At 45.2% G+C, this 140,560-nt stretch overlaps 1 protein-coding gene and 1 long non-coding RNA gene across 3 annotated transcripts; one reads left to right on the top strand and one right to left on the bottom strand.

The window, feature by feature from the left end:
• Positions 1–27,418: 27,418 nt before the first annotated feature.
• IGSF11 (immunoglobulin superfamily member 11) lies at positions 27,419–133,162 on the top strand. Of its 2 annotated transcripts, none has more exons than XM_053935967.1 (7): positions 27,419–27,526; positions 125,719–125,882; positions 127,046–127,253; positions 128,047–128,202; positions 129,206–129,328; positions 129,560–129,710; positions 130,339–133,162. In XM_053935967.1, the coding sequence occupies exons 1-7, from the start codon at positions 27,454–27,456 to the stop codon at positions 130,787–130,789; spliced, it is 1,326 nt and encodes a 441-aa protein (XP_053791942.1). In that variant the 5' UTR covers positions 27,419–27,453; the 3' UTR covers positions 130,790–133,162. The 2 variants fall into 2 exon arrangements, with proteins under 2 accessions (XP_053791942.1, XP_053791943.1); XM_053935968.1 differs by lacking the exon at positions 27,419–27,526 and adding an exon at positions 115,626–115,681.
• On the bottom strand, positions 108,570–114,252 carry LOC128784396 (uncharacterized). The gene is made up of 3 exons (XR_008429470.1): positions 113,996–114,252; positions 110,396–110,497; positions 108,570–108,878 (listed from the first exon to the last, which is right to left on the bottom strand). It is a non-coding gene; the product is annotated as an uncharacterized LOC128784396 (long non-coding RNA).
• Positions 133,163–140,560: the final 7,398 nt, after the last annotated feature.

Here is a 140,560-nt window from a genome sequence, read left to right as displayed (position 1 = left end):
CTGGCTGCCTTCAGCTCACAGGAAGGTTGAGTGACTGGAGAACTGGCATGTAGACTTTATTTGAGGTTTATGTTAACCTTCCCACTGGTGGGAGGTTACAGGGTCTACGGAGTATTCCTAATGGTCTGGAAAGAATCAAATTTGACCATCTCTGCACGGATTTGATCTTACAATATGTTCTCAGAAATGTCTTCATTGTGTCCAGTCTTTCCTGTTTTAATGAACTTCAGAGCTTTGATTTATCCTCTGATAAGATCCCATGCAAACCCTCAATCTGTCTGGTATAGGTGAGAAACATAACAGAGCCAGCTAATGGTGGTGCAGATGGAAGAACAAGGCCACTTTCTTTGAGGACCTGCCTTCCTGACAGGGTTAACAAGGCCTGTGTTAGCACTGTGGGGTCACTGGCCCACTCATGGCTGTTCCAGGCTCAGCTGTTTGCCCATGAGCCAGAAGAGTGACAGTTCCACAGGTGGCATCTCCCACCACCGGTTCCTGGACTTGGCTGCTGTGAGCTGCAGGCTGCACATACTCCTTCATGCAGGTAACATGACAAGCAACAGGTACTGCAGGATACTGCTGCAGCTTCCTGGTCCTAGTACTACTCTTGCAGATACCAAGTGGTATCCATCAGGACCTGAATGTTCCTGTGCTGGGCAGCTGAGAAGGGATGGCAGCGTAAACCACAGAGGTAAATAACAGACTCTGAGTTTCATTATAGATCTTCATGCTAAAAGTGAGCCATGGTAAGAGTCAATGGGTGTACCCTTCCTACTCAAAATTGACTAAGCAAGAAGTTTGGGGATGCAAGGGAAAATTTTTTTGGCTCAAATTTTGTGACACACATGAAGACTAGAACTGTGGAAATGACATTTGTCTTTGCTCACTCTAGCTCTGGCTAAGATCTCTGTGGTCATAGAATGACTAGAGTGAGTAGCTCCCTTATCCCAAAGCTTTGCCCTGTTAGTGAGACTGCTGCTTCCCCTGCTTGCTTGGCAGGTTGCCTGGGTTAGGATTGCAGAAGTTCCTGAATAGGGAAAGAAGCACAAGAGAAACTTTATTCTGGAGACTCTCCTGCAGCACCTCTGCAGAGGGGCACAAATGCCAGTCCTCTACCTCACTTTTTTTTGTCCCTGTCCCCAGTGAGTGTTGCCGCAGCTGACGTGCCATCTGTACAGAGCAGACTGATGGCCCTTTCCCTTGCCCTCTGCCCTCTGCAGAGGCAAGGGGCTGGCAACTGGCTGCGACAGACGGGCAGAAGGACAAGGTGAACGTCACAGGCAGCACCAAGAAAATCCATCTGAAACCTTGCTCCATATGGGGAAGTACAGTTCCAGCTGTTCAGCCTACGGAGTAAGCTGGCTCTGAAGCTGCTGCTACCCTGCATGTAATGCTAGGCAAGCACAGCCCCATCAGAGCTGGTGAATAGGGGGAAAGCAGCAGGGGTAGCAGCATCACGCTGGTACAAGGAATCTCGTGATGCTATTGCTCCCCATGATTATGCTGTTAACAGCCAAGCAGGGTGGAGTTTAATGAGCAAAGGTAGATGAGAAAAGGAAAACAACTGAGACAAATGATGTTTAAATGTGATGGCTCATTAAACAAAAGCTCTCTCTATGTTTCTTTCCTTGGTAGCAACAAAAGGGACAATGGCCATAAGTAAAAGGCAACCCACTGACAACAGGAAGGATTTATAGAAAGCAACACACTTAATTTAGCTGCTCCAGCACGAATGAGGAGAGATATTTTGCATCAAGTAATTCAAGTGAAGGATTTTGCAATGTCTTTGTATGAGACAGAGTGCTCTTTTCTGCCCAAACCCTAAGAGCTTCTTGCTATTTGAATATCAAGGACAAGTCCTGCTTTTCTTCATATCTGAATTCTTTTTGTCTTCAGCAGATGTTTTGCAGTGCAGAAGTCAGTGCAGTGTGAGCTGGGGCCTCATATTTATGTGTCAACTATCTTGTCTGGCCTGGCTTAACAATGCCTGCCTGTGGGGCCTTGATCCTGACCTGATACTGTAGCTTTTACTGAACTGTAGGCCTTCACAGATTTTGGGAAGTTAGGCTAATCAGTTCTGCTTCAAAATATAGCAACAGCTTCACTAGTGTCCTTCCTGACAGATGTAAAACCACTTCCCAAAGCATCTGTGCGGTAGAGGCTCCACACTCCCCCAACAGAGCAACTATTCCACTGTTTCAATGCCATTATCCACCTTGTCAGTATATTGCCCTCTCCAGTCAGGATATGGAGGACAGACTATTTCCTCCTTCTTTGGCAAAGCCTTACTGTCGATTGTGTAATAGATTACCTTTCAGCTTTCCAACAACATGTGAGAAAAGATCTCCATAATGTTCATCTGTCTTACAAGGCAAATGGCTGCTCTGCATTTGTATAAATCTTGGAACTGTGTGTGATTTTTCTGCCTGAAGAAAAAGATACAGTCTATCTTACTGAAGTTCCTATTGTGTTATTTATGAGACTGGCGAAGGCAATAGTCTTCAGGCATGAAATACCTGATCCCCCAGGAGCTCCCACCATTAAGCTCTTGACCTGAGAAGTTGGCCCTGCAATCCATCCAACAAGAGGGGTGATGAGCCCCTGGACTTCTGTGCTAGTTCAAAATGTGTCAGGAATGAGAAGGACTGAGTACATGATTCCTTCAGATGTTTGGCTATCTTGGATAGCAAGAGAATGATATCTTTACTGTTCTTTACTTGTTTTCTGCATGGGCAACTCAGCCTTATCAGAGATTACATTGCCCATTACTGGAAAATTTAGTCATTTGGATGCTGTAGAAAGTGTGCTGCTAGGTCTCTCCATAACAAAAAACAACAACTTCAGAGCAGATGCAGAGATGAGATTTAAACCCCCTATTCACTGGCCTTTTTGAAGGTCATGTGCCAGGGAACTAACACAGATTCTAGTATTCCTGGTGAAATGGTGGTGTACAACAGCAGTGATTTTGTTGGTTGTGTTCTGCACATGGCTGTGCTGACATCGTAAACCACAGTTAAACAGGTAACTTTGTTCTGTCTGATGTAACAGAGGGTCTTCTATGTCCAAATGTCATTTGATCCCAGAGGGATTGAACTGATTTGAAAGCAGCTTTCATCAACACCCTCTCTGTTCCAAGTGAGGAGCTTGCACCATTGGAACTATCTATTCACAAATCTCGTGGGAAGGCAGCCAGCAAAATGCAGTGTCCGTACAGAAAGTGCTTATTGGTTAAGAGATGGCAAGTCTATGGACAGGAGAAATGCTGCTGAGACAATTTATCTACAGTGAGGAGTTTAAACACTCAGTTCTCACTTCCGTACCACTGCATCTCCTACTTAGTGGAAGTCAAAATGTTGCAGTTGAGCAACATCTCATTTTGTGCATAGAAATCAGTGATCTGATTGATTGCCCTCAGACTGGTTTTTGTTCAAAATTGCTGAAGCCCCATTACCTGGATGATATGAGTCAGAGAAATTAAAGTCTCACTGATTATGATGTTATAAGGCAATCTGAGTCTGCAAAAGAATAACCTACATATTTGATATCAGGGCATGTTGTGTTTGCAATTGACACTTTGAAGGCAGATACCTAAGGCTAGAGCAAGCTACAAGAAAAGTAGACCACAACAATAAGGCAACTGAATATGCAGTGACTGAAGCATGTTTCACCTTAGAATCTGGCAGTGAGTGAATTTCCAAAACTTCTTACTGACAGCAAGATTTACCTCCAACTGCATTGCTAAAGTGTGGGTATGTGGAAAGCTCTGACACTGCAGAGATCAGCAGAGATCCAGTCAATGCAGGTGGTGCATTGGAGAGTTGTGCTGCTCTTGTTAGACACAGTAGACACAGCTGATGGGTTGAATGGCTCTCCAGAGTTTGCAGCCTGCATTGACTCCTCTTCTGTTGACTGAAAGCAGACATTTGGCCTAAGGTCACATGCAGGTACCCACAGTCCAGACAGTCACATCTCACACTGTCTGTGAGTGCACACAGTTCTTCTCACTCCTGAGCTGCAAACCTCACCTTGGTGTGCACCATGTCAGTTAATAACAAAAGGAAGCAGCTGGAAAAGATGGTTGCTAAAGAATAATCTCCAGTTCCCTGGGAATAATATCAGTTTAGTGTTTAAGACCAGTCCTTCCACCTTATTTCACACAGTAAGGATGTAGAAAGTATTTGGAAACTGAGTCTTGAGTTTGAATGTCTTCTGAAGGGTATTTTCACAAAACATTCAATCCCAGAAGTCAAGAATGTATAAATGTATATATAAATGTCTTCCCCCTTGCAAAAGGGAACCCTTTTGCCCACCCTGTCTATCTTTTAAATGACTTCTTCTCCTGACTTTGCTCTGATGGATTTCCCTAGAGTTTTCTTATTTCTTTCCAGGTGGCCTCTCTCCTGTTCCACATTTACTGATGACCACATTTTCTTCCCATGTCTGTTGAAGGCAATGACCACTATATCTGCTCCAAAACAGCTCCCCATGGACAGATCCAGGGAACTTCTCATGACAAAGAGCAATTTGATGTTCATACACAATTTGCTGGCATGTAAACCCACCAAGGATGACCAGAAGAAATGGTACCTGACTGTCTTCATAAATTTCCTCAAGTACCTGGTGGGTAGCAGAACATGCTCTTGCCAATGACCTTTGAGACTGCAGTACAAAATTAACCTAAAGCAGCTAAAAAGCAACTGGAAGGGAAGGATGTATTTTATGTCAATTCAGTCAAAAAGTCCTCAGAATTAGTTGCCTCAAGTGTTTGAGAAAGCTGACAAAGTATGATAGCACAGAGACTATTTTCTTGCTTCTTAGCAAAGACAGCATTAATCGTCTGGGCTTAATATAGCCTTCCACATGCCAACTGGGTGCAAAATTATGGCTGGTATTAGAAAACCACTTACCATGTGGACAGGCTTAAAGCGCAATAAGCTGTGGGGTGTGGATGCAGATGGAGTATGCCTAAGGACAAACAGTGACCTTGAGAATTGTATGCCATGTCTCTGGAGATATAGTGCCTCTTCTTTATGAACCCTGACAGACATGGAGCTCTTCATCAGTGGTGGGGCAAGGAAGGACTTAGATTTGGAGCCAGGCTTGAATTTTGCAGTCCAGGTATATCTAGAGATGTCTGAGCATGAGAGATTTACTGGAATGGGTTGTATACACCGTTATAATATCTGTATTCATAATGTATAGGCCAATATACATCAAGAGTGTTTCAGGGAGAGAATCCACTGCTTTAGATGTTTGCAAGAAGAGCATGTTTAGAAAACACCCATCCTTTTCTGTACCCAGCCTGGCTTGATTGGTGTATCTTCTACTAAATAGTTATCCTTATTTTGGTAGAAAAGGAGCAGAAGTATGGCTGAATATCTCATCTGAGACTTTGTCTTAGCACTTGAAGAATGCAGAGTATATCAAATAAGGTCAAACCCTTTAACACCCTGCATTGTAACATCTGTACAACACAGCTTAGAGATTGTTGTTCTGGTATTGCTACCTAGTAAAGTGGGCTCAGTGGTGTAGTGCTTATATAACAGCCTTTTTTTCTGTGCATGAATTGTCTCAATCCTGTTTTTCTCCCAGAAGATTTTCTTGAAATCTATTAATAAATAATTTTAACTAATAAGTTTCAGGTCTTGCAATGCATTCTTCATTGTTTTATCTGTAGTTGGCCTCCTTCGTTATGCAGCAATCTCTCTTGGTGGTCTCTGATGAGGAGATCAATTTTAAGAGCATGATAATAAATATACTGTCGTTAAAGTCTTTTGGACGAATGTAAATCTTTGCTAAAATTAGAAGACATTCAGTGCAGTATTTCCGCAGTTATCCAGACACTGCCATACAACATCATCACACAGACTGAGTCGAGCGGAAGGCTGATTCATGGATCAGGATTTCTGATAATCAACCAACGCTAGTATTTAGTTAATTATGTCTTTAAAGGATGTTATGACATCTCTATCTTACGTGTAGTGCCAGTTACCAAGACAGCTTCTTTTTATAACTAAAATATACCTTTCCTGCCTGAAAACATTATGATAATTGTGGGAATGTCTCTTATTACTGAACCACCTACCACTTGATGAAAATGACAGAGCTCAGCTTGATGAATTAATGCTGAAAGCACAGAGGAGAGTAGCTATGGCTCCTCATTTGACTACTGGAAGCATGAAAGGTGGGCTGGAACTGAAAGAAGCAATTAAAAAGAAGGGGAAGTGAGAACATCCCAGCATTTCCAAGTGTCGTCTTCTCTTGTTAGTAGGCAAGATGACTGCCACTGAGACCCACTAAGCTGAGGGGCTGATCCATGTCTCGGCTTCCAGCTGGAAAAGGGCCCCCAGGAAATGGCTGCATATTGGGCCACTGCTTTGCTATTGCACCTATCCAGAGGTAGGAGCATACTTTACTTCTGCACATGCTCTGGTGCAAACCCCTCTCCTGGCCACAGCCAGGAAGGGAGAGTTGACTTCACGAAAAGCAGCTGTTGTGCACTTAATGTCTTGTGTTGTTGTTACCAGATGTGTTGGTTTTTAGTTATACTGTGGATCCATTTTCCTTCCCAGTCTGAAGCTGGGAAGCATTGCTGTGCTCCTTACTACTAGGCCACCATTTGGGCTGTGAATGGAAGGTCAGCCCTGTCTCCAGACCACAGACACACACTGCTCTGTGACCCTCTCACTGGCAATCTTTCAACAAACTCTGCCCCATGTTCAGATATAGGGAGAAGTAGCCTTAATTATGTGCCAGACCTCTGATGTACACCTTGCAAAATCTTCTGGGGTCTATCTGAATGACTAAATAACCAGGCCCAAGGTGCTTGCTCTGAGCTGGAGTGCTGTAGCTGTGCTGGTGTTCATCTGAGCCCTGGCAGTTCAAGCTGCTCACTGTGCTTCTTCCACTGGATGATACCTCACCATTCCTTCTTCCTTCTTCCTTTTTCCTTCCATCCCCATGGCAAGAAAGACTCCTTGGCTTTTAGGTGGGGGTAGGTCACGGCAGATGTGTGCTCTCCTTTGAGACTTGCCCACTGCTTGGCTTAATTAATCCTGACACGTTGCAGTTGCTGTTATGGAAGAAACGTCAAGAGAAATTAGACCAGCTGGTAGCATGAAAACTGGGGAAGCGTGGTACCTCACTTTCCTGGATAAATCTGATCTGCTTTCCTGGCAGGGGCTGTGGGGGACTGCATGGCAGAAGAGTCTGACCTGTGTCACCTGCTTGTGCCACAGTCACCTTGCACCAGGATCCAGAAAAAGGACATCAAGGACCTGTTCCCCAAACAAGCCAAGCAGGGGATCTAACCAGCAGCAAATGGCATGGCTGGGCTTTCATGAGAACTAGGACAGTACTGGGATCTGGCTTGGCTTAGGGTCCTGATTACCTGAAGCATAAGGCTGTGAGGAGCTCTGGGGCTTTGTTGAGCTCCTCAGGGAGGAGATAAGCATTACTAAGTTGCTTCTTTATCTTCTTTTAGTCTATCCATGAGCACCTTTAGCAGCTGTTTCTCACCATTTCCTTCACCTTTATATCTATTTATTTGAATGTTTTCATATACCAATCAAATTTGTGGGATTTATCAGCAGCTTTCATGCTTTTTTTTCCTTAAAGCAAGAAACCTCCATATTTTGATGTTTCATTAGACCATCACATCTGAGCTCTTTCCTTTCTGCAGTGATCTAATAAAATGAGAAGCCAGTCTAATAATACACAGTGCAGCTGCACAATGTGGATGCATCGTGAGTGTCTATTTCCCCCATATGAACATCTTCTCCTCTGTGCTCTCCTGTGGCACATCAGTTTGTAAGTGTGCAGATGCCACGAACCTGGAATAGAATTGCACTTGAAGAGAGCTGGCTTTAACACTTAAATATGGCCCAAAGTTCAGGAGTATTTTTTGTGCTGTCGTGGGGATGCATGCAGGTAGAATTTCACCTTTGCTTGATGATTGGCAAAAAAAAAAATCTCTTTGTTCTACCAGACAGGCACTTACTTGCCAAGGGCATGTTATTCATATTTAAATATTAAGAACAAGACCTTGCCATGGCATGGTATCTCTAGCTTGAGAAGCTCAGAAGTAAGTTTGGCTTCTGGTAGGATAAAAGGGATATTTTTCTCCTGTTTTGGACACATAGATTGCACATCCTGTTGTGATGTTGAAGATTTCACTCCTGATTTCTGTGCTGGGCTCAGTGCAGGAGTGCTCCTCTGGGAGTCCTCTGGAGAGTGAATCATGAGCTGTGCTGCACCAAGAAGCAGAGAAGAAACCAGGGACTCAGAGAGAAGAGCAGAGAGGAGGATAAAGAAGGATGGTTTTGTGAGGGCCATGCCATTCCTTAAGGGACAAAGGCCTGCCTGCAGCAGATGTTTTGGTAGCTGTGATGGCACTGTCAGGTTCTTTGCACTGCCCCAGCAAGTTCCAAGCTCAGGGGTTGGTCTAGGCACAGGGTTACCCAGACCAGGAGGTTATAGGAGGCAGCAAGACAGTCACAGTCTCTTGCCCACTATACCTATTTGTGCAAAAGAAAGCTGAGCTATTGTTGGCCAGTGACATCCCGTCTGATCTGCAGCAATCAGATCGGTGCATCGTGTTGCTGTGTGTCCACCAAAGCTCAGCTGGCCCCTGAGAGAACAGTACCATGGTCTTGTGCATTGTGTCCCTCATCTCCATCCTACCCATACTCCTCAAAAGGTCACAGCATTTCTTATTCTCTCTCTCTTGTGGTCAGGAAAAAGAGGGATGTTGTACTGTGCTGTGGAAGACTTGGTTTTTGGAAAAAAGCCCTTCTCTCTTACTTTGGGTTTGATCTGACGCTTACTGCACATATCCAATGTGTAAGAGGGCAAAGGGAATGGGATTTGGGGGCTATGAGAAGCATGGCTCAGATATCAATCCCTGTCTTCATGTCTATTCATTTTTCCTTTGCTATACCACCTTCAAGAGGTCCTAGTCAAGAGTCCTAGAGATTGCTGGACTGAGTGTAACCAGGCTGCACAAAATGCTTGCTATCTGTGATAACAGCAGGTCTGCCTGCCCTCTGGGTGGTGAGTTTCCAGTGAATTTGTAGGAGGCCAGAACCCAGTAGGCATCACTGCTCCATGGGTCCTAGCATCCATTTCCTTTTTGGAAGAGCTTAAGGAGCTGTGAGCATGGGAAGCAGCCTCACAGCCCTGTGTGGAGAGGGGTGTGTGTTTGCATGGTACTGATCATGCTGCATGAGGTGGGAATGCACTTCAGCAATGTATCAGGCCACTGCCTGAGCTGAGGCTGTCTCATGCTGAGAGAGGTGCACATGTGAGGGCTGCTCTGGTATTTTTTTCCACAAATCACATGTATTTCATTGACCAAAACTGCCCACAACTTAGAAAGGGACGGCCAGTTTAAGTAATTTTAACACAAGCACACAAGGGCCCCATGGTGCTGAAAGGGAGGCTGTCCCAAGTCATGGGCACTGCTGCCCTGATGGAAGTTGCCTGTAAGATGCCAGCCCTGCACAATCTGCTGGGGAAGATGTTCAAGTTACCCTCCCTCATCCCAGTTGTGCACAAACCTCAAGCTTAGCTCACATCAGCCATTCTGATAGCTTCAAGTAATGTTTTGAATCCGCAGCTTGGGTTTGGGAGGTTACTGTGGACTCGTCTCCCAGCAGTGCTGTGCAAGCACCATCCCTACAGAGGCAAGGAGAGGACACTGAGGTACATCTGCTCTTCCACTGGCAAGGCTGAACCTGAGGGAAGGCACCTCTTCATTGCCTGAGGCCTTTCTCACTCACAGCCTTACCCTGGTTTACTTAAAGCATCACAATCATCTCCCTGAGCTCTCTCATGTTAGTCTAAAAGTGTTTTACATGTGCTTTTTAATTCATAATTTTCTTACCGACTTAACTTGGATCATCATAAGCTTTTCTCAATCCTGTAGAGTACAAGTGGGAGGGGCTTCAACTAAATGCATATTACACGAGCATAATTTTATGGGTAGGCAAGCTCTGATCAACATGACTGAGGACATATGAATATTCACAGCCATTAAAGTCAAAATAAATACAGTGTGGGTGACCTAATAGATTCAGTCAGTTCAGTAGCAGGAACTGCTGCCAGTGTCCATGAACAAAGAAGGACAAAGTTCCATCAAAGAAATAAAAAAAATATATTCACTCTGCATTATTCACCCAACCACAGCTCCTCAGGGAAACCAAGCTATTAATGTCTGGAATGGGAGAAAACAAAGTAAAAAGTAGAAGAGAAATGGAAACAAAGTATTTTTTCATGTTTTAGCTACTGGGACTGAACTATTAAACACGTTTGCTCAGGATAGAAGAATGTGAGATATGAAACCCTCAGGCAGGAACAATGGTACACAAAGATACCTCTGGGGCTTTTCACTTTGGCTCTGAAAGGTGCTCCAAAGATGGTTTTCACTGGACCCACACGAAGGAAGGAGAGATTCCTCCCAAACCCTTTCCTGTAGGACTGCAGGTAGTAGGAATGGAAGGATTGGCACCTGGCTGTGTCGGGAGGGAAGACTTACTGATGGTTCTGTTGTCCTCATACTCATGCTCTTGAATAAACCACTAGAAGTTAACTATCATTAGTGTCTCAACAAATTACAAAAAGGTTTGGGGACCTGCTCCTTTGAGCACTTTAGTAAACCTGGACCTTATTAGACATCTTTTAGAAAGTCAGTAAAGTCTTTGCACATTTACTTCAATGTTATTAATTTACAAGGGCTACTCAATTAAGAGAGTCCACTAACTTGTAAAACTTTACTTATTTACACTGCTTCTTGGCGAAGGATTTTCTCAGAGCGTGATGATGATAAGCTTAGGCATTACAAATCCTCTTGCTGCTTTTGTCAACAGGCAGCCTGAGAGCATTAATCAGAGAGATGCACACTTCCCGGCAGTGGCTTCACTCCAGCTCCCTGCTGCTTCCCTGCTACAGGGTATGGCCCTGCGGGGCACCAGCTTCCCTCCGAGTCTGGAGGAGCTCTGCACACCGGCATTAGCTTTTACCAAGGCTGGGGACCCCACTTGAAAGGCAGCAGGAAATTGGTTGGGATGCTTATCATGACCAATTTTTAGGCAGCAGGCAAGAATGAGGCTGTGTTTGCCTCAAAAGCAAAGCACTCTCCCCAAAGTGTGCATTTTGGCTCAAGACAATTTTCTCGCACCATGCGTGTCTCCAGTGCATGAAGCTTCATTAGGGCAAGATGTGGGGTACACTTGGGCTTCCAGGCATGCTCCAAATCACTTTTCAGACAAGTGAAAAATTGCAGTTGAACTTACTGCTGCAGAGAAGGGAAATGGGAGTGCAGGGTGAGAAGGACTGGGAGTATTGTGACCTCCAAGCCCTCCAGATCACCTTTAGGGATGTCCCAAATGCTCCTTGTTTGTCTAGGAGACTCCAAGTCATTTCAGGCTAAATCAGTCATGCAGCTCTGTGGTGCTCACACAGCAAATGTGGTAGGTAAATGCTGCTGCTACTCCTGGGAGGTGCTTGTATACATTAATGGTATGAGGAACTTGGCACGATTTCTGCCCTGCTCCAGCCCAGGGTGTTATTTTTCCCTCTGTCACTGCTGCAAATGAGATTTAACAAGGATTTTCTCATTCCCGATAGTTACTGAGATTTTGCTCTGGGCACTTAGTGAATCCCCATCTCCCTGATGTACAGACACTGTGGGTGCACAAAGTGTGAAGTTTGAACGTACCTGGCAGACTGGGACAAGTCATTCCTCCATTATGGACTCATTGAGATGGTGCTGGGGAGGATGAATCAGTCGACTGGCTGCTATGGGCAAGAAAGCCACTGTCACAGGCAGTGAGAAAAAAGGGTAGCATCCATCTACCAGGTTGTGTATCAGTGAATTATTGTACATTTTTCCCCTTTGTCCAGTGTCTGCCTCTCTGGCTACTTGGACTTCTTTCTGTGTTATTCAGAGCATTATGCTGTGTATTGACATTTGCCTTCTTTGAAAGCTGCAGGGAGAGGATTACCCACTGCTTTCCTACATGTCAAATGCCAATAATGACATTGAATGCAGTGGATTCTTCCTTCACTAGGAGCTGCAAGGCTTCACAAGCATGTCATAAGCGTGGTGGTAGCCTTTGCTGCCCTGAAAGGGTTCACTTGAAGCAAATTGATTTCCCCTCTGAGTCAGCATGAAAGCAATGTTTTCAGCTCTGACTATTCTACAGGTGCTTGTGCAAAATCTAATGAATCTGTTAATGTGCAATGCAAGGATGTTGCTAGGAAACTTGTGAGAGCTAAATGAGGAAATGCTGTTAATAGAGGCAAGTGGCAGGGCCTCAAAGTTTTCCTTTGCAGTCCTGCTGATGGTTATTATTATATAAACAGGGCCAATTGTGGCACTGTGTTGGGTCATCCTCTGGTGACGGCAGGTCTGTTTAAAAAGCAGTAAAATCAATTTTAAAAAGGCTTGACTCTTCTGGGTTTTGATGTTCTTCCATCCCAGATAAGCTTTACTACACTATCTGCTTCTGTAAAGAGTGGGTAAATGCCTTCTCTCATGATGTACTGATGAGGACTTTGCATTGCCTTGTTTCACTGTACCTATTTGATGCTCACTGGTGACCAATCTGAACCAGCCAGTGCAGACCTGTCTAAGCCCCAAAATGGGGCAGTGCTTTCCCAGTCAGCCTGAAAAGTTTTGTGAGCTCTAGAGCACTGAGGGAAGTGATTTTTGTTTCTACATTTGTCTGTCTCCAGTGGGCCTCTTGGACTCTTAATTCAGCTTAAAGATGATATTGAATGAGAGATTTTCTTCCCCTGTTTGTGGTGTTAAAATGTCTATAGAGCGAAATGGAGGCAAAGTTAGCAGTGACTGCTAATATCTTATGTTTGGAAGAGACCAAGAAACTTTTGGTTCAGGGAGCCTGTGGGCACACTTAAATGATCTTCCCAAGTTAACCCCTCTTGCCTTTCCCTCCTAATGGCATATTGTTTCTATAACAAGTGTTGCTCTTTGTGCCATTACTAACCCTAGAGAAGTATCCCATTTTGCTTCTTCTGAGGGTTAGGGAGTGCTGAGCTTGTTCTCTTTTGGAGAAACATTAAACTGTGTATGTTACATATTTTCCAACTGCTGAGAAAGTTTGGGCTGGCAATGCTGGCTTCGTCCCAGCTGAAGGTGTGACATTCTGCTGCTTTAGCTTTTCTTCCAGCCTCTTCAGTTCATAATACTTCTATTCATGTCATTACTTGTTGCATTAATTTTTATCTTTATCTTTTTTTTTTTTTTTTTTTTTTTTAGAAACAGCTAGGGGAAAAAACAAACCAACTAAAGAAAGTTACAAAACTCCAGCAGCAAAGGTTTTCTTTGGATGTAGCTACTTGTTCTCTCATCTAAGAGTGAACTGCAGGTGCCAGCTGCCAGCTGGAAAGTCTTTCCTGTGGTGTGATGTGTGGATGGGAGCAAGTTGCATGCCAGGTAAGCTTTGTTTTGGAATGAGTTGACAAGGGACTTGTTCCTAATGTGTCCTGAAATACAAGTTGTTTATGTGGCTCATCTTGAAGAAGCCCTGATAACCTTTTAGCCCACTGCATGCCAACTGCTGGGAAAAAAAAAAACAACCCTGGAATAATGGAGTGAATTTAAAATGTTGTTTGGAAGAATTCTTTCTCCTTGGGTCCCTAGTGTTGAGATCCAAAGAGTCTTCTTTTTTTTTTTTTTTTTTTTTTTTTTTTTTTAAATCTTTGCAAAAGATATCTGATATATTTTTTTCATCTCTTAGCTGGTCTAATAAAAATTAATTCCTTTCCCTAGGAACATTGTCTCAGCTACAGCCTAAAGAATTCACAACTACAACAATACTACTACTGTGAACAAAGTTGCCTCCATTTCAATGAATCCAACTGTGTAGAATTCAAAGGGAATTATCTGTGCAACCATTTAAAAATTACTCAAATGCATTTCTATGCAGAGAAGTCACAGCATTAAAATCTCATGTCTTTCCAGGACATGTGTCCCTTTGTGCAGTTGGGAACTGCCCTTCCCTAATAGCATGAGGCTCCTATTTCTATCCCTTCACAACCACCAGGCATTAAAGATGAGAGGGTTTTTGTTGTACAGGGTTTTTATGCCTAGAAAAGCATCACTTGCCCAAGGCTAAATTTGAATCTTGTCTGTCCTGAGTGGGGATAGTTTGGGGAGAAATGCCTTTGAAACTGATGAGTTATTTGTAACACTAGAATACATTTGGTGAAGAGGAATTAATGGGTAGAGTACAGCTGAGTTGGTGAAAGGTACATGATTAATTCAGTTTTGACAAGACTGTATAATTTATAGCCTGGATCACACCTTCAGTTAGGCATATCACATTCTTTATTTCTACAACTGTAGAGCCTAGGAATACCAGACCGGAATGTCAGCCATAGTGTGCTTGGTTCTGCACACAAACAGAAGTACAGAAATAAAGGTACAATGTGAAAGAGAAAGAGTACACCTGAATAATGTTGAGACTATTTTGGGAGGCAATCCTGCTCAGCAGTGAAATATTGAACTATTGAAGCTTCCATGCTTAAAGACTACCTGACTATTTCCATAAATGTCCCAGTTTCTGTCTTTGCAGCCATTCCTTTATGGAGGAGTGTTTGATTCCTAGGAGAAATAAGCTGAGAGGGCAGGACAAGCATTGCAAAGGCCAGTGTCTAGTGATGCTGTAGATGATGTGGGGTTTGGATGCCAGGGTCACCAGTGTTTTGCTCATGAGGGATGTGTGGGTTCCTGCCTTCTGGTGAGCAGAAACTGTAGGACAGAACGATAGAAGAGAAAGGGAATTTGCCTGTAAAGGAAGGGGTCTATCCCAGGCTAGAACAGGTTAATGTGCCTCGTTGTAGACATGACCCAAGTGATGAGGAAAGCTAGGTAGGCTGGAGCTTCTGGTTCCTGTAGGGACAGTAGCTGCCCTTGCTGTGGGCCCATGTCTCAACATCAAATAGCCTAGGGAAAGCAGGCTCAAAATGGACTCCAGCCCCTTTACACTGTGGGGGAGGACCCCCTGCCAATGACTGTGAAGTGGATGTCAGTCAAAACCCCATGTTGCAATTGTGGCACTGACGATTTTGCTATCCTACCTGTAGGGCTTGCAAGGCTATTGTAGCAGCTCTGCTGTGCACCTCTGTCACACCTTGGGGCTGCTGCTCACTGCAGAGATTGTGCTCCCCTTGTTAGTGATTTCAGAAGTATCGCTGCATAAATCAATATGCAGGAAACTAACTTAGCATCTCTGCCAGGTGTCTGTTTTCCTGTAGCCTTCCCCAGTATTTCAGACTGGATTGGTAATGAGCAGAGAGCTATATTTGTGTGGAAGTGAGATGCCAGCTCCTTAAGGATTCATTTATTGGGCTGCAGGCCAAGGAATATTTTGGCCCTTGATTGCACGTTACTTGCTGCATTTACTTAATCAAACAGGGAAGGTTTTAAACTTTCAATCCAACAACATGAATACATTATTGTACAGTCCTCTGATTTCCTTACTAGCAACATGTCAGTAATGAAAATGGGGCTAAGGAGGAAAGAATCAACAGTGCAATTTGTCTGAGTCACTCTGGGATCCAGGTATGGATAAGGACTGTGCTCTTGTCTCTTTCATAACATTAAGATCCATTTTATGAGATGCCTTAGAAAAATCTGGTTTGTAGCTGTTTGATTTCCTAGAGAAATCTAGCTGCTTTTTTTCTTCTTTTGGGAGAGGGATTCATTCTTGGAGATTACACCTCCTGGAAATCATTATAGAAAATAGTATCCGTGGTAACTGGAGCTGATATTTCTATACTCAGAAGAAATCTGTGCCATCTTAAACTGGGAGTTGATTGGATAGGGGAGGATAACTTCAGAAAAAAAGCTGCTTTGAAGCACTAGAGAGAGGATCAGGAGGCCATGTGAGGTGCTCAAATGTAACTTTACACACCAGTAAATACAAGCTTACACACAAGTGTAAGCCCAGCCCAAATTCAGTAGTACCTGCATCATCTTTCAAATGCTGGTATGTCCAGAGAAGTCTTTTGGACTTTTCCTGTCCTACAGGCACTCTAAGTGTTAAACTATGTTTAAACTGCAGATACTACTGTGAGAACACTTGTTTTGGTTAGCATGCCCTGTTAGCAGAATGAGCTTGCTGTCATCCTTTGCTGATTAAATCGGATTGAGCTGAAGTACTGGTGCAGGGATGTAGAAGCTTTGATCCATTACCACAAGAAAACAAGGGGAAACTCAGGAAGCTGGGCTTCTTCAGCCTGGAGGAGAGAGGGGATAGGGGAACAGACACCTGTCTTCCAATATATATGTTAAAGTCATAAAGAATATAGAGGTAGACCCTTTTTACTGAGGATAATTAGTGGAGAAGCACAGAGAGGTTTTGGAGTTTGTGTCCATATAGATTTTGAAGAATTGACTGGTCAGAGCTCCAAGCAACCTAGTCTGAATTAAATTTTGACCCTACTGAAATTGTTAATTTGCTAATTATTTTTTTGAAATGAGGGGTATTTGTTTTGGTGTTTTTGTTTTTGTTTTTGGTTTTTTTTGTTTGTTTTTTTTTTGTGGTTTTTTTTATGACTTTTGCTAAGCTTAGTTGACTCATAGACAACACTATTCCTTCAAAACTTTGAGGAAAAAAAACCTCTCAAACTTTTTCTATATTTGAGAAGCTCAAATATAGAAGCAGAACTGGAATCTCTTGACAAAAAGATGCAACGTGGGGAGAAAACAGTTTTGGTAGAATTTTGGTTTAAAAACTTGGTTCAGGTCTATGCTTACTTTCAGATGTGTCTAGGCAAAGTGAACAACACCAGGGACAGTAACTAGGACTCCTCAGAATTATTTAATATTCATATTGAGTTGCACCCAAGGGCCCACTGGTAATGGAGCCCCCCATAGGTTGGTCCACATGCCTTTGAAGAATGGGCAGATAAAGAAAAATGTGAATTTTCTATTAAGTGCTTAATTTAGCTAAATACAGTTGAATCTGTGCTACCACACTGAAAACTCCAATTGGTTTCCTAAAAGCCTGATCCTCTATAGCCCTCTAGCTGCATTGGAAGTGCTGTGTGTTTTCCCCAGCAGAACAGGCTCTCTCTGACTGACCAACCCGCAGCTGCTACTACTTTGTATCTTTTTGGGAGCCCCTGTTTTCAAAAAGACAAACTCAGATGAGGTAATGTGCTCCCTGCTCCTCATATTGATACAGCAGGGGGAAATGCAGGCATGGTGTGGTAACAGAGACCTTGAAAGAAGGGACAGAGGATGCAGCGCAGAGGAGAGGCATTGGGGTGATGACAAAAGAGATGCAGGATACCAATGTGCACATCAGCTCTACAAGCAGCTCACTAGAGATCAGATAAAGAAATGGGGACATGAGAGCTGGACAAAACAAATATTAAAGAAGAAAAAAAAATTCAATGTATGTGAACATTCTCCATGCATAGTAAATCTGGATGCACTGTAGACTTGCAGGCCAAAGAAAGAGGAGTGAAATGTAAAATGTTGCTAAAAAATGTATAAACACGACTCCATACTAATCTTAGATGGAGGAGGAAGAATATATCACCATTATGTTCTTCCCTGCAAAGAGAAAAATGGGATGTTTGCCAGGAAGCGTGGAAACTGATTTCAACTGTATTATTACTCAGATTTTTTCCAGATAATAGTTTTTATTTTTTTGCATCTAATAATTAGGTTTAGGTAAATAATATTTCTTAATTAGACTGTTATGATTTCAATTGCACTAACAGTAAATTCCTAGGTTTGCATGTAATACTTGTTTCTTTAGTGTCTGTAAGAAAGGATGTGAGTGTAACTGTGACACTCAGCAGAATCACAGAATCATTTAGGTTGGACCTCCAAGATCATTGAGTCCAACCTTTGACTGAACAACCTTGTCAACTAAATCATGGTGCAAAGTGGCACATCCAGTTATTTCTAAAACACCTCTGGAGTGGTGAGTCCACCACTTCTCTGGGCAGCCCATTCTGATGCTTGACAATCCTTTCTCCGTTGCTTTTCCCCGTGAAAGGGACATCCTCCAGATATCCAACCTGAACCTTCTCTAGCATGGCTTAAGGCTGTGTCCTCTCCTGTCACTGGTTGCCTAAGAGAAGAGGCTAACCCCTAGCTGGCTGCAGCCTCCTTTCAGGGAGTTTTAGAGAGTGATCAGGGCTCCCCTGAGCCTCCTTTTCTCCAGGCTAAACACCTGCTGCACCCTCAGCCACTCCTCATAGCATTCACTTTCTGGACCGTTTCCCAGCTCTGTTGCCCTTCTCTGGGCACTCTCCAGCACCTCAATGTCCTTCTTGCAGTCAGGGGCCCAGAACTGGGCACAGCACTCACAGAGCAGCATCACCAGTGCTGAGTACAGGGGGACAATCACTGCCATGGTCCTGCTGGCCACACTATTGCTGACACAGGCCAGGATGCCATTGGCCTTCTTGATCACTTGGGCACATGCTGGCTTGTGTGCAGCAACTGTTGACCAGCACCCCCAAGTCCTTTTCCTCTGGGCACCTTTCCAGTTACTCTTCCCCATGCCTGTAGTGCGGCCTGGGGTTGCTGTGACCAATGTGCAGGACTTGGCACTGGGCCTTGTGAGCAGGTGAGTGATAGCCATGAAAAAATAAAAAAATAAGCAATGAATGAAAGAAGGAGTAACTTCCTTAGGCCTCCGGCATGAGACATTCTCCTGCTCTTCCTACTTGCGGTATTCCGTAAGACCAAGCTCCTTTTGTGATGTTTTCTGGAGAAGCCAGCAAGTGAGAGATACTGCTGTCAACCAAAAGTCAATTGGCACTAGGGGAAATTTTCCTCTAAAGCAGGCATTAAGCAGACTTTTAAGTTACTGCCTCTTCTAGTCCAGTCCTGAACTCAGTGATGCATCTTTATTTCCTTTCTCTTAATGTGAGAGGGATGCTGTTATGATTCCTGGAGACTGCATTTCTGCAGGCAGCCGCTATGCTCAGTCTTGGCTGTACTGCAGCAACAGCTACTAAACCCAGAAATAGTTTTGTTGGTGTGACCTCTTCTGTCCCAGACCATTTTGCTAAATTAAGCAAAAAGAAAGGCAACTGGTGTAGTGTGTTTTGTACTGCTGAGCGAGGCACCTTGCTGAGACCGCTGCTCTCATTTCTCATACTGTAACCATCTACGTTGAAAGCATTCATTGCCATTCACCTTTAGGAGTTTAATTTGCAAAATCATTTTTTTTCTTACAGGGCTTCAGAATTGGCTGATCTGGACTCTCCACTTCAAAATATCTTAACTGTGCTTTTCAATATGCACACAATGCTGAGAGCTAGAACAAAACGATCTTGTTGTGTTACCATAGAGACACCCAGGGTCTAGGAAGGGTTCCTGCTTGAAATCGTACTGTTAAAGGGACAAGGGCTGTTAAAATTTGATGAAGGGCTTAATCCTTGACCAGGCACTGGTATAAATCAGTGCCACCAGGGTGAAATGAACTGGCAGTCCCAATGCAGTGCTTTACAGACAACACCCTCCAGTCCAACTGGCCCAGAAGGGGCTGTTGTCTTGGTAGACTCAGAGAAAAAAATAAAAATAAAAGAGGTGGAGGGAGCAGGGGAAATGTCCATGAAATTAACTTGGAAATGTTGAATCACTTTATGCTTTTCCTTCTTCCCCCCCCCCTCCTGTTTTGATTTGAGTTCTAATTAAAAGACTTTCCTTTGCACTTAGACAACTCAACTTTGCTTTTTAAGCATACATTTTTTAAGCACTACTAAATGAAGGCAGGCATGAGGGAAGGTGCAGGGCTGACAACTCTGCTCTGGAGACTGAAGTCCTGCATTCACAATTAAAGGCAAGTGTTTGGACTATATAACACATTCCTGTGTTATTGTGGAGGAAACAGGATGTGGACTGAGAGGACACTACCTTCTATGACCCTGTAGAGTTTTTAGTGTTGGTGCTGTAGTTGCCAGTCATAATGACCATTTTGTGCAGTGTAGGGAGGAGAAATGCCTTGCTATGTACATAAAGGGAAGCAGAAGTTGGTCGTGAGTAGACTCAGCAAAAAACCTTCTGGTATTTGTGTTTACTTGGGACCACAGTGTCTGGGCTGCTTATGTGAGCATCAAAAAGGTGCTTAAGAGTCCTACTTGCCAACTTATTAAAAAAACTCTAGTGCAAAATGGAGAGAGACTCTTTTTTTCTGACCCATGTTAATTAATTGGTGTTGACCCTGGATTTAAAATCCCTAAATGAGCATTAGAAAGAGCACTGGTAAACATGTCTTGAAAATTCCACTTTTGTCATTGTCTGACAGTGGTGGGAGGTGCAGATCTGCCTTATGTTATACATGGAGTTATTTTCTAACTCTCCAACAGTGGCTGTTGATTCAGTTCCATAAGACATCCTGGCTCTCAAGTCTGGTGAGGGCAGAGTTTAATCCTTCCTGCTGTCCTTAAGTCTGCTCTGATGACTTCTTCCTCTGACTTAAATTCTGGCCCTGATGGACTCACCTGATGACTGTTTCATTATGTAGAGAATGGTAGGGTCTCCAGGAGAAGTTCTGCTCTCTGTCTTTTTGCTGTGAAACAAATCCTTTCTGGCCCAGGCAGACGTAAATTATGTACATCCTGCCTTGCACAGGCATCCATGTCATATTGTGCCAGTGCAGGATGTTCACCAGAGCTAAATTTGTGCACATCCAGGACACTATTAACTCTTCATGTGCTCTATACTCTCATAAATACTGTGTGGCCCATGGCTAGAACTAGGCAATAGCAAGAAATGCTGTCAATAATAGCTTGGGAACTTGCATTCCTGCCAGCAGTGATTTAGAGAATGGTTTAGACTTCTTGCAGGACAGATGAAAGGAAGATCAGCTGGCATGGGCTCTGAGCAGCTTCCCAGCAGCCTAGCAAGTGCTGCAACAAGGATAGGCTTGAGTCTGAAGTGGAGCATGGGAAATTAGAAATGCTAGCCAGCAGGTCATGTCAAAGTGCAAGCTTAGTTTTGTTCTGATATTACTTCATTCTTACGTTGCTTCTAAACAGAAGACTACATTTGCTGCCACATGGCTGCCAAGATTTTGTGGGAGTCACCCTTGGGATGCCGTTGGCTCCCTTTGTTGAAGGATTAAGTCAGACTCAGAAGATGCTCAACATTTTGTCCCATGAAAATACTGAGGAAGGGGTTGAGGTGTATTTAGCAGCTACTTCAGTGCAGTGGTAATAAGTACCAGCATGCTTTATAGGGGAGAAACCTTGTCCAAACTGACCTTTAGGCCAGTAACATGTACCCCCCTCATCATTGCATAGGTCACCTGTCTCATCCATGGGTACATTGCACTGTGGATGCCAAAGATCTGAGCTCTCTCTTCCATCAGTACAACAGAGGTGCTTTGCTCAGCTGCAGAGTAACATAGACACTGCTGTGGTCCCTGAGCCAAGCAGCCATCTGGAACTGGAAACGGCCCTGAAGGTGTTAGAGAGATACCTACACTGCTCTCTGAGCTTGGAAAGCTGGTGTTTGCTGCATGTGGATCTTCCTGTCCTCTCCAGACTGTCCTGTAGATCCCCAGGGTTTTCACCACTATGTGAGATATCTCTGGCCTTTGTGGATAACTTTGTGGATTAGAAGTTATTTTTGCAAGTTATTGATACAGGCACCATTAGTGATATCAAAATTAAAAGAAGTGACTATACGTCCACTGGCACAAGGATTTGAGCCTCTTGTTTTCCTGGATTCCTTATCCATTTTCAGTCCTCATTGGAAAAGCAAGTAAGTGGCTGAAAAATAATTATGTGTGGTTACTAGTTGCTAATGAACATCAGAGAGTTAAGAAATGCAGAAAACTGCAATATCTTTTATTAGACCAGCAGATGTAATAAGGAAAAAAACAGATTAGTTTTCAAGCATGGAAGCTCTTCTTCAGGTCAATGTGCCCAAAAGCATGTTGGTATTTTCAGCTACATCAGCTGGTCTAGTAAAAGTTATTGCTTCTCCATAGAAGTTATTGCACCTCACATATCTTTAGACCATCACAGCCACAGCAACACTGCTACTAAACAAGATTCTCAAATACCCATTTTGTATTGCAACTGCAGGAATACATCCGCATGAGTCCTAACTTCATGAGTCCTAATTTTGTCATTTATTTATTTTCTGTCACATCTGTGTGTAATAAATTTCAGCAGTTCTGGGGAAAAAAAAAGGAAGAGTGATTGATTTCCATTTTCTGGGCTTTATAGGGTGTGCTACCTAGAAGAGTTGTCATTACCACCATTTGCTGGTGTTTAGTGGAAGACTTAATTCACCTACTGTAATGATTTGGGGAAATCTGTCAATGTACAATTTAGAAAGTAGTTATGTAAATGGCAGCATTATGAAATGCTTTTATGTGGAATGCAGCATCCCCTGTTTCCTAAGAGGGGTGGCAGTGTGTGTCTGATAGGGTACAATGGACAGTTGTTAACCACAGCAAGAACAGCGTGTCCAAAGAAAGATTTAGTCAGAGCCTTGGGGACCAATTTGTTTCAAACATGTCTGCATGGGCAGGATTTGGGGGAGTGAGTGAGAGATGAAGGATTTCAAAATGTTAAATTAAAAGCTTTGGTTTTGTAGACACCAGAACACTGGGTGACTTTGGGTAGGAGAAGAGGGGAAGAAGAGGATTTTGTAGCTGAGGAGGTTTGCTTTTACTGTGGGAACAGCCAAGGAAAACTCAGGAGATGTAAAAATATGCAGAGAGTTGGTTAGATTGTTGATTATCTCAAAGTGCATTGGGATACTCCAGAATAGTCAGAAATCGTGTGAACGGGGTGCATAGAAATTTATTTATTCCTCACACTACTGTGGAAGGGCGCACCTTGCAGTGCAGTAAGCAAAATCAGCATGTCACACATACTACAGGCCCAGGATGAAGAAACCAACCAGACCAGTATGGCCATGAGGGTAGAAAGGTCATGGGGAAGCAGTGTCTCAGCCCAGCTCCTGGAGTTTGGCTGTGTGGCTCCTTGCCCATGAAGTGGGGACAGCAGAGAGAGATGGCTCTTGATGTGTGGGTCAAAGTGGCCTTGGAGAAAGAAACAATGCAATGGCCTACTTCAGTGCTGAGAAGTTTGAAAGTACGCCTAATCCACCCGGGTTTCCATGGACACATCCGCTCCTGCCATCTGGCATTGAAGGAGTGTGGAAATTTGCTTGTTGTTTCAGGGCTGGTTTCCCTCAGATATTTCTCAGATCTCACTACGTGGCTGACATACAAGCATAGGCCATTGCTGTGCCAGGGATCCTGGCCAACACATGGACAGGGCTCACCCAAAAGCCTATGCTGGCCGTGCTTTGGATTCACAGCACCTGCACTGGACTGCACCCGGTGCTGGACAGTGAGGGCACTGTGCTGATGCTCCTGCTTGTTCCACTATACAGGCTTTCAAAAGTACAAACTTTTACTTGGGACAGTATTCCCACATAACCAGTCCTGTGGCCAGTAGAAAAAAAAAATCTGTGATAGATGGGTTGACAGGGTTATCATTGTTTTTTCTTCTATTTAGTGACCTCTGTTTTGTATGCACAGGTGTTCAGCAAAATAAATCCAGGGTTTTGTTTGAGTTAGTTTTATTGAAAAGGTACAGACATAGTTAATTTGGTATATATTTGAAGGGCTGTCATATTTCTTCTCAGATAGGATTAAAACAGTTCAATCTGCAAACTCTATTTCGTCTGTCAAAGGGAGATAACCAATTCCACAGACTGAAGTTATTAATGATCAACTGAGTGAATTTTATCCATCTTTTTATATCTTGGAAGGACACCTCACTGAAGCTGATTTTGATCAATTTGTAAGCAATGTCACCTTCAATAAATTCCCATCTGACAATAGATAACCCAGTAACAAGCTGGGAGACAGCAATGGTGATGTAAGACCTGGCATCTATTGCAGCCCTTGAACCCAACTGCATCCCCACTGGATTTTTAGAGCTATGTTAAGGCAAAAGGGGAAAAAAAAAGTAGGATCATCCTGGAAGAAAAGCTTTCTTTTCAAATTTGACTCACAAAGATGTTTTTCATTGAGACATGAGAATTGCATTACTTATCATAATTCTTTCAAAAGAAAAAGGTGGGAGTGGTTTCTTTCTTTCTCTCTTTTTCTTTTTCTTTTTCTTTTTTTTTTTTTTTTCCCATCCTTGCCCAGCCTAGCATGTACAATCTTGGAAGTATCTTGGCTATTCAGTTTAAGGATCCTATGCATGTTCTTCTGAGTAATGTACTACAACTGAGTCCTGCAGTGGTTATCTGCTAGCATCTGATGCCTGGGATACGGCAAAGCACATTTCCTCTATCCATGATGTACTATTTCCATCGATGCCAAGGAAGAGGTACAGACACTCACTGGTGGGAAAATAGGCTGCTAGAGCAGCAAATATCCATGCTCTTAGCTCTAGTATCCAACCAGCTGGAGTGTGCTGCACTCACTGGATAAATGGTTGGCATAAGCCTAATATTTTGAGGAAGGCTCAAGGACAGCTAAAGTGGAAATTCAGAATTCTAGGAACAGTATCTCCTCGTCCACATCCTTTCTGTACAATCTGCAAGCTATTTTTGGAAGTGGCGATAAGGTGAAGAGGGAGCCAGAGTGAGAGGATTGACTGGTACATCTGAAGATTATTATTCCCTGTGACTGCTCCATCCTTCTGGAGTGTGGCCACAGATTGTTCTTGCAGTTGCTGCAAGAAGCAGCTGAAGTCACTTGCTGTGTCACTGTGGTTTGTAGTTATGGTACAGTATCTGCTGTGGTGACCAGATCTGAAAGCTGATTAAAATGCTCCCTGATCCCAGCAGCTTGCATCAGGAGGGAGTCATGTGGGTCCATTTTGGGTAGAAATACTTTCTCTGACCACCAGGCTCTCGATTCACATTATGCTCACTGCACTTTTTAGGAAGCAGATTAATTAATTTACTGTACAGGGTGAACTGATCTTTGCTGTTTACCTGCCAGCTAATGCACAGCAGGATGCAAGGAACAGTCCAAAGTGAGCTGGGATGGCATTTGCTAAATGCAGTGTGTCCTTATACTAAAAAACACACTTATTTCCATTAGGTCAAGACAGCTTCCAAGTCTTGGCAGACCAGGAAGGCGGTGCGGCAGTCCTAGGGAGAATATGCAATTTTTCTTGTTTTCACTTGATTTGTCTTTGCATCTTTTCATTCTTGGAAGTGATCTGCAGGAGTAAGGGCAGTGTCAGGCCAGTGTGCCAAACATGCTCTGTGCTCTCTGTCCTTGACTTTGCTGAAGGAGGTTATGTTTAGCAAGAAACATTCATGGGCCTTCATTGTAAGTGAATGTGTGGACATACTCATTGTGTTCCTCAAGGTAGTCACTGAGTGTATGCACAAGGATAGAGGTTTCCTGGAACTGCTTCTGATCATAAAATGATCATTTCCCTTTGTCCTTTTGCTTGATGAAAAATGCAGCAAGTCAGCTGGAGGAAAGAGAAGCAGTCTGAGAAAGTCTGAGGAAACTTCAATTCCCATATTGCCACAGAATGAGGGGAACAGCTGGGCTATGACTCTCCCTTCGATGCTTTTCTGAAGTGTTATGGTTCAGCGGCTTGAGTCTTTGCCAAGAGCTGGCTCCCTAATGGAGCAAAACCCTCTTTTAGTCTGCTTGCCCATGGCAAGGCTGGAGTGGAGGGTGCTTTGCAAGAGTGCTAAAACTGTCAGAACACCTGTATCGTCAGGTTTCATGTTGGAGAACGTGTCAGGCACCAGACCAACCTGAAAAGAGACTGGAGTGTACATCCCCTGAGTCACCATGTGTTGCCTTCTCGCCTCTCTGAGCCACCACTTGCTGAATGAAATCCCAGCCCATGTGGCAGTGAGCAATTTTGCTGCCTGATAAGGTTAGGTCAACCTTTGCTCCTTGTAAACAGAGTTAGTAGTTTTATTTCAGAACTAAGATAACTGGTAAACCTGGACTGCTGCAGTGACATTCCTCTGATAGAAGTTTGCCAAAACTTGATGCTGGGCAAGGCAGAGCTTAACCTAGGCTAACCAAGAGTGGTGAGATGGTAGTTAGCTTTCCACATACTGTTATTATGGGCACCAGCTTGCTTTTTTCCATGATTCTTAAAATAATTTCTGCTTTTCTACCCCTGAGACTTTTCCTTGATATCTTCACTCCTGGGTGCAGCTCTCCCCCACCCCTCTTCACAGGGGTAGTGCAGCCATGTAAAGGGTCAGAGCACCTTTTGAGGCAACTGAGGAGGCAGAAACCTGAACAGTGCCTAGCAATAGGGTAGTCTGGGCAGGGGGATGCTCCCAGGGCCGGCGAATGGGAAGGAGGTAGGGAGAAGCATGACAAGATGGATTCACTGCCTGCAGGATGCAAAGGCTGCATAGCTGTGCTTTGGTGGGGAGGAAATGAAAGTTGAGTGGGGGAATGAAGCAACTGGACATTTGACAGAATTGTTAGAGAGTTTTCCTTGTCAAACTGCTTATTTTCACAAAGCAAAACTACTGTGATCAGACTTGGACAGTGAGCTGGCTGTGCGTGAGGAGTCATTCTGTGCAAGCTTTCTGTTTGATTCTTTCCCCAGAAGATCACCCTGAATTCAGAAAGGGCTCCTTTCCTCCTTTCCTCCTTTTCTACCTCTACATACACACTTGATGTGTGCTGATTTTCAACCGATTAATTTTTCTGCACAGCCTTAAGAACTGCACTGACTTAAGCTTGTGACACAACTTGTTGGCGATTCCTGCGTTACACTGTATTGCAGTTCCCCAACTCCAAGAACTGCCTCACACCCTTTAGAGGTACCTTGGTCGGTTTTATAGGAGTGCGGAATGCTCGTGTTTCCCAGGCTCCTGAATGGCGGAGTTAGGGTGGTTCATACCTTTGCAGTGTTTATACTGTGCGCTGCAGCGGTGACCAGTCCCATGCAGACCATCCCAAATATTTTGCTGCGTGCTGCCGCTGTCATCTTCAATGCAGCTGTAGGCAGGCTCCGGAAAGAAGAAGCCCCCACGCTGCCGCGATGATCCGAAGGAGCGGTGGGGGTGCAGTCTCCAGCCCTGCGCTGGACCGCACCTCTTCACCCTGGCCCGTGTAGCATCCCTACGGATGCAGCGGCGCCGGGTTGGCGGGGAAGGGGAGGAGGGGGGAACCCCCAATTTTTGCGGAGAGAGGAGGAGGGTGGTGGGACGTGCCGCTGCGCGCCGGGACGGTGCCGCGCGGGGGGTGACAGCCGCAGCCCGGCGGGTTGCGGGGGCGGCTCGGGGCCGCCAGGCTGCGCTCTCGGTCCGGCCGCCGCGCCTGCCGCCCTCCCCGGGCGACCGGGGCTTGGGGCACGGCGGAGCCTCGCCGCGAGCGGGCGGTCCCGGGACGGCGGCGGCACCAGCGGCGGCGGCACCTGCGGCGGCGGGGAAAGGCAGGCTCGGCGGCCCGCTCCGCGCCCCTCGCCCGGCCCGGCATGACGCGGCGGCGCCCCGGCGGCGGCGGGAGGTGGGTGCCGGCAGCCTTGGCCGCGCTCCTGGCCCTGAGAGGTGAGTGCTGCACGGGCGGAGCGGGGCGCGGCACCCGCGCACGGGGCATCGCCCTGGAGCCGCGGGGTCGCCGCCGCCGGTGCCACGGTGGTGCCCCGTGCCTGGGGAAGTTTTGATTGCGGTCCCGCCGGTGATGCTCGGGAATGCGGCGGCGGGCGAGTGCTTTTGCGGGCAGGCGTGGAGAAGGAGCGCTGCTCTGCTCGGCTCCTTCTGCTGCCTCCGCTGCAGCATCCTCCCTACTATTCTTATATATACATATTTTATTTAATTTTTTTTTTTTACGGTGCCGTAAAACTTGCTTGAAACTGGGCTTCACGTTAGGCTCAGTTGTCTGGGCCTAGCCCCTTGGTAAGCTCACCTGTGTGGAAAACTCTGGTCTATCCCTCAGGCCCTGAGGCAGCAGGGAACTTTCCGCAGAGATGGTGACAGACTCCTCGGAGACCCCTGTGTCCCCCCCATTCTCTCCTCTGCCTCCTTCTTCCAGGCGCACGGCGCACCGCTTCAGCTCTAAGATACGTGCCTGCCCCCGGGGACATGGAGTCTCCAGCGCCTCCCGCCCCCTATAGCCCTTCTGAAATAAGGTGTGTTCCCTGGTCTTTGTGCGGAGAGGAAACAAATTGCGTATGACAGATGCTACTCACATCACTTAGTGCATTGCCGGGGAGCACCAGGAGGTGCTGCATTAAGGGCAGCAGAAGAAACTACCAAGTGCAAGATGTTCAGACTCATAGACTCATCTGTTGATCAGGTGGCAATGCCTCCTTTCAAGTAATGCTAAGCTTTAGAGCAGCCTGCTCAGTTATGGTTTACAGAGGTCCACATGGCAATTTTCTTAATGTCTGCCCTTTAATGCAGACACTCGCTAAGCAGTTTTGCAGAGGTCAGCTCAGCAGTGAGCAGCCCACAGCTTTGAGACAGCTGGGCCACCTTTGCTGCTGGGAAACTGGGAGACTTGCTGCTAGAGGTCCCTGAGACAGTGAGAGGTCAGTAAGAAACGATGGGGTCTCCCATGAGAAGACCAGAGATGTCTCAGGAAGGTCTAGATGAAACCTCCTCACAGTCGAGATCTGGATGGAGTCTACTGCTTGGGTGGCTGTGCCTTGCTGTCAATGCCCTGTGAGGCACAGCAGGCTTTCCCCTCTACCCAGGACTTGGTTAGAAACAAGTCTTGTGATGGATAAATGAACTTTTCACAAATGTCTCAGCCTCAAATGCACCCTGCATTCCTGTCCTCAGAAAATGTTTGGAAGTCTGAGTCTCATGCATTAACTGGAAATTGCACCTGCTGACTTCAAAGAGATGAATTATGGAAAAAAAAATAATGTTTACTAGCATTAAGTTGAAAGATATAATCACAGCTTTACACTATTGATTTGCTTTTTGTTCTTTTCCTAATTTGGAAAGCAAGTTCAATTATTTCCAGGTTCTCAATGCTACAGGTTTCTTTGCCTGCAGATATTGCAAAGGTGTAAATGTCTATGGAGTTACTGGACTTACTCCAGTTAGAGGCATATAAGTGGTGAAGTCCTTCTGTTGATGTGATATCACTGCAAAAACACAACAATAAACAGATATAAGGTTAAAATCGAAGGGGTATTTAATTATCCTTTTAAGCAGAAAGATTGACTCAACATTTACTTTTCTTTTTTTTTTTTTTTTTGGTTGAGGGCATACAGGGACAGTGACATTGGAGAGAACTAGGTGTGAAAACACACTTTCCCATGAAATATTTATCTGCAATAGTGTAATGGTTTTTCTTGCAATTTCCTTTAAGATGTCATGATTACCTGAATGAAACACTTATTTCTCAAGCTTGGCTTTTTTTAATTTTGTCTTAGGAAAAGTCTTTAGAAGATGGTGGTAGATGAAAATAGCTGTGGTTATTTCTATGGTACACAGCGTGGCCATATTTTCAGCGGTTCTTGAGTTTGAAAAGAAAACACTCTAAGGGATAAGGAACAGACATATACCCAGGAAAGCTGAAATTAAATTGGGAGAATTTTTTCTAAACAACATTTGCAGAAGATTAGTAAGTGTGTTTCTGCTCTGGGCTGCCAAGTATGGTTAGGAAGAGTGATTTTTAAATTTTTTTTCTCTTTTTGAGATTTCAGACTGGTTTAGAAGGTAGAAGAAAAATGAGGGGTCATATGCAAAGTGATTCCTGAATTAAAAATAAGATTTAAAAGTAGGAGGATCTGAAAGAGTGTATAATCAGGCAAAATACTTAATGCCAAGAAAATGAAACTTGTTGGGGGGGGGGGCGGGGGAAAGACCTTGGAGGTCATTCCATCGTTCTCACATTTTATACCTACAATAAAATAAAATTAGACTTCATAGTGATATTTAAGTCAATTATTATAGTACCATTTTCTTATGTTGTTTTGCAATTTGTAGAATAACAATTATTCTTTGTAACTGGTGCTAGTTGCCCATTTTCTGGGCCTATTATATCCATGTTTAATGGTCTTGGGCCAAGGGCAGCATCTATGTTTTCCCTCTAAAACATTATAAGCATAGTAATTTTTTGTGGAAATAATATTTTCCCAGGAGAAATTTAGGGAAAGATAGGAGGGAATTCTCTTCAGAGCTTTGAAACCAAACCTGGGATTGCTAATCAATCCTCCTATGTCTCCAGAAATAGCATCCTGCAGATTGTCAAATGTGGTAGAAATCACACATCGGGTACAGTCAGAGTGCAGAACTGACGTGTTTTTTAACTGCATGGTGTTTGGATTCTGTGACACAGAATTGCAACAGGTGAGATTTCAGTGTGTTACAGTCCACTGCAGATGGATCTTGCAAGACCAGGGTGTGAGGGTGCCTGGCTGTAGTGGATTAATGCAACAGCAGGTCTATAGCGCCTCACGTGACTTTTTGGAGTTGCCCTCTTGTCGGTCTGAGGTTCTCACAGCTGGAACTCTTTTGGCCTTGCAGCACCCTTGTCCTACCCACCCGTGCTTCCCAGCTCTGCACCAGGTCCTCAGCCCTAGAAAGGGAGTACTCTGTCAGTCCCTTGCCCTTCCATGCTTTTGCAGTTTTTTTTTTTTTTTTTTTTTTTGGAACAGATTGCCATTTGTGTCAAGCTGTGTGGTTTTGTGACATGTAGATAAATCATTTTGCTCGTGACCTGACCTTGGTCCCCAGCGGTAGGCACAGATGCATTAACTACTTCTTTCTGAAGTGGGTATCATTCCCTTATTTTGGAAATGATTCTATATCTCTGTTTCTTCAGTATTGCCTAAACTGCAATTTTCTTTTTATAAGGTTCTGTTCTCAAGGGATCTCAGAGTGCCTCAGGAGCAGCTATATTTAGTTGCTTAGTAGTAATATGGATATACAAAGTATGGATAAACAACTCTTTAACTTAGGAAACTTAGGAATTATTTTTCCTGCCTTCTTGGGGGAGTAGTGTTTTTATTCTTGTACCAATAGTACAGATGGAGAAAGCAAGACTCAGCAAGACCTCATGACCCACTGAAGGTCAGTGGATGTTGGTAGTAATCTTGAGTGTCTTGGAACAAACTGTAACCACAGGAGGATGCTTAAATTTATGCAGCGGGTTAAGCAATAATGTAATGGTCCTCTTTAGGGATGTTCACTACTAAATTGTGGTGAGTCATCTATATTTAGCAGGATGCTACTATCATCGTGCTTTTTAAGTAAAGTGCTTTTAACACAGTTTATTTCAAGGAGAAGTGCATGCACTGAAAATCTGTTCTTTGTAGTTTCCTCCTTGTGAAGCATTAATGGTGCCTTCCCTTTTGTAAGTGTTCAGAGAAAAATTTAGCTCCTGGTTGTTTAACAGACAGCAATGTAACAAAGACAGTTCTCTGGTTTTTACTACTTTGTGTTTGCACAGTTATTTATGAACATTACCTAATTGAGAGTCTCCAAACTTACTTTGTGAGGGCAGTCAGTTTGATTTACAGCATGGAAAACTGATGTGTGCAGAGATGAAATTATTTTCTTGCTGTCAGGTAGGACATTTGTCCAGCCTCTCCTTTAGAGAAGTCCCAATTACAGGGCTTCTGGTCATATGCCTCCCTACTTTATTCTCGCAACTGTTTCATGTCTTGTGCATCAGGGAGAAAGCACAAAATTTTTAACTGTGCAGAGTGAACTTTTAAGGTTTTTTTGGGTTTTTTTTCTTACAAGTTTTTATCTCTTTGGTTTTGGAGGTCACTTGTGTCCTGGCTTCTGCCCTTTTTTTTTCCCACTGCTTGAGCTGGGCTGCTCTATTTCATCCATATTGAGAAATTTGGCTTCATTCTAAACAGAAGTAGAAGTCAAATGCTTTGATGGTTTTGAAAGGAAATTTTTGAGAGAAATTCCATCTTAGAACACTGATATTTTGTCTCTTTGTGGAGTTGTATTGTTATAATACAAGGAGGTACCCTAAGCAAAAAGATATTTTGATGTGAAAAGTCAAAATTTTTCATCCCAAAGATGCTTAAATTGGATGTTTCTGTATTTTTTTTCCTCCCCGTTTTTCTTTTGAAACACAGTTATGATTTTACAAAACATCCCATGTTTGATAAGTTTTGGTTTAGTGGAAGTAACTTCAGTGAAGCTTTAGTGGTTGCTGCTTTTTATTTCTACGGGGCATTTAAAAAGAACTGTGATAAAAACCAACTTGCAGCAATTGGTGGTACCTGTGCACAGTGTCTGCCCATTATTTTGGCCATCTTGACACATGTATGCAAACACCATGTACACACATATGTGGCACTGCTCTTGTCCTTTCTGTATTCATTGTGCTGTAGAGCATTGTACTGAAAAAGTCAAGTTTCTATTTAAGAAGTAGAGCAGATATTTGTTAATATTTGGTTCCCCCTCTGGAACAGTCACTGGAGAAATCAGAACAGGACTAGCAGGTTGAGCTCAGTCCCTTATTATTTGTGCATGTGCAGAGCCACAGCTCTCCTCCTGGCAGCATAGCAGTACTTGTACATTTGCATCTCTGCATGAAGCTAATTTCAAGTGCAATTTTGGTATTAGGCTGATCAGATCGTTTATTTAGGGACAAAAACTTGTGCTGTTATTTTCTCATAGTCTCATGAGCCAACCTAGCTATGAGAACATGAGCTTATGCTTCACAAGCATCAGCAGGAGAAAGCCAGTGTCTGAATTCCACTTAGTTACCTCTGGGCTTTGATTTTACCAGGAATACTGAAGCCAGGAGTGTTGTTTGTGGGGAGGCAATGACAGATACCCTGTTTACAATCTCTGGTGCATTTCTGCAGCAGCCTGTCTAAGCAGTCCTGGGCCAGGTCAGCCTGCTGGTCTCTGCTGCCATGGCCAAATTTGGATGCTCCCATGGGAGGTGTCAAAACCTCCTCAGTGAGAAATTGGTGCCAAACATTTATCAAAGAGGAGTCTGGTGTCATGTCTGTGCTACAGGTTGCCCTAGGAGTAGGCTGGTGTATGCATTGCTCTGGACTTCAATGCCTACAAAACCCAATTTTATTTTAATTTTAGGGTATGAGCACACTCCACTTCCTTGCCATAAAATGAATTAAGTCATATGTATTCCTTCTACCAATGCAGAGCAAATAAAGCATCCATCTCCTCCCTTCCTCAGGCAAGCCCCTCCACTTCCAAAGCAGCAGATGTAAAACTTCCCCCTTGCCAGGGGCCAGGTTGAGCTGGGCTAACCGAGCCCCCTGGTGCTATGTCCTCAGCTGGTGTCCAGCAGGCTGGGTGTGCAATGGCCCTGGACACACCAACCCCTCGGCCTCCTGAGCAGAGGGGCTGCGGGTGGACTGCAGGCTCAGCTCTGCCTCTGCCCAGCACATTAACAGCCTCTGCCAGGAGCAAGTGGGTTGGAACACCCTCTCTGCAGGCCCACTGTGGGGATTACTTCCTAATCCTCACTAATTAGAAGTTGACTATTTCCTGGAAGCATGAGGGTATAGTGATGTTATGCTTTTTTCATTCTACTTTTTGGGTTTTTTTTTGGTTCTACCTAATGTATCTGTGGATGTTCCAGTGTCCTTATAAATGCATGGGCCTCTGTGATTTCTGCTGAGCTCTTGACTTGACTATAACATGGGCTAATCATTCCTGGTAGTTAATTATTGGCTGTGCTTAGAAGAAGCAGAAAAAGTAAAAACAGAAAAGGAAAATGACAATATTTTCCTTATGTCTGGTCATGTTTCCTGTTCTTCAGTTATGCTGTACAACCTTTCTTTTTTTCTCTTGAACAAACAAACACAAAAAGCCCACAAGCAAACAAAACCCACAGAGATGTACCTGTTTCACTTCTTCATTCCCATTTGATAACTTCTTTCTATTTAACTCATCTCCAAGTTAAATTGTCCCAATTTTAACACTGTTTGACCATTAAGTGTTTTTGACTGGTGAATGGTGAAACCTTTGTCTGCCTTCTGCATTTTCAAATGTGCCATGCAGAAGCAACCACAGCAATTCCAGCTGAGGGTGCACTTTCAGTGTTCATGGTGGCATTAGAATACTTCCAGCATCCTTCCTTTCAGCCTCTACCTTTAGACACCCTGACAGCTTGCTTGCTTCTTTGACCACTGTTGTATGTTGAACAGATGTTTTCATTGAGCCGTTCACAGTGATACCAAGATATTTTTCTCAAGTGATTACATTTGAATTAGAGCCCCATGGTATATGAGTAGTTCAGATTATTCTCTCAAGTTCTTATTACTGTCTGTTTGGTAATGTTGAATTTCATCCTGCATTATGCTGCCCACTTGCTGAGCTTTGTCAGATCCCTTGGAAGTCTCTCTCAATCTTCTTTTGTCTCAGCCAGCCCAAATCACTTTGCCAGCTTCCTGTCTCTCTTCCAGATATTAAGGAATAGATTAAACCACCCCAGAACTGGTTAGAAACCTGGGGGTAATCCCTTGTAATCAGGGCCAGAGCGAGGGCAGGGGGAGAGGAGCTCTCATGCCTCTGAGCCTGGGCACTGGGGACTGGGGCAGCAGCTCTGGACTCAGTCTGACCTCAGCTGGCCTGAACCCCACTGGGGGCAAGGCAAGGTGAGGAGTTCCCACACCAGGCAAGCAGGGGACAGGTCTAGCACTGAACTGGCATCCTGCCCAGAACAGTTTAGCAGGTGTGCTTTGAAGTGACAGAAAATTAATTACTTCATACTGTCCTTTTCCTTCCAAAATTAGAGTGGATTGCAGGGCCACAAGTTCCCCTGAGCAGAGATCAAGCTGGTTTATCTCCTATTGTGTACTTTTATGGGCGTAGGGTACTGGGCTGGTTTAACCAAGCCCTGCTGACACTTCCAGGTTAGCCTGTAGCCTCCCTTATGAAGAGTACACCAACTTCAAGAACCAACTGACCTAGCAAGAGTTTGCTTGTCTTTGCTAGTTATAGCCACTTGAGAAATTTCTTTCTTCAACTGTTCTGCACTTCTGGACTTGTCCCTTAAATGTACTGAAGTGATGGGGTTTTGGCTTTTGCAGTTGGCCTTCAGTTTTGCTTTCAGTCCTATCTACCATTTTATGAGGCAACTGTTTAGACTGAATCACTTCTTGTTTCTGTTGTTTGGCCATACAATGTTCTCTCTTGCTTCTCAGCAGTTTTTTGTTTAGGACACTGAGTACATTTTCAGTGATGATGCTGAGATTGCTTCAACACACCACTGTACAGTGTAACAACTTTACACAACTTTCCCCTGCTTTTGGAGTTAGGCTGTTTGTACCCTTTCTGCTTCTAATTGTTTTTTCTAACATGTAAGAGGCACAATGCAGAATTCAGATACTGTATTTCTCACAGGGATGTTAAATTTGATTGTGTAGCAGTCACTGTTACTTTGTATCTTTAGATCAATTGCAGGGTTTTAGCTTCTAAGTGTGCTGGGACAGGTTGTTCCAAGTCCGACCTACGCTCTTTTAGATGCTGCAGAATTGTAGCCTGCTGTGACTCTTAGCTAATTCCTGCGCATCTTGCTGAAGTCACTATTTTTTTTGTTTTCTTTGACTTTGTTCCTTTGCTCTCACTCCACACCATGGAGCAGATATTCTTTACCTGATCAGGAGGAAATACAGGTTGCTTTAGTGAGATTTGTTTTTTAGTTAATTTTTCTCCCTCTTCAGCCTTAGCTATCTAGATGAGATTTGTGTATCACCCATCTTGCAGTTTGATGTCTCTGCCTCTTTACCCACACTGTTCCAGGCAGGGCATGAGTCTGTGATGAATTCTGCAGCTGTGGGCACACAGACCACAAGGCATGTTGGACACCGTGTTGGTTGGTATGGCTATATAAAGAGGTTGTTGTTTCATGTTCTAGGGGCTGGTTCACTGCATCGAACCTGAAGTGTTTCTTGGAGTTTTTGCTCCAGCTCCACACCACCTGCTCTGACCTGTGCTCCCATGTGGTCTATCAGCATTAGCTGCACTCTGAAATGTTTGGTTTGGAGGTGATATCTCAGCAAATGCAGCCCTGCTTCTTGGTTAAAGGGTCCCTGGGAGCTCTGAAAGGAATGCATCACTCACTCTGCTGCCTCTCACTGCCTGTGCCAGTGAATGGGGCCTGGAACTCCCCACGACCTTTGGGGAAGGAGACAGGGATGGGTGGAAGATGGGTTGCTTTAGTGAAGCAGAAGGTGATGGAGGGCTTCTGCAGGGCACTGCTGAGCTTGTGTGATTTCTGGGCTGCTTCCATAACTAACTGTGTGGTTGATCTTCACTGTTTAATGGGGTTTGTTATCTGAACATTGTTATTTGTTATCTCCATTGGTTGTGGAGCTGCTCGTGTGCAGACCTGCTTGGCTTTCTGGCTGTGTGAGGTAGTGACTCGGAGAGGTTGGGAGGACCTTGGCTACTTGGCAGAAGGACAGAATGGCCTCAGTCTGTCTGCAGAATCGTCATGTCCTTGGCTTGTCAAGGGCAGCCCTTCCTTTTGCCCCTGAAACAGCTGCTGCGCCCTGGGCCCTTATTACGGGACTCATCCGCAATCAGCGCCTCCCTCTCCTGTGCTGGAAATGCCTCGGACACGGAGAGCAGGCTTGTGTGTCTCAGCTGCATGGAGTTGCAGCAAGGCTGTGCTTTGCTTGTTCTTTGGGGAATGCTCCGTGCTAGCTCTACTGTAGCTTTTTTGCATAGTTTCATCTGTTCTCACTGCTCTCGCCCTTATTCCCAGTGGCTGTTTTGCCTTTTTTTCTACCTTTTTTTTTTTTTTTTTTTTTTTTTTTTCTTTTGCAAGACTTCATTTCAGTTGCCACATTGACAGCAATTGTCTGTTTATGCACAGAATATGTACAGCACAGGCAGGCTTCCCCCACCCCCTTGGTCCCCATCCTCCAGCCCTCCTGCACTACGTGCCCTGTCCCCCACAGCTTCACCCTGGCTGGGAGCTCCAGCCCTGAGCCAGAGGGCTCAGAGCGAGGGCACCGCTGCAGGTGAAGGGGGGAGCTGAGCATCCCACTGCCACTGGCTTGTATTGCATCCTAATTGCAAATAGCCCTTCCGGCGTCAGCAGTTTGTGGGAATAATTGACAGGAGGTGCCGGCGAGGTGCTGAGTCAGAGCGAGGTGTGCTTGCCAAGTCACTGCAGCAGAAGGAGTCCGATCGCTTCGTGTGGAGGGAAGCCAATTGACGGTGGGTTTCCTAGCTGCCTTTTGGGCCTCTTTCTTTCCTTTCTCTGAGGCTGCAATTCAGCAGCAGTGATGCTATGCATGTAAGGGAAAAACCAGGGGGATCGGGGAGCTCTTTATTTTTTGCTTTTTCCTTTTTTTTTTGGCTGTGAGCACTGGGATTAGGGGATGTGGACTCCATTCCCACCTGCTGCCACTGGGTTTCTGTGCTGTCATTTCTGTGCTCTGAGCAAACAGAAGCGGTAGAGAGCCCATGTTGGGGGATAGTGTCGAGAGAGTGGCCCTAGTGACAGATTGATGTCTCCTGGGAGAGGAAAAGCAGCATGTGACATCCTCAGCTGGGCAAGGGGGATAGCTATGCAAACCGAAAAAGCTACAAAATAGAATTACTGAAAAGGTGTTCTGTCCTGTCCTTCCTGAGGGTTGTTTCTGCTGCAGTGTCCTACCATTTATTTAGGGGTTTGAAATTACTCGTTTGACATGCAGGAAGATGAGTGCTTGTCCTGTATACATCTAGCACCTGATGGACCTCCAGGTCAGGCTCGTGAGAGTTTTGTCATTTATTCCTGACCTTCTTGAATATGGCTAGCATCAATGTTTGTACCACAGCTGAATCTGTCCCAGAGGTCTGGATTCTTTCCTTTTTCTTGCTTCAGGGTGACTTCAGTTGTCTTTGTTTTTCTCCCTCTCTGTAGCACAAGGTACCTTTTTCCTACCTTGGACAAAAGTCAGTATTTGTTTAACAGAGATCTAAATATATGTGTCTGCTGTGTGCTGCCTTTGTAAGGAGAGCATACTATTTTTGCTTTTAGTAACCACTTTGTGGAAAGAGATGAGGAGCATGAAGACAGAGGCCCATGTATTTTTCAGAACCCTTCCCATCTATGCTGCGGTCTGCCCACCCACTTTCTTAATGCTAATCCTTGTATAATCTTTCTCTTCACTGACTCAGGTAACAGCCACGTTATCTAGATCACCATGCAGCTGATGGGGAAAACTGAGGCCCTGAGATGGGAAGAGCCTTTGCCATGGTCATGCAGGACTCCCATGGCCAACCTGGGGTTAGAGCCTGCATCTACTGACTGCCAGCCCATGCCTTCTCCACTGGACAATGCTGCCTGTCCACTAATTTAATCAGTGGCCTGCTGAATACTTTTCATCCTGAGTTTTTGTGCCAGTGGCTCATGGGTGGTTATCGATTCTGAGTCTTTGGACAAAATCTGCAGCTTCTAAATCAAATGCAGTTCTTCTTTCATCCTTGTCTTGACCATCTTCATGATGAATATTTTGCATTGGACCCCCAGAGGGGTGACCCTGGGGTCACAGGTGAGGGGACTGTGTGTGCAAGGCATCTGTCCTCCTCGCCTCCAGTTTGCTGCCGGTTTACTTGTTGGGTGCACTGTGACACTGGTGGCAATCTTAAACAATCTGTGCCTTGAGGATGCTTTGGAGGAAATCTTTCCCGACTGGGTTCTGCTGCAGCATCAGCCAGGGCTGATCAGGATCAGCTCAGGGCTGAAGAAAGGGGCCAGAAAGGTCTGAGCTGTGACTGTCTTCCCTTCAAGTTGTGTTTCTGTGTGTTTTGCCCTGCTAGCCAGGGCCCTCCTACAGAGAAGAGTGAGTCTGGTCCTCTGACATTATGAAGTATTTTCTTCATTGATTAACGGAACCTTGGTCTCCATCTGGTCTAATGCAGCCCTTCTTCCTTATCCACTCTCTACCCATGATGTGCCTTCACCCTGAAAACAGAAAAAAAAAAAATAGAGCATTGTCTGTTACAATTGGGATTTTATAAGATACCTGTGGGAATTAAGCACACAATTCCCTCAGGTTCTTCATCAGCCTAGCTGATGTGAATTTATGTTGGCAATAAGCAAGAGTGGAAGCAGTCCTGTCAGCAGAGCCACAGCTATTCTCCCTGTGTTTGATGTAGAAACTGCTGTGGTAAAGCTTATTTAGCTTTGAGGTCTGTGTGTCAGGTCCTGGGACCAGAACCTTCAAGAAGTCTCTGATGTGAGTGGACCCCATGCTCTTGCCTCCTCTGGGGGTCTTTTCAAGCACTCAGAAGTGCTGTGGAAATACCAGTGGCTAATAACACCGTGTGTAGGGCTGCTGTGCTGTGCTGTGCTGGACAAATGCGCCTGACATCCACTGGGCCAAGGACTGAGCCTGCTATGAGTCAGTCAGGATGATGAAACTCTGCCAAACCAACTCTTCTTTCCTTAAAGAAGATAGAATTTTCTTTTTCTGCAATAGAATTTTCTTAGGAGATAATTGAGAGATTCTTCTGACAACTGCAAGAATCCTTTTTCTCCATAACCAAAGAATGACAGCTTGTATCAGTTTTGCACACATGGAGAAATTCAGTGGCAATCATCGTACTTTTAATTAAAAATAAACAGTTATGATATAAAATAATAAAACAACTGCTGGAGATCAAACCAGTTGTGGATATAGCTGTCACTTAGAACAAATCAGGACACAAATAAGAAGAAAAAGCTGCCTTCATCCTTGGTTATGAGTGAGAATCCCTTCTGGGATTTTGTTTTTGTGGCTAAAATTAATTTCATAGTGTAATTTAGATTTCTTTTTGGAATTTGTTCCTCTGGCCATATAGCCAGGGCACAGCTGGCAGCTTCTCTTGCAGCTGCAGGAGGGAAAAAGTGATTCAGGTGGGGATGCTGCTGACCCTGTGATCCAGTGCACAGCCAGTGGGTCCCAGAAGGCCACTGTTGTCTCCTGCCAGTGATCTGCTTCCAGCTTCTCCTCATCCCTTTCACCTTTATGAAAATGTTCATTATGTGGCTTGATGGACACAAAGGAGTGTCCACCTCTCATTGTGAATTTATGTAAGATGGGCCCAAGTTGTGGAAATCTCATTAAATTAGCGAACTGTGTAAGGCTTCCATTCATTTCGGCTTTGCTAAGAGTACAGCTTGGATTATTCTCTCAGATTTGAAGAGTTTTTCAGCCTTGGAGCTCAAAATCAACTTAGAGGCTAAAATCAGACTAGGTCTCCTTATCTCAGCTTTAAAAACAGAAACGTATTACACTCAAAGTCCATTAAAGCCAAAAGGCTGTCTTAATGCATGTGTATATATATATATATAATATATAATAATGCACATATAACTGTACAGTCAAAATAAAGCAGCACTGGGAAATGCATAAGTTAATGATGCCTTGTTATGTATCCTGTATCATTTATGGCATGAATCCTGTATCTTTTATGGCATGAATTTTATAGTCTAAGTGGTAGTAAGATTAGAGGTGGGTGAATAATTTATAGCAAATAATTTATTTAATGAATTCCTCTTCCATTTCTATTTGAAAATTGTTTGTGAACATCCTGCGGTTTCTTTGCATTTTACTTATTTGAAATTACTTACTGAATAGCTTCTACAAATAATATTTGACATGCCACATGCTCATAAGAAGGTTTGTTGTTTTTCTTTTTTTAACTGTTTTCTAAGAGGGAGAGCAGCATTTCAGCTCCAGGTTTGGTTGCTCAGCAATGATACAAAGCCAAAGTTCATGCCACAGTATTTCACTATCCTGACAGCTCAAAGTAATGGCTAGAATTGAGCAGTTTCTGAAATGTATCAAGAATTAGCTATTAATTTTTAATAATTTTTCAGACTGTTTGTGGGGATAGCAAGTTCAAAATTCACTTTTGCCAGTGAGTGCTAAAATTGCTCAAAATGTGTTACTTCCTTGTACATTTACGTCACTAAATTAGAATAGCTGCAGAAATTAACAGAATGCTCTAAGGTCCACAGTCAGCAGTGTGCTGTGCGTATGCCTGACTTCAGGCATATTCCTGAGTAGATGCATAAGTGGTAGAATGGCAAATTATGAACTTCAGCATATGTTTAAGTGGTTTTCTGAATTAGGGACCAAAACAGAGAACAAAGCAAATTTATCTTTCATGAAAGTGAACATACAAGAGAATTCTGTTTCCTCATCTGCAATTACAGGGCACTCTATTTTTCTGAGGAAGAGTGTGGGGGAGTGGTGATATAAATGTTGAATTAAATTGCAGTATTTCTGATTTCATCAAATACAAGGCAGTTTATCTGAAGTTTCTCATACATATCCCTGTGCTTTCCCCCCCCCTTAAATATTGGAGGAAATAGCATGAAGAATTGAAAAACAAACAAACAAACAAAACCTCAGCCATTCAGTTTCAGTTTTTTATTTATATCATCATCTTTTAAGATTTCTCAGATTTCAGAATATTTTCCATGTACTTTTATTGGCTTATCATCCCTCTAAAAAAAGTTAATTTGGAAATATTAAATAATGCTTGACAAAAGTAAAGCAAATAATGAATCGCAGAAAGAACTTTCTCTGGGTCTGCAAGGAATAGGTGTGAGTTACTTTAGCATCTTAAAGAACAGTTGCAACAATGTCAGCTGCTGAAGGTCTACATTTTTGTGTGCAACTTTTGTGCACATTGTGAAAAGCAGCATCTGAAGCTGCGTGAGACAGCTAATTCAGCTCTGTAACACAGGTGATGCTTTGTTGGCCTGCCTGAATGCATAGTTAAACAGTTGTTCTTTTGGGCCTGTGAACCAGTGAGACCTCATATTCTTCCGTTTATGTCTTTGGGCTGACCTGTGTGGGGTCTCTTATGTGTAGAGGGTGGAGCATGGCAGTGAGTACTTCACCTGTACCTGTTCACCTAATGTCATGAACCTTATGAAAAGAAAATGAACATGTTTAAGGCCTTTGCTCTTCTGTCAGAGGAGGGGTGGGTGCAGGGCCTTGTGTCCCAAGGGAACAAATGCTTGGGCCACAGGGCCCATGGACTTACTGAGTTGCTAGTTCTGAGCTAGCAGAAGAACACAGACAGTTCAGGAGAGGGTGGTCTGGAAAGCTGGGAAGAGAAAGAGCCATCTCTGGGTGATTGGTGATGTGTGGGATGCAACTGCAGAAATAGGCAGTCAATTTTGGGTGAGGAAGAGCGATTGTCTCTGCTGACTTGTGAGAGCTAAAATGACCTCCTTGGAGCAGAGGGTCAAAGGAATAAAGTGTTGTGTCTCATGCCAATGATCAGAAATGCACCCGAGTCATGCTGTGCACCAAACCTGCAGACCAGACATACCATGAAGACAAGTCTGCCAAATGTGGTCTCGATGTCCATTGATGCTTGTATGCAAGGAACTTGCACCCATGAGAGGAGGGCTGCTTCCAAAGAGAGGGTTTCTGGACCTCTGTACACATTGATTGCCCTTTAGGTGATGGTCTGGATCCCAGTCTTGTACATATGGAAATCAGTGGGAGAGTCTCAGTTTTGTGTGGTTGGAAAGGTGAAGGAATGTTTGTCAGGCAAGAGAAAAGAGGCCTGGATCTGGACTAGGAGTGTGTGCTGCAGGGAGGACTGGGGAGTGCCTGGACTGTGCATTCCCCAATCTATATTCCTATTTATTGATCCATGCTCCTCACCCACCTGTCATCCTCCATGTACTCTACTGTGATTCCAGCCCCAGGGCTGGAGAAGATCCTGTAGGAAAAGCTGGCAGTGAAATTCTGAATATTGCACCAACAGTCTTCTCTCCTCTTTCTAAGGCTTTCAGAACACTAATCACATGAAATATATCCAAACTTATTGCTTATCCCTGGCACCTTTTATGACCTCAGTGATGAATGTTAAAACATTGAAACCTTGAAATTAAAAAGCAGTCACCTATACCAAACAAGGTAAACAGCAAATGGTCCCAACAGTCTGCCACGTGCCCTAACACACCGGAGGGATGCCTTTAGCAGCAAAAGAAGTAGCACTGCATTAGGTTTACAAGGACAGTGATGCTATATCCCACAAGGGCTGTGGCACTTGTGTCTATGACAGGAACGACATCAAGAGACTTCTTCAAGTAATTGCATCCTCAGTGTTTTGGGAGCAGAGCCTGGCCAGCCTAGGAAGGTGGGAGATCAAAGGCCATTTCTGAATTTAGCTCAGTTTCATAGAGCCTTGGGGCAAAAATGGCAGAAGAGGTTGGCTTAAGAAGAAGTGTGGCTGTGTCTCCATCCAGTGGCTAGTGCCAATGATGACAAGTTGGCTCCCCACAGGAATTCAGTTTTATATGGGGCGATGTCCCAAAAGAAACATGTAGCAGATGTGAGGCTGCCTTCTTAAAGCTGACTTTTACAGGGGTCTAAGATGTGTCTTATCTTGTCTTGTGCCTTTCTGTGTTGTTCTGGCTTCAGTGTTATAAACATAGACTTATTAACCATATCAATAAAATATAATAATAATAATAACAACAATAATAACAATTATTATTTACCATTTTACACTCCCGTGGGAAAGACCCTGGTTATACCAAGTGGTTCTGCTGTGATTCCAATGGGATGGTGCACAGTTGCAGACCTAAATGGCTGTGGCCATACATCACGCTCTCTGTGTTTCTCTCACAGTCAGCCAGGACAAGTCAAAACAGGCAAAAGGAAAGAAAATAGACAAATTTCCGCATCCATAGCAGCTGGAGTGAACGCCAAACAGATGGGCTCTTCCACCCCGATTATCCTAACCTCCTAAATATAGAAATACAGGCTTTTTTTTTTTTTTTCCCTTCTTTTCTATTTTTTTATGAATTTAAATTACCCGAGGGGGTGGTGTTAACTCACGCTAGGGCAGTGCTAACGAGTGCAAATAGAAGTCATCTGCTGACAGAGTCAGATTGTGGCTTCTGCTCATGACTATGCCCCCACCCTGCCTACACACATTTTTTCCATTGGAAATGTGGGGAGTGATAGGGGCTGAAGCTGTCCTGTCTGTGGGGTGGGGGAATATCAGTGTGTACATGAAGAGGCTTTTATTTCAAATTCTGTCAGTACTTATGCAAATACACAGAGTAAATAAGCACTAAAAACATATGATTAAGAACTATATATTCTTGCCTCCTCCTGCAGATGGTTTGGTGAGTAGATGGGGTAGCAGTAGTTCGAGTCACTGGAGGAGTTCACAGCTATTTTGGTTATCATTGCACAAGCACACTGATAGATATGGGGTAGAAAGGTGCAGGTTCTGCTTTTTTAACATGTACCAACTCGTGTTTTTTTGCAGGATGCAGAGAGATTCGAGGGATGTCTTCTGGCAGCGGGCTGGTTGTGCCTGAACAACCTCATCCTTTTTGTTCTGCAGTAGTTGACATCAGCAAAGCAGCAGTAGGGCAGTGCTTTTTGTGATTTTTTTGAACTTCTTTTGCTGTACTGAGGACTTGGATAGGAAAATTCTGATTTTTGTTTTTCCAGTGGGGAAACACATCACCTCACCAATGCTGTGTTTTCCTTTCATCTTTCAGATTACTTTTGCTCTGTCTTGCCCCAGGGGTTGCATTTTGTACCTGTTATCAGGCTTTTGTTCCCTGACCAGTCTTAGAGAGCAGGTGGCAGGAGGAGGTGGTGCCTGCAGAGGAGTGCAAGGCTGTGTCTGATCCCTGCCCTGTTCTACACTTGCATGGTGGAGAGTACACACACCTGGGTCTTGCTTTCCCACCTCTAGGAAGGGAATGAATGACAAGGGCTTGTTTCTGGACGTTTCAGGATGCTGTCAGGGAAAAACATTGTGTTGGTACTGTATTACTGCTATCACTGTAACCATGAACCAAGATATATAATGAGGATAAAGGTTAGAAGCAGAACTGCCCTAGCTTGGGGCCCAGCCAAGCAGAACTGCAATGTTTTTCCCTTGTCATTATGTACAAGGGTGTGTTGTGCTCTGTGGATGTATCTGTGCTACCATCAGTGCAGATATACAAATAGACCGTGTGTAAGACTTCAGAGACACTGTGAAGAGGTTCTTTATCTTATGGGCTGCTCTCCATGTAAGGCTAGCAAGTAGTTTATCAAGCTCCCAGGGCTCATTTTGCTGGTGTACTCATGCTCTCCTGCAGAAACTTAAATAGTTGCAACCTTAACCCCAGGTGCCCGAGTGCCGTCATTGGGTTCTGTAGGATTTGCATCATCCTTGGAGTTTCCCACATACAGGAGAGGTCAACAACTTTTAGAGGAGGCCGACTAGGGGAGGCGTGGAGTTTGCACCATTGAAGAAGGCCTCTAAGGATAAGTTCAATCCAGCAGCTGGCAGGGTGACAGAACTGCAGGAGATCCTGCCTTGGGGAGAAGGATGAAGCTGGTGATTTCCTGAGGTTGCAATGCAGGGGATTGTTACCCCATGTCTCTTCAGGGTAGAGTGTTTCTCTTGATACACTGAGGTCAGGCAGAGTGGCTTATCCTATAGATACTGGGTAGTGAGGTGAGAGCAAATAAATACATCTGGAAGCTTTCCCTGGAAACAGTTTGTTTTTAACATGGTAGGGGTTGTTCCACCGATAATAAGCTCAACTGAGTTCAGTATTTGCACTGTGTCCCCTAGAGCCTGGGTCAGAAAAGGGCTTTGCAGCCTGGATGCTGTGGCAGACCTGTGCTAGCTTCCATGCCTTTGCTTAGGACTCAGGATAAGCTCTCGCAGATTCTGCATATAGGGGATCACAGTGAGAGCACCTAATTGGCTTTGCAGCAGAGGAGCTTTGGCATGGTTTCTTCACTCTGATTCACGAGTGGCTCTATCAAACCTGGCTGGCACAGCACAGGGTCACTCGAGCATCTCCACGCTGTGCACTTGAGTACCCCTGACCAGCAGCAGCTCAGGAGTGCAGGCACACCCGTGCTGGCTCTGCACACTGCCTGCTTGGCAGAGCTGCCTCGTTCGGGCTCCCAGCCACTGCATGCTGGCTCTGTCCCTCGCAGTGGCTGTGCCCTGTCCGTCTGTGCTGCTGCAGCCAGGGCACTTCAGGCTGTGCTAACCCTGACAGAGCCACCACCCTATTTCTGCACCCAAAGCATGGGTAATCCACAGCTGGCTTGGATCCTCTCTAGGGACACAAACAGCATTTTTAGGATTTAAAAATATAATGGTACTGCAATCCAAGGCTTGTTGTGCTGCTTGTGTTTAAGGATGCCTGGTTATTTTTAGTTATGCTTTTCACCTTTTCTTGCGTCAGTTTTGCTCTTGATAAATGTTGTTAAAAGTCCCCTTAGTTACAGTTGTTGCCCCCTGAGTAGCTGTGATTATCATGATTGTTATCCTGTCTTTGCTTTGAGTCACTTTACTATCTTGCCAGGTTTGAAAAAGACTGCCTGGAACTTTCCCATCCCTCGATTCTAGCTCAGACTGGCTTTGCATGGAGAATTTTACCCTCCTTTCTACTATTTTTGAGAATAAGTTTGGGGGGGAAATGGTTTCCTGCATATATGAAAAGGGAAATGTTTTCTTTTGGATGCTGCCTTTCCACCATGTTGTGTAGCCAGGCCTTGAAATGCAGCAGAAGGGTGATCCGTGTGCTTTTTGTCACCTTTGAGACAATCTACATGAATTAGGTTAGATAAAGAGCCTTTGAAAAATCAAATGTGATTGTCCATGTGCTCAGCAGAGGCAACACAGAATTCATTGAGGAAAAAGCCTCAGCTTTCACCCCTGGCAGCTTCTTTGTGTGACTGGAACAAACCCAGAGTCCCCTGCAGATGCCATCAGCTGTCACTAGGAGCAGGGAATGGACCTGTGTCTCCCTTACCTGCTTGGGTTCTTTCTTTGTCATTCTTGGAGATGGTGGAGAAGAAAGCTACCTTCCTCATGTTCAAGGAGAGAGGGAGCTGGTCAGGAAGGGGACTGAGGCAGAGGTCCCTGCAGATTAAGGAGCATGGTGGGAATGGGAGTGCACTGAAGGGTGGGGGGAAGAAGGGAGTAAGCGGATCCATATGGGTCTGAATGGAGAAGGACTCCCTGGGAGTGAGTCACATTAATGGGCTGCCCCCCAAGCCTTTTCTGCTTCAGAAAATCACCTCTCCTAGCTTCTCCTGGGGGAGACAACAGCCACCCAGAGGGATTGAAACTGGGAGCCTTTGTGAGGGATCCTTTGGCCTGAGAAGATCCTGGCTCAGAGGAGAGGGGGGCAGGATGAGTCTGGGCCTGCCTGTGTCACATTTTAGAGGAACTGAAAAACTAGAAGAACTGAGAACCCTGAAAACCTCCCCAGGGACTCAGCAATTCTATCTTCTGGCTGGGAATTGAGGATATACCACAAATATAACCTACAGTCACACAGTTATTGTAAAGCCAGTAAACCAGATGATTAAATATAGGCTCAGTTTCTGTCTATCCTGGAGGTTGAAAGAATCAGGAAGAAACAAAAGTATATGATTTATTTATTTGTTTGTTTGTTTGTTTTAGTACATAATGAGCTATATTTTAGCAGTGCCTGTGGATATGGCATCTGTTGCTGTTGCTTTTCTGGCAGCATCTGGGCTGAATACCTGAGCTGTGTTGATACTTGAGTGATTAGACAGTTTGTTTATAAACGACCTTGATGAAGGCTGGTACTTGCACCACAGAGGTTAAACAGGAGGTGAATTAACATAATATGAAGGTAATAATGATTAATAATTGCTACATTACTAACAAGAAGCAGCAATTAATTTTTATAATCAGGATAGTTTAAATTTCTGTGAAGTAGATTGCCACTTTCATCCTTTCCCTCCAGGTATATTACATTTCTGAAATGTCTCCTGTCCCTTCTGTGCTGAGACACTGCTTACCTTGGCAAGGGTCAAAAGATGCTTTTGGGGCAATAGTGCTCTTCCCTGCTTTTGTTTTTGTTCAAAAGAGTGGAAGCTGAGGACAAAATGATTTCTTGCCTGGATGTGATGTGTATTTTGTAGCAGCTGTTTAACCCAGCCTTTTGCATGGAAATGACTCGACGTACCTGAACTTGGGCCCCCAACCTATAGTAACTGAGCAGGCTTTTGCTCAGAATCCATAATTCAGAGACAAGATAGATGGTATATTTCAGGGTTTGGGCAGAAAGCCACCTGTACAGCATGAGGCAGAGTGAAGTTCCCAGAGCACCTTCCTCCTGCCTCTCACAGTACCTGGGGCTGCAGTAGGTTGATTGGAGGAGAGAGGTGAAGATGATCAAACACAGCTCCAGTAGCAGTTGATGGCATGCCATTATCCGTCCCTTCCCATTGTGGAGAAAAGGCACTAAGGCCTGTGAAACATATGCTGAGATCACCATGCTTTGTCAGCTCCAGTGAGCTGGATCCTGCTGCTCAGCACGGTCTGTAAATACTCTTTACTGTGCAGGGAAGCTGTGGGGTCTGGCTGTCCTTGTCTGCTTGCTCCTAAATCTTCCTACAGGCAGGTCAGTTGCATAAGTATTTGGGAGATGTCTATTAGCTGCATGGCATTCCTGGGAGCAAGGAGGAAAATTTTCTATTTAGCTTTCCTGGTTTCTTGCTGTCAGATTGTGACAAGACATAGCACCCTGTGGTCAAGGTTACTGACTACATCGAGAGCAGGTGCAGGCAGACTAACTCTCTCTAAAATGGAATGGGATTTTTTTCCTTAAATCATTCACCAAGTGATTGTGAATTAGAAATGAATTATTTTCAAATGGATCATGAATTGTGAGTAAATAATTTTTTAAATGGTGTGTTGTGAAGCAATCACAGATAGGAAAAGGGCTAAAATGGACACCAGGCATTACCTGGAGGTAACTGAAATGCTTTCTCCTACAATTATCAATGGCAGCAAGAGATCCTCCTCTTCTTTCCTGTCCTCTGATCTCCAGGTGCTTTACTTGCATGTAAGTAGCTATTGAATATATGGCTGGCGTGGCTCTTAATTCCTTGGGGAATACACAGCTGGAGAGAGTATTAATTTCTCTGTAGAAAACATTAGTCTCTCCCAGTATGGAAGCTTAGCTTTTTAACCAAAGCAACCTCCCTCCCACATCAGTGAGCCTTGAAAAGATGTACTTTTGTTCTGTCTGTCCATGGCATTTTGTACTTTTTAAAAATGGTTTAGATAAAGACTTTCTTACCTGCTGGTGGAGTTGGAGAATGGCAGGCTTCCGGGAAAATGAAGCTTCCCTGTGTTTGTCCAAAGTTCTATTTCCAAGAATGTTCCTGTTGTCCATTAGATAGCTAAGAAACACAGTGAATGAGAAACATAGTGAGCAATTACTTACTAAAGTGAAGGGAGAAGGTGGGCAGGACACACATGTTTTATTTGTTTCTTTAATCCCTGCTTTTTATACTTCCATTTTGCATATCTGCCCCGTGGATGACCTAGGCAGTTCCTAGCAAGCCCAATTAAAAATCAGAGTTCAGTGTATCACTTCTTTTTTTCTTGTGGCTTGTGATCTTGTCCTGTGATAATTGAACTTTGGAGTAAGTCCCAGTGAATTACTCTGAAACTACAACACCAAAGACAAAAAACAATACCAAAACCCAACTTTTTGTTTTTGCTCATGACCAAGATAAGACTATGCCAACTAAAGGTCACTTTTAGGTTCTATCTATTTCCAGTGACATGGCTGGACAAATCATGCATGGGAAAGGGATGTCATCAAGACTGGGGACAAGATATTTCCCTTCCTGGCCATGACTGATCCAGGATGGAGACTGGGATCAGGAGAGAGAAGTTGACCTGAGATGTTGGGCTCTGTAGGACAGCTACTGTTGCACAGGCTCTTGTTGGAATTGTTCACCCTGGAGAAGAAAAGGCTCCAGGGGCACCTTAGAGCACTTTCTAGTGCCTGAAATGGGCTACAGGAGATCTGGGGAAGGATTTTTTACAAGGGTATATAGTGATAGGACAAAGGGTAATGCCTTCAAAGTGAATGAGAGTAGGTTGAGATTAGATACTAGGAAGCAATTCTGTGAGGGTGGTGAGGCTTTAGCACAGGTTGCCCAGAGAAGCTGTGGATGCCCCATCCCTGGAAATATTTGAAGCCAGGCTGGATAGGGCTTTGAGCAACCTGGTCTAGTGGAAGGGGTCCCTGTGCATGGCAGGGGGACTGGAACTAGATGATCTTTAATATCTCTTCCAAACCAAACCATTCTATGATTCTACCTAGAATTAATTTTGACTGATAGCAGCACAGAGTAGCAGAAGCACAGCTGTGAAAATAAAGCCACAGGTTGGCTTGTAGAATTTCCTGTGATTGAAGTCATAATGTCTCCTCTTAATTAATTTAATTCTAGTTTAATTAATTGAGGGTTTGCCTTGATTTATTCCATTGCTGAATTGCTCAGTCATATGGCTTGTGTGAAGAGCTGCTGCATTTCCTTGCAGACTTGGAAAGTTGTGTTACAATGTAATAATCAAACACAAATTCCTGATGATACTACCCCTCTCCTCTCACCTCGTTCCACTCCTCCACCAGGAGAAAAATAATTGAAAACGAAGGAATGGACCCAGGTTCTAATGCTCAAAGAAGAGCAAGACATTTATTGGAACTTGATAACCACTTTTTGCATTGAGTTATTAGCATGTCTCTGTGCCAGTCTGCTACAAAACCATGGGCACAAGGCCTTATTCCTTGCAGCTAATATTCTTCCATGTGTAATGTGGCTCATTTGAGTTTGGGATGTGTTTTCGGGATCATGAGCATGTTAGATGCCCAGCCAACCCCATTTGCTTCTCACGGGGCAAGTTACTCTGGGCACTCCCTCGCCTTCACTGGCAAAGGGTTTTGTTCTCCCTTGTTCTCCCTCTTCCAGCATCCACTTGTGGCGTGTATGTGCCGAAGAGCGTCTCCCCCTCCTCCATCCCCGTGCCCCCGTATCCTTTTCCCGATCCAAAGTCTCCCAGCGATCTTCTTGCTGTTTGTGAGGAGCCAACAACCCTCCTCCTCCTCCTCCTCCCGGCTGGGTGCAAGGCCCTGATTTCCATTTGAATAGCAGCCTTTCTGCTGAGGCTTCCCCACCGCCCCGGCGAGCGAACAAGGAGCCCACTGTTCCCGGCCGGGATGTTCAGCCAGCCCTGACGTCCCCGCTGTCCTCAATGCGGCTTTTCAGCCCCTCTGCTGAAGCCCGGGGCGCCGGGCTGGTGGGGGACAGGCTCCAGGCCTGGGCAACATGCCACTCATTTTAAGCAGTCCCAGCCTGTTCCCACTTCTGCCTTTATGGTCTAGCAGAGGCTTGTTTGACTTGCAGCTGGTTTTCGTGTGGCACTGAGGTAATTAAAAAAGGGAGGGATAAGTCAGACTGGAGTGGTAGCAGGGGAGAGGATGAGATGGGGTCCTTTGCCAAAGGTTGGAAGGATGAGCGGGTGCGTGTATGGGGGTGAGCCTGTATCCCGGTCAGGGCTTCTGTCTCCTTAGTTCATGCTGACGCATCAGGTCAAAGCTGACCTGTGCCTTGTTCCTGAAGTTCCCATCTAAAAACCACATCCTGCCATGCAGCAAGCTCTCTGGATTGGCATTTGTTTCCAGACATGCAGGTGTACTCCCCAGCTTCAAGGTTTCAGGGTAAAGGCAGGACAGAGGAGCAACACCTGACCTGCCCTGGGACTGCTGAGAGTGGGCAAAGCCTCCTGCCCCACCCCACCACCCTGAGCCTTTGTCAGGGCTGTCTCCACAGTGAACTGGTTGGGTTTGAAGCACCAGAGTCTCAGTACTACAGTAAGATGTGGATGAGAGCTGACAGCCCTCTGCTAATTTTTTTTGAGGTTTCGTTCTAGATGATGCTGGTGCAGGTGTCATGATGGATTCCACCCTCCACCATGGGGAAGCTCCATTTCCTGGCGAGGTGTGGAATAATTTGCCCACTTCTCCTGCTGCTTTTAGCATCCAGGAGCCCTTGGTGGCATGAGAAACCCCAACTGGCAAGCCATGGAGGAGCTTCAGACACTGTGATGTCCCAATCTGACTGTGGGTGCTACTTTTGTGAATCAGTTTTTGGTTTTTTGGTTGTTTTTTTTTCCCTCTGTGGGCAGAGGTAAGGGATTCCAGGTTTGTTTGTGTTCCTCCCCAGATAGTGTCACACTGATGACATTTAAATTCAGTGGAGCAGGCACAGAAGGGGCAGCAGCAGAGCAGGCTTCCCTCTCTGCTGCTGTAGGAAGAGCCAGCTGGAGCGTGGGGACAGTGATGAGGCCAGGCAGACCTCTGCCAAGGCTGGCAGCAAACAAAGCCCACTAAAACCGGTTACAATGTGTTAAATCGCTAGTTCACAGCAGACATGAAGGAGAAACCTTTCTTTTCTGTGTATATGGGTAAATTGCTCAGACGTAAAGGTAATCATTGCTTCTGGTAACATACATTTTAATCTAGCTGCACTCTTTTTAGCTTTTTTGGTTCTTCCACTGAGTACTGTTCATTTGTTGCTTGAGTGCTGAGTTTCTGCAGTTCTGATTTCCACTTTTTGAAGAAGATCTTGATTCAAGTGAGCTACACCCCTCTGCAGCACACAAATGATGGAGCATATGCAGGGGTCTGGAGGTCTTGCCTTCACCCCCTCATCTTCCATCCCATCCTGGCAGCCTAATAGGACTGGTGATACAGGGGTGGCACTGAATCCTGCAAGCAGTGTGGGGGGCTCATTCAGGTTGGTGGTGGAGGCTTGGAGCAGGTCAGAGACTGTTTCTGTGCTGCCAGCAGAAGCACTGGAAATCCAGCATTCCCTGCTCCCTGGGCTTTGGGGTTTGGTGCCCTGAGTGGTGGTGTGAAGGATGATGTCTTTATTTTCAACTTTTGTGAGGAATTACTTGTAATATAAAAAGATGGAAATTAGTGTGGAAAGTCAGCCACAACTTCTTTATTAGCAGTGTACTTCTTGCTCTTTGCCATGAGGAAGAAAAAAGGGATAGAAAAAACAAACTGATTTAAAAATGTTTCCAAATTTCTGTTAGTGGCAGCACGCTCTGAGGCAGCTCAGCACTTGGTGCTGTTTGAGGCTATAGGGGCTGGAGTGCTCTTATGCTCAGCACTTCAGCTGGCAGCCTGCACAGAATTCACAAGGGAGTACCATGGATGCTCAGAGCTCAGCAGGATCAGACCTTATATTAACATTACCAAATGATGAAGAACAAGGTGCCCAGAGAAAAATAAGTTTGAATCCCACTGGAATTCTTGGACTGCTGAGACAATTTTCAGTATGGAAACTTCGGGCAAGTTTTAACACAGCCAACAAATTGTTGAAATCTTTTTATTTCTGAGGTGTATAGATCCTGCATGAGGGGACCTTCTTAGCAAAAGATAGCTTTTGAATGCTGCACTCCCTCTTACAGAGTTTACTCTGGTGCAGCTTCTGAAACTTGTTCAGAGCAAGCAGCTCTAGTTATGTGTAAGAGATAGTATGTAACTGAGCTGATATTTTTTCTTTTCCTTTCTTTTTTTTTTTTTTTTTTTACTCAGTGGAGTTCATTGGGAACTCAAGAAGAGAAAAATACAGATGCTTGTGTTACTGTAATATAAATGTCACAGATGAATAGGTTTCTAAATTGTGACATTTAGGAAATAATATCTTGTCTTTTTTGCACTTGGAGAAGACTATAATTTCAGTGTGAATATTTCTTTGTGTTTTTGTTTTTTAAATTTATTTTTAGAAGACTGTTTTGCTGGGTACTGAGCATATAAAACCCCGAGATAATGTTGCTATGAGAACCTTCACCATTTCATTTCCAGATTAGGAGTCTTTAGCTATGAGACTGTTGCAATAATTCAGCTCAGCATTTTAGTTTTATGAATGAATCTACACAAGGTTATCACCTGGGTGACTTGAGTGACTCTCAATTAAGTGAAAGGAAATACAGAAGTTACTCCCAAGAAAACCTAAGCCCAAAAGTTTGTCTAAATATAAACCCCTCTAAATTCAGCTATAAATATGGTCCTGTAAACAGCTCAGTGTTTTCTCTTGACAGCTGCATTCTGAATTCTTAGAACTTTGAATTTACACTTCCTCTGCTGGGAAGGGAGTATCTCTTCACGCTCATCTCTGCACAGTTCAGCAGGACACATTCACTAAGAAAAGAAACCCTTCCCAAGATGAGCAGACTCTTCAGCTAAATGGTGATAGTTGGGTACTTTGACTCAAGGTTATTTACTTTTCCTCCCTTTTGAAATTATTTTAATTACTATATTTGTGACATTGGCATCCAGTTTGCTCCATTCCCTGGGATTTTGACTTTTACATCCATAAAGAAGCAGAGTTTGTTTTATTTTTTTTTTTTTTTTGTTTTTGGTTTGTTTGGATTTTTGTCTTTTACATCAATAAAGAAGCAGAGCTGTGGGAGCTGTTTGTTGTGCCTCTTTTAATTTATCGCATAACCTGCAATGACTACCATTGAGAATAGGCCATAAGGGGAGAACAAACAGTTTATGACTGTTAAAATTTCATGATTTTGGTAACAATGTGCTGCTTCTTTCAGATCCAGGTATGTTTGATCAGCCAGGAAGGAGAGGTGAGTTCCCACTGGCACAGCAAGTGTATTTCTCCAGCACACCCAGGATTCTGGCTGCAGACGCTGCAGGCTGGCTCCCAGCTCACTCTGCCTGCCATGCTGGATGGGGGGACTGGGAAGCTCCAGTGGACTGGCACTTCTAAGTCTGCATCAGTGAAGTAATTTTTTCCAGCAGAAGCCATTTCCTTCCCCACAGCACCTTCCTGTCTCTCTTGCCAGGAGGATATTTTGGTAGCAGCCACTACTGCATTCTCAGTAAGTCTGTGCAGATAACTTGCAGCAAGTCACAGAGAAAATGCCTCCTTTCTGCAGGGGTTTAATTAGGCTGCCAATTACATTAGCAGAGAGAGCATACTTACCATGCCATAGGGTGGGCATCAGTCAAGCTGGGTGCCAAAGGGCAGGAGCCACAGGGTGTGCAGAGAGACTGAGCTCCCCAAGACTTGCAAAGGCTGAATAAAGCACAGCACTTGTAGTGGTGCACCTCTGATGCCTTGTGAAGGCTGACCTAGAACAGAGACTAGATGGAGGTAAGAATAAAGTAGGTATTTATTAGGAGGCCTCAATAGATCCACCTTGGGCAGCACAAGAGCCCAGCTGGGGTTCACCCCCAGGTGAACCCAAAATGGTCACAATATTGATGACTAGTCATGGGGACTTACACTTTTATAAGTTTTGGTCCATTAGCATATTGGAGTCAATTGTCCAATTACAGCTTTAGCCCATGAAGTCCCATCCTTCTTGTTTTTCTCTCTTTGATCTGCCGTTATTTATGCTCTTGGGCCTGAGATCTGGATCACCTGTCCTTGGGTCCCCAGCTAGAGAAGAAATTGTTTGGTCCACCTACTCTGTGAAGAGAGCTTACTATCCCCTAGTATGAAGCCCAGACCCACACACCAAAGCAGCACAGAATCTGGAAATATAAAAGCTAAAAGCTGAGGCATCACCTCCAGTGAGTGAGGTCACAGGCTGCATCACCAGAACTGTGCTGGACCTCTAGAGATGTGTGTGAGTGCTCTGGAATTCTCTTAGAGCTGGATGTGGTGTGGGCAGTGTGTGTGCTCCTGCGTGTACTTGTGTGGTGGTCCTGCTGTCCTATGAGGTGAAGCTGTATTTTAACAGTGTGTGAGGAAATGTGGTATTTGGAAGGTTGCTTTGATGCTCTGAGTGGGCTTCATGTTGCCCTCTGAGCCTGTGCTGGAAGACTTCTAAACATTGTGTCATCTGTCCTTGAAATTGCCTAATGAGCAAGGCAGTGCGGATACTGCTGGGCAGGAAGGGAGGACATTGGCTGAGCTGTGTTTCAGGAGGTATTTTCCTGCTCTTTCCTTTGCCATTCCCCAGAAAGAGTCAAAATTAGATGACAAAATAGGAAATGGATCCTCCCCAAAAAATGCTGTCCTCAAAACCAGTAGCGATCGGAAGGGAGTGTGCATAAACTTAGAGTGTGCAGCAAAGTGCCTGGTCTGGTTTGTTCTGTGCCTGAAGGCTGAGCAAGCAGCTGTGAGTGAAATCATATACAAGTGCACACCCATGTGTGCACACACACAAACACAGAGCTCTGCATTTGCCAGTAAAAGTGCAGTAACCTGAACTCTGCATATGAAAGATCATGTCTGTGCTAGAGGTTCATCATCCAGGGGGAGTTGTGCTGTCAGGAACGACAAAGGAGAGAATCATTGCTATATACATTGCTGGAAAACCTGAAAGGTTGCAGAAGCAGGACTAACTGTGCTGTTTAGGCTTCTTTTTTATATTTTTATTTATTAAAATGCTCTAGATGCAGAGTAGCTCTTCTCATTATTTATAACTGTCGCTACTGCCTTGAAATGAAACTGCTGGCACTTTGATAAATGTGGTGAAAGCTTGTCTGGTGTCCCTGCCACTTCTATAAAGTGCCTCCTGCGTCCTCTGCTGAATTGCTGTTTCATCAGTTTGGACAGGAGTGTTCCTCAGCAAATTGCAGTAAAAGTCTCGTTGCATCATCCCATGCTAATGGAAATGGAGCAGGAGGGAGTGAGCCTGTGCCATGAGCATCCTGTAAGTGCTAGGCAGAGCAGGGACAGGAGGAAGAAGACAGCCCTGCTGAGCCTCACTCACTTCTCCATCCTGGTGAGTTTGGTGGGATAAAGGCTCCTGTTAGGGTTGCTGTGAGCATGTTTTTCTTTGCCTTGTGCTGACAGCTAGGATGTCATTCCTGTTTGAATTGCCTGTGCCCAAGGGCACAAATTAAGTTGTTCCAGCCTCAGCCCCTCCTTCCCATCATCTCAGTGGCCATGGTGCTGGGACAGTCAACTGATGGGCTGTACTGGGGCTGTCCTGATAGCTGAGTGCAGGGACCTTTTAAAAAGCTGGAAGAATGCAAATCCCCTGAGATCAGAGAAGGCTAAAATGTTGACATTGAAGAATCTAGTGACCAAAACAAAGGGAGAAAGTTTGTTTAAAACAGCCAACCAACAACCAACCAACCAAGAAACTAACCAACAGCAACAAAGAAGCCTCTCAAAACCTTGACTTCTCCTTTGAGCAGAGGGACTTGCTCTTAGATCATCTTGCTGAGCAGAAGCTGCACTTGTGCTGAAGCAAGCCTGTCAGGATGATGAGGCAATGGAAAACTTGTCCTACAAGGGGAGATTAGAAGAGCTTGGACTGTTTAGCCTGAGGAAAATGGCAAGGGGAGTATGGGAGTGCTCTGTAAATATGTTAGCAGGTAAACAGTGTGAAAAGGGAAGAGTTTTTTAAGGCTAAGGGAAGGTGTTTGCAGCAGTACAGGCTCTGATAAATCAATTGTGGTAATCTAGTCTAGGAATTAAACCACAGTTTCATACTGCAAGGTGGGGGAAATTTGGAGAGCAGCTTCCAAACAGGACAACAGGAAAAAAATTCCCAGACAGGCTTTAAGAGGAGTCTTGATCTGTCTATGAAGGGGATTGTATTAAGAGGACCAGGCTCTGTGTGCCAGTAGATTCTGTTCTATGCTGCTTCCTGAATTTCTAGTCCCACATTAACTATTCAGGCTTTTTGTATCAGATGTGCATAAATAGAAATCATAAATTAAAAATTAAACTGAGTGGTTTGCAACTTCAAACTAATTTGTTTGGGGCGTGGTTTTTTTGTTGTTGTTTTTTGTTGTTGTTTTTGTTTTGGGGTGGTTTTTTTTGTCTTTTTTTTTTTTTTTTTCCCATGGCTCCTTTCAGGGTGTCCTTTTGACCCAAATATGCCACTGCAGCGCTTCACCCAGTGCCCAGGTTTCCCCTTCCTCGTCCTCAAGCTGTCTCACTTTTGTGCAAGCTGTTTCCACCAATGCATAGCACAACTCAGCACTTTTGGGGGATGAAAGCTATTTACCAGCTAAGAGGGCAAGAGTACAAAACTATTTTCAGCTCTGTGACCCACCTCAGCCAATTGGATTGTGTCTGATAATCCTATTTGGTGGAGATGGGTTCACATAGCCTAAAATAGTTTCTGCTCTTTGCCTTCACCTCCGGCTCTGGTGCCTACACAGCAACTGGGCTGGGGTGCCTGTGCTCTAAGACCTGACCTCCAGAAAGGAGAAGGGCAGTGTGAGAGCTTGGACTGAAGCTCCTTTCCAAGAGGTTGCCCCTTTATCCTCACTGGTGTCCTGTGGGGTGATGTCCTTGAGCCATAGTGTGAGGTTGCTCTTCACCCCTGTTGAATTAGGCATGGATGTGTCTAGCTCTGACCTTCTTATTACAGCCCAGGCATCAGTCTTGGCTTGTCCTTTTGGTGAGGAACAGTATTTTGTATTGCCATTGCAGCACTTTCATTTTTGCCTGCACTACCACCTCCTCCATGTGTAGCCTGGAATGGGCAGGAAGGAATTAAGTCAGATGAAGTAAAGGACATCAGTATTCTCTTTCAACATTCACTTTAAATGTGTAAAGTATTTCAAAGTAATGAAAAATCTATTGCCTAAATTAGGCCAAGAATAGATATTGCTATTTAGCCCAAACTTTCCAGACAGGATTTGAGGCTCTACGGCTTTTATTGGTGCCGTAACTAAACAGTGAACTTGCAGGATCCTTTTTTACCCCAGTTTTACTTTGAGGAAAGAATTGTGAAGTTACACTGTCTACTTCACTTTTTAGCTTTGTACCTTGTTGCCACTTTTAGCCTTGTTTCACAGGAGTCTCCAAAATACTGCATTTGCTAGAAGTCATCAAATCATACAGCCAGATTAAGAAAGGAAACCCTACTGAGGGAAAGGAGGTCTAGAATGTGGATTTAGGCAGAGTATTAGGCATAAGAATATCCAAGCCAGCAGGCTGCAAGAATCTAGGCTTCAGTGCTGCTACTCAGGGATTCCTTGAGTATTTGGGATGGGGGTGGGTGTGTAAAGCTGAATATCTCTGAGTTTGCACAGGACTACAGAGCAGGAATGTTGCCGAGTTTTGTGGTTACCAGTTATATCTCAGCTCAGCTGAGGCACTTTCTGGCCTTGGTTACTACAACTTTCATCCCTTTGATTGATGGAGAGTACCAGGCACACTGAGCTGGGCTCACATGCCTGCCTCCTCCCTCATCAAAAAGGAACAACTGTGGGCTAATCCCCTGGGCAACCCCCATGGCAGTGAGAGATCCTGTGCCCTCGCTTGAGGGGTAAGATGAGATGCTCCCTCTGGCACAGGTCCCACAGGTGCTGCTCAGCCATACCATTGGTCAATGCTGCTTCTGGCTTGTGCCTGTGCCCATCAAAGCTATCCCCCTTATTTCAAGGAATAAAACTTGGAATAGCAGAGGCATGTTCTCCAGAGGAGTGGGAGGAATAAGAAGGCTGTCTGAGGATAAGGTGCAGTCTGGTATGAGAATCAGAGAATATTCTGAGTTGGAAGGGACTCACAGGGATCATCAAGTCCAGCTCATAAGTGAATGACCCATACAGTGATTGAATCCACAACCTTGGCATTCTGTTGTTTTTTTTTTTTTTTTTTTTTTTTAAGCATCAGGCTCTAACCAAGAGAGCTGAACTCAGGGTCATTTTCCTAGCAAAAGCATAAACTGGAGGTTGTGGAGTGTTACTAAACCCAGTGTCAGCTTAGGCATGGGGCTTTTGTTGTCATGGGTGCTGGACCAGGCTGAGCCTGCCTCCCAATGCTGTGTGTGGTAAGCCTTTGTCTGCCCTGTGATGCAGCAAAAGAGTTGGCAAGTGTTGTCAGAGACCAGTGTATGCAGTGCTTTGCACTGCTTTAGACAGTGCTTTTCATCATGGGCCATTGCAGATGCTGAGTTAAGCCTGGCAGCAAACCCAGGAGGTGGGCCAAGTGTGCTACAAGCTAGGGCAGGCTGGGGGAGCATGTGGAGTCACCCTTGTGGAGTCACAGGATGGGCAGAGCAGGGGCAGACTCCTGGCTGTTTCCCTTTCTTGGCAGCATTCAGACTCAGCATTCACGGCATGATGGTTTGATCACTCCAACCTGCAGCTTCTCCCTCACCTGCCCTTCTGGCCTGTGCAGCAGCAGCAGCAGCTGCATGGGAATGAAATGCTTTTCTTGCTACACAAATATCCAACACTGCAAAACTAGTCTGGAGTTTCTCCCTTTTCCCCCATCCCAGTATCCTTGTTCCTCTGTCTTTTCAGGGATCATGTGAGTTCTCCCAGAGATATTCGGCAGTGACATGTGGTCTATTGTTGCTTCTTTTTTCTGCCTTCTCACAAAGTAAAACCTTTTTCTTGTTTCAGTGTTGGCTCAGCAAGGGCATTGGATTTGGATCAAGCATGAAGATGAGCAGCCAGCAAAGAACCTGGGCGAGTTTTTGCAGTAAATAATACACCCAATTTATCTCACTGTGTCATTTGCACTAGATGTCTTGGAAACCGGAGCCTCAGTTGGACAGGCAAGCCTGCACCCACTGGAATTGAAAGCATCTTTCCAGCCTGAGTGCTGGCATCCCTAGAGGGATTTCCTTCTAGGCTTTCTCAGTTTACCTGGACAATAGTCATAAGCTTAGCCTTTCTTGCACATGCTTTAATCTCATGTTTCAGACTGTCTGTTAGTCATCTGTAGGGTCAGGAGGGCATTTCTCTCTCTGATCAATATGGCAGATCTGCTGCAATCTGGTTGGGTTTTTCTTCCTTCTCAGCACTTTAGGGCACATTTTACTTTTCCAAATTTCTGGGCACTTTTGCCTAAGAAGTTCCTCCTGATAGTGAAGGCAGAACATTGCAGGGTGTCAGTGGAGTGCTTTATGTGCATTCCTGCCCCTGGGCATTCTGCATTACAGCTTTGGGTGCTGTCAGCAGCACAGGACACCAAGAAGAGGGTAAAGTTTCTCTTTGTGGGACCTTTTCATATCAAAATGCCCATTGCCAGACTGCCAGAAATTGCATGGTGTTTCCAGTCCATCCTTCCTAGTGACTGGGATGCAATTCATCCAAGGACTGGCAGGGTGCTCGCAGTCTGTGGTGGGGATCTGGCTTCCTTGGGGACTGCCACCAAGTTTTCCTGCATCCTACTCCAAATGTCGCCTGTGTCCTCAACCTGCTCAGATCTAAGGGCTGCTGTGCTCCCCCTCCTTCCCTCTTCCCCCTGTGAATTTTGCCATTCACCTCATTTAGTTCAGAATTGCAGCAGTCAGGGTATTAATAAAAACAATAAACCAAAAATCTATCAATAATATGCGTTTAGCCTCCAGGGTGTTTAATTAAACCAAATGTGATGGGAGGCAGCCAAAAGGCATGTGTGGTGTGTGTGTGTGTGTGCACAGACAGCTGGCCATGGGGGAGCAGCACGTGTGGTCATGTGGGTGAGAGAGGGAATGAAAGATCTGGTTAAATGGATCCTTTCTATCCGAGCTCCAAATATAATGTTCTTAAATGAGGAACCCATGAGAAAACAACAATCCCCTCATGAAATATGTGGAGAGGCTTGTGCCAGGAAAAGGTCAGCAGCCCAACTTTGCAGGGCTAGCACAGCTGTAGGCTGGGGTGACTGAGAGTTTTGGTGGGGAAGAGACATCCCAGACAGCCCTCTCCTGGGCACAGGGGCTAGATTTTCCTGCTGGATTCAAGCTGGAAGGCTGATGGCTCTCACCTAGTTTGAAAGAGACAAAAGGCAGGCTGGGAGAGGGATATGTGGGCTTTTACCCAGTCTTTGGTTGCTGACAGGAAGTGGAAAGTGGAATGGAAACAAAGCTATGAATTTCAACTCCTGTTTTGTCCCTGGCATCCATAAAATCTATACCTCTTTCCTTCATGAGCTAATTACCACTTGGATATCATAAGGACCTGATTTTATTTTCTTCTTCAGTTACTTTTGAAGACACAAACAGAGAAACCTAGGTGTACTGGGAAAAGTAATTCTGACCTACTAGACCTGCCTTTTCTTTCTAAATCAGTTTCATAGAATCATCTACACAGTGTGTCTGATTTTTTTCAGCTTGTGTTCTCTATTTGCCAAAAATATTTAGCTTCTTCCCTTTCACAACCCTGCAGAGTCCCTCCTCATTTGCCTCCCTCTGCTGGGGAGGATCCTGGTGCCTGGTAGCTTTCCCTGGTGAGCAGGTGGGAGCCCTCAGGGAGAGTTGCCCTTTTCTGGGCAGCTGAAAATGTAAATGGGCCGTGTGCCTGCAGAGCTCAGTACTGGCCGCAGCAGGTCCCGCAGCAAGCAACTCTCCTGCTGCCAGTGGTACAGGGTGTGGGTGCCACAGCTGTGTACAAAGCCAGCATCATCCTCCTGTGCCTGATGCCCACTTAAAAACAAGGGGGAGCAGAAAAAGGGGTTTTGTTTTCCAGCTGAAATAGCTTCAACAAGTCACGGGCACAGTCCCTGTAAATGCAGCTGTTGTGTGTGGCCCTGGGATGACTGGCTCTGTTGTGCTTGTCCCCAGGCAGCCATCAGGCCCAAAGGGGCTCCTCTGAGCTGGGGGCTGGTGAAAGCCAGAAGATGTGATGGTGGGAAAAGATTGCCACAAGGATGGTGGTTTGCCATCCATTGCAAATAGCCTTGCAGCTGAGAGGTTTGCCGAGTGTGAGTTGTAGCTGTGGCTGCTGCTAGCTTCTCAGCCATAGGAGAGCAGTGAGCCATCATGCTAGCTGGAATAAGAGGAATATTGCATCAAGGTGTTACGTAATGATGGTGGCTTTGTAGTCTGTGAAGCCTGCAGTCCTGTGCCTTCTCTGAAATTCAGGTTGGTGAAAAGAATTAGGGTGGAAGGGCCCATTTAGTCCACCTGCAGGCAGAGCAGTGCAGCCTGTAACTTTACGTTAAGGATTTCAGCTGCACTTTTGCTGTCAGGTTTGGCGACTGCACAGCCTTTCTCTGGCTTCCCAGTGAGCTCTAGACTGCCTCAATGTGTGTGGAGCCATTGTATGTGTTGAGTTGTAAAGGAGGGTGGCTCCTCTGTCGAGCTCCTGGTCCAAGCTGCTCCTCCACGATGCCATTTCTGTACGTCAGCAGGTAATGCAGGTTCTTATTGGCTCTAATTAATGCTCCTGGCAGTGATGACAAGTGGCCTGCAGAAGTGTGAATCTAGTTTAAGGAGACTAAGAAGCCAAAAGAAAAAAAAAAAAGAAAGAAAGTCTTCTAATCTGATCCACTATGCTCAGGCCAAGAGATCAGCAAAATGATCAAGCGAGGAAGAGAAACAACTTCTGGCTACTAGATTTTGCATGCTTATCCAGGCCAAGTGCTGGGGGTAACTATTAAATGATTGTGGCACACTGAACATCAATCTTGTAACAAGCTTGGATAATACCCTCTGGTGAATTAACAAGGACTGCTGATATCCAAGTGCTTTTCAGCTGTGTGTTGCCAGGAATAAGTCTCGGTTCTGGGGGGCCTGAGTCTCTCCTCAATCTGAGTTTAATTCCCTCCCATCTGCTGTCTGCATTTCCCGATGATCCTCACCCAAGTAGGGCACAGTGTATGTTTTGAGGGGAGTGGGGACATGCTGGGCTCTCCGTGGGCTGACATTTCCCAGTCAGAGAATTTCTGCTGTGTGGGGATGTCCAGGGTCTGCTGTGCTCTTTGTGCCTCTCATGAGCAACCGGGTGCTGCCTCAGCTGAAGCGTCCTGGGAGCCTCCACTAAGGTGGCTCTGCTGGTAGAACAAAACCGTCCAAGCTTGTGCAGGCTGGAGCAGGGGACAAAGGCAGTCTCATTCCCACCATTGCTGGGAAAAATGGCGATAATTATCTCATTATTTCTGCAGCCTCCACAGCTCCCAAAGAATGAGTAACTGGTGTGCAACAATGCCTCTGCTGTAAATAACGCCCTCAGCACATTCCACTGAAGCAGAAGATGGAGGTATAAAGCACTGTCTGTCCTCAGACCACGCTCACATTCAGCAATGGGACTTTGGTCCACTGAGCTTTAAGTTTTGGGTTGTTGTTTTTGTTTTGTTTTGATTTTTTTGAAAGTGGGGCAGGGAACTCTGTGTGGGCTTTCTAATGTTTTATTTATTAAATCAAGAGCATGGGTGTATGTTCAATTTGCAACGGTTGGAGTTGTGCAAGAAGCCTGTGTCACCCTTGTCCCGGATGTGACTGGCATCTTCACTCAGTGGTCAGGAAGGGGGACTTGTGTCCTGGCTATGCCAGTGCAAATCTGGGGAATGCCACTTATTCCTCCTGTATCTGTCAAAATGAATTTTCCTCTTTTGGCATCAAAAGTGTCCCTGAGATCCTTGTTTGGAAGGAGGCAAGACTAGGGGGTAGGAACAGGAGAGGTTTTGCCAAGGTTCATGCAGGCTGAAGACATTAAGAGCAGAACTGGATGCCATGATGCCATGACTCAGGTTTAGTTGCTTTGCCTTGTTTTAAAAGGTGTCCCATAAAAAGAAATAGATGCTGCCATTAGGAGCAGAGAAGTTTCTTTTGTCAGACTTCTGCATGTTTCATTGATCCATTGCTGGTTGGTGGAGGTTACTGCAGTGCTGCTGATGCCTGTCCCATTATCTGTGGGTGTCTGAAATCTGGAGTACATTTGTTTTTTTGTTTTGTTTTTTTTTTTTTTTTTTTTTTTTCTCTACTTGTTACTTACATGAGAAATAGCAGGAATTTGTCTCCCAGGTTTTCCTGGAGTGTTTCTGGAAGACTGAAAAAGTGTATCATTAAGTTTCTTCATCCTTGTCTGAAAATTGCACTGGCTTTCAGGAAAGGAGATATTTTGCATAGCGTTTGTCAGGCAGCTGGTTTAATTAAGTGTCAACATAAAGCAGAAGGTGAGTTTTCAATGTTTGTTTCAGTTTCTATTCTGTTGGTTGTGATGTGACTTTCATTAACTCACTGGAGATGTCTTTGTCAAAAATTAAGAACCTGAGATCTAATGTTTCTAATGTGTCTTAAAAACAACTAAAAGAGCAGGTGTAAAAAACCCCATCCATACATTAATTTTCACTTAGGCTTCAGACTATTGCAAACCCACAAAAACAAAAATCCAAAGACCTAAGCATCCTTCTCCTGCAGCCCTGCTGGGAGCAAGGCTGGTGTTGGCCGGCACATGAGCTCTCTCTGTGCCACCACTGTGCCCCAGCTGGGCAGAGTGAGGTGGGTGTGGGTGCTCCTTGAAGAGAGGAGAGCCAGCTGCAGGGAGCCGGGGCAGCCCCCATCACTTTGTCCCAGGCTCTGACATTGACTTGCTACAAAATTTGAGTTCCTCCTTTTCCAGCAGATAAACTGGGAAGGGTGTCTGCTGCTTGTAGTGAAAGCTGGCAGCATGTGAATTGGTGGGGGTTGTGCTTGTGCCTCTGCGAAGTGCTGGTTGAATGTAAAATGTCTTTATTCCCTGTCTGGTCCCAAACCAAAAACCCTGTGAGTCTGTGCAGAGGAGGGATCCCTCTTCCTTGCAGGCCATCTGCAATCCTTCCTGCCAGCAGCCTCTGCTGCTCCCACACTGAGCCAGCAACTCAGTGGTATGTTGGGGCTGGCTGGCTCTGAGCAAGTGGTGGCTTACACAGAGGGTGGAGCTTTCTGAAATCCTGCACTTAACCTCAGCAAGGACAGGCTGTAGCCAAGCAATAAGACTTCTCCATCTTTGCCACACCATCTGTCTTCTTCAACTTTCTGTAATCTTTCAGCTGCTGGATTAGAAATTATCACTATGCAGTGCTGGGCTGAATCCAAAGCAGGGTTCCTCCTTCAAGTGATTCAGGAGAGGAAAGCCTTGCTGAAATGTGGTGTATCTTCCCTCCTCCTCAGGGCCCTTCAGGGTCACACCTGCCCACCTTGTAGCATCCTGGAATGGTAGAGCTGCATTTATGCTTTGTGCCTTGATATTTTCCCATGCCATGTGCAGGGGTAGAAGGGATAGCACTTGTGATTTAGCAGGACAAGTGTTGGGAGAGGAACACAACTGCTAATTTCTCCTCTAGTCTGGTCTTGGCTAAATAACTCAATGCTCAATGCTGATGCACATGTGGAAGAAGTTCTGAGTCCAGCACTTGCTCATTATCAGTCTGACTTTCCAGAATCAAAGGAGAAATTGATCTTTCCTCTTTGTTTTTACAAGCCCAGATATTTTAAGGAGTGAGACAAAACTCTTCCTTCCCTTGTACTGTTTCTAAAATCCATGTTATCAGTGTTGCATTGTCAGATGTTTCCTTGCTGCTTAAAACATTTTGTCTCCTCTTCCAGCACCAATGGCATTCTTTCCACAGGGGAGATAAGATTTTGTGGTAGGCTCAGTACAGCGCGATTGGTGCATGATGCACTGGTGTCACCCAGGCACAGGAGCAGGCTTAGTGCCTTTGTGCCACAAATGCATGCAGGACTCTGGAACACAGTAAGACAGCTTTCCTGCTCTTACCCCACTGCTGGTAATGCCAGTTTTAGCAGAGTGAGTGCTGCTATCTTTTCCTTGAGGTTTCCCAGTTGTATCTTTTATCTGGAAGAGTATTTAGGGACCTGTGGTTTAAGCACCTGTCAGTGACACTGAGGGCATGACATCTGCCTGCCTACAGAAGTGCTGCCACGCCAAGGGGCACAGCACATGCCCAGGGTCCCTCTGTCTGGAGAAGTCAGTGTGCTGGCTGGGATGGTGGGGAAGGAGGCAGTGAGCTGTCTCAGTTGGAGGACCTAGGGGGATGCCTGGTTCATTATGCCAGTCATAAGGCAGCAGTATTGTATAAAGGGCTGGTGCTACTGGTTACAGGCATTATTTTAGAATGTGTTTTATTAATGTTGAAATTTGAACCAGAAGAGGAACAGCTTAGTTGGTTATGCAGTATCAGAAGGAATAGGGAGCCATTAAAATGTATCTGGGTGAGCAAAGATGGGTGCACACAGAGGCAGTGCATCTCAGCAGTGAGAAGGGGTCCTTAGGTAGCACTTATTTTTCTGACAGAAGCTGCACTTTTATTTCTGCTTTGTGAGGTGCAGTGCAGAAAGGATGACTGCCTGGAGGGTGCTGCTGGGAGGTGAAGCTGTGTGCAGTTTCCTCAGGGAAGCAGCAGTTCCTTTTGTGAACCATTGCTCTGTGTGTGCCTGTGTTAATGGTGCTGAGTTGCCACTCAGTGTCATACGTCCCTGCCTCCCAAAAGAACCTGCACTATGGAAAGGTAACAGAGAGAGGAAAGGAAAGATGAGAAGCAGGGGATTTACCAGCTAGCAGGGAGGTGATGTGGACAATGCCTACATCAGACACTGCAGACAGAAGTAAACTCGTTTGACCTTCTATCTGAGCCCAGCACTGGTCTGAAAGCCATGAGATTGTTTCAGTGCAGCACTGGGTATAGGCTCACGCCCCTTGCATCTCAGCACGCCAACCACAGCTGTGCAGCTTCATCCTGGCTGAATGCAAAGCAGGGTTCCTCCTTCAAGTGATTCTGCCTGCAATACTCCAGGTATATATATCTGTGGCACTGCAAGTGCCACTTTCTGCTTATAATCCCTGCTTTTCCCAAAGTGCAGCCCACCTGGAGCCCATCAAGCGCGTGTTTAAGGGAAGACTACTCAGGCTGTCCCCTAAATGAGTCAAATGGCTCTAATGTGCACCAGCTGGTCCCATCACCTTCAGATGTAATTGTTTAATGTACATGTTGTACATCAGTTTAGCAACTGGACAGTCATGCTGTGGTTCACACAGGAATACCAAATATCACAATGCAACACTGCAGCATGACCCTTTCTCCTGAACTGTGCCTTTAAAAATAACAGTGAGGCTGAAGATCCCAATTTCTGTTTCTCTGCAAGGTTGAATGTTCCCATGCTGTGGATGCCTTTGTTGTCCTAGCAGATGGCCTGCAGAGTGTCAGTGTTTGGGAAGTCACTTGCTACAGTGGTTGGAGGATTAAGTTCAAAAGGGGTGGGTTTGCCCTGAGGAATGATCCCCAAAATTGCTGATTTGGAGAGTCCCTTCTATACACTGCAGTTGTTTGCACACAAACCTATCATCTCTTCTCCTGGGATTTGCTGTTTATATGGAGGAGAACAAATAAAGATTCTTCTGCAATTTCAATGGAAGCCAGGGAGCTTTTAAGTAGGCAGAGCAGCTATTGGCATCCCTGTCTCTCTGCTGAAGAAATGGGCTGACTGCTAAGAGAGATGTGAGATGTCACAGTTCCTTTTCATCCGAGGGATGAAAAACACTGTACAAGCATTTAAGCTTTACAAAATCTCCCTGCAAGATGTAGGAGGATTTTTTTTTACAGATGGAGAAACTGAGACAAAATGCCTTGCTGCTGCTTGATCCATTCATTACTGAAAGAATTGAGGACAGAAGTTGGGACACCTATTCATAGCACTGACTACAAGGTCCTCCCTCTCTGTCACCTTGGGAGGGACATAGCCCATGCAGCAGTGCTCCTGGGAGGGCTTTCAGTGTCTACTTTGGTCAGGAGACTATTTTGCAGATGTCTTCCCTCCATTTTTGCAATGACATTGCCTCTGACCCATATTTCTTACAGATATTTTGTTTCACCACCCCATTTCTACTATGTCAGCCTGCAAGACCCATCTGTATGCACTTGCCATTCCCTATCCCTCCCCATTTTCAATCTATGCCAGTGCACTGCTTACTTGAATAATAAAAACTCTCACCTTGTGTGGGCATTTTGTTTTCCTGCTTGTGGTTCTATGCTCCCCTTTCCGTGTCGCCCTGCCAGCTGCAGCGCAAACAAAACCTGTCTGTGGGGGAAGGGAGCAGGCTGGGAATGCCCATCCTCTCGGGGACGCGTCTGATCCTGCATGTTGTGAATGAGAGATGCTACTCTGTCCTCCCTTCCTCTTCCCTGCAGTGAGCTGACCATCTGCTTACCTTAATGGACTAGAGATTAGCCTGGGGGTTAAATTATCAACATAATTAACCTAGATTTCTCCTCTACGGCTGAGGCAATTTTTACTTATCTGCTGCTCAGGTGATGTTGTGAAATTCAGACGGCTCTCGAGGAACAACAGAAACTGGAGCAAGTGGAGGGAAAGACTTTCAAAGTTTGAAATTACTCTGAAGCCCCCAAGGCACAGAGATGAGAGATGATGAAGCTTGTGCAGGGTCACGTATGTTCTCAGCTATGAGAACGGTATTGAAGAGAAGTCTAATATATTATTAATACTGCCTGTTCCTTATGTGGAGGGCTTTTCAGGTCTGTGTCTCAAACTAGGCAAGACTCATTACCTCTGTTTATGGAAATTTGTTCCTGGAACACATGCAGAAAGCTAACAAATTGAAAAGATTACAACCTTGTGTTTCTGTCCAGGTGACTTTTGTCATCTACCTGTAGGACACTTTCCAGCCTGTGCTCAGTGGTTCAGTGACAGGCTATCGTTCTATGCTGTAGTCATGTGTCACCAGAAACTCTTTTTATTCTGGCTGAGGATGCTAGAGCTAATGTGACTCTACAGCCACGTGTGGGTGGCTTTTATGCTACATTTTCCTTGACAGTAAAATATTGCAGTTGCCACTTCAGAGCATCCCTAGCTGCCTTTCCTGCCCTAGATTCAGGCTGTTTGTGGATAGTGCTATTGGACTTATGCTCAGGCAGCCTTCCTTTGCAGGGCCCCAAGTTTCAAAGGGCACCAAGTCCCTCCACACACCCCCCGAATTCTGCCTGTGGCCACGGCATTCAGGCCGTTTGCCTTTGCACTTGGATTCAGCTTGCCGTGGGTGGGAATCCCTTGCAGAGGCTGTGAGTATGGGAGCACTCTCTGACCTGTCCCCGCAGGCACTCCCCGTGCCAGAGGACATGCCACTCGAACGATCATTGTAATTACCGTCCTGGAAGCTTTTAATCCCTTGGTTCAATAAAACCAACAAATGATAGTGGGAGTAGGAAACTGCAGCCGGCTGGAGGACACCCCGCCAGGAGCAATCAGATGTGTGAATGAACGAACACCCTCATCCTGCCAGAGACACCTAATCTTCCTAATGGTGAAATTAGCATGCAGCTTTGGTCAGATCCCACCCACACCTCGGTGCTCAGCTGCACACATCTCATTGGCACAGAGGCAGGCAAGCTAGAAGGAGTTCTAAGAGTAATAACGATTAGGGTGCTGGAGGGGAGCCGAGGTATGAAGAAAGATTAAAACAACTGAGTGTGTTTATCATGGAAATTGGTGATTAAGGGGGGAAACCTAACTGTCTTCCTGTAATATGAAAGGTGTGAACTTGAGGTAGAGGAGCTGATCAGAAGGATAGCAGGAGATATACGAGTAGGAGTGATGTGCTACAGCTCAAGCAAAGAAATGTTGGTAGAATATCAAGTGAACTCTTAATTACATTTTGTGGTCTGGCTTATGAGTGACAATGGTAAGGATATGATTTTTTTCTGATGCATATATACAGACAGAAAAATGCTGGAGGAGAGACCCTCTAATAGTAAATTATCCTGTGCATTAAGGGCTGGACTGCCTGAGTCCATACATGCTTCATCCCCTTCTCCACATCTTTTTTGTTCTTTACAAATATATATATCTAGGAGGAAACAAACAGCACTAGCACTTGTGATTTTCAGTGGGGACATGTTGCAAATGTTACATTTTCCAGTAACACTTTACCCCACACTGTCACTGCAAAATCTGTCTGCTGTCAAACTGCAGTGGGGTGTCAGTCCTCTTTGATAAGGTCTGGGAAGGATTTGGAGGACATTAGCAGCACCCAATGCCCCCAGACTGTGCTTAGAGCAGCTGTCCTCTGTGAAAAGGGGGGAGCCCTGGTGGGGGAGCCCTGCTGTTGCTGAGTTGTTTGGAGATAGAAAAGCCTCAGACCATGCCTGTCTTGATTTGGTATGTAGTGCTTGGTATGGCGAATCAGTGTGCCCACCACACTGCTGGGCTTGTGCTCTGCTATTCAGTTAAGGCTTAAAATTGGCAGACCTGTCTTTTTGGGTGGCAGAGACCACTCACAGTGTAGGGAGGTTCTCCCTTATCTTGGACGTGAAGGATTTGAGTTTCCTTATGAGGGGCTTGCAAACCCTGTCTGTGCTCTTGGAAGCATTAGAGGACCTGTAGCTGGAGCACAATGACAGAACCTAACGTGTTTGTCCTTTGTCGTCCCATGATTGTGCCCATGTAGAAAAGGCAGGATCACTCCCCTGACAGACAGGTGAAACATTTACTTGAGTGCTTCTAGTGATGGCTATGCTGCAGTTTTCTTACTAGTTGAAATGATACCCCACCAACCCCCCCCCCCCCCCCCCAGAAAGCCTCCCTATACACTGGGACATACATTATACTAGGGATTGCTTTCTGTCTATAGAATCACAGAATATGCTGAGCTGGAAAGGACCCATCATGATCATTGAGTCCAACTCCTGGGCCTGGACAGGACACCCCAACAGTCACACCATGTGCCTTAGAGCACTGTCCAAATGCTTCTTGAGCTCTGTCAGGCTTGGTGCTGTGTCCACTTCCCTGGGGAGCCTGTTCCAGTGCCCAAGCACCCTCTGGGGGAAAAATATTTTCCTTGATATCCAAACTAAACCTGCCCTGACTCAGCTTCATGCCGTTTCCTTGAGTCCTGTCACTGGTCACGAGAGTGAAGAAATCTGTATCTTCCCTTCCGCTTCCTCTCCTGAGGATCCCAAAGACCACCATGAGGTCTCCTCTTGTCCAGGCTGAACAAACCAAGTGACCTCAGCCACTCCTCACAAGGCTTTCCCTCCAGACCCCTCACCATCCTTGTGGCCCTCTTTTTGACACTCTCTAATAGCCTAATATCTTTCTTATATTGCAGTGCCCAAAACTGCCCTCAGCAAATGAGGTGAGGCTGCCCCAGCTCAGAGCAGAGCAGGACAATCCCCTCCCTTGCCCAGCTGTGATGCTGTGCCTGATGTCCTCCAGGAAACAGTTGGCCCTCCTGGTTGCCAGGCACTGCTCATTCAGATTCAACTTTCCATCAGCCAGGACCCCCAGGTCCCTTTCCACAGAGATTCTCTCCAGCCACTTGTTCTCCAGCCTGCACACAGAACCAGGGCTGCCCCATCCCAGGTGCAGACTCTGGCACTTGCCCTTCTTAAACTTCATATGGTTGATCCATATGCTTACACATTCACCAACTCCCCCACCCCTTCCCTGCCCTGCTCTGCAGCTGCCTGCATGCTTTCAGTAGAATTCGCAGAGTATTTTTGTTGGCAGGAAACGTTGCTTAGAATGGGTTCCCATTGCAAGCATCTCACCTCAGTGAACTCCAAATTAGTGTGTTTTCCAAGTTTGCAGGTGCCCATGCTATCTGTAATGCACACAAATTCCCCACCTTTTACCTGATCTGTTCTCCTCCTGCCTGTCTTTCTCTCCAAACCTGCATGATATCCCCCTAATTGTGTTGCTGTTTTCACACCAGCTGCCCAAAGGCTGTGACACCAGGTACTAGCATGGCAAATGCTGACATAGTGCCCGTGCTCTACTGTGGTTCTTACCTGGGGCAGCTGCTCCCCACCTTCATCACCCTAACACAGAGTGACTCAGCTCGAGTGCCCCTGCAGTAACCTGCCTCGCCATAAACTGGAGACCTTTACAGCTGAAGGTTTGCCTCTAACATCTTTTTTTAGCTTGCCAGAGTCTTTGCTCTGTGACTGCTTGCAGACAACATTGCAGGTTTTATTCCAAAGCAGGCAGCATTGTAATTAAGAGGTCCCAAAATGAACTCAGCCTTTCAATAACAAAGCATAATAAAATGAGTTCCTAACAAGACTGACAGGAGAGCAGTCAGGCTGTTTCAGCATTCACACAGACATTTTACCTGACAGAATAATAGCCAGTTTCTTTCAGCTGTTAAGTCCAGCTTCTCTGTTAGGGTCTGTCAGCTGCTGTCACCTCAGGAACAACCAACAAAGGGGTGCATCCTTGTCTTTCTGGGGAGGTAACAGCACCAGCTAAGAAGTAGAAGCTTTCAACATGGAAAATTTCCAAACACCTCTAGAGAGGAAAAACCTGCCACTGGCAGGCACTGACTGTAGAGTCGGATAATGCAACCAATGGCAACTGCAGGACTGATCCTTTACCTCCTCCCCACAGGCAGGCAACTCTGAACAGCTGTGGTCTATGATAGCATGTAGAAAATCAGTGTCTGTAGCGTTATGTTGACATAGACAACCACATTTTGACACCTGGTGTCTTGAGAAACTGAAGGCATCTTTCTCTCAGGCAGACTCGTATCAGCTATTTCACAGCCAATACATACTTGCTACACACTAAAATGTTTCTGACTTGTAGCTAGGCTGGTGTGCTGGGAGGCTCCATCTCTGTGTTATGGCCCACTTCTGGTGCTGCCTGGTCCTAATTTGCTTCAGGAGATGTGATTGTGCTGCTGGTCATGGCTCCAGCAATGCTTAATGAACTTCTCAGTCAACTGGCCTGGATAAAATTTGGCTGGGTCTTGTTACTGGGTCTTACCTCCCTTGTCTGACAAGGTCTAGCAAAAAGCTGCTTGATTGTCATCATGTCATTGTCATCCTGTGTCTGTGAGAGGTGAGAGAAGGCAGGTGATTGCCTAAAGAGCAAAGGATCCTGGAACCCTGAAAAAGCTTGAACTTCTTGCCCAGGCAAAGGTAAAGACCCTTCCTTGAAGGTATTCCAGAACCACAAGACTTTGTGGGACAGTGTGGGTACAGAACAAGAGTAGCCTTTCCCCTCTGTGTCCAATCTCTTCTCAACTCAGGGAGCCAATGGCTGCCTGCTTTGGTGAGGCTGGTCAGGGTGGCCACACAGTGCTGAGGCCGTGTCTGCCAGCAGGGAACAACCCTGGACTGAGTCTGCACCAGGGAACAAAGCTGTGCACAGAGACAGTTCTTCTTTTCACCTGCTCCCTGCCAGGAGATGAGGCAACTCCTTACCTGGGTCCTTCTTGCAGGGAGCAGCATGGTGGCTCGTGTTGTGCTGGAGGGAGCTGGCAGCACTGGCAGGGATTGTGGGGCCAGAGTGGAGAACTGTGTTGTAGGACAGTGTACTTGTTGAAGAGGCTGTCAGTCTCCTGGCATCTCCAGAGTGCTTGACAGCTGGAACACAATGCAGACAACGCTTATGTGAAAGGAAGTGACAGCAAGGAAATAGAAACCTCTGGAAGCATACCAGAGAATGAAGCCTCATCATAATATACCCCCAGGCCAGATCAGAATTACTTCAATGCACTGATTCATTATTTTTTTCCTTTGCTTTTCTCTCAGCAAGGAGATGCTACAGATTTTGACTGGTATTGCTGAGTATGTAAAATATCATGTTGCACACTTCAAGGAGATGCTGGCCAAATAAAATATGAGTCCTGCACAGAAAAGCTAGTTTAAATGTGAGTTTTCAGGATAGCAGAGCCTTGGCTTTCTAGAATCATAGTACTTTAGAGTTTGCTTTATTTTGCAAAAGAAACCCAAATACTTTGAAGCTTCTTCTGGTCAACCACAAAGTCCAGGAAGAATTTTTCCCTAGCACCTCCTCCCATATAAGTTTATATTTGTTGTTGGAGGTGTCTGTGTCTTGTATTTTCACCAGATTTCAGACTGACTTTGGTGTAACAAGGTAGGATGAAGCCCTCTTTTGTTAGAGCCTGGATGCCATGGGGATGTGATAGACCATGTGGTGACCATCTCTCTTTTCCTTTTTACCATACTGGCAGAAAAAGAGTATCTGGCCTTGGTTTCTACTTTCTCTTGAGAGGGAAGAGAAGAGATGGGAATAATATCACAGTGGACATGTATGCTGATGCCACAACTGTCATTAAGAACCTTTTGAGGCCAGTGGGCATCCCTGACTGGTGGTCACATCATGACTGGGGACCAACATTTGCCCACAGTGGAACTATGATGGCCAAATAGCTTATTTCTTCTCTGCATCGTGATCTGTATAAATCTTGTAGAGCAGAGGGTGGTTATGATCATTTATCATTTGATGAGCTTCAGCTTTGTGTCTGGCAGATACTAATGGAGAAAATGTTGTCATCCAAACCCAAGCAGCCTTCAGCTGGAGTTAAATTACAGCACTGCTGAAGAGCTACAGATTTGAGAAAGAAAATAATAACAGGTGGGCAGATTATTAAAATACATACAATACCTGGAGGGTAAATATAATCAGCTTTGAGATGACAGTGAAATCTGAGGAGTGTTTTGACAGAGGAGAAGGCTGGTATACATGTGCCTTCACAGTGAGGACTCCTGGTTACACAATTGGAGAGCTGATATCTTTATTTCAGCAACTTGTTTTCCATCATAGAGGAGGGCTACTTGCACCTGACAACTCACAGGCAGCCTGGATGCATCTTCTTTCGCTGTGTTTTGCAGTAGGCTTCCTGTAGCATCTCAGGAACCAGAAAAGTCTTGCTGCAAAACTGCGTGCTTTGAAAGGCATTGCAAACAGAGGGTTCAGTTCAAACCAGCCCTGGGCTGCATGGCTTGCCCTGGGTTCCTGTGAACCACCATGTGGCTGTGACCACAAGCAACAGCAGTCCTGCCCACCCCTAATTCCAGAGGAGCAGTGTCACAGCTTCTCTGGACACGGGCCACTTCTCTTACTGCTCAGGTGTGCTTTCTTCTCCGCCTCGTGCATGGGCTCAGCTCACCCTGGCAACCTTTTGCCCCATGTATCATGCAAGTTTTTCACCTTCTTTCCTGCACACACTTCAGTTGTTTGTTCTGTCATACCTTTACTTCACTGGCTGGCTGGGGAAGACATATTCATGCCAATAAAACTGATAAATTGCCAAAGAGGGTGAGACACAGTTTTAGTAACTGGCATAACAGTGAATCTGCTGACCTGGCATAGGGAGGGGAAAGGGAAAGTCTTGTGAATTAATTACAGTGCTGAAGCAGTGTTGAGGAGAGCCTGGCTTTCTGCTGGAAGTGGTTCAGTTACTTGGCTGAAGACAGAGTCCAACTGCTGTACACCTGAGGAGGCAGCAAATGCACAGGGTTGAGAGTCAGGGCTGCTCAGGGAGTGGGCCTGGGTGCTGTAAGCTACCTTGAGACCATGCTGCAACACTCTACCCTCCATACATGACTTGCCACTGCTTCCCCTGTACTGGCATTTTAAATCACACCCCAGAACTAACTCTTTAGAAAGCTGCACAATTTCTGGGGCTGATGTGAAGGCAGCAAGACAAGATATGGGCAAAGTCAGGACGTCAGCAAAGCATGATCCAGTCTGCTTTGAGTCCTGTTCCATACAAAATCCTGGTTCTAGCTCTGCCACTGACCTGGGCAAAGACAGGTCACCTCTCCACGCTGTGGGCAGAGAGGTACAAACTGCTGTTGTGGTCAGTATTGCTCACTGTATCCCCAGATGCTTTCCAGTAGTCTGGAAAAGCCTGGTGCCTGCCTTGTTTTGCAAAGCTAAAGCTGTCTCTGGAGTGCCCCAGCCATGCTGTGGTCCCCAGTCCCACTTGCAGGGCTGGAGGAAGATGAAGATCAAGCACTCATCTCTCAGTACTGCTGCTTTTTCTTCAGGAAATGAAGGATGCCCTTCATCCCAGGCACCATCTTGGGGAAAACTAATAGGTAAGTGTCTGTGGTGGAGCATTGAACAAAGTGGCTCCAGTTCTTCCCAGTTTTCTGAGGAATTCCAGAGAAAGATAAAAAGGGTGGGCAAACTTGCTACCCATAGGAGGCTTGGAGACTCAGAGGCTCAGCAGTGGGGCGTTAGTTCCAAGAGAAAGGCAATGTGTTGAACAGATCTCCAGAGATTTCAAGTTTTATGAGTCTAGAAGGAAGAGCATCTCTTTCGAAAGGTGTATTATCTCTGAAAGTAGAAAATAGTTATTACTGTACCAGTGTGATAGTTACCTATCATGTTTACAAATCTTTGTTGCCAAAGGAAAAATATTTCAATACATTTTGAATACAAGTTGCCTCCTTAGGGGCCACCTTATCTCTGATACATGACTGATTACTTGGCCAGAGAAAGGTTATTGCAAGAAATAGACTTGACCTTTTAAGCATACAACTGAGATTTCCAGCAGGACTGAGCACCGCACTTTCTAAATGAATGTTTTAGTAGGCAATGAAAGCAGAGGAGTGCAGCTAATTAAAGATGTATGTCAGAGAAAATAGATGGAATAATAAAAGGTAAACAAATATTAGAGAAGGCAAACATATTGTTAAAATAGAAGTCAAAGCCAGCCAGCAGAAAGAGGAACAAAACCAGCCATTTTGAGAACTGTGCTTAGCATTAAATTGCAAAGAAACACAAAAATAAAATGCAATTATGACTATACAGTTGGAGGACAAAGCTATTATGATGATGGTGCAAAGCCATTGGTAACTGTATGATGAGAAAATGTAAAAAAAAAACTTTCAGCCATCTGGTCAAGCCTAGTACTTACCGAGTTCTCATTGTTCATGGTCCCACATTAAGGCTGCATCCTTAGCAGTATTTTAAGACTGGATCTATAGTAATAGGACATATGACCAGACATGCAACCAAATGCACACAAACCTCTAAATTTCTCATCAGCTTTTGAAGAGAGAATCCTGAGCTTGGTTTCTGCTTTTGCTGTGCCTCCCCTGTAAAATGAAAGTTACTGAGCAAGTATTGGCTTACTATTCCTACACCCAGTCAGACCTGTGGAAGGGCAGTGGGAGGATTAACATAGCTCTATATTATTAAAAAACAGGATCACAGGATCTCCAATGACTAGAAGTAATCTGGTTCTCAGCTTTATCTGTGGTCTGAAAGCCAAGGTCTCCAAAAGCATGGCTTTTCTGTGGGAAGCCTGGGCTTGCAGAGAAAACAATCTGCTGGCAACTCATCTTGGGCAGCATTTTTTTTTTTTTTTTTCACATGAAGGTCTCCTTGCTTTGCTACGGGCTTTTGTTTGGTCGGGCTCAATGAGGGTGGGAGCAGTGGGAGCCTGGATCTGGGAAAACTGTTAAGGAATGGTGGTTACAGGTTTCTTGTATTTACAGGGATGATTGTATTTTACGTGTCTTTTGGTGCATCTCTGTTTGGGGAGGACTGAAGGGAGACCTGATGTCAGAGAAGAGGGGATTGAGTGTGGGCTGGAGCAAAGCAGCTCTCTGAACTTGAAGGTGGTGTCACCATTGCTGCTGTTGTTAAGAGCTCTGGGCCAGAGCAGGGGATGATTTCAGTCACAGCATCTTTATGTATCTCAGTGAGATGCCCATTCAGAGAGACATGAGTACCTCATATGGTCTGACCTCTGTGGGCCCTGCTGAAGGAGGTGAGGAAGTGCAGTGGAGGGCTGCTCTAGACTGGGTAAGCACTTTTGATTCCAAGTGATGGTTGCTCAAAGGTAGCTGGTACAAAGGGCTGCCTGGCAGCAGGCTCCCCATGACAAATGCTAACTGGCCACCACCAACTCAGGAATTCCCAGGGCTGTAGTGGAAGGAAGTTGACTGAAGTCACGTGTTCAGTCTATGGGCATCTGCCCTCAGCCTCAGCAGGTGCCCCAGGCCCCCTAGTAAGGCAGGGGCACAGCTGCTCTGAAAGGGTCACTGCCTTCTAATGCTGCCACTGCTCTGCTGCCTGCGTGCTGGGGACAGAGAGAAAGAGGAGCTAACAGTTTTCGTTGACAAAGCTGTCCTAATACCTGTGTAGATCTATAGGCAGAGTTGCCTGAGGAAAGATGAAAAATTAATGGGGACATTTTCACCCTGGCTGGCTCACATGCCATTTTAATCCTGCTGCCAACATGATGGGCATTTCTGCCTGAGAAGAAGCACTGAGTGAAATCCAAATCGTTTGACAAGGAGCAAAAACAGCTACTGATGGTGCCTGGGGCAATAAATCAGTTTGTAAACACTCTGCTTTGAGGAAGGTCTGTACACAGGTTTTGTTTGTATGGTGGCTTGGGCCAAGGTCTAAAAACCTCAGAAGTGTGCACTGTCTTCAACAGAAGGCAGTCTCTGTTGCAAATGGGGACAAATGGGCTGGTAGTGGGGAACAGGTGAAGAAATCTGTTTTATTCCAGACTTGGTCTATGTGCAAGGTAGCACCTGTGCAATGGAAGGTATGATTTGTTTAAGTGTGCAAATCTTTAGTCTGTTCCTCTGGCTGAAGAAACCTCAGTGTTTAGCTGGTAGGTAGCAGGCAAAGTGACTGCTACTGCCAAGGAAAGGGTCATAAAAGCAATGGCTGTTGGATTTCACAGAAAAATGCTGAACATTGTGCTGAGCTCAAAATGTGGCAAGAAATAGAGAATTAATTTGCTTCTGGGGAGTAGGGGAAGTGGGATCTATGGGTGCAAGAAAGTTAGAGCAAGGATTAGTAAACGAATCAAGGTTTGCCCAGGCCTATGTAGTTCAGGTTCTAATGCAATTTCCCACAGATCTCTACCTGGGAGCTGTGGGGTGAGCAACCAGTGAGTGTACCCCAGGGGTCAGGATGAGAAGGGACATGCTGCTTTCCATGTAGTCCTCCAGTAGTCACTGCATTATCACAACCCATTCTTTGTAAGCCAGGCAAAAGGACTTGTCCTCTTTCCAGAGAGATCAAGCCTGAAATGTAAAAATAGTCCGATTTGGACTGGAGCTTAAACCTAAAGTGATTACATGACTTCTATTAAAGCAAAAAGCAAACAAGCAAACCCTGTTTTCCTCTGGTGATTACATAACTCACAAATCAGATGAATGGGCAGTCTTCAAAGCCATGGCCAGAGGAAAACACCTGTACAACTTGAGGCCAGTGGCTGCGTGCTGCAGGAACTGGTGCTCTGATGGAGACTAACCCTTGTAAGCACTGTTCTTGCCCTGCACGTACCTTGCAGCTCCTTCTCTTCAAGGGCATGTGTGCCTTTTCCCAGCTATATCTGGTGGCTTCATAACCTCTTCTTCAGTCTGGCATTTCTTACTGCACTGCTGTCTCTCTGCTACAGGGTACAGAGCTGCTCTTCAGGCATTTGGGACTTAGAGGACTGCAAACCAACTGGTTTTGCCATTGTCTGTCAGCAGCATGGGCAGCAGGGCAGCTGTGTGTTGTACTGAGAGAAGTAAGAACAGCAGAAGAGGTTGCATTTACAGACCCTGCCTACACACAGTGCATGCTGTACACACAGTGCAATGCACATGCTCCTGAAGAGCCTCACAGACATGTCATCTGAATGGCAGACCAGGATTTCTCTGCAAAGAACTTCAGTAAAAACTTGTGTAAATCAGTACCTGCTGGGGTCCTGCTGTGGAGATTTCCTATAGTACAAGGAAGTTTACTTAAGTAAGGGTTACATACCCCAAATGATGGTGTTCTTGGATCATCAGCAGCTGAGAGATAGTTGTGTGTTGTGACTTGTGCTCTGTGTGATTTCTCAGGTGCCTTTGTCCTCACTGCAGGTCATCAGTCAGTCTCTCAGCTGGAGGTTGGTGCTGAGTGTGCTACATGTTTTTGTAAATGCTGAAGATGAAGGATATGGTCTTTCATCTTTTTGATACATAGCTTGAGGGCTTTAAATTTTTCCTGGCCTGAAATCCTTCTGGAAACCTGGCTTGCGTAAAGCTATCACAGAGTGGCAGATTTGAGTTGCATATTTCTGAATTCAAGGCCCTCCTGGCTGGGTGTCCAGCAGGTCTCTGGCCCCTTCACCTGGTAAAGTGGTGGCAGAGGAAGTGAATGATTTCCCATCAGCTTGCTGCTGCTCTGGAAATAAAGTGTTAATGTGGGGAACAGCACTGCAAAATGTGTTCATTAAAGATGGATGTGGGAAAGATAGGATTTTATGGAATAATGGATATGCTGGGAGTGTGTAGGCAAGGCAGGGAGTTGCCATGTTAGTAGAGTTATGGGCAGGACCTGGAGAATGCCTTGCCAGCACTGCTGAATCTGTAGGGTTATCTGCAGGAGTGGAACCAGCACTTGGGCTTTAACCTGGGCCAGTAGCAAGGACTAGGCTCACATGCCAGGTCCAAAATATGTGTGAGGCTGGGACAACAGCCACAGAAGAGCTAAGGATTACTCTGCAGTGAAGGTACTTGTCTGGGAGGACTTGTCTGGGCTCCCCTAAGCAGCTGGGTTACTGAGTCAGAGACACTGAGAAATAGAAAGCTGAACAGTTCAACATGCTGCATGTTGGTGATGGGATGAGCCCTTTGCCCTGTGCTGCTGCCCTTTTATAGGCTTTCTGTCTTGCACTTCTGCCTCTTGAATTCATATCCTCAGGCTGTTTGCTTCACTCAAAGGTTACTGGTATTCTCCTAACTCCTAAGAAAGGGGTTGGATTGTTTCCTGTCCAGGGACAATTCACAGTCAGAACTGAGTAGAAAAAGAGGCTTCTTAATGTGAGAGCATTGGGATCCTGCTCCAAGCAAAATGGCCATTGCTTCACACTGTGTAGGAAGGCCCCACTGCCAGCCCCACATGCCTGGATGTCATAGGGTAGAAACAGGAGAGAAAAGCAAAGATCAGAGACAGAGCTGGGTGCTTGAGGTTGTGGTGGGGGCTACGAGTTTGCCGCAGGCTTTCTGCAATGAGCTGCAAAAGGTGTTTGGAATGTTTGCTCTCAGAGGGGCAAGAAGACCTATTAGTACAAAGAGGGGTGACCTAACCCCCAAAATGTATCTGCTGGTGGAGTTAACTCTTTGATCACTATCAGTAATATCCAGGAAATATGTGAGTGCCCCAAGTCTTAACTGTCTCTAAGGTATTGCTGAAGTGTGAAGGGCCTTGTCTCATGCTCTGCTGCTACAGCTGACAGCTCCTTTGCTTCAGAGACCTCTTGTAAAGACATTGAGTTACAATGGGAGCGGGGTGGGATATAGGAAGGAGACAAACGAAAGCACATCTTATGTAAAAGCATATGTTAACATAGATACCTCGACCCTGAGTGTGTGATACTCATTACATTCAGTTTGTGCAAGACTTGCATTTAGGTGTCAGGGCTGCTGCCATGTCAGCCTGCTCTCATGGCCCTCAGCTGCTGCAGAGTACACTGGGTCTGCCTGATCCAGCTTGGCACCTCTGAGCCGTAACACTGGTGATGATTTGAAGCTGTCTTGGGAGGGAAGCTGCCTGTGGAGAGTGTGTAGTGAAATTTGGAGATAATCCTGCTTCCTGTAACCCTATCCATGAAAAGGACTGTGTTTCTCCAAAGGAAGGCAGTGCCAGCAAACCACGGTGCTCAGTCTAGGCGCTAAACTTTCTTGTTCTTGAGGTATTTAAAGAATCCTGCATTATTGCTCATGATATCCGCTGGTACTGGATTATCTACACAACTTGATTGCTTCAGCAATCTGCACTGATTGCATTTATTGCCACATCACAAAAGTTGGTTGTTTTTTTCCTGAAGAGCTCTATCTAAAACTGTACCCTCTCCTACCAAATGATGCATCTCATTCTCTGTGCTTGAGATGCATTGCACAAGTGACCCCTTGATTGTGCTCTTCCAGGTTATTGGGAGGCTTTCTCCTTCTCTTCCCTCGTATTTCTTGACTGCTCTGTTATATATGTGAAAGTGCCTTCTGTTATGCTAGACCTGCACCAGGCACTGGGTAGTGGAGCTGATCCATTGCTCTGCTGGGTCTGGTACATCACAAAAAATTATACCTAGAGTTACCTCCCTACAGTTTTATAGTTTTTATTTTCTTTTTTTCTTTTTTTTTTTTACTTTTTCCTGTTCATGGTCTCATTGGGTTTTTCTGCATCCTTTCCCAAGGTAATGCAGAGCACCTGCATCAAAAGGGCTGCAGCCATAGGTGAGCTGTGTCTCTTGCAGAGCAGATGTAATGTGGGACTCTTGTCTGAACCGTAATGCCATAGTCAGAGCTCCCCAATAAAGTTGAGGAACCGAAACCAAAATCAGGCTGAACACCCCCAAGGCTCCTGAATGGAGGGCTCTATACCACCAAACCGGCCCTTTCACCAGCCCTTCCCAGTGTGTTGGATGTGATCAGTCTTATCACCTCTGCAGTCTTGCTGCCTTGCACACTGTTCTGCCATCCTGCCTGTGCTGTGTGCCTTGTTCATCATGGTGCTGTGCCACACCGCAAGAGCTGCTCAGGTAGGGTAGCCCTCTGGCCTGTTCCTTGTGCTCTGCTCTAGAAATGCCTCATCCACTCAGGCAGAGGGAAGGTTTATCCTTTTTTCCTAGTACATCATTGGTCTCATAAAAGACTTAAGTGACTCCGTTCAGTGGTGCAGAAAAATGGACTCGGTGTTTTCTGTCTCGTGGCTCTTGCTTCTTTTTATTTTTTCTCTGAGTCTCAATCTTTCCCTCTGTCCCTCTGGTCTCCCAGTTTGTCCCACTCCAAGATATGCACAATCAAGGGGTCTTACTCTTGCTTCTGCCTTTGTCCCAATGTTTCCCTCCATGTGTGTCCTTGTGCTTACACAAAGACACGCTGTCCTCTTGGTCACGTGCCTTCACCCAGTGTCTGGGGCAGGGTGCTCAAGGACAGTGGCTCCTTTTTCAGCCACGCCTGTCCAAGGAGCCTGGCCATCTCCCAGGCTTTGTCATGTTCATCTGCCAGCCCAGGGCTGCCCTCACCTCCCTTGCCCTCCAGGAGCCTTGAACAACTCTTCCCTCCCAGCAGTGTCTCCTGGGGTGCTATGCACATACCCAGCCACCGAATCCGTGTGGACCTGGCAGCGCTTGTACACTCAGTTTCATTTTACCTGTGATGTGGCACCAGTCTTGCCCTTTGTGAGCTGCATTCCAGGAGTAATGCTGGCTTTGCTGGCCTGCAGCCCCTGTGGCAGGCCCAGATTGCCCACCCCACAAACACACCATAGGCACCGCGTGTGAACAGTGCCTGCCAGCACTGCTAAAGGGCTCCTGGCACACTTGGCCTGACTTGCGTGTAGCAGTTCAGTCCGTATTTACTGTGTTTTTTGAAACCTTTCAGGAAGGGCAGAATGAAATCTGGTGGGTTTGGCAGTGAGACTTCTCAGCCCTTCCTTCTGCTCAGAGCAGGGGTGATGTCCATATATTTTTATCTCCACTTTGATGTTGAATTCCATGCCTTTATTTGGCTTGCTGTCTTCTTCCCTCTGTCAGGATGCCTCTGGCCGTACCTGGTTATATCCAGCCCTTTGGCATCCATGAAGGGATTCTTGTGAGGGTGGTGGCCACCCCCTCATTCTCCACCTGTTACGAAGATTTGGGGAGAGGGTGGGGGTGAGGACTTGGGTAACGGTTGCATCTGGTGGATAGAGTTAATCCCTGGAGTCTTGAGCATCTCCTGTTTTACTGGCCCGCCTGCTTTCCTGCCTTCAACCCCTGCCCTGTTGGGGTAAGGTTACTGAAGATGGAGGGGGGTGAGAGCGATGGGGGGAGTGTGTCTATTCTGAGGAGCTGGGTTTGGTTACCACTCCAAGCACGTGGCATGCCAGAGACGCTTGGGTATCGCTGGCAGGGAGACGTGTGGTACTGGGGCAGGGGGGCAGGAACTGCACCATGGGAACAGGAGAGCATGGCCAAGGAGCTGCCAGGCTGCAGGACCCATTTTTCTTTACCCAGATGATTGCAGAGATAAAATGTGTTGAAGACCAGGAAGCAGTGGCACTGAAGGAATGTACAGCAGTTCATCTATTAACCTTAAATTATTCAGTCTCCTGAGCTCCCCACTATCGTGCTTCCTTGGCAGTGAGAGAGAGGATACAGATCTGTTTTTTGCATGGATAGCCATGATGAAATGACTCATCTGAGGATGTGGGGGGTTTGTGGCACAGGGATGACCAAAGCCTGGGTCACAGATGGCCTGGTAGATCTGTAACTTATCTGCTAGATGGTAATGTGTGTTGCAGAGATTGCTCATAGATACAGTATTTTGGATATCTACAGATAATGATAAGGCAGCGTTCACATGTAAAGTGCTGTTCAACACACTTTGTAAGTCCTTCAGGTACAGAAGCTCAGTTTGGAAAAAGAGACTTCATGACCTTAGGAACAAGGCACAAGGCAGGGATATGATGAGTTAATGTACTCCGCTTGGGCTTGCTCTGATTACTCTGTGCTTGCTGGTGACATATGGGTGAATGAGGACAGTGCTGCACCTAGATGTGTGTCTAATGTCACTGTGCAGTGTGTGGGCATGCCTAGAAGGAGCTTTCTTATATCAATTTGCATCTGTACCTACCTGGTACCTGGTACTTACACCTCTTTTATAAACCTTTAAAGAAAATGGTATTTTCACCTGCTGACACACACAAAAAAAAGCTCATTTGGGAAACTTGTCTGCCTGCAGGTTCTTGTCCTACATCCCACACTCCTGCAATGCTATCTTCTTCTGCTGACATCCCCAGGATCAAGCACCACAGCACTTGCAGAAAGTGCATACATCTTGAGGCACCTCATGACCTGCCAAAGGATTCCACATGACCACCCCTGCCCCTGCCCAAACTGTTAACACTGAGCTTCTTCCTACTTCGCTTTTGACCCTTAGAAATATCCTTTGCTTTCTTTTCTCCTTCCTCTTTACTTGGCCAGGTACTGGTCTAGCAAGTGCGTGGCTTTGGGATCTGTGTGTGGTGACTGACTCCCTGGCAGGAGAAACCAAGCAGCTATCTGTTGAGTTGTTACAATAGTTTGTCACAACACAAATTTACCCATCTCCTCAATGTCACAAATTTTAGAGGAAAGAAACCTTGGAGATGTCTACTGCTTTGTTAAATTTTCTGACCAGCAGGTTTGAAAATGGTGTGGGTGATAAAATATTGATGGTACACCCACACAAACTCTTGGTGTGATCTCAAGAAATGACATAAGTGTTGTATATATAGACAGTAATCATAGCTCTTTGTCTTAAAAGCAAGACCACATCTCTGATTTGACTACCAATCAAGTTTTGTCATTTTTCTTTCTGAATTACATTTTACTTTCTTTCTGAGTTGTGCAAACTCTCTTGGTGTTTTCTGAACTTCTCTGTGGTGGATATTTAATGGGCAGTTGTGCTTGGACCAGTGTTCTGGTCTCACTGCTTCTGTGGTCCTCTGGTTTGGTGACCCCAGGCATCACATCTTTATCCAGCTAGGGGTCCAGTGGGCCCACTCCCCAGGCACATACCCTGTGTGTGGATGTTCTAAAGCCCATGGCAAAATATCTGTGCCTGTTTGTCTTTGTTCCCTGCCTGGCAATTCCCATTTGAGATGGATGTAGGAGAGCCGTATGGGAAAGCATAGCACTGTTTCATGAATAAAAGGATATTTACAAAACTACAAGGTTTGTTGTGACTACATGCAGACTTTACACCAGACAGAGATGCCAGCGTTCCTAAGAATCACAAGCAGAAAGACTATTCACAGGCAGAGCCAACTGATTAATTTATTCACGAACAATAATTTTTATGGTGAAGTAGTCTTGAAAATAGAATATTTAGGAAATAAAATCAATAGTACTTTTTAAGAATTCCAGAGCTATTGGTGAAAGGGAAGTAAAGTTGTTTCATACTTTTCATTATGTGATGCTTGATAAAGCACAGAGGAGTCATACTTTCTCAGTCTGAGCATTTTTTATATATTGCTTCAGTAACCAGAACTAGAGCTGCTGTCTTGTGGCTATTACTTATTGTGCTGTTTCAAGAGACAGGTTCAGCTCTTACTGCTTCTTTGTCTGCAGTCTATCAAAATTTCATATTTTTTTCTCCAGATTTTTACCTATGACATTATGTGGCTTCCCCATGATGATTTTTTCCCCTACAGGGTGCTACTCTGGTGTCTCCTGCTCTCTCAAACTTCTGTCGTTGATTTTTAAGCTTTTCTACTTTAGCCCCCTATTCATGCTTTTAAATTTTTGTGTTGTTTTCCCCAAATACTCCACCAGTTCTCAATCCAAACACATTTTATTACAGCCTCAGCCACCATTTCTGCCTCTAGATATCTCCCTTTAAAGTTTTTTTCTGTTTGCAATGGGTTTCCTTTTCAGTCCTGATAGAGTTTCTTCCTTGCCCTCATTTTTTTTCCCCAAGTCTGTGCTCTAGCATCTTACACTAACTTTTTGTACCTTGTTTTAGCTTAAGACCTCTTGGAATCATATTTTACTCTTAATGTTACCAAAGACAGTAGTTTCACAGGGTCTCTGAGTGCTACAGTAGTAAAAATACATATTTAAAATTTATCATCCTGCTAGGACACATTCCTGATGTCCTAACCTAGCAATTTCCTTGCTCTTAGTGCGTGGGTTTTTCAAATGCTGTGATAGAGAAGTATATTGTAGTCACTTAGCAACCAGAACTGGCTTTTTGAAAGCAAAAATATTGGTTTTGTTTGTAACTTTGGTTTCTGGAACTTTAACAATTGTGTGCTCAGGAAATCAATGCGGTGTTTGCAGGGTTGCAGAATGAAGGTGCTGTGTTGGTTTATGGGCTTGCTTGCACGCTCGTGGGCATGCATGCTAACCTGCTTGCTCTCCTCGGTTATAGATGGGACAGGGTATTTTCTTATCCTCTTCTTTTGTACCTGATTTGTGAGAGTGTTGCTGAACTCCACTTACAGGTGGTCAGTGGGAACTTTGGTGCTCAAAAATCTGGAAAAATCTGTTCCTCTGCTGCAGAGGCAGTCTGCCTCCAGTGCATCCCCAGCTGTGAAAAGTTCCAGCTGCCCTTTATTCAACAGCCAGCACTTCCAGCTTTGTCCCTGGCAAACTCTGCATTGCAGCTCTGAGCGATCAATGCGAAAGATTTTGGCATAAGAAAACTAAAAGTGTGGGTACAGCACAAACCAAATTGAATTGCAAAATAAAAGAGCACAGGCAATTCTCCTGATTGTATTATTCAGCTTCACATTCATTTAATTAAACCCAGGCATTTTCTAATTAAAATGCAGCCCCTGCAGGATTTACCGCTTGCGAGGCGGGATGCGGCGGGCTGGGCTCGGGGGAGCCTGTCCTTGGGGATGGGGGTGGCCTCGTCCTGCGGCGACGATGCTGCGGGACAGCCGGGAGACACCGTGCCCGAGGGGGTGCCCGCGGCCCGGCAGCGGGGTGGGACCCACGCACACATCCCGCTTCCAAGGCAGCGCACTGCCCTCTAATGCTGCTCCCCGGTAGTGAAGGAGGGAAGACCGCCGGAAGGTGCCCGCTGAAGGGAGCCCTGCCGAGGCTTTGGGAGAAAAGGGGATGCTTTCGGTCCCGTGGGGAGCGGGGAGAAGCAGGGCATAGCTTGGAGGGACGCCCTGAAGCCAGCGGAGGTGTCAGACTCTCAATCCCTAGGCGAGCCTGGGGTGCTGCAGCCTTACACAGGAGCTGCTGAGGTGTCTCCTGTACTTGAAATGGGCTTTTCTTTCTGGAAGTAAACTTCTCCCGAAATTTGCTGTAAAAGAGCTCCAGGTCAGAAATGTTGCCCCAGGGCTTTATTTATAGCTGTGACCTGTCTTAGGCGAGGCCTGAGCTGCTGCACAGGCAAGGCTGCCCTTTGTCAGTGGTGCCCTTTTTGCTTCAGAGAGGCATGTCCAAGCTGCCCACTGAAGTTATGTCAGAGATGTCCAAAATTACCGTATCTTGCAGATCTTGTGGGGGGATTTCCATCCCTTTAAGCCTATGTCTTAACAGAGGAGCAGAATTTGCTCCTTCTGCTTCCTAGAAGTGAGTGCCTGGAGGTGGGTTTGCCTTTGCTTTCTCAGCCAGGATGCTATTGGGTAGGGGCTCTGGTGGTCCTGGCAGTAGGCTCACCTTTTGGAACCATAGTTCACCACAGGGAAATCAAAGCACCAGGAAGGCTGGTGTTTTGGATACTGGCCTGTGGGATCCAGCCTGCAGCACAGCAGAGGCTCCATGGAGCCATGGTGCTGGAGGAAGGCTGCAGAGGTGGGTGGCGGGGGGTGACCTCCCTGTGGCACAGGAAGGAGAGTGGTGTGGGGCAGAAAGCTTCTGCCAATAATGGAGTTCACTGTTTTCCTGACCTGAGGGCAATTGGGTACGAAGCTTGGCTGGGAATGGCTCATCATAAGACTGTCATCAGTTGGTTTAAGTCAATACCAATTACAAGGTTATTAATTAAAAAAATGTGACTGCTGTGGGTAATGATTGTAACCCTTTATATTCCAGATAGTCACACTGCAAATATTTAGTATGAATTAGAGCTCTCTACAGGCACTGACTGATAAAGGCTCTGCTCCATTAAACATGTGTTTTAAATGTCATAATAACATCTTTTTAAGTATTAAGATTGATTTTTTTTCTTCAGGATTGTGTTTTTCCAGCCTTGAGGAATCTCCTTTCACTCAAGACTCCCTATTCATGCATCATCTTCTGTCTGAGAAAACATAAAAATTTCCTCAAACACAGCACAACATGAAAGGGCGAATATTCAATCAGGCATGGAAACCCGCCTGATGTCATCTCTTGTTTCCAAAGAAGTTTTCTGGCATTCCACTAAGTGTTCCCATGCTTTGATCTGTGGGAAAGAGATACTAGGGTAGTCACCATCCTTTACTGGCACTGAGATAAGAGCTTGCTGCTCATGTTATTGCATATGAGTCGTGTTCTGGGGTCAACCTCCAGACTGTCTGGCTGCCACATCCTGGAGGATGGAGCCTGGGGCTGACTGCTCCACGTGAGGACTGGTGTGTTTGCTCAAGCAAACCTGCACCTCTGAGAATTTCCAGGGTGGTCTGGTGGACCCTTTTCTGTGTTCACCGAGGGGCACAGCCTCCAGGGGAAGAGAGGAGTAGAGGGAGGCAGTGAGAGAGCTACCTGTACACTGTCTCACCTTGTGAAGCACCTGGTGCTGCCTTATTTCTGTTCTGCACCTGAGGCTCAAGAGCAAAGAGCTGCCTGGCTTTGGTTTGTGGTTCATCAGCCAAACTTAGCTCCAAAATGAGCTGTCCCCTACCTCCAAACCTCCCCTCTCCCTACACCTCTAAGGAAAGCTCTAAGCCTTCCAGTGCCACTCAGTTGTGCCTGGAAAATGCTGTCCCCACCCTTGCTGGCACACAACTTGATGGATTTGTGGGCATGAATCCTTCTCAGGGATGCACGTAGCCCTGGCTCCATCACTGCTGGGCAGGACAGATGTGAATCCACGTGCATCGGTGACGCAGGCAAACTGGATTTGGCCAGCTGCCGGGGCTTTGAATGTTCATTTTGGGGCAGGGAGGGAGGGAGAGAGAGAGGGAGGGAGGACAGGAAAGGGGAAAACCTGCCCTCTGCCTGCTTCTGGTACTGAGGTGTCTGGGGAGGGAGCAGGGGCTGTGAGCAGAGGAGGAGCCAGGGCAGGGCTGCTGCTTTGCTAGGAGATCCTTTCCTTGCTTGATAGCAGAGACATAATATTGTAGGGCCAACACACGGGAGTTGGCTGGAGCTGTCTGTCCTTTTTCTGCATCCAATGGATTTGCGTGCTTCTGTGTGTGTTGCTTTGTTTTCCCACCCCGTGTTTTTTAGTAATAATTCCCTCCAAGGTTACAGAGATATCATTTGTCAGACAAGCCAACAGAGCTCTTTCTTACTATGGGATTACATAAGAGAACACAGGCTTTATTACCATTTTAGGACGTATTAGCATTGTGGATTATTTCCATAGAGACTGAGCACAGTGGCAGCTTTCACTCAGGGCTCCCTCGTCCTTCCTCCCCTGCAACATCTCACTTAAAAAAAATTATATCCATTAGTGAGAAAACAAGCAGGAAGCATCCTATGAAGCATGGTCCATGATCAATGTTGTATGTGGAGGGCTGACACAAGCACCAAGAGTGCATTGCAAGACTGCGCTCAGAAAGAGGGATTTCAAGGAGATGATGCAGAGCAGCAAGATGCTCTTCTTCATTCCTGCTTCTCCGTGTGCCTTCATGTGAGGCTAGGGAGGGCTGCTACCCCTGTCTCGGTCATTCTTTGCCTGTGGTATCATGGCATGTTAAGTCAATGCTTCATGTCTCAATTGAACAGTCTGTAAAATGGGGAGGTTAATTATGCTGGGGTATCCTGTTGGCCATGGTAATGTATGAGACTATGATTTATCCACAGCATCTTTTCTGTGACAAAGGCCAGTCCTGGAACAGCTGTCTCATACTGGCTGTGAGTCTTTTGAGCTTCCAGCAGAGTAGGAAAAGAGTGTGGAGCATTGCTGTAAATAAATGAAACTGCACATTCCTCCCTTGGAAAAGTATCTGGCCATACTTTTAAGTCCTGCATTTCTGATGCATGCTGTAACCAAGCTGTGGGGGGATCTCCTCCACAGATGGACTAGCAGGGGATGTTTTTGTTCTTTCCTCTTTTCCTCTTGGACAACAGAGATGTTCTTCTTGAGCAAGTCTAAGGGATCACTGAACTGTAAATTTTGGAAACTGATTTCCTCCTCTTCGATGTGCCTCTGCTACAGCAAAAGTGTTGGCATATCTCATGGCCTGGCAGATGTGGTAGTGGGAAATTTTTGGCCTTCATATGTGCTGGAGGTGTCTGTTACATGAAGGGGGTCTTCATGAACCTTAAAATGCATCGTGCGAAGATGATAGACACAAGTGCCAAGGCAGATGCCAGCTCCCTTGTCAGTGACCAGAGTCCATGTCTGGAAAGAAGTCTTTTGTTCCACTGCTTTCTGGTCTTTTCAGGGATCATAAGCCATCTAATTAGTGTTTCTTCTCCTGATGCTGCTCATATATAACCAGTAACATGAAAGTAACACTAGACCTGAACAACCCCCAGCTTAGGGAACACCTGCAGTGTTTGCACTGCAATTATACATCACAACTGTCCCTCAGAGCCAGTCTTACAAGACAGCAGTCAGAGAGCTAACTTGTGTCCAAGAAAGAGGCTGCTGCTCTGTTTCTTGCATGCTTCTGTTCAGGCCCATGCTCCAGTGTGTCCGTGTGCACACCTCTTCCCTGTCAGTGAAACCAGTGAGATCCGGGTAGCAAATATACTCCAGTGGCAGAACAGGCCTCTGAGGAAGAGGTGCTTTCTACAGGAGCAGCAAGAACTAAATAAAAATTCACTGAGGATCAGTCATTCTTGAGTGACTTGCTGAAGAAAGGCAGAGAATTTGAGGTTGTTGGAGATGTGTGGGAAGGTATTGTTCTGTTCTGTGTGACTGCTGTAGAACCTCACATGAATTCCTGGACAGCCACATACTAGACAGTTAAAGGAAACCAGGCTTCAGATATTCTGCTCAAGAAGCTTTTGGTTCCTCTTTGGAAGAATAAGTTTAACCAGAGCATTGAGAAAGTAGCTGTCCTGTTGTGACCCTGGCAATTGTGTTGTTTCAGTGCTTTATCATGACAGTGCATCCTTACCTGGGATATTACTCTGAAAACCTTGATCTTTTACCTGTAGGCTAATTGCACTGGAGTTTTGGTTTCTTAACTGTCATTGCAAAGAATTAATTATATTTCTTGCCATTAATAAATAGGCTCTTTGCTGCTGTAGAGAAATGTGTCCAAGAGAAGAAAAAGAAATAAAGTGAAGTTCTCATTTTTGTGACCTGCTTACACTTACCTACTTTGTATTCTCTCATGGGCCAGTCTCATGTTTTCTTCTCAACAAAAGGACCTAAAGACCCTTTAAAGCCCTCAAGAGACACTAGTTTCTAGCTAATGACTTGTGGCTCTGTAAGTAACAGGATGCTTTGCTCACACAGAGTAGAAGAGGTTTGGATCTTTTAAGATTTTTTAGTTGGACTCCTCATCCAGTCATAGGACACTTGTTGGCCAGCTGAAAGTGCCCTATGATCTTTACTTTCTATAGAAGAGACCAGGTGTGATGTTTAAAAGACTGAGTCTCTCAGTCCTCAGAGAAGTACATTTACAGAAATGCTTTGTAATCTAAGATGTCTTATCCTAGCCAAAGTGGGTTAGTACAGCAGACCCCAGCAAGGCAAACTTGTTTCTGGGAAACAGCCTAAGGAAAAGCTGTTTCGGCTGCAATAAAAATCCCTGTGTGTTCTACTCTGAACTGGTATGGCCTCACCTTGAATATTGTGTGCAGTTTTGGGCACCACAATATATGAAGGGTATTAAGCTGTTAGAAAGTATCCAAAGGAGAGCAATGAGGATGGAGAAGGGCCTTGAGGGCAAGCTTTGTGAGGAGCAGCTGAGGTCACTTGGTCTGTTCTGCCTGGAGAAGGAGAGACTAAGAGGAGACCTCACTGCAGTTACAGCTTCCTTGTGAGGGTGAAAGGAGGAGCAGGCACTGATCTCTTCTCTATGGTGACCAGTGACAGGACTCAAGGGAATGGCCTGAAGTTGTGTCAGGGGAGATTTAGTCTGGATATTAGAAGAAGGTTCTTCCCCCGGAAGGTGTTTGGGCACCGGAACGGGCTCCCCAAAGAAGTGGTTACAGCACCAAGGCTGGCAGAGTTCAAGAAGTGTTGGTGGCTGGAGACTTTACCCAGAGACCTGACTTTCCCTCAACTGAAAACAAGACAAAGAGTTTTCTCAGGTGAAATTTGCTACAGTTCAGAAAAGTGTTGTTCTAGGATGTTCCTATCAGCCTGTGGAAATCACTAGGGAATCCCTTAGATATCAGATCCTAGACACGCTGCTCTGCAGGGCTTACGGAAAGCACTTTTCTTCATGGCAGTAACACCAGCCCTACACACTGCAACACCTTGATGTGATTCTTGAAGGTTTTTGGTATTTGTGGATGGACTGCAAGGGTTTGTGTCTTGAACTGATGACTGATGGAGCAAACCTGCAGGCCTATGTAGGCAGTGGGGCTGGCTGCATTTTTTTGCAAACAACATGTGCTCTTCCAGGAGCCTCAGGGAAGGGCACACATCTGAACTGGGCTGCCTGTGGAAATGATTAGTATCTGTTTATCATGGCTACCGTGAAAGCAGAGTAGCAGATAAATAAAATTGAGAAGAACCTTCTTTCTACCACAGTTCCAGGAGTTCCTTCACCTCAATACTTGCTTATTCATGTGGCACAAATCAATTTTTCTTGATGGTTTCCTAGCTGTATTGCATCTGCAGAACTGCAGGGAGATCAGCAGGCATCACTTCTGTCTCTTGTGGTCCTCAAATGCTCTTTGAGTGAAGTTCTGATTGCAGATTCTCCAGTGTCTGCAGCTGCTGAAGATGCAGGAGACATCCATCTCAAACCTTACTACCCTGTGTCTTGCCTAAGGCATTCGCTTACTGATGCAATGGGAAACCTGTGAAAATGTTTGTCAGTGATGGAGGGTGATCCTTGGGGTAGTCCCATTAACCTCTATCAGAGCCTATCCTGCCCAGGAGCCCAGTGCACACAAACTACTGCCTTGGGAGCCACAGGTATAACTTAATTCTTGCTTTTCCTTGTTTTTGTTTGATAAATCCCTCACCAAATTAAGTGTGCATGAGGACCTGGGGTATGTTAGATAGGCTGCACAAAAGGCTGTTTCCTGTGTGGAAATAGGAGGTAAAGCTGATGTGTCCTAGCTGCAAGCAGCCTTGCATGGCATATGGACAGAATTGTTCTTTTTTGTAAGTCATCAGACTGTGCCTGCACAGGGCTCTAAAAAGACTGTGGTAACAGCCTAATTTCTCTTTTTCTGCTGTCATGGTTTTAGGAGATTAAAAAAGAAAGAATTAGTTGAGGAGCACCTGGTCATGCAACAGTCCTGTGGGTGTGTTGGTGTGACCCCTGAGTGGCTCATGATATACTCTGAAAATTTAAAGAAACTTACCCAAAATGAAATTCCTTGTCTACTTACTTTGTGTGATCCTGCCTTCAGTTCCAGAATGGGAGACCTCTCAGGGACCATAGCAACCACTGTGGAGCAGTTTTGCTTACCTACTCCAAAGAATGGTGGATGTGATATTAAACTCCTTGTGCTTGTGTTGTATTGAATCCCCAGTGTTCTTAAAAGTTGCCTTTGTTAGACACCTGTCCTTCTTTAGTCTTTTGAGCACTGTATGTATGGTGCATTTGTATTCACCACACCCCTAAGAGTTGCTTCATTGCTTCATGCTTCACTCTGTGAAATAAAGATAATTATTCATCTTTAGGCATATTATAGGGTATTTGGTAGTCCAAATTTCACTCTGCTTGGGCTGCCTCTATGATCTTCTGAACTGGGACTGATTTGATGCCTTGGGAAGGCAGTGTGATTGCTCTTCCAAGTGATTCCAGAGTCATGTATATTGCTTGTAGGACAGAAAGGAGGAACCTGAAGACGAACCTCCAATCTGAGAAAAACACCCTCATTTCAGAGTTATCCTCAATTTCCAGGTACACTTATATCAACATTTCAATTTGTGGAGCCCACTTAGTCTTGCAGCAAGAAGAAAAACACCCTTTGACTTATAAATTGAGCACATTTAATGGGGAGCAGAACAGGAGCAGTCATTATTAATAATTATTTGCATAACAATAGCCTTTCTTCCATAGATCTCACAAAGCTGGGCAAACATGAATTAATTCAACCTTGAACTACCCACGTGGGAGGATGAAAAGTATCATTATCCACATGAACAGTTTCTCTGCATGATTTTACTAATTATAGTATAGCACTTAGGTGTTTTTATATGTGCTGTCTAAGAAGGTAAATAACATTTTACAGAGAGAACCGAAGGCGTTTCACACCCAATCAGACTCTTTACAGCATTCACACTATATTGTCTCCAGCAATGGGCAGAATTATTCTGGCAGAAGGTGAAGGAAATGGGCAGCATAGGCAGAGCTATAAATAGGTGAAATGCCTTGCTTACACCCTGCAGGAGTGGGCCTTTCAAAGAACTGGATCAAGATAGTAACTCAAGTTGCGCACCCTGCACCATACCAGAACAGCTTCCACCTTCCTATGTCACTTGGAAGGATCTCATTCCTGATCCTAGCAAGGCAGTGTAACACAACCCTCCCAAAAAGGCTGAGCTGTTCCATTAGCACTGCCTTAAGATTTAACCAGGCTGGTCCAATGAGGTGTGGGAGCACCTTCTGCTTTATGATGCTTTCAGCATTAGGGAAGCAGCTACTGCCTCAAAGCCCTGGGGAAGTGCCACTGAAATACTTCCAGCTACCTGGGAGCCTGTGGGTATTCCTCCTTCCTGGCATCTGAGACTTCCAGCAAGGCCTTTGCTGTACTTTTTTCCTGCTAAGCTCATGGAAAATAGCTGGCTCTAGGTTTTCCTGAGGACAGCCCAGCAACTGGGCATGGCGGTGTCTGAAATAAATATAGTTTTGGAGGAGAGTTCATTTCCCCTGAATTAATGCAGCCTGACACAGAGCGCAGGAGCATGTGCCATCTGGTCAGATCTGCCTTGATTTTCTGAACAAGGGGGAGGGTAACCGATAGTTTTATGAACTGTGCTTGTTGCACAGGCAAAAACAGTAATCCCCTAGGTACTGAAAATGAGAGATGCTAATCTGAAATTAAAATGGGTAAATGCGCACAGGCCCGGTAAGATTCTGAAGATCAAAACCTTGTTCTCTAAGGAAATGAACATTTTTATCTTGAGAAGCCCCAGGCACAGCCATGTAGCCCACCAATTTAATAGGAGGTGGTGGGGTAGCATGCTGCTCTTGATGAGTCAAGCTCGTTCCCTGCACATATAGGGTGTAATGTAATTTCCTTCCTCATCCCATGATGTTTGTATGTTCTCTGCAGAGATTTCACTCCTTTATTACCTGTCCATGCCGCCTGCTCCACCCTTGGCCTGTTTTGCCATTGCCTTCTGACGCTGCCGTATAAATAGGCTGGAATATGTCCCTCTCATTCCTCCTCAGCTAGAGAGCAGACATTTAATTCTACTCTTGCCTGCAGTCCTGCTGAGTATGTAATGAAATGGCCAGGTTCCGTGGATTCTCCCTGGGAGGGAGTCAGCAACAGTCCAGCGGTGTGTTGTAATGCAAGCTGGGATGCTGGAGGAGATCCTCATCTCCTTCCTTGTGCTGCCATAGGAGCAGGGCTTGTGTGTTCACGAGCCATGGGTGAGCATTCTGCGCAAGCTGCCAGAAAGTTCAAGGCAGCCATGTGTGCCCTGCGGCCATGGCTACGAAGTCACGGCTGGCCGTGACTTTGGTACAGGACGGGCTCTTAAGGCCAGCCATGCTGGCCTTAATTTAGCAGATAATGGCTGAGTAACCCAGTGGCATGTGTAAGGCAGGAACAGAAAGTGTTTGCCTTGTTGTCCTAACAAAATTGTGCCCTGGCTGTGTGCCTTTCAGACTTTCAGCCATCACCCTGCAGTATGAAATAACGATGAAGGCTCTGAAGCTTCTCTGCAGATCAGGTGGAGCTGGCCTGCAGTGCCACCAAAAGCAAAGAGGACAGCAAGGAGGTGGCAAAAAGCTGCTTTCGCATGCAGCAAAGCACTGAGGGAATCTGTCAAGGTGCAGAGAGAGATGCAGGTAATAACTTCCTTTGCCTGCCTGAGGTTTGTAGTGCCTGCAGTGCTCAAGGATAAAACCTATCATCCCTTCACATATGCTTGGGATGAAACAGAGTTGTGGGCTAACAGAGTCCAAAACAGAGGCAAAATTGGGCTGTGGAAACAGCAGAGGTGGTCATTGCATTTCCTTCTGGGGGTGTTTGCACACATTCATGGCCAAAGCCTCTGTCATCCTGGAATTCATGTCACCGAAACACAGCCTTGTGCCTCCCACCTAAGGGGTTAATTTCTTTGCTGCAATTAGGTCTTCCCTTGGAGCTGTGGGTTCAGCCCCTCAGTGAGCAGTGGGTGCAGAGCACACAGAGCCAGCATGTGCTGCTTGGTGTTGGGGCCAGCACCAGTTCATGTGGATGTGAGGGCTGCAGGAAGGGCAAAAATTGGAGGTGTGTTTTCTGTGTGGTTAGTTCAAGGAGAGTATTGTAACTCTTTTGGCCAGGAAAGATGAGTGGGGAGAGGACATTTTCTTGTGTTAGCTTGGTTGTCCTTTTTCTCTGATGGAAAGCAGAAGCAGTACCTTGATGTATTCCTTCCATTCTAAGATTTAGTACAACTTGCGTGGCTTTTTAGGGGGAGATGCATTGCAATGTTTGGGTAAAATATGCTGTAAAAGAGGGTGAAGGTTTATCTGGCCTGCAAAATCCAGTTAAAGGGTCAAGACTGAGGTTTAATTCATGACAGAGAGGTTCTGGCTCAGAAACTCCCATTGATTTCAGGAGTGTTGGACTCATCATCTGTGCAAAGGGCATGTTTCTATTAAGGTATTGTATTTGTTTCTCTCCTGTCCCCCTCCATCTTTTATCCTGGAAAGAAGATACCTCCAAAATCAGGAAACTTAACTCTTCTCTTTCACTTTTTTTTTTTTTTCTTTAACTCTCAGTCTTGGTTTTGTTTCTGGACCAGAATGCCCGATACAATCATGCAAAGGTCTTTTATTTATGTTTGGCTGGGAGCTGACCAGATGCCCCAGCCTGTAAAATAATCACCATCTGTTGATTGTAATTGCAAGGCAAAAGCCAAAAGCCTGGAAGGTTTTTTTCAATGATGTATTCAAAGAACTGCAGCTTGACTTTTCTGAATAAAAACAAAAGCTTCTGCTTTGGGTCAGACTTTTTTTTTTTTTTTTTAATACATCTCCACATGGTGAATGCCTATGAATAGCTCAGCTACTCATTCCCTCCTTATCAGAAGCAATTTGGCTTTGAGCTTTCTGGGTTTTCTCACTGCTGTCTGAGAAGGTGGCATCATTGCTGTGCCCTGGTGCATTGTGCCCCTCTTCTGCAGCTTGGCACTTTGGTGGGGAACATGCTTGTCTGAGGTCACACACACACTGAGTTTCTTCTCTCCCTTTTTTTGTCTTTCTGACATCCTGCCATTCTCACATCAGTCAAAGTTGTCTCTGGGGAAGAAGGACAATGCCAAATACTGCAGGTGCAGTGAGAATCAATAATTCATTTAATCATAAATTAATAAATGATGATCCTGCTTGGGGAGAAGGGGAGGAAAAGAAAGAACATTAATAAAGTGGTTTCCAGATCAATTCCACAACTCTGAGAGACTGAAGGAAGGCTCCAGAGGGCCTGAACTTGGTAATTGTCAAGATGTGTAGGAGTCCCTCAATACCACGACTGCTATTGCTTGGGTTTAATTCAGTGATACGGCTGCTGTCTGCCCCCTCTCCTATGGAATTCAGAGGCAGCAGAACGTCAGTATTCGCAGGATGCAGAGCAAAATGCCTCTGGGTGGGGCAAGTGAGCCGTATAGAAGTTTTTCTGCCTGCTGGATAAAAGCATTACAGTTCCTCAAGTGCCTCTGCCAGGGATTGAGAGGAAGGCAGGTCTTCATCCCTAGGACCCCAAGAGCTGAGCTTGCTTCTCTGGGACCACGGGGTGCAACTGAGTGTTGTTCCCACCAGGTGACCTGGGAACACTCAATGCTGTGCTGCATCTGGCCCTGCCCAAAATACATGGTGGTGAATACATATGTGCATCCAATCTGCTTGACACTGCAGCAGATGAAGGCAGGGCAAGCCAGGATTTAACTATCAGAACATGAGGAATAAATTTAATAAGGATGTTGAGTGTATTAACCTCCAGAAGACACCTCTCAGACAGGCTATTTTTTTCCAGTAAGAGGGCAAAGACTTCCCAAAGCACTCCATTCTGTAGTAGTGGGCATAATGGGCAGCCAAATTTGTCACAAGCTGCCACCAAGCTGCACATTTCTCTCCGGTGTGCTCTGTGCCTGCAGTAGTGCAGACTTTTCACAGCAGCTCAGCTGAAGGCCCTCGGGGCTGCTGAGCACTATTACTCTTGTTTTCTCCTTCATTGGCTCTTAAGTAACATCTGACAGGGGGTTGGATTTGGCTTTTTGAAAATATGTACGACCCCAAGGGTGTTTCTTGTGCATTAAGTGCTCTGTGGGTCTACCTGCAGTTTGAGCTGACTTAAATTTCTCTGAGAGATGAAAATGTTTATTTTTGTCACTGTCCAGAAGAGGTCAGGTCTGTTTATACAGTGCTTAGAGAAATTCAGGAACTGTGCCCCTCTCCCAGCCCTTCCTATGGTCAGCAGGCATCTGTAAACATGAACTCCCTAGGGGCAGGAGGTCTTTACTATGTATTTGTATGTCACTGTACTAGGAATGGTAATGAATAGTGGAATTAGAGCCTCAGTATCTCTTTTATGTAACCACACATGCTGTTAGTGGGCATTAGATTAGCCAGAGCTGCTCAAACACCCAGCAAGGCTGTTTTGCCTCAGCAGTGGTTTGAATTTTGCCCAGTCCTTGTGTACTGGGTAAAGCATCTGCTTTTCCTAGAAGGAAGGAACAAATCAATGCAACCATGGGTGCTGCTGTAGCCTGGGAGCTGGGATCTCAGACAGTGCAAAGACTGGGAGACAGAAAGGATCTCCAAAATGCTCTCTCTGGATGCAGTAGTGCCTATTTTCTGTGCTTCCTCTTTCCTTTTTGTTGAGTTATTTCTGATTTAAACTGATTCGGAAGCAGAACAAGGCTAGCCTATTTCCAGGTGTAAGGTCTACTTTTTTTCTTCCTGGTTTAATCTCATAACTCCTAGCTATTGCCTCCTCTCACTCTGCAGTGTTCACATGCATCAAGTGTGTATCTTACAGTTTACTACCCTAGGGTTGTTCCTTAATAAACTGTATGCATTTGGCCCTGCTTAGTCTTCTGTGTATATTCTTCCATATCTGTTTATCAATCATCTCTGATTTTTTTTCTAGTTTGCTGTTTATCTATTGATGATGAGGAAAAAAATGATGGAATTTACCAAATTGAATTCTTGGACTTTGTTGTGTTGAAATGGTGTGGACAGTCTCCCCTCCCTTCTTTCCTTTGCTGTGTTGAGAATGCACTTCTGCTTCCCACTCAAAATTGTGAGAGCCTGATTTGCTAATGAAGCACATCAAGACTTTTTATTTGCTTCTTTTCTGTAACCTCAAGTTTCAGGGAGTGAAACAGTTTCTGTGCTTTCTCCCTTCTGCTGCATATCCATCTTTTAGATTACTGCTCTCCAGAGATATTAACTGTTTTCTTTTTTCTGTGTTGATGGGTTCAGTTTGTGTGGCTGTAACTCCAGATGCAATCACCCTCTGTCCCACTCATGCTACTCTCTGCTTTGACTTTCAGACCATTGCCCTCACAGACTCAATTTTAAGGATATATGCATTCATCGAGGGCCTCTTTCTTTGTCTTCCATTTTTGCAATTTCTCTGTAGGGTGGCAACTGCAAATTTCATGGACAGTTAGTGTTGTTTTCCTGTGACGCTGTTTTAATAAGGCCACCATGGATGAAAATCCCTTGACATGTCATTTATCATTTCCCAGTCCAACAAAGCATATTTTCTTTTGGTACCATTGCCCAGTAATTTGATCCATGGGCTTTTGGTTCCAGTGGGGCACTATCAAATCCTTCAAATTCCTAAAGCTTCAAATTCTCTTCACTATCTTTCATCTGTGTGCTAATGTATATGTATATTAAAAAGCAAAATATTTTAACTTGTGTATTTAATGTGATTTTATTCTTTAGATTCTTAATGACCCTACATATTTGTTTCATTATTTCACTAAGGCTAGACATTGACTTAGAATTAAATATTGCTGGCTCCATTCCTTATTGAAAATCTTTATTATGTTTGCTTTTTGGCTGGTTTTGTGGAACCTCCCTAGCTCAATGTAAATTGTCAGATTATTTATCACTGGGATAATACGTTTGTCAATGCCTCACCCTAACAAATTAGGCCCCTGATCCTGCATACATTTATGCAGGTGCTTATATGTATAGATTGCCTAACATTCAGCCCTGCATTAGTTCTGTTGATGTGAAAAATGCTTTTAAAAAATGTCTCTGTCTTTTCTGGATTAAGTTCTAGGATGTTGCTTGCTTTATTTCATTTGTGGACATATAATTTCTCAAGTTCTTTTTGCTTCTGCTTTTTTTAAACTTGCTTTTCCCCCCTCTTTTCTAGTCCAAATTCCTCTCTTTATTCTTATGGCTACAGACAGATCTACAAAAGTTGTTCAGCCATTTCTGAACTATTCATTTCATCCTCATCCTCACTTATTAATGAACCCACCTTCTTTCTGGTGCTGCTTCTCATCCTGATGAATTTGTAAATCCCTTCTTATTCTCCTCAATGCCTTAGGCAACATAAATTCATTTGCTTTTTTTTTTTTTTTTTTCCCTTGTCCTTATCTCTTTCTTGCATCCTTAACTGGCACTGTATATTCTTGTTTAGTCACAACTCCCATTTGCAGCAAAGGAATTTCTGGTGATTTTCTCAATGAAAAGGCATCGATAGGAAAACACTGTGCTGTACATTACTATGTGATCTGAAATGTTTCATTTAAAAGTTGTGTGTTGTGGAGCTTTCTCAGGGTCAATTTATGTTGCAGTCACTGCATAGCAAAGCCAGCATTCTGGCTTAAGCATTTCTTTGCTAAAATTTAAAAGTGCTCAGCATGGCTTGAGCAGGGCAAGACAGGCAGCTGAGCAAATGGGAATTCCTCTGCTTTCTGAGTGGTTTCATGCACTGTGCTGTGCTGTGCTGCTCATTACAAGAGCTGCTCTCCTTCCCTGGTAGTAGATAAAGAGAAAGCTCCCTTTCTAAGGGGAGTCCTTCTAACCCAAAGTGGGTGGTGGAGGTCTGTGAGTGTTTCAGCCACTTGCTGCTCAGGAGAAGGCAGAGAGCTAAGAGGAAACCTTGGCTGATACTCTGAGTGGCTGTAAAAGGGGAGAAGAGGCAGGAGGTCTTTCCATCCTTGGAAACTCCACTTGAAGACAGATTGGTAACAGTGTTGTGCTTGAAAACAGGTGTGGTGGTGTCTGAGCTCCATCAGCATGGGCAGACAGAAATGTGTATGACCTCTGTGACTGCTGCCACCAGAGATGGCAAACCTGCCTTGGCAGCAAGGCTGGAGAATGTCTGGTGAAGGAGTTTTTTTGCATGAGATCTGGGAAAAAATAAACCTGGAGGCTAAATTTAGAGGCTCATTAGAGAAGACCTATTCAGCCAAGGCTGATATTGTGACCTGTAAAAATGCCTGTAACTCAGCTCATGAGAATGGGGCTGTACCACTGACCTATCTTATGACCTCAGAAAAGTCTCTGCTCCTGTTTAGTTTCCCAATCCCTTAAAATCAACCCCCAGTGATGCAGGGTTATAGGGCTTTGGCCAACTCCTGACTGTGAAATGCTCCAAAAAACTGGGTAGAAATGGAAGTGTTTCTTTCTTTTAGGGAGTCAGAGTGAAGCTTTCTGTGGGGCAGGGCAGGAAGAAGTGGATTGTATTTAGTAGTTCCCACCACATCTATTTGGGGTGCTCTGACCCACCTTTCTCTCTCACTTCCTCCCTTTGTGGATGCCATGGAGAGCAGCTATGTACAGGCAGAATATAATGAGATCATGAGTTCTCATGTGACTCTGAGACCAGAAGCCATTCTTTCATCACCTTCCCGAATCATGGCATCCTTCACACCCTTCCTGGACATGGACAAGTCAGGAGTCACACATTGAGGAGGTGAAAAAGAAGGAAAAGCACAAAATATGCTTAAAAGCAGAGTTTACCCCCATAGACCCATACTTTTCCCATAGACCCATACTTTCTCCCTTCTTCTGTGCCCAACAGTGTTGGGCAGGGAACCCGCCAGAGTTCTGTTCAGTATGTTGTCTATTTTCTGAGAGGAAATGTCTTTTTGTTTACATAGGGGAGAGAGAAGCTTAGAGAAGAGACCTGGCACAGAGCAGTTGGGATTTGGTTAATCTGCTTAGAAATACATTAATCGGAGGATCAGATGCTGTCAACAATACTCTTTCCCCTCACTCTCTTCTCCCTTTCAGTATCTTCCTCATCACTGCTCCCACTGGATACTATTCCTCACCCTCCTTCCTGCAGCTCTCATCTCCCCTGCTGTGAATGCCAGGGAGTAATGAAGGACAAGGAGATTAAAGCAAAATTAACAAATAAAATATAAATCCTAGACCTAAATGAAAATTAAAAATGGGTATTCAGCTGTTTATTTATTTCCCTAAAAATAGCCTTGTACCCCAGCCAAAAAAAATGTAGCCAGGATTTTCCTGGGAAGTTCTGGGGAAATCAGTCAGGTTTCAAAAGATGAATAACTAGTGGAAATTGTGTCTGTTGGCTTTTCCCTTTGATTCCATCCAGATGACATTATCATGGCATTCTGACAGTGACTGGAGAAAAGACTACTCCAACCCTCACTGCCTTCAGCAGAAACTGCGGGTACTCAGCCTCTGGCTGTCATCTCTTGTCCAAAGATGGGCATCCATAATTGTCAGCGGTCACAATTTAGGGGGTGCTGTGATTAAAACTGGAGCCAGGCAGTTCAGTTTCTCTTTGGACAGCTGGGATAGTGATATACACAAGGACATTACCTGTACAGGGAGAGGAGCTCTGAAAGGAGTTGTCACTGTTAGTGGCACATTGCTCAACATCCTGTTGCTTTTTTGCCTGGCCTCTGGTGAATTGGAAAGGAGGCTCAAAAATGGCATTCCAGGACTACATGAAGCCAAGGCTGAGGCCAAATTTGTTGCTCTCTGAGCTCTTTTGTAGTAGAATTACTGTTGTCAGAAGAGTTTTTGTTCTACATGCACAGTTTTCTTCTAACATTTTTGTTTTATGAATTTTTCAAGGAAAGCACAAGAAGAAAAGGCATTGCAGTGAACAAACTATCAGTACCAACTGGGAGATAAAGAAAGTAGCTAGCAGTTGCTATCTACTCTTAGTATTTGTTTTTTTTCCACACAGACTTTTATATTCCTGGGTTTTGTTCTCAGATGTGCAGTACTCTATTTCATTCTCTGTATGAAGGTATAATCATAGGCAATGCAGGATATGTGGTGTAGCTTGCTTAATTTCAAGGAAAACATTTCAATTCAGGGATCTCCTGACCTCTGAGCCATTATTTTAACAGCATTCCAGTTGCATTAATTTTGGAGATTTTGCAATCCCATGTTAATCCACATTCCATTGAAGCCAGTACACAGACACCCATTGTCTTAAGCTGGGGTTGGTTCAGGTCATTACTCTTCAAACTGTGCTAAGGGAAAGGATAAGAATAAAGGGAAGGGTGCAGTGGTTATCAGAGCTCAGTTTCTTTTTGTGTTTTCATGGGTGAAGTAAAGGCTGACTTAGAAAGAAATTGAGGTGGTAACTGTTTTTACAGGAGAATTGGGGTATTTTTGAGAGAGAAAGAGGCATGAGGAGAACACAAGGCTGCTGCCTAAGGGTGCAGCAGTACTTGTCCCAAATAGAATGTTTTGGCCACAGAGATCTCAGTGCGTTATCTGTTCAACGGGAAGATGTGTCCTTGTGCCAATCCCTCTTCTCAGTTCCCTCATGCTAGAACCCTGCACTGAAGAGAAGGTGAGAACTCACTCCTGGTTCTCTTAAGCATGTTTTAGAGGAAGATCCAAAGGAAACAGTGCTGCTTATATAAACACATGAGGAGGTGTACACAGCTATTTGAGGACATGTGAACCCTGTTAAAGTTGGTGCACTGCAGTTCTGCTTGGCCTGCCTCCTGTATTCCCCCAGCCAATGTGACCCACCTGCCAGCTAAGTGTGGCTGCCAGGCTGGGTGGTGGTGTCTGCTGGCTGTGTCCTGCAGGTCCTTTGCAGGCCTCTTTTTCCCAATGCATTTTTAATGCTGATCTCATGACCTGTACTATAGTGTGAACCACTGGCACTCTGGGACAACACCTTCAAAAGATCTGGGCTTGAGCATTGGACTTCCAACCAAAAAGTGGTCATAAGATTTTCTTGATGGCCGTGTCCAGACCTTGTGCCAGTAAGGGAGAAATACTGAATTAGCATGGTCACAAATTCTTGTGCTTTGACTTCCTGCCAGCAGGTGGGAGATAAGGATCCAATAAACCTGTCAGAATTGTGTACCTTGGACAGCAGCCCCAGACACCTGAGGTGCTCTATTACTTCTAGCTGGGAGCTGGGGCTTTGATACCTGCTGGTTGACATTATAGCACTGAACCAGTGGTGAAGGGATTTTGTCTGTCTGGGCAAAGGAGGGTGTGATAACATTGCTACTTTTATTTTTGTTCAACATGAGTAAGAGTCAGAGGGACTGCAGTAGCACAGATCTTGCTGTGAGCTGCCATCAGGAAAGTACACAATGTCCTTTCCAGTGTGGCATTCTTGCTGTTTTTAACATGCTACTTGGATTAAACCTAGTACAGACACATGCTGTGTCTGCTGAGGGTAGATACTTGTGGGTTTGGAGCTACCCTATGTCTCAAAAATGTTATGGGGAGCTGGTACATGTTTTTTCTTGGCAGGTGCTTTCTTCCCCATGCTTTTTCTCTGTCTGACAAAGCAGTGTCATCACTGCTTTTTCCATCATCTTAACAGCTTTGTGGCTTTGTTGGGTCTTGCCTCAGGCCCCATGATTGGGCTACTGGTTGGAATTTGGGTTGCAGCAGATATTCCAAGAAAGAAGTCCTTCAACGAGGAATCTTTTCCCATGTACTTTGTTCCTGGAGTGTCATGAAGGAGTAACGAAAGAAGAGTTGCCTCCTACCAGTCTCCTCCTCAGCCCAAGGTGTTGCCATTGACTTCCTTGCTCATAGCCAAGACTTGACTTGACAGAGTTCACAGCCTGATGTGCTCCTTCTCAGGCTCAGTGTTATATGTTGGTGTGGATGTGTGTTTCTGGGCTGAGAAGGGAATTTGGAAGTGCTGGGATGCTTGTCCCTTCCAGCATGGCTACATACAACACCTGCACTGTTGCTGAACAATCTGCAGGTCCCTGGGCAAAGTGGACTTCCTACACATCTCTTTGTTTTTTCTGTGCCCTCCTTCATATCTCCTGGAGACTGTCCCTACAGTTGAAGCATGCAGAAGCTTGAGATCTTGGGGCACCTTTTTGAGCCAGTGATATGTGGACTGTGGTCTGGGACACAGGTGAGCACTATATAGGTAAACTCTAATAAATAGTAGAAACTCAGTGATTTCATTCAGCCACCCTCCAAAAATAAGAGTGGATTGTGGGTCAGAAGTTCAGGCACCACAATTCTGGTCTGTGTGCTGCTTAGCAAAATAGCAGGCCAAGTCTTAGTCAGCCCTATGCCCTGCATTTAAAACTGCCTGAGATGAGTTTTTGCAGCCTCCATGGAGCAGTTTGTTACAGAGCTTTGCTGTTGTCACAGCTAGATAGCTAGTCAGAGACCTCGCTGCAAATTTTGTTGCTAATAAAGATGATTGGTGGGGAAAAGAGAACTATTTTTATCATGCAAATTAAAAGCATACTACATTTATCTTTTAGCATTTTTCTATCTATTTTTCTTCTGTTTCTTTTCTGTCCCTTTGATGTATCTCCCTATCTCTATCTCATTTCCTACCTTCCTTCTTCCACGATTATCACTTTCTCCTTTCACAGGGAGCAGAAAGAAGCATCTGCTGTGCTTTTTGAGTTCCCACTTAATCCTGCCTGATCTCCCATTATTAGAAGGCTCCTTTCCCTCTGGTACCTTTGTGCTTGGTGCAGATGAGTATGGCAGAGCCCTTCAGAGTGTCCTGTGCCTTTGGGATGCTTCCCAGGTATCGCCTCCAGCCCCATCTCCTTCCTTGCTCAATCCAAACAGCTCGTGCTTAGATGCTAAAGTGATCACTTATTTCTTCCAGCCTGATGGACGGAAGATGGATGGAAGTGATGCCTGGAGCTTTCAAATATGTTCATTAATTCGGCCTCCTGGGGTGTATTCCCGGCTGACCACTCTGTGTGTGTATGCGGAACTGGCAGGCGGGAGGAGAGGGCATGCCTGGCTCTGGAGCATATGCTGTGCTTCCTGCCGGTTTGCAGGCTTGCTTTAACAGTTGGTCATTCCTTAAAGCCTCATCCCCCTGCAGAAGTGGAGAGATCCTGGGATGCCTTGGAGGGGCAAAGAGATGCAATCGAGTTTGACAGGATTTGCACCACAAATTAAGTGCTGAATGTTCACGTTTGACACTCCAGTTCCATGGAGCTTTTGGATAGCCCTTCACAGAGAAATCTGTCAGAAACCCAAGCATCCAGAAAGCAGGGGGAAAGCCACTCTGCCACCTCCTGTTTGCCACCTCCTGTTTTTCACTTCTCAGAGGATGCAAAACACCAAATTGGTGCTGCATGGCCTTGTCAGCTCTAGTGCGCTGGGAGGAAGGTACTGTCATGGCAGGGAGCTTGCACACTGCCCTCCCTCCACCCCCCCATCCTACACCTCCATGCTTGGTGTTTCATTTTAGATTTAATGGGGATGTGGCGGCAGCACCACCATTCTACTTGATTGATTAAAAGTAAAAGTATGAACCAAACTAATTTAATTATGTCGAGTCAGGAATGTTCTTGTCAAAAGAGTAACAGAAGCTTGGTTTCATATCATAGATTTCCCATTTCCAAATGTAGAAGTATTTTCTCCATCTGTCCTCTGTGGTTATGTATTATTGCTGTATGTGCTGTCTGGAGCAATGTTGTCTTCCAGCCTAGCAGAAGTGCTCTACTCCATTGTTATATTGCTTCCTAGAGCCTGGAAAAGACTTCACCTTTTTGTGACTTCGGTACAGAAATACATATCAGTAGGTTGTCCTATACTGAGAGCTGGGCAAGCAGTTATAAAAAGCTGTTCCTTTGATAGAAGTCATCCCTGAATGGGCAACAGCCTCGTGCCAGTCTCAGTACAGCACAACCTCCTACAATAGCATCCTGTCATTAGAGCTGAATTCCTTCCCTGTGGCCTCTGTTTACTGTCAACATACAGAACATTCCTGTGGCAGCATGAAAAGACAACTCCTGAGCTTCTGTGGTTCTAGGATTTGTCCTGCGTCTTTCTCAAACTCTTGGCTCCTCCTGCTCAGAGACTACTCTTGTCCTGCTGTATGGCTCTTTAGCCATTCCACATCCTGCTTAGAGATAAGCAAATTATCTGTGGAGATATGGGGCTCTTGCACAAGCCTCTGGTGGGTTGCCTTTCCATGTATCTCTGTGAGGTGTGTGTTTTAAGCCATGCTGATTTACCTCCATAAGTATCCATCAAGTTTACACTGTTGCATTTATTCCTCTCTGCCCTTCAACAAATGTTTTCCCCAGGATCATTTTCTAGCTTGCAATCTATCTCTTGGAGTATTTATTGTGTTCAACCTGCATCTGTGCCTCGGGGTATGATTTCTGCTCCTTGCATCAGTCTCTCTGCTTTTTCTCCTGCTTTCCCTCAATACCACATGCCCAAGCAGCACAAAGAACTCTTGGGGTGAGGGGACACTACTCCAGTTCACAGCCAGGCAAAAGGAGTCAGGCAGTCAGAGGTACTGCTGGGACAGCTGCTGAGGTGGGTGGAGAGGTCAGAGGCTGTCCCTGCTCCCCTTCCCCTGCCAGAGGTTACCCTCAGTTCAGGGTGTCAGCATGGCAGCCTGCATTCTTTTTCTTCAGCCTGATCCTCTCAGAGTGACCTATGGTAGAAAAGAAATTGCTCTTACCCATTAACCGGAATCTTTTTGCCAGAACTGAGTGTGAGAGAGAGCTATTACACCAGCAGTTCCACTGGCAGGTCTGAGTGGGAGGCAGAGGGATGAGGAATGTGAGGGATACTTCTCTGCACCTCAGGGAGCAACCAGCCACAGGAGCAGCTATAGCCTCGGCAGGAGTGACTACCCCTCTTCTTCCAGCAGGTACAGACTGCAGAGCCCAGCATTCAAACCCACATACACATTTTTCAGTGGCAGGCCGGACTTTGATGAAGTAAGTTTTAGCTTTCTGACTTTAGACTGATTTATCTCAGCTGGTCTTTATGGAGTCTGAGAAGCAGCCTGCAACCCTTGAAAGGCCTGTGCACTGGAGGTTGGAAACTCCTCCTCCACCAGGCAAAATCATCTTCATGGTTATGTGGGTGTGTGCAGCAGCTTCTCCCTCATGTTGTCATTTTTGAACCAGAGAGAGCTGGTGTGAGCACTCGCAGAAGGCAAGGAAAGCAGGTCGGATGAATACTGTTGAAGCAAATTCAGGCTTATTATTCAAACAGATGTTCATGAATATATTTTGCTATACTTGCAGAGTTTTAATTGTAATCTGACTTGATGGGCACATGAGTTTAAAAGTAGAAGACTGAATTTATGGAAGGAGAGATGATTTGGAAGTTGAACTACCAAGCCAGAGAGTGAGAGTTCATGTCTGGCTCTGCACAAGCATAGGCACATCACCTGGGTTTATTGCTCCTTGCCTCCCCTGGGTCCCAGGGATGTTCAGATCCTGCTGGGAGAACACATCAGCATCCTGAGCAGGACTATTTGTGTGCTGAATTGTCATTCATTCATAATTGTTGTTTTCTTTGCATTACACTGTTGGCAAATATAGTGGAGATTTGCCACTTTTTTTATTCTCCTGCCTTATCACTCCCCTGCCCCCAAGTCAAGGGCTCTCCTCCTTTACTCTTCTGCTTTCTCAGCTTCCATAGGAAGCTGTCAAAACCTTTCTTGGTGGCACTTCTCCTGTGAAACCAGGTCTCTGTGAACTTTTGGTGATACAATGAGAAGGAGAATCTGGGAAAGAAGCCAAAGCATGATTCTACTACAGTGATTATTATTATTTCCATTAGCAACTATGGCAGGAAAAGTTATAATAAACAAGGGAGAGATAAGTGTGATTTGTAGGTGTTTAAACCCTTCTGTGCATTATTTTTAATTTGTTTCTTTTTCTGCCTGAATACAAGCACTGATTTAAAGCTAGGAACGGATTGCTTCATTTTCACCCAGAGCCTGCCCTGTGGGGCAGGGCAGCCTATTCATTCTCGCACAGTACCTATCACACAGCAGGCAGCAGCCCTGACTGCAGATGAGATGTCCTCTCCTCTGACAGCATCTGGATGGTCAGAGAGGCATCAGCACCTCCCTGAGGGGGACAGTCCCCTCTAAGAGTTGTGCTGGCTGCCTGTGCAGCTTCCTCACCCAGGAGGTGCATGGGCAGCGCTCACCTCAGCTGGCACCATGGTTCATCTGTCATGGACCCAGCTGGCTGCAGGTGAAGGCAGTCTCCTGAGGATGGTCTCAGGTGGAGGATTTGGACAGCAACGAGCCTGAGAGTGCAGAAAAGAGCATAGGAGAGAGGTTGTTTTGTGACGGTAACTGTTAGCATAATTGTGCTGAGGCAGCTGTTAAAAACAGTGATGCTTAAAGAGGAATTTTTACCCCTTATGGTAAATGACATGGTAGCACAGACTCCAGAGATGGAAACCTCCTGCTCAGCCTTCTGCAGAGCTGTAAGGCAGCAGCTGGTAAGAGAACCATGGGTCCAAAAATACTTGTGGAAAATGCAACACCTCTGCACATGCTGCCTGGTCCCTTGGTTCCCCCTCCAGACAAACAAATAGGAGCACAAAAAAGCAAGTAAAATTGAGGGCTCAGCCTTTTCCAGCCCTTGGGAACCACAAGTAGGTTTCTCTGAGTTTTAAGGATACCTGGGGAGAGCAGTGAGTACCTGCTTTTGGTTTCAAGAGAAAAGAAAGAGTTTGGGGAAACTTCTTTATGCAGAGTAGCATTGATCTGAGATTTTAATAATGCAGTGGACTTGTAAGTGTTCCAAACTGTGAGATTTTTGAATTAATTTTTAATCCATGGTTTAACATTAAAGATTAACATGTGTTTCAAATTTCAGAAAGGGAATTCACCCCTGAAAGGCTAAGACTTTCTTCAGTGGCTTCTTAGGGTTTTGTTCTATTTTACCTTTTTTTTTTTTTCCTTTTTCTCCCTGCTTGGTGCATAAAATATAAAAAATAAATTAAAAAACCCCAAACCAACAAAAAACTCCTAACAAACAGCAAACAAAAAAAAAAAAAAACACCAAAAAACAAAGGAAAGGGAAAACCCAACACACAGGCTGTAGTTGGGGAATTTTCAACTTGTTAAACCAGTGTCCAGTCAGGCTCTTTCATATTAATGTTGCTCTGTGTGCTTTTAGACTTGGCAGGAGAAACAACATCTGTGAAAAACTGAGCCAGCTGTGCAGAAAAAAAAATGTTAGTTCAGAGCAGTTGTGTACTTTGCTGCTTGGGCATAAGCAACTTCTTGCATATGTTGCAGAGGGAAAATTTGCAAAATGTTTTCCTGAGACTTTTAGAGTAAAAGACAAGGGAAGCTTGTAGCAGTTTTATGTTTGCAAAAGTTAGTAGCTGTTATAAAAGGAAATTCAGGACATCATGGGAAGGGAAGAAGAGAGGGCAAGCATAAAATCAGATGGCACTGTGAGGCTTGGTCATCCAGGGTTAACTCTCAGATCTTGGCATCAGAAAATAAGTTGGTAAGGAGGGAGGTGCATTGTCAGGTACAGTAGCAGCAGCATCTGCATTCCCAAAGTCTCCTTTCTGCATTGCAAGCATGATATGATTGTACTCTGTGTTTTTTGAAAAGCTGCTCAAGGGGTTTGGAGCATTTTATAAGCATTTAATAGTACCTTGAGGGTGCCTGCTTTGTGCCTCCCAGCCTGGAATGCTTTGGGCCAGGGCTGCTCGCAGAAAATGTTTACTTGTAGAATCATGTTGGCCTCCAATGGAGCTGAACATAGTGAACCTTCTTGGTTATTCTTTTTTCTCCTTGATAAGATATGTGTGTGTGTTAATTTGAAATCAATACTAATACTTAGTACAGTGGTGGAGAGAGTGATTAATAGGCAGAGCAAGGCCCGTGAATCAGGTCCTAAAGTCCTGTTCCTGTCTCACCATTGACTTGCTGCATGGTGTTTGGGTGAGTTATATCCTTGCTCCATCTTGGTTTTCCTCACTGCAATATGGAGACTCTGCATTCCTTCCTGGCATATTTTACCACTACCAGTGCAACTTTCTGCATTTGAGTTTTTCAGCATGATGCTGTGTACACAACTAGAGTGCCGGAGGGCTGGCACTGGCTGGAGGGGAAAGTGCACAGCATTTGGGAAAAATCAGGCTCAGTGATCTTGGCTTGGATGCTTAGAGCTGCAGATGCTTCAGCTCTGGGTACATGATGCGCAGGGAGAGCCTCTCAGCTCTGGGATGTGTTTCTCTTTGCACCCTGTGCTGGCACATGCCAAAAGGACACATAGCAGATGGACAGCAGATTTGTATTAATCTGGCTGTGTACATTTCATCTGTTGGTCCTGCTTCCAACATACAATGTGGGAATGATTATCTCATATGGCTGGAGTGTCAGGAACTGATTTATAGTCAGTAACTCTTGCAGCAGAGCTTTGGGTTTTGGTGCAGGCAGGTTGGAAAGATTGCACTTCCAGAGGGCAGGGAGCATGGAGTGACTCTCTTTCAGGGAAAGGACTGCAAGATGTATTGCTGTGGCTTTTGTGTGGAAGTCTCTGTGCCTGACACTCTCCCCTTGAGCCACATAGGGACCAAACTTCACATGTAAACATCTACAGCTCCAGCACTCGGGGTGTACCCATGAGAAGGTCGTGACGGAGTTGTTTGTAGCTAAAGCAATGAACAAACTAGACTTTTATTGCAGGGAAGTCCTAATGTACCCTCTCTGTTTCATTTCACATCATAGTGAGATGGAAGGACCAAAAATCAGGGTAAATTTCCACTGGGAAGAGACTATTCACATGATGTTGAAAGGCCATAGCATATTAAGTATGCATGTGTGTATTCACTGCACTGGTACTGCATAAAATTATGCAAAGTCAGAATTTATGTAATATCTAAATATATGGCAAAAGTTTAAATGCATTGAAGTAAAGTGTTCTTACCTTATTGAACTGAAATGTGCCAATATTACCATAATTAAATGGGGAAGTCAAAGCAATTCATTTTGTCTTCACTCACTGAAAATGTCATCAAAGTTTATAGTCTTACAACCTATTTTGATTTTAATGAAAACTCTTCTTTTCCCAGTAGAAAATTATCCTTTTACAACCTCTTTAGACAGCTCAACTCATAATCTGAAACACTCAATTACTGACCTGACATTTGCCAGAGCAAAAGACAAATTTGGGTTTTCCTTTCTTTCCAATTTAAATGAAAAAGAGCCTGCCTTTTTTTTTTTTTTTTTTTTTTTTTTTGTTTCATTCTGTTTGCTTGTTTTTAATGATTTTAATAATTTTAAATCCAAAGTAGTTTGGGATTAATGAAGTTTAAGATATGGAAGTCTAATGTCTTTGAATATGCCCATGTAAACTAGTTTCAATCCGACTACTTTGAAAGGCTTTGTTTAATCAGTTTTGTTTGGAGACAGGGAAGTTTCACGGTGATTTTCCACATTCTTAAGCCTTAAAGGCTCTCTCTCCTATGAAAAAGCTACAGGAGTATTTTTAAACCCCAGTTTGGCAAGATACACAAACATGTGCCTAATTTTTAAACATATATTTTCAAATATATGTCCACTGATTTACCTGCTTTTAGTGGAATTTCTAGGACATATCAAATGCACCCAGGCATCAGTGTATGGCAGAGCAGCCCTGATAGAAGAAGTTTGAGGTGGTGGCAGGTTGGGTCTGGGACCCATCCTTTGCTGATTTTCAGGAGGCAGTCGCCCACTCAGGGCCACAGGCTCCTGAACACAAACGCTGGCGCTTTTTCCTGTGAAACAAAACTCACCACTCCAGGTTCCTGATGTCAGTTTGCAGGGTGTGCTTGGGAATGTCAGGACAGCACATGTTCAAGGTCGTGGCCCGTTGGGTCTGGGACGCATCCTTCGCCATTCGGACATTTTGGAGGTGGCCGCAGACTCATGGCCACAGGCCCATGAACATGAACACCAGCACTTTTCCCTGTGAAACAAACTCACCACCCCAGGCTCCCGATGTCATTTTGCAGGGTGTGCTTGGGACTGTCAGGGCAGCACAAGTTCAAGGTGGTGGCAGATTGGGTCTGGGACACATGCTTTGCTGTTCAGATTTCTTGGAGGTTGCCACCCACTCAGGGCCAGAGGCCCCTGAACACAAATGCCAGTCCTTTTCCCTGTGAAACAAAACTCACCACCCCAGGTTCCTGATGTCAGTTTGCAGGATGCACTTGGGATTGTCAGGGCAGCCCAAGTTTGAGGTGGTGGCAGATTGGGTCTGGGACTCATCCTTTGCTGTTTGGATTTTTTGGAGGTGGCCGCCCACTCAGGGTCACAGGCCCATTATCAAAAACATTGGCCCTTTTCCCTGTGAAACAAAACTCACCATCACAGGTTCCTGATGTCAGTTTGCAGGATGCACTTGGGACTGTCAGGGCAGCACAAGTTCGAGGTGGTGGCAGGTTGGGTCTGGGACACATCTTGCACTGTTTGGAATATCAGGTGGTGGCCACACACACAAGGCCACAGGTCCCTGACCTCGAATGCTGGGCCTTTTCCCTGCGAAATAAACTGGCCACCCCATTTTCCTGATGTCATTTTGCAGGGTGCTCTTGGGACTGTCAGGGCAGCCCAAGTTCAAGGTGGTGGCAGGTTGGGGCTTGGGCACATCCTTCGCCTTTTGGATATTTTGGTGTCGGCCGTCCACTCAAGGCCACAGGCCCATGAACAGAAACTCCTGCCATTTTCTCTGTGAAACAAAACTCGCCGCCCCAGGTCCCTGATGTAATTTTGCAGGGTGCGCTTGGGACTGGCAGGGCAGCACAAGTATGAGGTGGTGGCAGGTTGGGTCTGGAACACATCCTTTGCCTTTTGGAAGTTTTGGAGGTGGCCGCATACTCATGGCCATAGTCCCTTGAAAATGAAAACTGGCTCCAGGTGGGCTCCTGCTGGCCATGCAGGTGGCAGCTTTGGTGAAACAGGACTCAGGTCACAGAGGAGGAAAATTGTTAAGGGACCTAACGTTTTGGTGAACAACAATCTTTGGCCAAGTATCCTTCCATTTGCAAAGCTTGTGCACTCCAGAGGTTGAGAGCATTTCATACATAATATACAAAATGGGTGTGGAAAGCAGAGAGACAACTTTTTGGCATTGCCTCAGCAGAACTTATGGTTTTCTGGACCAGATACTTTAAGAATTTGAGACTCATCATAGTGATAGTCCCTCCTGTCCTCAAGGAAAATGGGATTAGTCTATTAATGAAAATTTTTCCTCTCAGAAAGGGCTTGGGAGGCTGATTCCTTGGGGGTTGCTTTTATATTAATATATTTAAATATCTTAAATTGTATTATTCAAATTTTAAAAAATATTTCATTTTATTTTGTTGTGTCTTAGGCACCCCTTTTTTAAGGGGTGATGCCACCATAATCCCCCACAGGCCAAAATAAGCAACCATGGAGTGATGATGGCGCTGGAATATCCCAGTAACAGGGGAAGACAGGTGAGGTGGCCCAAGAAGCATTTGAAGGAGCTCCCCTGCATTTGGCTTGGAGAAGCGAAGACATTTCTTGGAAGTTATTTCCAATCCCCAAACCCCACTGCCCACAGTCCCCTGAACTTCCTAAACCCCAAAGCCATCTCTCATTCTGCTACTGCAACTCCACAGTCCTCTCCCTAAAGCTCTCCTTCCCAAAGCTATCCTCATCCCCTCTCCAACCTGAATTATGTCTGGCCCAGCTTAACCCACCTTTGCAGGGAACTTTCTTGAGGACTCCCAAATGATGTCAGTGGTGTCTGCAGGGAGGGAGACAAGATGCAACATCCAGCACGTCCCTGGATCTTCACCCAGCCTGTGTTTAACAGGGCAAGTCCTGCGCCTTTTTTGTTCGTCACCCTCGCTCTTCCTCCTTTTGGAGGAGGGTGGACATAATTCTTGATGCTTTGGGTAAAAGCAGTTGGATGAACCATAGTTGGGATGTTTGCACTGGAGTTTGACCTAATGATGGTTGTCTGACAGCTGCACTCCATGCTGCTGCCTTTTCCCACCACAAAAGTTGTATATTCCAGCCTGCCCACCCTTTCATCCTGCCTTCCCCTGTGCCAACTCCCTTCACTGGACTTTAATCTTACTCCTTCTGGGCTCTGTCCTTCCCACTCAATATACCATTGAATATATTTAAACCTTGAGTTGTTTTCCCTTATTAAGCAGTTTATTACTGTTGCAATCTTTTTTGTATTTTTTTTTTTTAGCCAGGAGAGAAGGAAGAAATTTATTCTTTTGACCATGAATCATTTACAAAACTGCTGGGCTGTTAATGTATTTTTTATGTCTTGGCAAACAGAAAATAGAAGTGAGTGTCTTAGTAAAGCTTTGCCAACCTGTTTTAATTTCAGCTTCCTAATCCTGACTCTCTGTTCCCCAGTCTTGGGAGCAGGTACATTTCTCTTGTAGAGGCACCAGTGGATAACTTCTCTGCAAGGAGACGAAGTTGCTGTGTCAGCAGTGTCATGTGCTGTTGCCTGCACTTGGCACTGATCCGCAGCATGCCACATCTCTGCTGACTGGGCTGGGCTGAGAGAATGCTAGCAAAGAAATGGGATCAAGGAGGGTGGGAACTCAAGCCTATTTCTGCTTTTAGATCCTGGCAAGAGCTCTAATTAGATGCCCACTCTGGGGTAAGCATGCTACATGCAGCTCTCAATTCATCCCATGCAGCTTCAACCTGTACTTTTCTTGTGTGGGCTCAGGTGTGGTCACAGATACCCACAGGGATGCTTGAGGATGCTTTCAGAGACAAGGGCTGGCCATGGTGGAGCTTCCCAAATGTTAAGAGCTGGCTTCAGTGAGGTTTTGCAACCTGCTTCAGGAAAATAAGGCCAATGCATACCTTCACTGCTCTATATCAGCTCCGTGCATTTTCCCTCTTTCAGGAAACATAGATACCAATCTTTGTGTAAGAGGTGAATTTTCATTTTTGGTGTGCTGTGACAAGCAGTAAGATAATTAAGAGGAGGGATGTGGGAGGTTTATGTTGTCATCCCAGCTAGATGAATGGGTAAGTCTGAAGCTCAGAGCTGTTGCTGCAGTTTTTTTGCAAACTCAAGCTGAGCTTCTTACCTCAAATGTACTTGTAGGAATGTTTGATAAGCTTTCATCCCCAAGTCACTTAAGCTAAAGTAACTGGCTGTGGTAATTTAAAATGTTCCCATTCCTGGACATCCATTACTGTAGGATGATTCCCCTGCTGTAGCAGTGAGCAGAACAGGACAGTGTCTGCAATGCAGCTTTCCCCTCTCACAGAAAAGGAAGATAGAATGTCCCCATATCTTCCTCAGTAGGTTATGTTAATGCCTAGCTGTGAGGTAGAGGCACTGCTTCTTTTCAGCTTTGCCTGGCTTTGGGGCAGTAACCTTGTGTTGAGCAACAAGGCAAACAGCAGAAGATGACAACATCTTAAGTTACTGCAGCAGGATTCCCCAGAGCTGATCTATCAGAGGAGTAGGGGGGTGAAGGAAAAGGAACTGTGTTTTCCAGTCTTAGTTTTGTAAAAGACAAAGAATAGGGAAATAACTTTATGTGCCCAGTTAAACTTTTGCTTTGCTCCTTGCCTGTGCTTGCTATTTGGAAAACAGCATTTCAGGAATCTCTGAAGGACCTGAGGAGAGGGAAATGACTGGCGTCCTGTTCCAAGGACACACCACTCTGTTTGTACCTTGGGTATTCTGCCTTGTCTGGCCTTCAGCTCTCTTCTGTAGACAAACCGCCTGCTCCTGATTTGCCCACCTGAGTCCCAGGGTATGAATCATTGATGACTCTGATTCTAAGCACAGGCAGGGATGGACAAAATTGACACCAAATGGTCCTACAGAGTGGGCTGAATTAGCCTTACCCACCTCTCCACTCTCAATTTAGGGGAGAAATGAGTGAGCTCTTCAGTTCCTGTTCCCTCCTGAATCCCCTCTGGCCTTGCTCATCTGCTACAGGAAAAAAAAAAACCCAACCTCTGAAGTGCAGCTGCTTCTTGAGTCCTCTACAAATGCTGTGAATTCAAGGACTGCCAGCTCAGATCGCAGCAGTTTCTGTTTCCAGCCAGTGCTGCATGCATCGGAGGGAAGTGTTAAACTTCCCATAATGTACTTAATAGTGCAACACTATACCATGGAAAGGGGATTAATGCATGCCCAGAGCACAGCCATTGATTAGTTTCATCCTAGCTAATGTCATTGTAGATGCTATTTTTGTTCCTATCAATGTCCCTTTGTATTTTTATAATCTTGCTATAATACAATGCAGTTGTTTTTCTGCCTCTAACTTGCACACATATTGCATTCAAGGCAGCAGAGACAGATGCAAGGCATCCATCCCAGCTTGCTGGAGCTGCAAAGGTGGCAACTCTCCTGGCAGCTTCAGCAAGGCTTGATAGAAGCACATAAGAGAAGCCTGTACTGGGATCACAGCAGGAGTCCAGAACTTGGTAGGACCATTTGGGTCATCAGCTCCATGAAGCTGCATCTCTAAACCAGATTTGGGTTCTTGTTCCCACTTAGCACATGCCAACAAGCTGCTCTAACACTATGTTCTTCTCACTGTTCAAAAACCTCTTCTGCATTTCAAGTCAGTGACTAATTAAACAGAAGCATTAAGATCTATTGGAAAAGCACTGTTCAGGTGCTCAGGGAGATTAACATCATGTGAACTCTGCTACCTGGAGAGCACAGCCCCTCTCTATTTCCCTAGCAGGTTTGATACTCAGCAGTTCAGCAAATCAAACTCTTGAGGTCTAAACTGGAGCACATGAGGATCTCACACTAATGGGGACCCTCTGAAGATACCTGAAGCTGTCTGGCTTGCTCAGCAGGATCCAGGGAGTCTGTGCCAGAAACAGGGAAGGAATCAAATTCCTCAGTATGTGGATTGTAGGTACTTTCCTACCCCTGCAAGAGCTAATCCAGCTCCTCTGACAAGGACATAGAAGGGAACTGACACCATTCTGGAAGTATGTGCAGCTGAAAGCTTTTCTGCCATTTTTTTGGTCATAGAGTCCATTCTTCATCGTATCTAGAGCTGCAGATTGGGGAGATCAGCACAGGGAGATATGCTCTATGTCATCCCAATCAGACAGTTGTTTGAAATCTTCCTCCCAGATGGCCTGCAGAGAATGACTTATTTCCAAAAGAGAAGATGGCAGGGGTGGTAGTGACTGCTGCTCACCGGTCAGCAGCTGAGGCCAGAGTGGAGTGGGTCAGCAGGAATTCTGCCCTATTAGTTTTCTGTCTAGTTCAGATGAGGTTATAAATGGTAAGCAAGAAGGGTCAGTGTGATGAGCACAGTTTCAGAGGAACTGAACAGCTAGTCCAGTTCTTGGCAAGAAAAACTGCAGAGCTCAACTTTAAGACCCCGATACTGTGTTTTCTCCCTGGATTAGTGTCTGCTAGCCTGCGTATCCTACAGGTTGGGCAGCAATCCTGAGATTACTCTTACTAGAGTAAAATGGATCTTTTCACTTTGGAGACTCTATGCTGGGGGGATGACTTGATACCATCAGCTGTGTCGGATGGTTTCTCCAGGGATAAAGGTGCCTATTGACCTGCATTCAACAGGAATACTAACACTAGAAACACCTCAGAGGAAAGACTAACATCAGTATAGTTTTAATGCCTGTTTACAGAGACCTTGCTCTAAACCATGCTAGATGGGATGGTTTTCCTGCTGTTTGTTCCAGTCTGTCCGGTAGAGCCAGATAGGAAGGGAAGTGTTGGAAATTATTTTGCCTTATACACTGTTCCATTGTCCTCCACAGGTTACTATCCCATTGCTAGACCTGTCAGCCACTTGTATAACATGTGTCCTCAAACTGGGGCACGGAAGCAATCCCCCTATGAATGTCTGGAGCAAACTTTGCCCTCTTCCTGTGAGCTGGCAGGGGGGCTATTGTTTGCTGGAGCCCTTCCTTCCTCAGTCCATTACTCCCACTGTTATTGTTCCAAGGAGGTTTCTACCAAGCATCCTTCCCAGGAAAATTTGTGCTAGGGCACCTTGGACCCAGGATGCAGTCTACTATGACGGTGTGAATCTGTCCCAAATGCCTGCCCTGCAGAATGACTTTGGAGCCTGGAAGTTTTTCCATGGTAGAATTTCCTTAGTGAACTGGAAATAGTCTAGCTGGGCATAAATTCAGATCTGTTCTCTATTGCAGTGCTTGGTGATGTTGGTTCCCCAAGCAGGATGGAGTCTACTGCAGGCGGCCTCCAGACACTAGGCTGCGTAAATACTGTGTTTGGTTAGATAGACTTCGAGGTAGCAAGTGTACCACGTTCAGAATGAAGCAGGATACACAGTCCCTGGTGAGAATGGGCAAGACCAGTATTCAAGCATCTTGTTGAGCAGCCAGTTTGGATGCTGTCATATCATGCTGGATAACTTCAATGTTTTCTGTCTTTCCAACTGCAAGCCATGCTCCTTCAGGGGCTTTTGAGTGTTTGCTGCAGAGGCAGGTCCTATGGCAGGTGTACAGCCTGCACCTGTTCCTGTCTCCTCCTGCTGTGAGTCACTCTTTCCCGGGTTGTAGGTTTTGCTGCTGCTCAGTGTATTGGGTTGGCAGTGTACCTCAGCTCATTCGAGGTGGGAGACATTTCTCTTCTTTAGCACAGGGTTTAGCTTTGGTTCCAGACTCAGAGATGTGAGGCAGGCAAAAGGCACAGCAACTTGTATTTTCCTTTCATCTCAGGAAAAAGACTGCTCTGCAGTTTCTCCCTCCATTGCCTGCGGTTGCCAGATGGAACACTGTGCTTCTACCCTATTCTTAAAGCTTTGGTTTGACCTCATTTTTGCCTCTCTAACAAAGGACCCAAAATGTCATACTGCCAAAGGTATCTTCCCCAGCATGTGGCAACAGGATTGCTAATTGCGCTGGGACAGGCAGGAGCCACTCCAGCCATTCCCTGGGTTTCGGATGCAAGCTGAATTAGCTTGAAGCTTTATTCTGATTTTCCCCACAGTGACACACATTCCTGCACATTTTCCCCTGAGGTCTGGAGATGCAGAATACACACAGCTGAGGGTTTCTTACATCCCTTTCACACCTTCTTCCCTCCTTCCTCCTAATGCCATTTGCTTCCCTGGCTTGCCAGCACTGCAGAGTGAACCTGTATTCTGGTCTCTACCTTTGGGTATCAGGAGTCTGCTGCTAGCAAATGCCAAAAGCTGCTGATTCTGCTGGTGATCTCTGGAAGAAAGGTGTGGCAGTGAGTGGGAGCTGGGAACGTTTTTCTACCAACTTAGAATGAGTCAAAGTGCTTAGATTTGCCCATGTCTTTCAGCTTCACTTTATCTGGTATATTCTGAAAGCTCTGTGAAGCTTGCAACCCCTCTAGGGCAGCTAGAAAATGTGGCAGCATCTGACTCCTCCTTACACCCACCAGGGAGGGCAATTTGTGCTGTGGGACTGTGTCCTATGTGCCTGTGTCATGATGTATAAATTACCTACATCGACTCTTTCATGCATACCAGGGAGGGAGCTGAGGTGCTACTTGGAAAAGCAGCAGCAGCAGCAAGCCATCAAAAATTAAATCAGATCTGTTGCCAGAATAATTACTTGATCCTAAAAATTTGAAGAAATTCTGAAAGAGCCTCTGTAGCCAAAACATTCTTCTGCTGACTGGTTTGCTGATAGGGGACAGAAAAATGGAGCATCCCTTCTAATTAGTGATGGGAGCTTGCTGCTTCAGGATCAAAGGAGAATGCTGTTTGCTGAATCAAGCTAAGATCAAAGTGTCCTATGTACAGGAAGGGCCCATTCCTCTTTCTGCTGACAATGGTGTACCCTGCTCATCCTCTGGGCATGCTGCTTACAGGGCTGCTTAATTACTAAGTAAGGAGGAGACTGCAGTCACAAGAGAGGGTGTAATGGCCATTGTAATCCAGTTCTGAGAGATGATTTGGTGGTGATCGATTCTTTGTCTCTCTGAAGTCATTAAACTTCTGAATGCTTAGAAAATACCTGGATTGTGTAACTTTGCAGAAGGAGACTTCTTAGAATATCCTTTGCTTGATTTTTCTGACCTCTTACGTGTAATTTCACTTAGTAGGCTGTATGCGTGTGCATATATCTATATTTGCATTTATATCTACTCCAGGGAATTGAAGTCCTCATTCCTTAGGCTGCATTGAAAAATCCTTATCCCAATAGATATGCTAAATTTGAAATCTCTTTTTTCCCTCTCTCCTCTGCCTCCCTCCTCTTGCATTAATACAAACCCACATTTTTGCAATACTTAATTTTGAAATGTTTAAACACAAATAATTTGGTTGAGTTTTCCTAGTAGGTGTCACCCTGGGCATACAGGTTTTTAAGTGTATGTGACTTTGTGTGCATCCATCTGTGTTTTGGGCCATGACTGTTAGTGTGGAAGAATGCAGTCACAAAGATACTTGCGTAGATGGACAAGTGCATGCTAGTAGTCTTGAGATGGTGCAGCTTCTGAAGAGGGTTTGGTTTTTGCTCTTTAGGCTGTCTCACTGGGAAAGGAGTCATGTTATAGTACTTCCTGCCCAGTGCTGTGCTAACACACCACCCTACCTCCCTGTTCAGGCTGCTGGAAGAGGACTTTGCCTGTGTCTCCTCTTGCCTTGTTCAGTCTTCCTTGTCAGAAGTGCCTGTGTGTGTTTTCCCCAGCTGTAGCCCTGCAGGTGCCACTCAACTTAACAAAATGAGTCTTTAAGTGCCACCTGCCTTGTACACCAAAAGAGCCAAAAAAAGGCCAAAAAGCAGTTGGCATGCCCTGGACTGCCTGAGGTAAAGGCAAGCCTGAGGAGCTGGCTTGCCTGGTAGTTTAACAAGGCAGAGATAGGACAGTGTGGTGTGTGTGGGGGTGCTCTTCTTGCAGCCAGGTTCAAAGCAGCTCCCATTGACAAGAAAAATGAATGGAGACCTCAGCTCCTCCTGAGTGCTTCCCTGCACCATAGCATTCAAATTAAAAGGGATGCTGTGTTGCCTTGAAAGGAAAAGGAGATAATGTGGGCTGTAGGGTGTTGCAGCATAAGAGTGGGGTACTGGCAGGGAAAAGGGAACATGTGTTTTCTTTCATTTTTAAAATTGCTCATGAGTACATTGGGAAGTTCTCAAATGTAGCAAAAAATATTTTAACGGTGAATAAATTATGCATGTTCTATTTTAGTGTTTTTATTATTCTTCAGGATGTTTACAATCAACTAATAATAAATATTAGGAGTAGGAAGAGGGTGATTAGACATGAAAATCTCATCATCTTGATGACTGAGTGATTGATGAATCCTGAAAGGCAAACTGCAAAGTCTAACTTTTCCAATAAACTGGAACACTCACACTTAAGTATTATTTTTCTGAATGACAAGAATTTGAATGTGTGGGTTTTTCATGGAACGGAAACTGGAAGCGATAAGGAATGAGGCTGAAAAACACATAGTGCTGTTCCAAATTGGATGAGTAGTTTCTTTTCCTCTCATGGGGAGGATCTCATTAAATTCACACTGAACATAACAGAAGAACTTCCCGCACCATGTTGGAGAGAGAGGTCAATCCAATAGATGTTCAAATCATTGTGACTCCCTGTACACTGGTTAGCACATGGATGATGCTAGACTGGATGAGTAGTCATGGCAAGATAGCCTTCAAATTTCAGCCTGCAGAAAAGATTCCTTGTTGGAGTCGCATTCAGCAAGAGAGATCTCCAAAGTTGACATGAATCACTTCTGGGCTTTGGGCTACTGCCACTGCCTGGCCAACCATAAGAAAATGAGGAGTCCAAATCCATTTCCAGCCTGTTGCCCACAGACACAGCTGGAAGGCAGATGCCTTGTGATAAAGGTGATGCTTATTACTGGCTCTTCCAGTTATTTACTTCTGCTTGCTACTCACAGACTTGCATAGGAGATTGATGGATTAAGCTTCCACCAGCTGTTTCTCATCCAGCCACCTAATTCTCTGAGCTGTTAGCACTGGAGATTATCTCTTTCCCTAGGAGTTTTCAAAATGTTCCATATTTTTAAGTATGACCCAAGACAATGAGGAAAGTCAGAGTCAGACTCTTACTTTTTTCCCACAAAGTAAGAAACTTGTGAATTTCACTTGAAGAGGTTGAAGTGGAATTTTGTCTGACTGTGCTCTGAATCATTTCTGAGCCTCCCTGAACTACCTGGGGCTTTAAAGGTAGGAGATGTGGAGGAAGGAATGAAAGTTTGGAGGAGGTGGCTGAGCATTTGCCAAGTCGTGGAGTACTGCAACTCTGGAGCAGTCAGTTCAAACACCAAAACACATAGAAGGCTGTGCAGGTGGTAGAATCTTTAGATTCATAGCATCTGAAGCTCAGCACTTCCAGGCTCGGGTGCTGCATTTCTACATTAGGCAGCCTGGGAGGAATCTCAGCAGACACTCACCTTTTCCTCAGATATCAGCCTGTTCGATATCTTAGTAGTTCAGATAGAAAACTATTCTCATGAAGCATTTCACCTTCAGAAAACCACTGCCTCTTGGCAGAAAATAGGAACTTTGCAGGCAGCCCTTCCTGGATTCAGTAAGAGAATAGGGTGGTCTGCAGACAGCACCTGGATGTTAGCAGTATTCTGCTGTTGCCTTGGAGCTTGAAAACTCCTTGCCTTCTTTTCCAGCACCCTCCCACATGCTTTGAACAAGAAAATGGTGAGCTATCATATAGAGACATAGCCTTTTGTAGTCAATATTTTGATTTTTGTGGAGAAAAATGGTTTAAAGCATTTTAGTGCTACTCAAAGTGGTGGTGGAGACCCCTTAGTTTCATTTGACAAGATTTTGGCGGTAGGAGCAGAGGTATTTCCCTGTGTGACTTGCAGGCTTAAAATGGCAGCCTTGAGCTGCTGTACTGGGAGGCTGGGGCTTATGAGGCTGTTGTCTTTGTCCAGTGTATGTGGAATGCTAAGAAGTGAATGGTGGAAATTCAAGAAAATAACTGAGATTTGATGAGATCCTCCATTAGCAATGGTAATTTTTCATCAGCTAAACAGAAATGACTGGACTGGAAAATATTTCAACTTTTAACCCTTTAAATTAAAAATATTGTTAAAATACTTCTGGTCTTGCTGTATTTTATGAGGCATAGAATTGGGAGGAGAACTGTTTTTCATGGTAAATATTGCAATTTCTTTTTCTCATTCCCTGATGTTGGGTATCATTAAGATTGATGGGTTTGAAAACATATCCCTTTCTCTTAGATACAGCTTGGTTGTTTTTATAGCCCTTTGCCTGTTGCCAAAAAAATCACTGCTGTTCTCAGAGGCTCTGAAACTAGAGTGCCCTCACTTAAAAGGACCACATATGTACATTTGTCTCTAAAAAACATCTGCCTAAGATCAGAGTTATCTGTGAGGAAGGAATATAATTCCTTTTAGACTGATGTAGTAGGGTACAGTTGTATAGGAATGGGATACTGTGTTGTTGACCTGCAAATGTATGGAGCCACCTGCAGTGCTTTGAACCGTGTGTCCTTCTCCTGAAGTGCTTGAACCATGTGTCCTTCTCTTTCCAGGTCTGGTGTGTCCTCTGGAGGTGTCAGTCAGTTCAGGGAATATCCAGGTTGCCCGAGGCCAGACAGCAGTGTTGCCCTGCACCTTCACCACTAACGCTGCTCTCACTAACCTTAATGTCATCTGGATGGTCATTCCTCTTTCGAATGCAAACCAGCCTCAACAGGTAGGCCTTTTCTTATGGGAGCATGTGTTTCCTTGGGGCTTTCCTGTTCCCCACCATGTTCTGGATGTAGGCCCTCTACAACGCTGAGTCTACGGCTGTCCCAGAACTTCATTGTCCCTTCACTGCTGAACATACCCTCTAGATATTACATTCATCTGTTTTCTTCAATGTTTTGTTAACAGATGCACATTGTGTCCTTGGCTGGATGTGCAGCTGGGGCAAGTGTATGTGATACTATGTTGCTGCCCTGGGCCTCTGGCATTTGTGCGTTCAAAAGAGCACAGGAGATGTAATCCAGGTTTTGTTGCACTGGATGTGGAATTTGGAGGGCCTGGGAATAGCTGCAGCTTTAAACCTGTGAAATCTATGTAAAATGTCCCCTAACACATAAATTCTCATAGACTCATAGTAATCTTTTACTTCCCTTTTATTTTTCACTGTATGTAGCTTTTGCAATACTAGCAAATGAGAGTATATAATGGTGGGTGCAAGAATCATAACCCGAGATATGCTGGCCTGTTTTTTGCCCACATACTCTGACAACAGAAGAACTGTTTCTCTGAAATACATCTTGGGTCACACTGCCCTGATCACATTTTGTATTCAGTGTGAGAACCTGCACTCAAGAATACCTGCTCCTCAGGGACTTGGTCTGAGCACAGTCTGACTGGCAGAGGCTGTGCAGGTTCAAAGGTTGCACTGCCTGTCATTCAGCTCATCCCAAAGATCTTCAGTAAGCAGTGTCAAATCACGTCAGGACCTTACTGACAGAGACTCAAAATGATACTGTCCACTGGGCAGATGCTTTTCATCAAAGTATTCACTGACCTGCAGAGAGCCTCTTTCTCTGTACATTGATCCTGTCCAGATGGGTAATGACTATCATATGAAGGAGGCTGGTATTGGCAATCCAGCTATGCCAGAAGATTTGGGTATCTTTCTGGTCTGTTACCTTTACAAACATTTTTATTGAGGTAAAATGGGCTACAGAGTGTGTTTTGGGAAAAAAAAAAACCTGTCCTAGGATGTATATTGAAGTTTGGTTATTCAGAGATCCTTTAGTAACTGGTCCTTTTGGCTTTGGAAGCTCATGTTTTGCTTGCTGTTCTTCCTCCTTGCTCGGTTCCTGTGGAGTGTTGTTTGAGCCTTCCTTTCTTTTCCAGGTTATTCTCTACCAAGGAGGTCAGATCTTTGGTGGTGCACCCCAGTTCTATGGGCGAGTGGGGTTTGCTGTGACAATGCCAACTACCAGTGCCTCCATCTTCATCAACAACACTCAGCTATCGGATACTGGCACCTACCAGTGTTTGGTCAACAATCTTCCCGACCGAGGCGTCAGGAATATTGGAGTCATTGGACTAACTGTCTTGGGTGTGTTTATTGGTATTATGAGTGGGGGGAGGGGGGGCAGGGACAAGGGGATCTCTGTGCATGATAGTGCATCATGAACAATATAGTAGTGTGTGTCTTTGAGCCCACAGACATCCCATGGGGAGGAATGGGCTGCCTTGTGGGTACTGTGGGATTTTGTAGGGCACACAGACTTCATTTGCAGGCAGTGTGTAATGAAGTTCTAAAATATGATGGAGAGAAAGTTGTTGTGGTGGTGTTGTGATATGGAGTTGCAAAGAAGCAGGAATAAAGTACGAGGACATCCTGGAGGGCTGAATAGAGGGTAAGGGGTTTGGTGCATAGCAATAGGAGGAGAGAATGACTCTATATCTTTGCTTCCTTTCCATGAAAGCTGTTAGTTCTGGATGCTCCCATTGATGCTAAATACTCCAAAGTGCATGCCATTATAGGGATATGAAAGCAGAACCCAATCACAGTAAATTTTGTCTGAGGCTCTGTTAACTTTCACCATCCTTGCTGTCTCAAAGACAGAAATATTCACCTTTTTTCAAGGGAGGGATCTAAGAGAACTGGGTCCTGTGAAAGTCAGCAGTAGTCTGTAACCCTGATGGGTTGGTGGGTCAGGAATCTTTGTGTGAATTGTCGCCTCCCAAACCATAATGAGTTCTTGTCTGCTGCCTTGTTCTTGTCCCCTTGACAGCTCATGACACTGTCCTTGCTTTCCCCAGCAGCACATGTTCAGAGTGAGCCTGCATTCCACTGTTTGGTCACATTTCCTGATTTGCTATCACCTTCCCCTCTTCTCTCGCAGTTCCTCCTTCTGCCCCGCTTTGCAGAATCCAGGGGTCCCTGGACGTGGGCAGCGATATCACACTGACCTGCAGCTCGGAAGAAGGCATCCCCCGGCCAACATACCTCTGGGAGAAACTGGACAATATCCCCAAGTTGCCCCCAACTGCCACACAAGGTGCTCATTCTGTTGATTATCCTCTTATTTCCCAGGTGGCAGCCTGGGTTGTCCCTTGTCTGAGCTGCCAGAGGTGGCATGGCTTATTGAGCGTCTGCCATCATTTGCATGGTCCCTTTATTGGAACGAAGATTCCTAAAGCCCATGCTGGACAGGGTACCCTCCAGAGGCCACTTTAATTTTTGTGGTTTTTTTTGGTCCAGAAACATGTTCCCCATTGAAAAACAAGGACTGGGTTGAATGGAAGAGAGAGAGAGTGATTTCTAGATATTGGCATGTGGCTGGAAATTTCAGCTGCCAACTCACCTGCATTTTAAACCAAATGAAAGGCTTATAGAATGGAAACAGGAAAAAGAAAGGCAGAATCATCCCAGGAAAATATGGCCAGCTTGTCACACTGATACCACATTCTCCAATAAATTACTGCCAGAGCTGCTTTTCAGATGTATGGAGAAGCAGGGCTCTGATCAAACTGGTGTTTCCCAGCCTCAAGTCCTACCCTTAGGTTTTCTTAGACTTGGTGTCCTGATCAAATACTGTAGCTGTACTTTTGCCCTTTATTTTGCTGTATTTTAAGAATAAGGCAGCTTTCAGTTTAATATAATTCAGGAATGAGGAATATTGGCAGAGAAGAAGATGGGGAGTCCAGGGATGGGAGAGTAGGGGTTCTGCAGAGCAAGACTGAATTCAACAGGTAGATCTGGGTATAGGTAACTTTGCGTCTCTTTCTTCCCTGTTCTCACACAACACTGAGAGTCCCAAGCTTTCATCTGCAGAAATTCCTCTATAAGAAGAGAAAGAAACATCTAGTGTAAGCTCCTTAAGACCTAATCTTGTCTCTCTGTGTGTCTGTGCAAGCACAATGCTTCCATCTAAAGGTTGTTTCCTAATTTATTACTCTCTTAATAGTCTCACACCAAAATTCTCTATTTGCTGGCTTTGCCTTTTCATGGTTTTCCTCAAGCAGGGGAGGGATTTAAATCCTTCTTTTCTCTCTGACTAGACCAAGTCCAGGGCACTGTCACTCTCCGAAATATCAGCACTGTGTCCTCAGGTCTTTACCAATGTGTGGCTTCAAATGCCATTGGAACCAGCACTTGCCTTCTGGACCTGCAAGTCATTGCACGTAAGTATTTTGCCAGGGGAGGCTTGGCCACCTGCTTCTGTCTTGTGATAGTAAGGTGTGTAACCATGTTTGCTGTGAGCCACCACATGCTTCTCTATCAGAAGATAATCATGCCCTGGAATGGGAACATTGCCTTTCTCCCCTCCCAATCCACGGCAGCTTCATGTGCTTACAGATGGCCACAGCCCATCCCTGATTTCTTCTTCATGCTCTGTTCAATCATCTCCACAGCTCACCCACGGAGTATTGGCCTGATTGCAGGAGCAGTGGCCACAGGTGCCGTTGTACTCGTTGTTTGCATTGTGTTGGTGGCTGTAGCACTGTTCTACTGGAAAAATAAACACAAAGAAGAAGAAGAGGAGGAAATTCCTAATGAGATAAGGTAAGGGTCAGGGAAAGCTGGTGGTGGGGGACCTCCGACCAAAAGCTGCATCTGACAGGAGTGGAATGGGAAACCTCATTTTTGTTAATTCTGGGTGTCAGGGAAAGATGTCCATACATATTCAGAAAATGGAGGGAGAAAATTAAGAATGGTAACAATACATTTTGTTTTCAGTATTGCCTATAATGCCTTTAATCCCTTGGCCAGCAAGAGGGATGGGACTTCATGTTGTTAGCTCTGTAGGAGAGTGATGTGGTGGGAATTCTGACCCATAATGCCAGACAGCAATAGCTGAAAAGCTCTGGAGATATGATTGTGATATTTTCCGGTCACAGAGGAAAGTTACAGTTATTACAGTCACAGTTATCACTGTCTGGCACTGCCCGAGTTTCTCTGTAGACACATGAGCATGGGTCATTTGCCTCAGTGTAAAATTTGGCACATGGAGCACACAGGTAGGTTCTGCAGAGAGGGATGAGCAAACAGGCCAAGGAGCAATGCTGATTCACATTGGTGCTGTCCTTCTCCTTGAATTGATGGTGTTGACCCCAGCATGGTGGTTGGGGGTGGGGGTGCTGGACAAGTGGGCCACTGCCCTCCATATGCCCTCACACCTTCTCCTTCCCAGGGAGGATGACCTGCCACCCAAATGCTCCTCTGCTGCAAAGACGTTCCACGCTGATGCATCCTCATCAGAGAACGATACCCTCACCTCGTCCAACACCTACAACAGCCGCTACTGGAACGACCCCAAAGCCAACCATGCCACAGACTCCTTCACCCGCTTCAACAACAGCAACGACGCTCACCACCCCCCCTTCTCCCGCTCAGGGAGCACGAGTGCCCGCCCCGTCTACGCCAATGGCGGCCACCCATCCCCGGCTCCCCCCAAGACACTGGTGGTGACGGCCAGCACGGCGCCATCACCTCAGGAGGTGATCCGGAGCAATGGTTCGGTCAGCAGGAAGCCACGGCTGCCGCACACCCGTTCCTATGCAGTCAGCCAGGCCACACTGGAGCGGATTGGGGCAGTGCCCGTCATGGTGCCCGCCCAGAGCCGGGCTGGCTCCCTGGTGTAGGACTGTGTTGGCGGCTGAGAGCTGAGCAAGGGGCCTCTCATCCCCTGGGGTGGGGTGAAGAGACCCTACTCCTTCCTGAAAGGCAGCGAGGCGGTGTGGGGGGGGGAGTCACACACTTACCTCTCCACCTGCCCTCCCCTCTCAAGGCTGCTGCCAGCTGGTGGGACAGCCCTGGCCAAGCCGCTTTCCCCCCAGCTGCTGGAGCTCCTCGTGCCAATGGACGCCACGGATGTGCCAAGGCCAGAGGAGCAGGGAGGTCGGGATGTGCTCCCGGGCTGCTGGGCCCCAGCTGGGACATGCACTCGGGCCTGACCCTGGGGGGAACTTCTGCTTTTATTTCCTGTTGGTTTTGTTGGGGGCTGATTCCATCCACTTGGGTCTTTCAGGGAGTTTCGGGAGATATATATATATATATGTATATTATTTTTTTTCCATTGTTGTTGCTGTTTTGTTTCCAAGAGGATGATGACCTGTGTTGGGGCAGGGAAGGCTGAGCAGGCCCAGCTTCCCATGGCCCTGGCTCTACTGTTGGATTAGGGAGTACTGTGCACTGGGGCTGGGTTTGGGGAGGCATGGGACAGACTGGAGGGGCGAGATGAAGGCACAGCCACCAGCCCAGGCAAGGGGATGGTTGGGTGAGGGAAGCATTTGTCTTTATTTTTGGCAGTTCTTCCCCCCACCTCAGCACACACAGGCACACACACACAGAGACACATGCAGATCCTCACACTGGGTGTTTCTCCTGCACTCAGTTGGAGGGCCACCAGAGCCCTATTTATAGCTGTGGAGGATGCAGCCATCTGAGCATCTTTCCCTGAGACACTCGGTGCAGGGCAAGGCTGCACCGCTGCTGCTGCTGTTGCTGCTGTTGCTGCTGCTCTAGGGCTTGGATCTCTTTTTTTCCTTTTCTTGAGGTGTTGCTGGGGTTATTCAGGAGGCAGAGAGGAGCAAGATGGTGTCGCGGAGCACCAGGCAGGTTCATGAGGCATCTGTTGCTCCTGGGCTGTTCTGGTTTAGAGCACGTGACTTCAAACCCCACAATTTTGATGTTTGCATGGTGGATTTTATTCATCAGGCTATGCAGGGCTGGGCAGCATGGCAGAGCTTGGAGCCTTCACAAAGAGGCATCAGAGTTTTCATTCCTGCTCTCCCATGTGCACAGACATGTTAGCAGGATTTGTTTCCTGCTTTAGAATGCAGAGGCTTAATGAAAGCCCACACACTATCTCTCTGCCTCCCTCACTTCCCTCAACATCCTGGGACTGGGTACTGGTGGCATCTGCCAGTGGCCCTGCCATCTCCTTGCAGCCTGGCAGGTGGTTGTGGCTGGCACCTCTACTTTTTTCTATTGCAACTAAATAGCCTTAATCAAAGCCAAGAGTTGAAACCTCTGAAGGAACCTGATGCTATTTGGAGGGCTGGACTGAGGGCTGGGATTTCCTCTCCTAGAGAGCACTGGTTCAAAGAGGCCATGCCTGGATAGATGTTTTGGCCCTCCTGCATAACACCAAGCCTTGCACAGGCAAAGGCAGTGATCACCTCAAAAAGCACCAGAGCCCTCCCAGGTCTGCTCTTGGAAAAGAAATGTGGGGAGTCACAGGTGACTTCCATAGTTCTCACATTGGAAAAAGGGTCTGTTTAAGCCAACAGACTCTTCCTCATCCCCACTTTCCTTGTCCTGGCACGGCTTTACTTTCCCTAGCAGTGCACAAACCTTGGGCAGGGCCTTCTACCTAAGCAGTACAAATGTAAGCACAGACTCTGAGGAAGAGGAGGGAGAGGTGAGGGCTTGGTTCCCACGTGGACACACTGGCTTTTTGGGAGACTGGGAGCTCCCAAGCAGCATAGGTTTGAAGCTTGGCTGAGATTTTGTGTCTTCTTTTCTTAAAATTAAAAAAAAAAAAAAAAAAAAAAAAGAAAGAAAAATGAAAGAAAAAGGAGATAAAAAAAATCCAACTTCCCTTCTTTCTCTCTCTACATCACTGCATCCAGAATGTGTGCAAACCCCCCTGGTGGTGGAAGCAGGCGGTTACTCTGTGTGTGCACACATTTCACTGGGGCAGTCCTGTTTCCTGCCCTTTTGCTCACTTTGCTGCTGGGTGGTAGGATTGATGGGGGAAGAAGAGTGGCTTTAGAAACCCTAATGTGAGAAGAAAAAAAACCCAAAACAATCAAAGAAAAGCCTAGACACATTCTCTCTGCTTTTGTAACAACCCCTGTGTGATATTTACAGGAACGCTGCCCTCAGCAGGCGCCCTCCTCTATTGGGAAAGCTCTTCTGGTTCCTACCCTCCATAAGACTGTTTGCTCCTCTTTCTTTGTTCTTTCTAATTGTATAAAATTCAATAAAATTTTATTCATATAAAAAAATGACTTCTGCCTGCCTGCTGCTGCTTTTTTCTTCCTCCTACCTAATTCTGTAACTACAATGACTTTGCCCATTAATACTTATCCTTGATGTGACTGACAGTAGGCAGTGACCATGCAACTGAGAGCTGAATGTTATTAGGCCAACCTATTTGGTAGTGAGCTCTGGTACTAGAGCCTTGTTTTTCTCATTCATAATAGTCTGACACATTACCCTTGAATGTACAATTTCCCAGGCTTGCAAGGTTGCTACTTCTCTAGACAAAGGTTAGTTTTATTTTCTGTCTTTTGGCAGGGGAGACCCCATGCTGCTTTGAGTGATGTGAGGAAATTATTTTTATAATTGCCAAATTTTGCTCATGTATTGATTTTCCAAGCAGAAACATGGTATGTTTATCCCAGATTTAAAATCTAAGACAGTCACTGACTTTCTTGGGCATTTGAATAAGTTTGATGGGGGAAACTTTTAGGAATTTAACAGAGTGCTGATCCCCATAGACAGAGCATGTGAAGTTTCAATGTTTGAGCGCTCACTCTCAGGGCATAAGGGGACTGCAAAGCATAGACCTCTTAGTCTGTATCAACAGCTGTTAACAGAAGTTTATTATTAGTTAGGGCAACCTGATGTTTTGTGAGGGATTTTGCATTTTTCTCTCCATGTTTTGTTTTCCCTTTTTCTTCTCTAAAATCCCACAGATATTCTGAGAGTGATTATTAAAGCTAGAAACCCGCCAATCCAACAGCAGTGTTAACTCAGCCCTGCTGCACATGCATTATGTCCTCATTCCTGGGTATTTTTCAAAACCTACTTCCAAATGCTCTTGTAAATGTGTTTTCAGCTATAGACCTTACTGTAAATAAGACAGCTGCATTGCCATTTTCAGGAAGTTTACATAGGAATCTTAATGTTTCCATTTATCACCTTTTGATTGTGCAATCTTGATGTGACATTAATAGCATCTTTACATTTTATTCCCATGATAGCCCTGTCAGTATTCTGCTATACTATCCATCCCTTGCCACTGGTTTGCTCCTTACATCATCCTTCTACATGTCTTGTTGATCCAGAGCAGAATTTCCTCGGATGCAGGATGGTTTGCTAGGTTTGTGCAGCACCTGGAATGCTGGAGTTTTAACCTGTGAATTGTGCCTAGCGAGGCATTGCTGCAATACAAATAATTAAAAAAATATAATCCCAGTTAGATAACTTGATAGTGCTTCAGAGTTTTAATTTATCACTAAAAATCGAACAGAGATTCAAGCTATTGCAGCAGTAAGTGAAAGTCACCATTGAAATGGTCAAGTTTCCTGACAGCCTTCAGTTCCATATGTGCCGTAGGGATTGTCCACCACCACATGCCACAGATGTTACTTTAAATGTTGGCACCTATGGCTATGTCACCTTCTACCAAAGAATATCAGAAAGGAACTTATTCTGAAACAAGGATTAACTGTACTTTGGAGTGCTGAGACAGAAATAACCATGAGAGGATGCTTCACACTTTAGAAGTGGATATCTTTTTAGAGGTTGGTATAGATGAGAGCTCAGTTAAAAATATTTGGGAAAACTGGTCTGCAGACTGCCAGAAGTTTTTTTTTTAACTTATGCAGCTTTTGGACTCATATCTGCTGATTCATCTGAACTAAAAAAAATTAAAATTACTCAGATGCATGCACTTCAACACACTCTTGCTGAAACACAGATGAGTTTCCAGTGGAAACCAGTCTAACAGATGGTATCCTGTCCAAAACTGCCTGGTTTCCCCATGAGGATGGGGAATGCTCAGGACATCAGTCTTCCTTGCATCATGTTTTAGGCCCACATTAAGAGGACATCAAATCAGGGTAGCCTCAGATGACACCCAGGAGGTAACTGGGTGATTGATGGTACTGGGCAGAGGAAATCAAACAAATATTTTTATATTGGAGGAATGTTGATGATAATCATGGTTTCATCAAGTACATTGGTAAGCTTTTGTAGGTTATTGGATTTTTCTTTAAAGTAACATTTGACATCTCAGCCTCATTCACTTCAGGCATGCAAGTGTCTCTCTGTGTCTGCACTCTAACCTGGATCTTCCCAGCTATGGTACCACTGGTTTGTGAGCAGGTGGATGAGTCTGTGCATGTCTGCCACCACCAGGTGAATCACGTGAAGATTCTCTTATGGTGGTCTTGAACATTTCTAGCACGTGGAAAACTGAGACAGTATATGCCTTTCACAAGTTCACTTCTGAGCAAACCCAAGCACTCATGTTAAGTCATGGCCTCTGTTTAACAGAGGCCTGGAATGAGCTGTTGTCAGGTTTCTCAATGACTGAGTTGCCTTTCTTTCTGTGCTTTTTCTAAGTGCTGCTGGCTATCCTGCATACAGCTTGTTTTCCTGATGCCAGCAAAGCAGTGCTCACCCACTGTGCCCTTGTTACAGGTCTGCTCTTGCCATGAGAAAGGCAAGAGGTGCTGGTGAGGATCAGGAATATGGATGTTGAGAGAGGGAATGCAGCATCACTGAGCTCACTGAGCCATGCCTCTTCTTGGCTGAGGAGTAGATGGACATCAGAGAAAAAGCAAGCCTTGAAAGCAGGGAGAGTGAAAGGCTGTGGTTCTTTTTCTTCACATTGCTTTCCTCCGTGTCTGCCTCTGAGCATGAGGATGTTACTGAGGATTACCAGGTCTGTGACCTCCTAAGCAAGAGAAGGCACATGCAAGGCATTTCCTGAGCCTTCCTTGGCACTAGCTCGGAGTTCTTGTTGGCTACTGGACAGCACAGAGAAAGGTTTTCTTAGGTCACCTACACAGCCATGGAGCTGGAGTGGGAGATAATATGTGGCAAGAGCTTTGGACATGTGAATGCTGTTTTTTAGGGAGGAGAAACTTGGTAGTCTTGGGACTTCCTGACTCTAGAGCTCTGGCATATTTTCTTTGATGTGTTTCCATGGACAATGACAGCTAAAAAAGCACTTTTCCTTTCCCTGTAGTAGAGAGCACTGTTGATGTGCAGGAATGGGGCAGTGCGCATGGCTAAGGATCAGACTCCTCACTAAGCCTTCTAATGCCATTTTCTGCTTATTGTTTGTTCCTGATTTCCTCCTTCCTCCCACTTCTCTGTAACATGTTTGAATGAGAAAGTGGGTTGGCAGGAAATTTAATCTATCCCTGTAAAAACAAGCAAAAAACCACCAACCCCACAAAACAAATAGCAGGAAAGAAGAGAGATTAAGACGCAGCTTGCATGGTTGGCTGGCAAGCGATGCTTTAGCAGTAGATGTAGCCTGGGTCAGGTCCTGGATTTGGACTTATTAAATCATACTTGGGAAGGGATGATGACTTGCTTCCAGTCAATATGCTTTAATGGGAAAACTGATGTGGTGCATGCTCAAAGAGAAACATTGGCTAAGGGACTGGATACAGTAAAGCCCAGAGGCTCTATAATTTTGTGCTCATATTTAAACCCAGTATGTTTGGTAGAGTCTGCCTTCCTGGATGCTATCAATATCTGCAGAATTTCTCTCAAGTAGCTAATTTTTCTTGAATGATCACAAGACCCTTTGGCAAGCAACCACCAGGTTGTTGTCCATGTGGACATTTCAGACAGGGGAAAGGTGTGTGATCTGGGTTGCAGCAGCACTCTTTAAGTTGTGGCAGTTTCTAAGGTTGCAGAGTAGCCTAGAGACTTTTTAAGTGCTTGGCATCACTGGCACAGCATTTCCATCCGGGATCCTCTCCCCTCCTCTTAGATTGAGGTTTGTGGCACATTTGGCCCTAGGCTCCACATGAAGGACCAAAGGCAGTAGGGGCTAGAATTAGCTCCATAGAAAATCCAGTGTGACTTTAGACTCTCAAAATTAAGATTATTAGGGATAGAAACTATTACAGAAATGTGCCATGGACAGAAAGCAGTTCTTTCTTTTGGCTGTGGTTTTCTGCTGGGATTAATATGTATCAAATCAAAGACTAACTTTTGGTGACACAAACAACAGTAATAGGTGCACAAGCACATAGATCTCCCACCAGCTCTCTCCAGGGGGCACTTGCTCAATGACTGCAGACTGCAGTCTGTTCCTGCTGTTTGTGAACACAATCTCCATGGTTTTGTTTGCTCATCTTTCTTGTGTGTGAATGCATCCTCCACTTGCTCATCCGCGCTCGGGGACACCGCAGGAGGTTGAAGCACGACAGTAAAGGGTGAGAACGCCCCATGCTTTTGCTCAGCCCAGTCACACAGAGCACACATCCCGTTTGTTCCCCAGGATAACCTGTTGCGTAGCTCCCAAATCGCGGGGGCTTTCGCCGTTCCTCCCGTCATTCCACCAGTTGCACACTGGCCAGGGAAAGTTGGTTACTTCTGGGAAAGCAGGCGGGGAGCTTCGGGGCTATGTCCACAGAGCAGCTGCACATTCTAATTTCCTCACTGCCGCCGGATTTGGGTCACAAAGATCGCCTTTTTTGGTGGCTCTACGCTGACATCCTCTGGAGGGATGAAGAAATTCAGCAATTCCCGTTCGCTGCTCAGTTCGCCCGCACATGGCTGCACCTCCATACGAGCTCCCGGGTTGGCTTTTCCCCCTTGTGACCCTGCAAAGATTAAGGTGCTCCTTGAGTACGAACACATCTTCCTTTTTTCTCCTGCGGTTGTCTCTCAGGATATGCCCTCAGTACTGTGGTATCTTCTATGCTGTGATGAAGAGGCTTGAGTACTTTGTGTCCCAGGAGCAAATGGTTTTTACCACAGCATGCCTTTAGCTTCCCAGCTCCTTCTCTTGTTATGATGGTCTGTGGTTCAAAGGCATGGGGAATGGGTTGGTACATGGATGGTGCCAGAGAACAGATGGGACACAGTGAAAAAAAGCTGCTGCCACCATATTTAACTGTATACAACAGTGCAACTGGCTTCTTTTGGGCTCACAGCTGACTTAAATTTGTCCTGCTGCCCTGCTGAGGCTGAGAGGAACTGCCTGTTGACTTTTCTAGCTCCTCCACACTGGGGTAATGCTTCAGAGCTTAGGAGAGCACCCAGTTGAAGAACCACGGCAAACTAACTTTTATGTGCCTGCCAGCCAGCTCTGGGAATTCAAGGATTTACTGACCTTGTGAAACCAGCAACCATATCCCTGCTCATTAATGGGCCCAGATTAGTTGCAATAGCAAGGACATACAGAGTTTGGGGTCAGATATGTGAGCAAAGTACTTGCTCATGCAAGTCCGGCGAGGCTTTGGTTCAGAAGGCAAGGTGATTATATGCAAACCTCCCAAGTTTGATTTTCTTTTCAGCTATGTGTTGATGGAAAGAAGGAAACACGACCCTAATAGATTTTGGATGTGACTAAGATTCCAAAGCCTTTTGCTTTACAAAGAGCCACCTCTAGCCCCAGGCAGTGGACTCCTGGGATATTAGAAATCAGAACTTGGTTCCAGACCTATGTTTACTAAAGATGGTGTATGAAGTAGTCAAAACCACATTTGAAAGTTTGTCTACTCAAATACTATTTTTCTTGAAACATGGCTCATAATCAGGATTTCCATGTCATGCCCTCATTTCAATTCTTGTCAGTCAAATCAAGAGCATTCAGCCCATAGGGCTTTTCTGGTAGCCTTTCAGCTGAGTTTTAATATAAACATTGTGCCCCTATCTGTCCCCAGCACACGCCAGACCCACAGGATGTCTAACCTTTCCTTCAAGTGACATGAAATTCCTTGTCCACTGGCTGGGAGGGAGCTGCAGCTCCTGACAGCTCTGTCGTATTTCTAAGCACAGAGATCTTGAACTCCATGCATTAAAATTGATCAAATCAGTCTCTGCCTGTTTTAAATTGGTTCTTTTTGCCCACAAAGGATTCTTGGACTGTAGATTTGTATTTTCTTTCCTTTTCCAAAGGTTTTTGGAAGTGATCAGCGACTGTCTATCTTGTACATGTAATAGCCATACATCTTTGCATTGTATTTCAGTTCTCATAAACAGAAGTGTCAGCATTAGACTTGTGTTATTCAGAGCAAATCCATTGCTTGTTAGAGTGAACCACAAAGAAAAGGGAATCGATCTCATGAATGCAACTGCTACACAAGATATTTGTGGAGAGAACAGTTATGAAGTTGTTTAAGATATGGTCACTATGATTCTTCCCAACTTATGAATTTCTTTCATGTCCTTTTCATTGTTCATTTAAAGCTTTTGGTGGATTTTCTGCTGCTAAGCCATACTTAATAAGCAGGAAGAGTATTCCTTTTCATGCTAACAGATTACCTTTAACACTCACTACTGCTATTGAAGTCAATGCTATTCCAATGGGAATCCTCCACTCCTACATTTCCTCCTGTCTTTATTAACAATAAGATCAGGGACAAAATGAAATTGTGGTGTGACTTAGAAAAGTAAAGAGAAACCTCCACCTGAGAGTGGCAGACAATGAAATGGAGCTGTTAAACTGATTGAGTTACCTTGGGGCAAAGCCCGATGTGTGTATGAGCGTGCATTTGGGGCTGAGAGCAGGGTAGGTCACTTTAGGGGAAATGAATGAAGGCAGCATTAAGTTAACTTGCAGCAAGGGTAATCACCCACAGTAGCACCCCAGTGTATGGAACACTGGTTTGCAGGCCAGGTGGTATTGAAGCCATAAAACACCTTGATATAGTTAAGCCAAGTTATATTCACCAGCCAGTCACATTTCAGCCACTAGGGAGTTAAATTAAAACTCCTTTTTCAAGCTTAAATATACTGTTCTTTAAATAATTCTTTGCTTTGTAGGTATGTGATTTATATCCTTTAAGGGAAGAAAATTACTCAAGAGGATAGAAAAAACAGTACATTAAATGAAGACAAATACATCGGGTGCTCATGATCCAGCAAACGTGCTGCTGGGGTTCTAGTCAGATCTGGGTTTCACTCTCAGCTTGCCTTTGACTTGCTGCATTACCTGAGGTAAGTAGGAATGCAGGCACCCATCCTGGGGGGCCACAGCTGGATGCCTGGAGTGCATGTCAGAGGCAGACCTGGTGGTTAATCTGAACGTAGGAGCCTGAGAGTGAAAATATTAGCTCTAGTCTCACTGATACTTTTGTTTCCCGACTGGAAAATGAATATAATCATAAGGAGCAGGATTGAGAATGACTTAAAAAAAAAACCCCATATAATCTACACACACATGCATGTGTGCATGTGCACACACAACCCCCCAGAGTCTGACCTAAGAGATCCAACTATATTTAATCCCCCGCTGGAGGATGATTAGCTTGCTCTTCAAGATCTCTGCTCAGAGAGTCCACAGTCTTACTAGGCACAAGGATAAAAGGGAATGCTTCCAACATTGGTTTTGACTGACTACCTCATAAGAGTTTTATATTTGAACGATAATCTACATATTTCTTCATATGCACATTGCCAGCTCTGTGTGTTAACTTTGCCAGATG

Source organism: Vidua chalybeata, chromosome 2 (genome assembly GCF_026979565.1).
Source record: "Vidua chalybeata isolate OUT-0048 chromosome 2, bVidCha1 merged haplotype, whole genome shotgun sequence".
Lineage (NCBI taxonomy): Eukaryota > Metazoa > Chordata > Aves > Passeriformes > Viduidae > Vidua > Vidua chalybeata.
Note: the sequence above shows the minus strand (reverse complement) of the source record. Positions and strands in the feature narration are given on the sequence as shown.

What these genes read in the sequence shown, in the direction of transcription:
- IGSF11 (XM_053935967.1), top strand. Translation starts at nt 27,454, where the DNA reads ATGACGCGGCGGCGCCCCGGCGGCGGCGGGAGGTGGGTGCCGGCAGCC. An exon ending in CGCGCTCCTGGCCCTGAGAG is followed by an intron (nt 27,527 to 125,718) that starts GTGAGTGCTGCA and finishes TTCTCTTTCCAG; the next exon opens with GTCTGGTGTGTCCTCTGGAG. An exon ending in ATGCAAACCAGCCTCAACAG is followed by an intron (nt 125,883 to 127,045) that starts GTAGGCCTTTTC and finishes TTTCTTTTCCAG; the next exon opens with GTTATTCTCTACCAAGGAGG.